Source organism: Nelumbo nucifera, chromosome 1, assembly GCF_055504915.1.
Source record: "Nelumbo nucifera cultivar China Antique chromosome 1, China Antique-T2T, whole genome shotgun sequence".
Taxonomy (NCBI): domain Eukaryota; kingdom Viridiplantae; phylum Streptophyta; class Magnoliopsida; order Proteales; family Nelumbonaceae; genus Nelumbo; species Nelumbo nucifera.
In genome coordinates, this window is record NC_142649.1 from 23,208,579 (window position 1) to 23,352,757 (window position 144,179).

The 144,179-nt window shown below is 37.1% G+C and overlaps 5 protein-coding genes and 2 long non-coding RNA genes across 8 annotated transcripts in view; 1 reads left to right on the forward strand and 6 right to left on the reverse strand.

The window, feature by feature from the left end:
- Positions 1-3,157: 3,157 nt before the first annotated feature.
- Positions 3,158-6,891, reverse strand: LOC104605864 (amino acid permease 6-like). The gene is made up of 7 exons (XM_010270801.2): positions 6,828-6,891; positions 6,501-6,734; positions 6,235-6,328; positions 5,894-6,108; positions 5,646-5,791; positions 4,639-4,866; positions 3,158-3,959 (listed from the first exon to the last, which is right to left on the reverse strand). The coding sequence occupies exons 1-7, from the start codon at positions 6,883-6,885 to the stop codon at positions 3,537-3,539; spliced, it is 1,398 nt and encodes a 465-aa protein (XP_010269103.1). The 5' UTR covers positions 6,886-6,891; the 3' UTR covers positions 3,158-3,536.
- A 22,398-nt stretch (positions 6,892-29,289) lies between these two features.
- On the forward strand, positions 29,290-31,367 carry LOC148802999 (uncharacterized). Its single transcript, XR_016081242.1, has 2 exons — positions 29,290-29,430; positions 30,737-31,367. It is a non-coding gene; the product is annotated as an uncharacterized LOC148802999 (long non-coding RNA).
- Positions 30,450-53,801, reverse strand: LOC104605780 (amino acid permease 6-like). Its single transcript, XM_088896413.1, has 7 exons — positions 53,569-53,801; positions 53,211-53,444; positions 52,926-53,019; positions 52,574-52,788; positions 52,277-52,422; positions 43,631-43,858; positions 30,450-31,126 (listed from the first exon to the last, which is right to left on the reverse strand). Exons 1-7 carry the CDS (start codon positions 53,639-53,641, stop codon positions 30,704-30,706), a joined length of 1,413 nt encoding a protein of 470 aa, XP_088752539.1. The 5' UTR covers positions 53,642-53,801; the 3' UTR covers positions 30,450-30,703.
- A 3,072-nt stretch (positions 53,802-56,873) lies between these two features.
- On the reverse strand, positions 56,874-63,333 carry LOC104605779 (uncharacterized). Its single transcript, XR_736694.3, has 4 exons — positions 63,040-63,333; positions 62,320-62,875; positions 61,096-61,249; positions 56,874-57,343 (listed from the first exon to the last, which is right to left on the reverse strand). It is a non-coding gene; the product is annotated as an uncharacterized LOC104605779 (long non-coding RNA).
- Positions 63,334-90,621: 27,288 nt separating this feature from the next.
- On the reverse strand, positions 90,622-97,012 carry LOC104605778 (amino acid permease 6-like). 2 transcript variants are annotated; one of them, XM_088896362.1, is made up of 7 exons: positions 96,852-97,012; positions 96,528-96,755; positions 96,273-96,366; positions 95,909-96,123; positions 95,627-95,781; positions 92,128-92,355; positions 90,622-91,190 (listed from the first exon to the last, which is right to left on the reverse strand). In XM_088896362.1, the coding sequence occupies exons 1-7, from the start codon at positions 96,916-96,918 to the stop codon at positions 90,768-90,770; spliced, it is 1,410 nt and encodes a 469-aa protein (XP_088752488.1). In that variant the 5' UTR covers positions 96,919-97,012; the 3' UTR covers positions 90,622-90,767. The 2 variants fall into 2 exon arrangements, with proteins under 2 accessions (XP_088752488.1, XP_010268968.1); XM_010270666.2 differs by having other exon boundaries at positions 90,624-91,190; positions 95,627-95,772; positions 96,852-97,011.
- Positions 97,013-108,470: 11,458 nt separating this feature from the next.
- On the reverse strand, positions 108,471-124,479 carry LOC104605863 (amino acid permease 6-like). The gene is made up of 7 exons (XM_010270800.3): positions 124,321-124,479; positions 123,971-124,204; positions 123,616-123,709; positions 123,307-123,521; positions 123,050-123,195; positions 109,325-109,552; positions 108,471-109,044 (listed from the first exon to the last, which is right to left on the reverse strand). Exons 1-7 carry the CDS (start codon positions 124,451-124,453, stop codon positions 108,622-108,624), a joined length of 1,473 nt encoding a protein of 490 aa, XP_010269102.2. The 5' UTR covers positions 124,454-124,479; the 3' UTR covers positions 108,471-108,621.
- Positions 124,480-143,999: 19,520 nt separating this feature from the next.
- Positions 144,000-144,179, reverse strand: part of LOC104605777 (IAA-amino acid hydrolase ILR1-like 6) — a 5,776-nt gene continuing 5,596 nt past the window's right edge. Inside the window, exon 5 of the mRNA XM_010270665.3 lies at positions 144,000-144,179. This exon is cut by the window's right edge and continues 443 nt beyond it. The gene's annotated coding sequence lies outside the window, so the exon portion shown is untranslated.

A 144,179-nucleotide genomic window follows, 5' to 3' on the forward strand; every position in this document is an offset into this window, starting at 1 on the left:
CTAAAGGGAAGAAACCAGCAGTCCGAACTCCCCTCGAGGAGACCGAACTCCCTTCGAGGAGCCTGAACTCCCTAAGAGGAGCCCGACCTCCCTACTAAGAGCTCAAACTCCCTACAAGGAGCCCGAACTCTCTCTTTGGCCCCGAGCCACACAAAGTAGTGACCCGAACTGGCCCGCCTCATGGCAGTTCGAGACACTCCCCTATCCGAACTCAAGACTTCGCCTCACACACTGCTCCAGCACTTCACCTCCAGAGCATCGAACTAGACAAACCACACCATACCTGACACCGAAGGAGTCCGTATCCAGGGGCGGCGCACCTGACTGACTTGGGATCTGACGCTTGACAGCCGCACTTCAACGGCCACCTGCCACTGTCACCTGCCACCACCATCTCCAGTTACAGAGACGGCTCCGACAAAAAGAGCAGTGGTGGTTCTGCCCCAGCAAAGGTGATGACACCCGAACTGGCAGAAGCACGGAAGTAATCATACCTGACCTGACAGAAGCCTATGAGTGAGTGCGCGAGGTGGTTATAAAAGGCTCTCCACCCCCCAAAGAAGAGGTATGCAAACTTTGCGCTATCTGGTTTTATCTTGCCTTTGAAGGATTCTAACTTGAGCTTCGGAGCCTTTACACCGGGTTCCCCCTGGAGCTTTCTCATCTTCTCCGTTTCAGGTTCCCTGCTACTCAGTTCAGAGGCAAGGTCGTTGACAGCTAAGACCGGCCGGATTGCGCATCATCACTTCATAATGTGTAATTGGAGCCTTAACATTTCCTAATTTCTGAATTCCTCTGTTACTGACATTGGATCTAAAGAGCAGAATTTGCAAAATAACATCAACTCCTTCACAAAAATAAATAAATAAGCATCCAGCTATGGTGTATTTGAAAATTTTACAGCACATTACATCAAAATTTCAATCTATCACATTAAAGATAGGGCTGCAAGTCAGGTCAGGTAAAGTCAGGTTGAGGCCAACCCTAACCTTAACCCTAACCCAACCTGGCCTACATAGCCCTAACCCTAACTAAATTTCTTCAACCCTAACCCAATCCAATCCAGCCCAACCCAACCTTCATCATATCCCTTAAAATCTCATAGAACTTCTCAATCTAAGATCTTAACTCAACTTTCACTACATACATTAATTCTATGTTTTATTTGTATTTGTTTGTTGATGTTTTTATTGATTCTTAGTATAAAATTAAGAAAATATGTGTTTGAAATGACTATAATTTATTATGACTTATGGCTCGATAGATTTTTTATGGGCAGCAAACATTAGAGAGGGGATGAAGAAAATATTCAAAAAACAATAAATATGTTATTAAAGTTTTAATCTTTCCAATTAGGATTAAGTGAAGTGATTATCTTAAAAGAAAAACATGATAATATGTGGGTGGGGCTTTACAACTATCATACATTTAAACAAATCAGTGTATGATATATTACATATATAACATATATTTATATATGATATGTACTGTAAAGTCAGATTTGGGTTAGATCAAATTGTCTCAGAGGTCAATCCTAACCGAGCCCAAAGTAAAGTTGGATTCATAAATTTCAACCCTAACCCTAACCAGAGCATCAACGTGCCCCTTGAGTTGGGTTAGGGCCAACCCGGCCTAAGTTGCAGTCTTAGTTAAAAATGTCACCTGATCTACCTATCTTTTATTTGTTTGTTGTATTTAACAGTAAAGATTTAATAACATTAATGATGTCAAGGGGATTGGTTCACATCTGAATTACATTGTAGCAATGCAAAATCGTATCTACACTTTTTGTTTTTGCTCTGATCCAACAGTCCCCATATATTTTAGTGCTTGGTTATTTTAATTATTTTATGGTAGAGGACTGTTCTTTTGGAGGAATTGTCCCATTTCAGCAACATGGAGATATCCGAGATCCTGTACTCAAGGTCAATCACATGGCAGATGCTGTTGGGTTGGAACAACATACTATGTCACCACCATTTTCAGTACAGCAGCTGCAGCTGTGGCGAAAAGAGAGAAACCCTTTCTTCTTGGCACTTCTGAAAGTGAAGAATTGAAACTGCAACCACGTACTAGTATTGATTGGGAAACAGTCCCAAAACATTATGAGGTACAAAGTTGATGTGGACTTGGCATCCAACACTTCACAAATGACAAACCCAAAGAATCCATATCTCTGGAATGTACTGGCAAATCAAAAGGAACCTTGTCTGATGGTGTGTACACAAAGAATAAAAATGGATCTAAGGGTGCCTAGAAGTCAATCCAGGCTAGGGGTGATCATTTTCACTCCGGCCAAGCCCAGAAATTTCCTGGCTTGGGCTGGGCCTAATAGTTCATGCCCAGTGCCAACCTGGCTCAGCCCGCAACATATATTATATAATATACCCCATTTATGTTTTATAATATATATATTTTATATAATTTTTTTATATGTATTACATATGTTTTTTTAATGTCATAAGCCCAAAGTCCAACCTAGACAATGGTCCCAAACACCCCTGGAAAGTGGACACTCTTAGAACCCAATAATGGATCAAACTTACATCAAAGGCCCACTAAGCTAATATTAATATACTCAAAGCTGGGAACTGTATTGGGCCAAACCCAACCCAATAATGGAGCAATCTTACATCAAAGGCCCACCAAGCTAAAATTAATACACTCAAAGCTGGGAAGTGAATTGGGCCAAACCCAACCCACAGGGAATTCTAGGCGAGCCCCAGCCCCAGGTAAGACTGGTCATCAGTTCTGTCAGTCAAGTCAAGACCAAAAATCATATAAAGCAATATTGACAGATATATGAGCATATATGGGTGGCTCAACATAGATAGACACCAGAAACCAGATATGAATATGGACCACATTGTTGAACTGCTGAACCCTACCTATAATTGAATCTCTTTATGTTTGTTTTACTTCATCTATGAAGTCCATTGTCTTCATTTGGTGGTTGAACCCTTCAATCAGAAGAGCTAGAACAAGACCTCGCTTACTGTGTATGAAGCCCTATAACTAGGGCTATTCCTGACTCGCAAGTTGTGAGGATACAGCTTCAACATGTCCACAATTGCAACAGATCCAAGCGAGGAGAAAATTAAATGAAAATAAACAACAAACTAGGCAATGAAATTAGGGAAACAATTTTCTACTTGCTAATAATTCAGTGTGTAAAATGGTAGTGCTATCCCTGGTTTTGCTTAAACATTTGAACTATTATCAATGTTCCCTCCTCTTTGTCTGGACTTGACTTAATGGCCCATAGAGAGCAAGAACTAATCTCCAACAAGGCCAAAACCTAGGTCTAACATGCTTCATCCCAGCCCCTACAAATGACCCTCTATATGGGTTACAGACACCTAACATAATCCAACAACGATCCATTTAAATCTGGGCCATCTTAGGATCTGGGTTAGTAATTACCTCCAAAGCAAAACAAGCTATAGCTATATGAGAAAACTTTATATTGTTTCTTTCATTCTTTTCCTTATTGAAAAGAAGAGAACTACATATCACTATGACATCTTAGACGAATGCTATTGAGTTTTGAAAGGCTTGTAAGTCTTCACATCTGCTGCCAGGCCCTGAACTGATCCAACTGCAGCAACTATGGACACACTCAAGCAGGCCCAGCTCAATATTTGGAGCAAAGCCCATCTGAAGGAAAACTTGGGTATCCTGGACTGTGCAATATACATCTCTATGGGGAAGAACACACACAAAGGCCAGTATGAGGCAGCTCCGATCAGACCCATGAAGTCGTTGAAGAATGGGAATATCATCGCGATTACAGTCATCAGTATTACATACATTGTTCTCCATACCAGTCGAAAGGAGTTGATGTAGTATTTTCCATATAATGGAACACTAACAGCACGTTCTTTGCCTATGAATCCATTGTTTGGCCATTGCTTTCTGCACCATTTTTCCACAAAAGCAAAGAAGATTTGACAAAATACCTGCATGTTGAAAATTTGCTAGATTAAAAATATCAGCCCCCTCCCCTAAAAAGAGGAGAAAACAAAAGGAGTAATTTTGTTAAAATTTCTGGTTGTAGAGCTAGGAAGATCTTACTCTTTGAGAATTTCTTTTGATCAGCCATGATAAACAGTTTCCAAAGCTAAAGACTAAGGTTGGGGTGCAACTTGGGTGGGCTCGGGTTGAAGATTGAAAAGACCATCCCAGAAACCTGGGCCCCAGTGCATTGTAAAATTTTCAAATTGGGTACCCAATTTACACACCTAGACTAAAGGGTCTTCCATAGTGTTGTGTGAGAGGTTTGGTGTATTTGAGTCTACTGGGGGCCTATTGTGGTATGGTTGAAATTACATAGTTTGAGTCGCACTACACTCTAATTCTATAAGGTGTTATTGTGGCATGGATGGAAACAACAAGATTTTACTGTGGATGGAAGCAAGCGGTATTTTATGACCAAAATTAAACCATTTATAGATGGCAAGGAAGGAAAAATCTATGATGCCGGAAAACTGGTAAAGCTTTGAGCATTTTGTTCAAAACCCATGCGATTAGTTACCACTTTTATGATGCTGGTTGATTGATTATAAAGTTTCCCGGAAAAGTGATTTATCATTCAAGAAGAAGAAGAAGAAGAAGAATTTATATTTGTTTGCAGGTAACCTGGTATGCTCCGACAAGATGAACAACAATGCATGCATTACTGAAGTCAATGAGCCAAAAGGGTTCATAGAATCCAAATCCAGTAAGAAAGTTTCCCGGTGCATCATTACCAAATGCCGCATAACCAATGCAACCACACAACACATAGAACATGGATGTGATCAACACCCCAATAAAAGAAGCTTTCTTCATTACTTCGTTCTCTGGAGGATTTGATTTTAGTGTATCCTGCAGTTCATGAATCGCCATCAGGGCTTCGAAAAATATATAGTGAAGGCATTGAACTGATAATTGTTTTTTTTTTTCTTCAGAAACTTGAAGAATAGAAACAATTCCAAGTTAAATACTTGTTATCCTATAGTTGATTTTAAGAGAAACATAGAAAGATTGATTTGATTTAAATGTTGATGTGATCATCAGGGACTACTACTCTTTTCTATATGATATTTGTATGTATGTACTTATGCATTATCTAGCAATATTTGTAGTTATAGTTTTATTCTATTTCATAGTTGGATTACAGAGTGAGCAAAGAGTGAGCAAAGAGAGTTTCAAGCCCAACCATGGTTTGGACTTTGAATTGTTATAGGGTTTAACTTGGGCTCAAAGCCCAGGGAGTTTAGTAGTATCCTGGGTTGGCCCATATTAAACACAGCCCAGCCCACCCAAGTTAGAACCTGGAACGTATCTCTCCTCGTGGGACATGCTTGCCTGGTTGAGTTGCTTTTAGTTAAGCTGCTTTGAAGAAACTGCCAAAAGAAGCTTCAGAAAAGAGCTGCATAAGTGGTGAAAGGTAGTCAATTTTGGGCTACAGCTACATCCATTTTATTGATTATTTGCTTTTAACGACCAACTTGGTCTGAGCCCGTTCCAACCCATCAAATGGTGAAGAAATCATAATGAAATTATGCTGTTCTTTCATCATGAACATCTATAAGCAGAGAAGGAGCTCACTCACTAGGAAATAGAATAAATCATTCATTTCAGCTGAATAACACTTGGCTTGCCTGTATCTCAACGAGGACGGGAGCGAAGGTGTAGGCAAAGGCAGTGTCTCCGATGGCCTGAAAGACCCTCCACATCTTCTCAGTTGCAGTGACATCCAATCCAACTTCGACCCCTCTCAAACTAGTCCTTACATTATGGTTTTTCTCTGCAAAATGAAACCCATTCAAGAAAAATGAATCATCCTTTTTGGGTATCTATCCATTTAAGAATATGTTGTTTCAGAGTTTTTATGAATCGGTTGCTAAACCTGCAACTTTGGCTACGGAGAGACCGATTCCTATTAGAGAATAAGAAAATGACATAATAGCTGCTATGATGGATAGCCAAGAGAGCTTGTGAAAATTGGGTATTTGAGACAGAATTATCTGAATGCATGCAAAGATGATCATGAAGGGATAGTGTGATGCGTCGCACTTGGCATGATGGCCATTCTTGTGGAAGCAGTTGGACATTTGAACTGCCCTGATTAAGAAAAGCAATATGAAATCAAAACCAGACATTATCTACAAACAATTAAAGCCAAAATTGAATGAAAAGAAGTTAAGAACAGCATTTAAAGCTTAGAGGGCACCGGATTAAATTACTTACGCCATACTGATAGATGCAGTGATGGTGTATCCGATGGTAGCCCCAATAAAGCTACCATATTGAGCTAATCCACAGAGCTGAATCATGATTCCTCCTGAGAAATAAAAGGGAAAATCAGAAACCCCATTAGGATTCCAGACATTTAAGAGAGACCCACTTGGTTTATCAATGTTTTGAACTTGAATTTTGAAGGGTTTGTTTAATTTCTCTTAAAAATTTCACCAAGAACAGACTGGTTTTAGGGACCTTTTCCCTTTTTTTTTTACCTAGATTGGCTTTCACTGCATCCATGTAAGTGTAGTTTCTCTTCCCTGTAACAGGGTCAGGAGACCTATAACAGTCGGCAAGTAGAACAGATGTGAACCAAGTGATGACAGCGAAGAGTATGAGAACAACAGGTCCGGCTATCCAACCCAACTGAGCTACAACCCAAGCTAGGGAGAGAACTCCAGATCCAATAACAGTAGTAAATATGTGAGCACTTGCAGTCATCAATGTCCCTTCATATCAAAACGAATCACAACTAAATAAATATATTTAACGAATTTTTCAATAAGAATCTCAGAGCTGTTTTAACAACTGGAAACAATTACCAGTCCTTTTTATGCGTCCGTCGTCGTCCAAATCCTTATTATCGATACTTATCTCCATGATCTCTAAAGCTTCTTGGTTGTAGAAGTCGACCTTGTACGGATCTTACAGTCTCTTTTTTTTTGGGGGGGGGGAGAAACAAGTGTAATTAGGAATGCGCTTTTGACTGAGTTTTTATGTTTGAAAGTCAAAAATGCTGAAACAAAAACAAGCGAAGCAAATGGCTTGTAGGGTGGCATATTGACCGTGTAATGTGGAGCGTGTGTTACCCCTATTGCTTTTTAATCCCGTCACAATAGTGGGTCAGTTAACCAAATAAAGTATGTGTTTGATTCCATTTATGTTTTTTCATTCAATATTTGTATTTTATTTGCTTGCAAAATCAAGAAAGGTAATAATTACAACTGTTTATGACAATTAGGTGCCACTAGGCTCTAGGTCAATGTAATAGTGAAAAATGCCTAATCATTTGTGGAAGTTTTAAAAATAACATTCCCAAATGGTAGGCATGCACAAAAACCGAAGTCCACTTTTTCCATTATCGATGCATACAAAAAAGCAAGAGATAGAAACTACTAAAGTGACACTTATGTGGAGTGTTTATTGAATAAATGCCCATGGAACCAAACACCCTAAAAGTGTCCTTAGCATATTGGGTGGGTTGAGTCATGGATAACCAATAGGTATCCATTAACACATTAGCGATTTTCAATTTTCTACTATCTTGGCTAAAATGCTTGAAAGCTAAGGTTTCTCAAAAAATTGTTCATTCACCTCGCACCCCCTCTCTCACTAGAATTTCTCAACAATTTATTCCTTCATCTCTCTCCTCTTTCTCTCTCTCTTAATTTCAGTCATTGATCAATTTTTATCGTATTTCTTTCTTTCCCTCCCTCTTTTGTTCATTCATATCTCTCTTTCTCTGAGGTAATCTCTAGTATCCTTGTCTGTCTAGAACCCCTACATCCTGCCATGCCAATAATAGATCCTCGCTGCATAAATGATCGACATGTGTATGAACTACGTACCCTCCTCCATCGACCTTGCTATGATTTCCTTTGATAGGGGATTCTTCATTGCTAAAGCCCATTATTGGTTGTTTGCTATCTTTGCACCTCAACAAGCGCCCCATTAGTCTTGTTGTTACTTTCCCTCTTAATCATAGATATATGCCACTCCTCTATTTCTTGCGTATGTGTTTATCTTGTGTGTAGATAGAGAGAGAGGGAGGGAAAGATTGGTTTAGCTTGGCTAATATGATCTTGTGAGTTCTTGTTGATAGTGATCAAAGCTAGAGAGATAGAGGACAGGGTTGGGAGGAAAAAGAGAAATTCCAACCTTAAACTAATGAGTGTTTCAACATTCAACATTTTGTGTTGAAGGAATATGGTTGGGAAGGAGGGATTGGAGAGGGATGAATTTACCGAATCACTCAACAATCTTTTCACCAATATTTCCGTACAATGATCAAAATGCAAACTTTAAGGAACAAACAATTTTCTTGAACTTTTGGAGAAGATTAATCTCAAAGTAGCTGAGGAATTTAAGGGCTTCGGTGATGTGGCTTTTGGGTTATAAGGATTTTTGTTGAGCAACTGAAGGGTAAAAACAACAACTTTCATGAATATGTTCAACAGATTGGCTCGATTGAGTAAGTTCCATAATTTGAAGTTGTAACCTGAGGAGTCCAGATTTCCTGCACAATCCTTCCTAAAGACCTTCTTGTACATCAAATGAAAGAGTGCCTTGTCAGCACTCTCTCATGTTAAAATTTCACATGTTCAAGTTAGAATAACAGACGTTTCAAACGTCTTTCCTGTTTTTAGTATATTAAAAATTTAAAATAAATAAAAATATATGGATTAGGGTTTCATTTTCCTATTTCATTCACATAAAAAATAAAGAAAATTAATCAACCGAGAATAAGACTTCCGCCTCAACTTCTGATTTCCAAGAATTAAATGCGTGAAAGCTGAGACTCTCTGACTAATAACCAATTGGAATAAAAACTCGAGGTAAAGTATTTAATTGACCTTTGTCAATTTTAATATGTAGATAAATAATATTTAATTTACCTTTCTCTATGATTTTAATATGTAGATAGACAATAAAAGATTCAAAAGAATAGAGAAGTTATCACCAGTCGTAGTTTTATGTTAAGAAGGCTAACCACCGATTTGAAACTTTATATAGTTAATCGTTTATAGATTTTTGTGGGATTTGCATAGCATCTGCCCTCTTCCCCCTTTCTCTTGCTGGTGCTTCATATCACCACCATAAAGTCATCCTCCACTGTAACTTGGATATTGGACTTAGAGACGCTGAGGACATCCATATAGAATACTTACGCCTTGGGGTTTCGAGGATGCCAACAGGGATGCTTGACGCACCTCCTTCGATTGCTGATAGTTTGGACGAGTGGGAGAATGAAGGGAAAATGAGCTTCTCTATGGCAACTAATTCACCATCAATGTGAGGTTACCGATAAAGAACATCGACACTGCTCTCATCCTGGCTTCCTGCCTTTTTCAAATCTAGGGTAAGACAGTTAGATTAGATAATGGATAGATCAGACAATAATAATGTCCGAAGAAAGTTGAAGCTAATGACTGACTTGACCAGGAGAACCAACACTTTCTTCTCTGATCACCATCCCCGCCTAGTTTCTACCGGTTTCATGTCAGTTGGGATCGAGGACTTGGCCTTAGAACCTGAAGCAAAATGAGAAATAGGAGTTAATCTTCTTGGGTTTGGTCTTCTAGGGTTTTGCAATTTCAGCCATTAAAGTTGGAGATAGAATAGGAAGAAATGTCTGGCATGGCATGGAGAGGGGATTTGAAGCTACGGAAGTCTGAAACGGTGTCGTCGTGGAATCTAAAGCTAGAACCTATTGGAACAGTTTGGAGAGACTTGGAAAATGAAATAGGAAAAACAAACTCTAATCCATATTTTTTATTTATTTTAAAATTTTAATATACGGAAAAGACGTTTGAAATGTCTGTTATTCTAACTCGCACATGAGAAATTTTAACATGAGAGAGTGCTGACATGGCACTCTTTGATTTGATGTACAAGTAGGTCTTCGAGAAGGATTGTGTAGGAAATCCCGACTCTAATCTCAATTCCTAAAATATGTTTTCATGTTGGAATCAAAAGTGCAAGGTACTTATCAAATTTTGCCTTCTTAGTAATAGTAATAATTGTTTATTTATTGGAAAGAAAAACCTAAGCTGGGTTTTTTCTTGTATTTCTTTGTTTTTTTCATTTTTTTTGTTTTTTTTGTTTTTTTATATTAATTTCTATAATTTTTTCTTTTCCTATATTCTTTCAATTTATTTTATTTTTCTTTAATTTCTGAATTTACTAGTTTTTTTGTAAATTCTATTAGTTTTCTTCATTTTATCTATTTTTTATAATTTTTGTTATATTATTTTGCAATTTTATTGTCTTTCTTTCTTAGTTTTTTAAAACTTTGTTACTTTTTTCATTTTTTATGTTTTCCCATAATTTTTGTTATTTTTATTTTCTTGCATATCTTGTATTATTTTATAATTTCTCTATTTTTATACCATTTATGAGTTTCTGACATTTAATGAATTAAAGGATTAATGGTTGGACTAGTTGGGTTATGTCTAGGTGGTTTTGGGTTGACCCAATCCATTTAACCTTATAGAAATGGGTCATTAATGGGTTGATGGGTTACAATTGTTGGGTTGAAGCTCAACCCAAAACCAACCCGCCCCTAGACACAAACCATGTTAAGCCTATGGGTGAAGACTTGAAGGGAGAAGCTTTTATAAGTACATGTTGTTAACCACAACTGTAGTGGCAATGATGGTACTAAACCAACACTACAGAGACACCCGCAACGAGTCCACAACTTGGCACAAAGCCACCACAGAATTGCGATGAACTTAAAGCCAACACAGACCTGTAATGAGCTCAAAGCCAACACAGACATGTGATGAGCTCAAAGCCACAAAACCTATGATGAATTTGAGGTCACCACAGACCTGTGTTGAGCTTAAAGTCTTGCAATGAGCTCAAATCCATCACAAATTGGTAATGAATGAAAATACAATGACTAGCAAATATCACTCTTGATAGAACACCTAGCTAGTGGGATTAAGAAAGACACGCCAGACTAGCACTGACATCATCCACGCCATGTTAGTATAGGAGACCCACAAAAAGAAGTAGCACATGTGTATTATGAGGGTCCTTAGACGAAAGGAATTTTTTTCTGGAGAGATCTCATAAGACACATGATGAACCCTTAGCAGTGTCCCCCTAACAACTAACACTAAATCAAAGATTCCCTTTCCAAATAGGAATCAAATTCTTTTGGTTCCTTCCTTTTAGGACCTCAGGATCTCTCCCGATAAAGGAAGGCATGAATCATAAGGAATGCACAACTCAATCAATAGAAGCTCTTAGTCTATCCTTGCTTCCAGCTTTCCTTCATTCTTCAAGGAGACCATCATACTTAGCTTTACCACACCACTCATAGCTTTACTAGTCTATAGGAGCTTCATAACTTGCAAGAGATTGATAAAGTCGTCTCGTCATTTCCCATTGACAAAAGGTTTGAGGACAAGATAGATAGGGAGAGAAAGGTTTTATCTGTCATAACTAGTCCTAAGGGAAAGTCGTTTCTAATCCTAGTAATCCCACTTAGTCCTTGCCAAAGTCTTAATGTTTCCATCTCTATGGGTCCTTTAAAACTCACTGAATTACCTCCTTTGGTGACTAGCAAAATCTAGACTCATAATGGTAGATCTTCAATCTCAAGGATGAGATTCTTTTAACCTGAGGAGGATGGTGTAACTCAAAGTATCCAATGCTACAATTTATACAATAGTGCATACAATGAGATCGTTAATAACTATGATGCAATTGTAGATTGTGATGAGAATAATAGTGCTTTTGAAGAGGCCCAAGACTGTGATGTAATTGGAAACAAAGGCTACATGATCACAGATGCATTGAATAAACTTGTAAGATCTGAGACTATAGTAAGATCACATACCTCAATGATAAGAGAGGATAAAACAAGTCCGAACATAGTGAGCCTAAAGAGTTCTAAAGTTGACTCCTAGTACTTGGTTGCAATTGAATCGGCCCACCAATGGATATCCCACCGACTAACCACCTATCACCCATATTGTGTGCAAGACACTACCAGCCATCAATGTCTTTTTTGAGTTTATGTTTATTTATTTCAACCTCTCTTTTGTTTAGCTAGTTTTGTGTAATGTATTAGGTGCCAAAGTTGTAACTTTTTCCTTCTTTTGGCATTATATAATATTGACCAAGTTATGTAATAGGCAATATTCTTAACTTTAGAATACAATACTATTGAGTTTTGCCTTCAATTTAAAGAAACTAATCCCCGTTGAGCCTAAAGAGGGATATGTCTATTCAAAAAACATTTGACAAAAGAGAAAATGACAATAAGATCATTGGCCAAAGTTAACTAGTCTAGGATCAAAAAGAAAACATCAACTAAGAAATCCCTTCCTTTGTTTGTTGGCTAACCAATAATTGATTGATTATAACTCTTAATTATCACATTGTACAAATTTAAATCCCATGCCAAGTGCAATCCTTCTGAAACAACTAAGATTTCAACTTGAAACAAGGAAGATGTTAAGATAGGTCCACACCCTATTGCTAAAAAAACACAAAACTATCATGAACCATAAGACCTAAAGTTGCAAAACTATCAAGAGTAGAAGCTTTGTCAACATTGATTTTCAACCAATCAACCTTGCAGAGGAAACCAAAATGTGTTAGAAGATGAAGTCAGGGAAACCGTGTGAGAATGGATGGGTTTTCGTAAGAAAAGTAGAGGGTTTCATGTGCTCCTAAGAGTATTGATGTTTTGTGTTTTCCATGGGTTGGAAGTATAAAAACCCTAGACATTTTAAGTGAGGTTCACCTCACTTAAGCCCTAGTTCTTCATGGTATTATATTATCTTGCGCTTTGGGCTAATTTTGAGTTGTATTTGTTTCATCAGCCTATTAAGAGGCATATTCTTGTATCTAAGCTTCAGTTTAATATCTAATGTAAATGAGTGGCGTTCAATATTAAAACACCAATAGAGGTTTTGATTTGGACCCCTAAGACCAATTAAGGTTTGGTAGAGACCTATAAGATCTATTAGTTTAAGTTAGGTAGGCAAAGTATTGTAGACTCCTGAAAGTCCTATTGATTATACAATCTTTGCTAGCACTGGAAAGTTTAGTTGGTGGTTAGTGGAAAACCTTCAGGAGGTTGCCTAAGGTAGAGAATGTAGGTAGGGTTAATCAACCTCTATAAAGACATATGTGCATTATCTCTTCCTATTCCTTTGTGCTTTATTTTATTATCACTCTCAAGTTCCTATAGTTATTTAAGTTCTTTGTATTTCACTAACTTCACTATATTTGCACAAAGAATATGTTTGCAACTATTATCTTACTATCTTGTTTGCTTGTTTTTGATAATTTCAATATATTGTTACTAGTGCTTATTGGTTGTAGTTATTTGAGTCTCTTGCTCATTTACTTTATGTTACTGCATATTATTTTTGTGCTCTATCACATTGTTCATTTACATCTTACCTACAAGTTATTTATTATAGTTATTTGAAGTTGTTCCTTAACTCTCTTCAATTAAAATATTGAACAAATGTACACACCAAGTCTTCATTCAGTTACACTTATTTTTAGCCATTCAAGAAGGCTTTAAGATTTCTTGGTTTTGGGGGGAAGTTTTAAGTTATACCCAATTCACCCCCTCTTGGGTCTGGTAATTTGGGTAACATGTGGCATAGATTAATTGACCTAAATTGACTAGGCTCTTTAGGATGGTTAACCTTAAGGATTAAGGCTATGAAGGTAAGGCTCAAGTTCTTTAGCAATTTCACTTTTGAAAAGAATTGTTTAACTGAGGAATTAATATTATTTCCAACAATAATTTAATATTTTTTTAAGAATAAATTTGGGTGCCCATCTAGTCCCAGTGCCTTCCTCAATTCTATTTGGAACAAAGCCATTGTTACTAGGGGTGAGCATTATTCGGTTAAAATTGAAAAACCAAACAAAAAATTTTTGGTTTCAATTTGTTCAGTTTTTGGATAATTTGGTTCAGAATTCGGTTTTTGAATATTTTGGCTTTGGTTTTGGTTTTATAATTACAAATTCGATTAACCAAATAAACCAATATATAATATGTAAGATATAATATATAATATATTATATATTGATATATTAATATAATGAAATTTGATTTCATAATATATATTTTATAATATAATATATACTATATGCTATCATATATATTATTAAAATTTGGTTTTAACCAAAATAACTGAAAATTGAACCAAAAATTTTGGTTTATCTAAAATTCGGTTTTGGTTTTTATTTTTTTAGTTGGTTTTCTAAATTTTGGTTTATTCGATTTGGTTTTTAACTGAATGAACCGAATACTCACCCCTAATTGTTATTTCTTAAATTTTCACCTCTCTCTTTAAATCCATTAAGTCCTCACTTTCAATAACTCTATTTAAGAAAGACAAAGAAGTTTCCAAGTTCTAAGGATCTAACAAAGAGGAGATTATTGAAGTAGTTTCTAAAAACTTCCTTAGCCTTACTTTTCTCCTCCTCCCAATCACCTTCCTCGTTTTTAATTCTTAACTTTCTATTTCCAAGCCTTCTAACTATAGGGGATTGGTGAAAGAACCTTGTATTCCTATCACCCCATTTAAGCCAATTACATCTTGATTTTTTGGCCCAAAAAATCTCCTCTCTTTAGCAAAGTGTAGTGGCATTCAGCAAATCATTTTGTGTGGTCTTCTAGGCTTTGGCAAGTTTAAAACACTAAAAATTAGTCTTCTTCCATTTGGTAACCAAAAACTGGAAAGACCAAAAGATTCACATGTAGAAAGGCCCTAAAAAGACTAAAAGATGTCAAATGTTGGAAAGCTTCAAATGAAGATTTCTAGCATTTTGCGTAATAAATCCTCTAAATGCATTTTTAAAAGCTTGATAAACCTAGCCGCTTACCGAATAGTCTTCTTCTTTAAAGACAAAACCCCAAAAGCTCAATCTGTCTTTTGATCATCTGACTGTTGGGAGATTTTTTTTAAAGACTTTTTAGACAACTATCTAAATTCTCTTCACATTACTTCACTCTTTTAACAAAATAAATTTTTCCTTTTCCTTTAAAATCATTTCTAGTTTTACTTTGGCATCTTATATCTTTTGGTTGAGTTTCCCAAAACCAATCTTGTTCCACTTTTTATGTTTCAATTGCTACCATCCACATTAAATCATGGTTCAACCCTTGTCCCAAATCTCTTCTATAATTTTTACACAATCATCATGAGTGCACTCCTTTTTTTTCAAATTTGAATAGCGTTTTTCTTTACACTATGTAGACAATAGACACCACATTTTTGCATCATTCAACTAACCTCTTAGATGATTTAGGGATATTTTTGGAATTTTATAAAAAGTTACCTCTAGGTTAACAAATTCGACATCATAGGTACGTAGAGCCCAAAATTTCAAATTTGATAATACCTAGATCATTCAAAGCCAAAATCAACTCTAATTGTCTGATTGGAATCTTTTTGATCATGAACCCTTTTCCACATCAAGTCAAAAATCTAATCATATAGGTATGTAGATCCCAAAATTTCAAATCTGACGACTCCAAGATCACCCAAATTCTACATCATTTACCCCTTTGTCCTAAGTTCCGATGTTAGAATCAATCTTGATCGTTTGATTAGAATCCTTTTGATCCTGAATCTAATCTCACATTAATTAAAAAATCCAACACCATATGTAACCAATTTTGATCATCTGATTGAAGTCTTTTTCGATCATGAACAATATCTCACATGAAATTAGAAATCTAACCCTCTAGATGCATAGAGCTTGAAATTCCAAGATCAACAATACCAAGATCATCCAATTTTGGTATTGCTAACCCCTTCATCTTGAGACCTAGAGATTCTTTGAATCTTTGAGCCCACACAACCAGATCTTTCTCCCAGCCTTTAGAGAAATCCTTAACTTCAAAATTAACCAGCTAAGAAGTTTCCAATCAATCAAGCCAATCACCTAAACTTGGAATATTCATTTTAGAAAAATTTGTGTCTTTATTACTAAGACATTCCATCTATTATCTTCATTAATTAAGACAATCTCTCACATGGCTGGCTTGCCAGCTCTCTCTCATAATTAATCACCCTCCAAAATCATTTTAAACCCTAGCCCTTGATTTCCAAACCAATCAACCTTAACCATAGATTTTCTTCTATTATTCTCTCTAAAAATCTATAAATATGTCCCCCACCTTTCACCTAGACAGACATGGAGGCCTATAGAGAGACTACTCTACACATTATAAGCATAGAGAGATTATTCTAAACCTGAAAGCCTAGGTAATCCGCCCACCATGACAAAAGATGACTTCCTTCACTTGCTCACAGCCAAAGCCTCACAACCAGGTCTAAACTTCCTCCTCTCACTCACCCACACCTTGAACAACAAGCCTTCATCTTCATTCTCACATGTCCTTATAGCCTATAGAAGGTCCATCCTCTCTCTTCTCCCATGCCCTATGGTGTCCCATATAAGTTTAGAAGTAATTAAGAAGTTCTCTACAAGTTATGCTAATATCCAAGGCAAAACCTAAATGCAATCTTGAAGCAAAAGGATGTGATATAGAACACCATGACATCTAGCAGCATTTCACATTATTTGGGCCACATAAATAACATACTTTACCTTTCAAAAATGATTAGGAGTCTTCATAAATGTCTGGAGAATTCAAACATGATAATGGATCATCCAATTAAGTGCAACAATAAGGGGCAAGGAACCTTTGGATGGCTCGAAAAAACAAAGGATCATAAAATATAACAATGGGATGAACTTTGTCTTTATTGTCATTCTTGAATGCATCCTAGATAGTACCATCATCTCCCATTTAATTTCATTTTCGTCCTGTATGCTCTCTTGAGATTATGTGGTTCCATATTAGCATTTAAGGTCAAATTTACAGGTATAGGATTATTACCACATATTTTTTGCTTGTCAATTGCTGGGTTTCGTTAACCTAATAATCATTTTTAAGATCACCACATGGTAGATGGCATGATCATCATTTAGCCTAGCCACACGATTAAAAGTGAATCATCACACTTGTTATAGTTTGTCCCCATACCATCAAGTGTTTAGCATTTTCATGCATTCATCACTTATCACTAATCAATTTATGTTTGTTACTAGTATTGTCTTCATCATCATTAGGGATCATTCCTTTTACAAACCATTCATGAAGCCTCAAATAGGTTTGTTGCACATCTTGAGTTAGAGGACATCCTTGTGGGCTGCTCCTTGCCTCTTGTCATTTGGCAACCCTTAGTTTGTTAGGTAAAGGAAAATTCATTCACTAGTTCATCGCTATATAACCCATCCATATTTACATGTTTAGCTCATTAGGCACATCATTTTAGGCATTAATATCATGACTAACACCCCCACCCTTTTAATACACAGTCATCAATGTTTTATTCTTAGTTTGTCCTTTAGTTCTTTTACCCTATCGTTTACAACTACTAGCCTTGAGTCTCACCATGTGTGCATTCATATTATCATAATTCTTGATTGTCCTCCCATGATAATACCTTTCTTTCGATCATCTCCTAAACATTTAGATATAATCAACTCATCCTAAAGTTTGTCAAGTTGGACTTTCAATTTTCTTAGATCGACTCTTACAGGGTTCAAATCCCTAATCTGTTAATGAATGCACAGCCCCAACCTATAATTTGGATCCTTTGCAGAGTAAAATCAGCTGATCCCTTAGATCATTGAAAGCTTCACATGTGGTTCTTAGGATTTGTTTCATTTCTTGGCATCCATGGAAATTACATAGTTCTACATTCGATCCTTATTCAAACCACAAATTCATGTTTTTAAACCTAGGTACCTAAGTTTAATTTAACCGTTCTACACACCATAGGCTAATCTCATAGGAATGGATATACATTTGCACATAGTTGTTGACCTTAATTACTTTCTCATCTAACATATAAAGATTTGTAAGATCATTGCATGTAGGCCATTCACCAGATTTGTTAAGCACACTTCTTCTTTAGTATGTGTTTGGTTCCATTTATGTTTATTGAGTAAACACTACCACATAGGCATCAACAAAGGCCTAATTATGAGCATTTATACGTATCGAATCAAACATTGATTTCTGTGCAACTCTCATTTCAAGAAGCTTCATTTTGGAGCTTTTTGAAACGGGTAGGTGTTTATTGGCACTTTGTTGATGTGGTGCCTAATGGTTCCTATGTGTCATAAATGCCCTCATTAATTGCTTTTCTCGGTTTTGCAGCCACACAAGTACAAAACGTTTCCTTAATAAACGTAAATGGAATCAAACACCCTGTTGGTTAACCTCTTAATCTTCTTACTTTTAATTTTCATAATTGATTTCTCATTGGCTTCATAATTCTTTTCCAACTTCTTTTTTATTGTTGTATAAATTGTTAATCACTTATTAATCTCCTTAATAGTTTCTCACTTGTTTTCTTGATAATTGCTTTCATATTGAACTTAGGAATTAAGTAATCTAACCTTTGTAATTATTAGCTTTGGATTCTTTGTTAAGTAATTTCTCTCTTTTAATAAATTGATAGAGTGTGCGTCTCTTGCAATTTTTTTCCAAAAACCCAAAATTATAAAAATTATCCTTGGAATATTGGCAAAGTAGAGGCTGGTTTAACCAGGTGCATGTGGGGTTCCTAACAATTTCCCAAACCGTATCTTGGTTCCAAACCTAAGAATCTCTTATCTCCATTGGGTAAAAATTCACAAACAAAAAAAATATTTTTCTTGAAAATTCTGAGTTTCCCTAAATTCCCATTTCCCAAAAATTTAGGTGGCAACTTCACATTGTCCCTTTGGTTCAGGTAGCCCCACCCCAAATTTAAATTTGTATCCAACATAATTGGAAGGTTGCTTGACCCTCCCAAAGCTAAATGAAAAATCAAAAATTCCTTAAAAAATTTAACTAGTCCAGGATACAAAACGTCTAAGATTACCTTGACATGAGCTAACCATTCCATTTTATTACTCTAAGTACACTTAGAACCAAAGTCTTTTATAGACACCAAACCCAGATCATTTAGCAATTGATTACTTCTTTGTAACCTAGTGTTGCCCAACCACCGCCATCTTCTCTTCCTATTAAGAACAAAGTTAATATCCCTAATGAAATGCCAAGGGCCATTTGTTTTAGAAGCAAACATAGTCCATGCCTCAACAAACTTCTTCGTCTCTTTCCTCTTCAACTCCCCTTCATAAAAAGAACAAAACCAATAACCTAGGTTGCTATCTAAAATCAAATAGTGAATAAAATGATTATTGGTAATAATTACATTCAAATTGATCTCAAGAGACCAAAACAAGGCTAAACCACCTGATAAGCTGATAGGGTCAACACCCTAGCACCCCTAATGCCTAAGAATTTTAAGCTTCCTCCTACACTCAACCAAGTTACGTTTCGTTTCCAAAAGAAAAAATATGCAAGTATTATCCCTTTTGATGATCCTGTTCATTGAATGAACTATCTTGGGAGATCCCATACCCAGATAGTTCGAACTTGCAATCTTCATTTGCCCACTTGTGGTTGTTTTGGGTTAACCACCTTAGCCTCTTGTTACAACACTTTGAGAACAAGATCTTACCCACTTTAGTTATAGGAAAAAGAGTAGTCTAGTGTGAATTAAGAGCCACACCTTCATACCAAGCTAAACCACTATCCCAACCCCAATTTGAAAATTTTCCCAATATCTACAAAGAAGATTCCATTCTATGTCTGAAAATTTTATTAGCATCCAACTTTTATGTGGACTTAAATTTTAACTTAAAATTTAACTTTGAAGGCTCAACTTTGTTCCTTAATAAAAAAGAATTTTGATAGGGTTCAACCACCTAAACCTCTTTGGTTTTTTAACCAAAGACTTACTAAAATTTAGAATCATGAAAAGGACTAGAAATCAAATGGACAACAAAACCATTTCTTACCTCTATGTTTAAGTCACTTGGATTGAGCTCCAGAGTTAGCACATTGATCATCTTTGAACTCTGTTAATTATCAATACCACTTTGTCTATAGCTAAGGCTTTTGTCACCTCAAATTTTGATTTCTTAAAAATTGGGAGCAGGTCATAACTTGATTACACAAATCTGTTACCAAAACTGGTTCTATTTAACTTAAACATAGAGTACTTGAGTTATTATTTGCCTTTTTTGTTGATCACTAACTTTTCCCTCTTCAAGAACAATTTTAACTTCCTTTTAAGCTTTAACTTCTCTGCCCTGACTCCTTGACTTCTTCTAGTTTGAATGCCATCTAGCATTTGACCTTGAATCTCTTGTTGAACAAAAAATTCCTTAATTACCACACTCAAGCTTTCCTTTAAAGTGAATAAGTCTTCCTTCTTTTTGTGTGCTACACTTTGAGAATCATTGCTCAATAGATCAATCTTCCTATTGGAGTGAGATTACTAGTGATAGAACTAGGTTGAATTTCTTTCCAACTATCATTCAATCTTCCATTAGGATTGGGCTATTGTCGATCATGCTTGTATGGAAATTGCTACACGGAGACAATGATGCAAGCTCCATACTGACCACACCCTTTCCTTACCTTTTCCCTTTATCCATCAGTTAAACCTTTGGATTCACTTTTTGTCTTTTGTATTTTGATCCCCTTCTTCTCTTCTCTTTCTCACCAACATTTCTATTTAAAAAGTTTATATCCTCTAGATCACCATAAGCTTGTAGCCAGGGCTCATAACCTATTAGAATACTATCCTTTATCACAAATTGACTTCCTAATAGTTGGAAAGGCTGGATATTAGATGCAAAGTATCCTAATCTATTACAACTACTAGCCATATTTAAAAACAAATTTCCAACCCAACTCAAGAACCGATTTTTTGGTATTTTTGAATCTAGAATTTATGGGTCAATCTTGTACTGAATCAAACCAAATCAATTATGGTGTATTTTGAAAATGATTCCTTTCTTTATGTTTTTCATGATGGAGGTCCAACTTGTTTACATTGTGTTGCATTTTGCATTCATTCAGCCTATTCAGCCATAGAAGCCTTAGTAGCTTTTCCAGTCACATGGCAAGCATGAGCTGTCTTACTAAATTGCCCTTACCTGCTACCCCTAAATAGTCCTTTCCTATTCTACTAAAATTAGAACTTAATAAGTAACCCACCCACTTAGCTCCTTAGTTCCCACCTTTACAACACTCTGGCCGAGTTTTCTTCCCATTTGGGTTTGGACTAGGTGCAGATTGGTTTTACCATTGTTTTTTCGATGTTTTGTCGACATTGCATTAGTTTTGCATAAATTTTGCATTTTACATCATCCCATCTTAGTTGTCTTAAAGCTAGCCTCCCACCACATATTTTCTCACTCCCTTTACTAGATCTTTTAATTTAAAAAAGGGAAAATCAAGTAAATATTGTTGCAATAATAAAAAATTATTGTTGGTAACGTTTCTGAACCATAGGGGTTTATTCAAAACCATGGCATCTAGTTCCAAAATGGTTAAGACATCGAACTCAGAGAATATCATGTTGTCAAAATTAGAGAATCCTAGAGAATTGTACATTGAGATAAAAGATCATCATCAGCCTTTGGTAAGCATAGTGATGCCGCTGAGCATAGTACCCATTTGCGAAGATATAGCCAAGATGAAGAAAGATTTAGAAGAGTTAAAGCACATTCAGTCCCCTCCTGTACTAGATTTCAATGAGTTGTGCATATACTCAGGATTAGAATTTCTAAAAGGTGTTAAAATTTCAGAGTTTGTGAAGTATAAGGGGAAAGGTTGTTCTAGAGTGCATTTGAGCACATACTATGGAGAAATGTTTCAACTTGGAGTAGATGAGAAGATCCTCGTTCAGCTTTTCCAGTAGAGTTTGAAGGGTGAAGCATTAGCATGGTTCGCATCGCTTGAAGTAGATAAGAAGAAGACTTGGAATCAAGTGGCCACAACTTTTTCTGGAACGGTTTGATTACGTTATAGACTTGGCTCCAACCAGAGAAATAGTAGAAGGCATGCGAAAAGCGCCCGAGGAAAGTTTTGCTGAATACTCATATGGATGGAGATCTATTGCTGCTCAGTTGAAGCTTCCCATCCCTTTGGAAGAAATGATCAAGTTATTTCTAAGGGCCTTAGAGCCACCATTCTCTACATTCCTGAAATATCAAGATTTCAAAGATTTCAAGGGCATAATCACTATTGGCAAGAAAATTGAGCATGACTTTCGATCGGAAGGCTGCAATCCGACCGCAAACCCTCCACCATCTCAACAAGTAAATGAGGTGCAAGATGATATTGGTAATTATCCACGAGTTGGACCTTTGGGTCGTAAGCGTCCTACTTCTCCTTTCCAATCAGAGAAAAGGGTCAGAGAAAGCTTACTCCACTCCCAATGCCACTTTCTCAGTTACTTCCTCGGCTAGTACAAGGCATTTGGTTTCACTTCAGCCAAAACTAGTTCCAAATTTACTCCCTCAAGGGTTCAGATCAAATGCATTTTGTGATTATCGTCAGATGCTAGGACATCCTACCGACTAGTGTGTTCCTCTCTGGCTTGTAATACAGAACCTAACCAACAGTGGAATTCTTCAGCCTTGGCAGCGTATTGTAAGTTTTAATCCTTTTAATTTTTGTATTCCTTGCTTTGTGTTAAACATTGTAAATAACCCAAACTACACTTGATCTGATCCCTCGTGAGGGGTACGTAGGCATCCTGAGTAGTTTTACTTAGGTTCGACTTGGATAATAAAATAAAAATGAAAGTTTCATAATCATTTGAAATTTCTTGATCTAATCTTCTAGGTCTAAGATTCTTTATACCTACTAAACAACCCTAGGTTGCCTCTCTGATAGGTCCTAACCTACCTCAGCCATGTCATTCATAGCATGTTTTCTTGGATTTCATTCACTCCACCAATATCACACACACACATGCATTCACAAGTTTTCCCTTCACATTGTTTCATGCATATGGTATCTATTTTTCAAGGTTCGATGTTCCTTAGGATGAAAATAAAGAAAAAGGAATGTAAGAAAGGAAAAGAACTAAATGAGGTTAAGTCGAAGGTTCTGAACATGTTGCTAATTCTCTCTAATGAAATGAACAGATGTGACATAATTCTTGAATTACTCGATCTTACTTAGTAGAGGCTTTATAATGAAATCATCTTTTTGCCATTTCTTCTTTCCATTTGCTTTGCATTTTTCATAATAAGTTCAACTTCTTTGGTTTGGTGTTTTGCTCAGAAAAATGTCTGCTCTTGTTGACAACTAGCTTGTAACTCGCCAAGAGTTTGATGAGCTTAAGCCAATGGTGGTTACCTTAGGTTCCAAGATGGATTGGTTGATATCTCAAATTGGGGCAAACCCATTTCATATACCCCCACCTAGCAGGCCTTTGTCCTTGCCAATCTTTGTAGCATCCATGCCCGTTCCCACAACCTTTAGACCAGCACCTCAACTAACATCCTCATCTTCCAAACCAGCCATCCAAGGATGTTAACCTAGTGGATCTACATTTGCCATGAAACCATTAGGCATATCGATCTCACATCTAGTAACTTCGCTTCATGCATCTTCATTACCTAAGCTAGCACCACAAGCTCCACCACTTGCTCTAGTTCAAGCAAATCAGCATGACTAGCACTCCATTGAATCTCTTTCCTAAGCCAACATAGAATGAAAGTATCATATTAACCTAGTGCTTTGCTGATTAATTAGGAAAAGAACTGAAGGCCATTATCAGACATTTTTTTTTTATTTTTCCTAAATCCCTTGCCACTGTCAACATCGCTAGTTAGCCCATTGAGCTGATTTCATTAGACCTTCTTCTTTGTTAAACTAATCAAATTCCCAAGATGCTTCTTTCTAAAGGGATAAAAAATATATTAAAAAAAAGTGAGAAAAAGGGAAATAGAAAAATAAAAAAAAGAGAAAAAAAGAAAAGAAGATAAAAAAGGGAAAAAGAATCACTCTTATCCGTCTAACCTCGAAGTTTCCAAGTGGTAAAGATGTCAAATGATATAAATACACCTAAGTCAGTGGAATTCAAATTGTGCTCGACATATAGTTCTTTTCTATGGGTTATGCATTTAATGGAGAAATAATGGGAGACCCTCTTTTGGTCGATTGTTTTATCCCTTTTCATCAAACCCTCTTTATTATTCATTTTGTTAGTTATCCCTTTGAGCCTTTTTAGGAACCATTTCTTCAAATAAACCCTCATAATAGGCGGATGTCATATGTTTCATTGTGAGTGTGAATTTCAACAAGTTTTTGGAAAAGAAAAAGGAAAAAAGAAGAGGAAAATTTGGGGCAAGTGTGCAAAATTAAAATAAAAAAGGGAGAAAAGTAAAAACAAAAAAAAGGAGGCATCAAAGAAAAACTAGGGCAACCAATTGCTACAAAAGAATAAAGAGAAGAGTATGCAGGAAAGATCTAGGGTAGATGTGATGATAAAATCAATGAGATATTGTTTCATAGTGACATCCATTCTCAATTCTTATTTTAACCTTACCCATTTACATTTCATCTTATACTAAAGTCCTCCTTGATCACCTGGGTGCATGACCCATAGTATGTAAAGACATGAAGATCATTTTGTTTTATTTATGACTTTAAGAGTGTTTAATTTAAGAAAAATGAGAGCACAAGAGCATAATCTTGATTAAAGCCCTATAAATTGATTCAAGCATTTGATACTCATTGTAGTTTATATTTCTTGAGCCTTTTATCATTTATTTCAGAACCCTTGTCCTATGCCACATTTCATCCTATTCAGAAGTCCTCATCAATTCTTGAGAAATTGGTAATTAACAGTAGATAGACTTAAGTGGACTAGCAAGGAAGGAATTGGCAAAAAAATGGGGGAAGGAAAGAAAAAGAAGAAAAAATGAAAAAAAGAAAAAAAGAAAGAAAAGAAAGAAAATGAAAGAAAAAGAAAATTGAGCATGGTGTTTTTTTAAAACTAGGGGAAAATGGTCTAAAAGAAGAATATCCTCATTGAAGGCACCTTGCATCGAAAAGTTGATTAATCAATCAAGTGAAATGATCAATCACCTGAAGTGCGATAGGAGTACCAATCCACCCTGTTGAGCAAATTTAGCTTCATCCTGATGAATCATAGTCTTGTTTGTACAAAATTGAACAATAATATCCTTTGTGAATTATCCTTCTTAATCGATCCAAAATAGGACAATCCCCTTCTGATGGGTGTTTCTCGATGTAAATATTTGATTAGCAATCATTGCATACCCAATGTTTATGTGTTTAAGGTTTGAAATATGTTAGGCATTAATTTCCAAGGAAGAGGTGGCTACTTTTATCTCTTATTCAAGTCGCAAAAATCCCTAATTAAACTATCTTTGAGTACCTATTGCTTTGAATCATTTGAATGTGACATTATCATATCACCTCTATTGTTTACAAGGAAAGTGCATTGTGCTTTCTTAATTGATGGATTAGTTAAAAATTCCATTTGAAAGTCATCCATCATATGAAGAACTGTGTCTTTCAGTTAATCATATCATATATTTTTTTAAATCACCTAGCTTCAAGATAGTCATATTATTTTCCCACCCTATCGAATAAAAATCATTGTTTGATCAAGATATCATATTTGTTTCAAAGTCCCTTGTGGTAGTAAAGTCCTTAGACCTGTTTACGGGCCGGGCTTCGAGCCTGACTTTACACTATGTCAGGCTTGGGCTTTTGGCCGGGCCCATTTAAAATTTGGCAAAAGCTAAGCCCGAGCCTGGCCCATGAACATGTCTAAAAGTCCTTTATAGCACCAAAGTCTTTCACGACAGAATATCAATATTTTGTGGATAATTACATAGCATGCCTTTTGTTGATTTGCATCATGACCTAATGCACATTAGACATGGAAATTATCTGTTTCAATCATTAACTACTCATCTGAATTAAATTAGTTTCAAAGTTCCTTGTGGCATTAAAGTCCTTCATGACACCAAAGTCTTTCGCAGCAAAATATCAATATTTTGTAGATAATTACATAACATGCCTTTTATTGATTTGCATCGTGGCTTAATGCACATTAAACATGGAAATTATCTATTTCAATCATTAACTACTTATCTGAATTAAATATGTTTCAAAGTCCCTCACGATATCAATGTCCGTTGTGGCATTAAGGTCTGTTACAACATTAAAATCCTTCATGGCACCAAAGTCCTTCGCAGCAGAATATCAATGTTTTATGGATAATTGCATCATGGCATAAAATGACATTTTTTTATTTGCTTCGTGACATAATGCTTCCTAGATATGGAAATCATTATTGCTTTAATTAAAGATCATCGCCTCATCAAGTTTTATTCAAAAATCATTCATCTAAGTTAAATCTGTTTCAAAGTCCCTCACGGCATCAAAGTCCCTTATGGTATTAAAGTCTATTATGAAATTAAAGTCCTTCATGGTAGCAAAATCCCTTGTGGCATCAAAGTCTTTTAAGGCATTAAAGTCCCTCGTGGTGGAAAAATCAATATCAGTTCCTCTCCTTTAAGCATAAAAATATCAACATTTAATTATAAATCACCAACTTCTCATTTGAATTGTATATTTTCTAAAGTCCGTTGTGGCATCAAATTCCGTCATGGCAATAAAGTCCGTTATGGCATAAAAGTCCTTCATGGCAGCAGGGTCCCTTGTGGCATCAAAGCCCTTCAAGGCATTAAAGTCCCTCATGGCAGAAAAATCAATATTAGTTCGTCTCCTTTCAACACATAAATCATTTCATTCAATTAGAAATCATTAATTGCTCATTTGAATTATATCTACTTCAAAGTCTGTTCCGACACTAAAGTCCCTTGTAGCAACAAAGTCCCTTGTGGAGAAGAAATTAATATTGTAACATGCTTCTCGTTGATTTTCTAGCATACGTTAGATTATTGATTGTATCATGGCATAACACACATTTTGTCATCATTAGTGTTTTTATTTCTAATTGCAACACATGTCATAACTAAAAAAATGATGATGAAAATGAAAATGAAAAATAAAAATGATGATAATGAGAACTTGATAACAGGTCCTTCACCACCTTTTAAGCATGTGGCAACATGTCTAGAAATCTCATAACCTTTGATGATCTCACTATTGTGTTAAAATTCCCCATCATCCACCAAGAAGAACAAAGGAAAATAAGAACTCAAGACATTATACTAATCATGCATTATTATCTTGATGAATACTATCGTGCAATTCAAAGCACAACACATTGCACCATCATTGGATTTATCAAGTGTTTCATTGAAATTTCGAACATAGACTGCTCTTACATGGAAGGATGTCTATTGCTTGACCAAAGAGCAGTTACGCTATATTAACTATGAGATCTTTGTCACGTTTTGAAAATGTTTTACTATACCTTTTAAGATATTTTCTAAAGAATATTTGCATTTGCTTTTTCGATTGTGCTTTGCGATAAGCTTAAATATCCTGTTTCAAGTTTCTTTCAATGTTGTGTTTTACTTGCTTTGTGTGGTTTCTTTGTGACAAATGTATCCTGATTCCATAAAATTTTTGATACTTAGGAGTGGTCACATTGCAAAGAGTAAATTGTTTTCACACTATGAGCTTCTTTTGTTGTTTTTCTTTATGGAAAATTTACCATGATTCCGAAAGTTCTTAATAATTAAGGAATAGTCACTTTGCCAAGAATAAAATGGCATGTACATGATGGAACGATGCAACACGAGAACCTTTCTCCTTCACAACAATCCACCTTCCTTATCTTTTCTTTTTCTCACCCTTCTTCCAAACTTACCCTTTGCAAAAATCCTTGTGCTTCTTTTGTCTTTGTTGTTTCATAGTTTCCTACCTCACAACAAATAGGGGTAGTTGTTAGCACCCGATTTTTGCTCAGCTCACCACCTGAACCTCCAGTTTCCCCCAAACACCTGATCAAACTCTTTTGATCCCTTTGAAATGGCCAAAAACCCAAATCTCAACCCCCAAATCCATAAAATCCATTGTTGAACCCACATAATACCCTTAAAGCCTAAAAACACCCCTTCTCTCTAAATTCCCAAAATACCCTTAACCAAATTACCAAAATACCCTTGCTTAGATTCCAAAATAACCCTTAGCTAAATTACCTAAATACCCCCTTCTTCCAAATTACCAAAATACCCCTTAACCAAATTACCAAAATACCCCTCACCCAAATTACCAAATCATCCCCTGTACCAAATTCCCAAAGTGACCCCATGCCAAATTACCAAAATACTCTTCATGGTGAATACCTAAAAACTACCCTCTTTTCAATTCAACAAAACTACCTCTCATGCCAAATGACCAAAATGCCCTCCATTCCAAATCCCTAACAATACTCCTCTCCCAAATTCCAAAAATGCCCCTTATCCCCTAATTTCCCAAAATACCCTTAACCAAATTTTCTAAAATACCCCTTCCTACAAATTCCTAAAATACTCCTTGACCAAATTATCAAAATACCCCTTCCTCTAAATTCTTAAAATACCCCTTGACCAAAACACCAAAATCCCCCTCCCTCTAAATTGCCAAAATACCCCTCAAACCAAACTCCCAAAGTACTTTCCATTCCAAAATATCAAAATACCCTTCATTCTCCAAATACCCCTCTAAACCTTTTTGTTCAAACCCTAGATTACCCCAATCACCCTCATGATACCTAATTTACCAAATTCCCCTTCACCCAAAAATTTCCAAGTATTCTCCATCCCAAATTCCCAAAATACCCTTCAGACCTTAAATTACCAAAATACCCTTTTTGAACCTGAATCAGCTAAACACCACCTCTAGCTTGTATCACCCCCCCTCCAAAACCTAATTTACCAAATCAGCTCCCCTCTTTTTGCTATAAGTTTATTAGCCTCCCTTTCCTCCCATTATAAGAAGAGGCTCGGTAGATGAGGGGAGGGGGGAGCTCTCTCATTGTTTTCCTTTTGAAGGGTTGTCGAGCTAAGAATTCAGAGAGAGGGAGGGAGAGTTAAGATGAGAAGAGGTCGAAAGAGGTCGGACAGGTGGAGTTTGAAGAGGAGGTAAGATGAGAGAAGATTTGAGAGGGAGAGTAAGCGAAGAAAAGAAGTCTAGAAAGGGATCGTTGAGCTAGAACGGTTTCAGAGAGAGAGAGAGAGAGTTTGAGAGAAATTGAGGGAGAGAAAAGAGGGAGAAACAAATTGAGGCTGGCTCGAGGGAGAAGAAAACCCTGGCCAATGGTTCAGTCTTTGCTTTCTTGTCAAATTCCAGAAAAAGATCTCGTCGATTGAAAGGTTTAGCAAGAGAAGGAATCATTCTCTTCTCCATTTTTTTTCTTTGCAATATATCTGGCCATCGATGGTTTTGTCATCCTCTCTTGTTCGAATCCGAGCTGTAACACCACGCCATTATTTGAAAGAAATTATCTACGAGGGTCGAATCCCTAGGTCATCTTGTAGCATTACCAACCCGTTCTAAGGCTACAAGAGGTAAAACCAATTATCTCATACTCTCCCTCTTTTGAAATGGATTTAGTGATTTAGGCACAGTTCTTTCTTTTGTTATTTTATAATTTATTTTGCTTTGTTTAGTCTTTTATCTTGCTTCAGAGTTCAAATTCGAGAATAGTTGTGTTTTTCGGCGTTTGGGTGGGGTGGGGTGGGGTGGGATGGGGTGGGGGGTAGATATGCTCTCTTAAGACGTTTGACCAGATAACCGAGTCCTACGGTGGGGTCCTAATAGAAAAGGGTTTGGGTTTGCTACCCTTTTGCTCAGGCCCTTATGTCCAAAAGGGGTTGGTTTAGAAGTGAAGGGAAGCGCCATCGTAGCCAAAGAGCATACATTCTCAGTTCCCATTTGAATCCAAAACAAAAAGGGAATTTCGGCATTCACAATGACAAGAGAGAGGGATGCTTCCCTCAACTTACCCAGAATGGTCTCGACCTAGCCATGGTATGGAGTCACTAATTTCTAAAATATTTCACAAATCCAATTTCAGGAGGCCCATCACTTCGGGTTAGTTGTTTTGATGGGTTGTGATTCCTTCTGGTTAGCCATGAAGTGAACTGCCGGTATTTTCCCAACGTTCACAATGATGTACAATATTAAAGACAATTTTACATCAGTTCATTAAAACACTTGTTGCATTTGCATGGTTGGAATGCAATTTTATTTGCACTAGTACAAATGTATGGTAGTGCAAATAAAAAATGCAAATTCTCGTTTAGTTTTGTTTTGTATTTACTTCATTCTGTTTCATGTCTTAATTTACTTCATCTGTACTGCAATCAAACAAAATAAGCTAAAATGTAAAACAAAAATAGGTTAGAATTTACACTCAAATCATTTGTAATGCAATAGTTTTGCATTAGTACAAATTTATTTGTATTGCAACAAAGCCTCAAAGAAGATATGCTTTCATTGGGGATTGCAAGGAACTGCTGCCACCACAGTCACGCACCCGTAGCAGATGTGCTTTCAGTCCATTCATATATGACCCAATCATAAATAAATTGAACTCAGGCTGCAGTGCTATGGATAAGATTCGAATTTCAATTTGGAAAAACGGATACATATTTGAATCCCTACCTTAGAGAAGTTTAGCAGAAAACAGTTTCTAACCAACCACACATGAACTTTGTTATCCTGTTTCTGTAACTCTCTTCCCAGAAACACAAAAGTTCAAATAAACACACTGTATGGAAAGATTATTGCTTATATTGTTATTTAAAAGAAAATAGTGGTACATGCATTTCACTTCTGCTATCTAGTCTTGAAAGGCTTATAAGTCTTCAGATCTGCAGCAAGCCCCTGAACAGATCCAACTGCAGCAACAATTGACACAACCAAGCAGGCGAAGCTCAACATTTTGAGCCATGTCCATGTAAAGGAAAATCTGGGTATCCTGGACTGTGCAATGTATATCTCTATGGGGAAGTATACACTCAATGGCCAGTAAGAGAATGCTCCAATCAGGCCCAGAAAGTCGTTGAAGAATGGGAATATCATCGCAACTATTGCTGTTGCTATCACATACACCGTTCTCCATACCAGTCGGAAGAAGTTAATATGGTATGTGCCATGTAAAGGAATATTAACAGGATGTTCTTTAGTTATGAATCCATTATCCGGCCAATGGTTTCTGCAGAAGTTTTCTACATACGCGAACAAGATTTGTGAAAGAAGCTGCATGTGGTTGATAAGCCAAGTTAAATCATGAATGAATGTAGAGCTGATCAAATTTAAAGGCTATTACCTAAGGTCGGATGGACTGGATACAAACCTAACCCTTTGTTTTTTTTTTTTTTCTTTTTCTTTCTATATACATAGTGGCTATTCTCAGACTTGAACCCATGTTTTAGCTGTCCACGTTCAATAGTCTCTGTTTTGTACAGGAGTAAACAGCAAGATTTTTCCATGTTTTCAAGTTTGACAGTCCAAGATTTTACCATTTTAGAGCAAACTAATTCAGGGGGGATATCAGTAAGAACCAGACAGCAAATTAAATCACATTTCAACCCCGAGAAAGAATGTTTTTTTTTTTCTTTTTTTCTAGGGTAAATTGCTAAAACCTCCTCTGAAGTTTGATCATTGCTGAAGCCTCCCTAGAAGTTTGGTAATTGCAATCACCTCTCCTAAACTACTGAAACAGTTGCAAATTGATACCTTATGTTAGAACATAGAATCTTCCAACAATAGGCATGAAAATGCCCAAAATACCCATACAGTTACTCAGTTACTATTAAGGCTGGTTTCTATGAAAAAGGTGGTACAAATTTTATGAACAACCAAAAAACAGAATTTTAAGTTGCAGCTTTACCTGAGTGATTGATATGAAGGGGAAATTTAAAAAATAAATCAAATTTGTAGAAGAGATTGGAAGGGCTTCAGGTAGCGACTGATTGATAGAAGAGAAAACTTAAAAAATAAATATTTTGGTAAAAGTAATTACATGGGTATTTTGAATTTTTTCATGCTTCTTGTTAGAAGATTTTAAGAGAATGGATCTACTTACAACTGTGTTAGAAAGTTTAGGAGAAGTGATTGAAATTACCAAAAATTAGAGGATGTTTCAGCAAATGGTTAGAAACTTTATAGGAGGTTTCATCAATTTACCCTTTTTATTTAAGGGAAAGGAATCTTTACTTTTAATGCACGTTAAATCATTTGGAAAAATTTTCCACTTGGGCTATGCTTGTTTAAGGTGTAAATTCAATTTTACACAGATAAAATATGAACTGGTTCAGTTATTGATGGAAATTGAAACTGGTTGCTTTTGAATATTTATATCAATCGTGTTTGATTGTTTAAGGTGTAAATTTTGATGATTTTTTTTTTCGGAATTTGGAATACACGTCAGTGTAAATATAGCCTATAGCCTATAACCTGGTACAATATGTAGCTTTAGCTTATAGTCGATAGCTTGTAGCTTTAGTCTACTACAACCAACCTGTAGCTTGTAGCAGATACATCATTGCTCACCGGCTCTTTACTCCATGCTTCTCTTCACAATTTGCTCTACTACAACACCAAATGAGAGAGAGTGAGAGAGAGAGAGTAACGGAACGAAGAACCACTGGAGATAATGGTGGAGGAGTACAGGATGAGATAGGAGGACGTGAAGGCTGCCAGGGCAGAGGCGTCTAAGAGGTCGTTGGGGCAGCAAGGAGGAGGTGTGACCCACCCATGCTGCGTTTTACCCTTCTCTCCGACAACCATTTCTGCCGGGGGATTTATTTTAGTGGCTGCCATCACTTACTTCACCTTGCATGCTAAAAAGAAGCCTGAAGCTTTCCCTTGTCGATGTGGCCAACATCGCCACTGGGAAGGCCGACTTTGCCACCACCCAAGTGAGAGAGAGATCTGAGAATGGTGCCGACAAGAGTGAAACCACGAGCAAGATGGAGGTTGTTGAGACGGAGCAGACAGAGAAATGGAGAAGAGAGACGTTAGAGTAAAAAGAAATTTACTTCGATGGTAGAAAAGGTAAATTTTACATCGATAATTTTGATGTATTTTTTACATCTAGGTGTAAAAATATTTTAAAATGGAATATGACACTGATTTATGATGTAAATATACACTCTATCCAAATCCTTGCAAAATTGAACCAGGGTGTATAATTTACCCTGATTTGATTTTACACATCAAACAAACACGGCGTTGGAAAAAGTTATGGTACATTGGTCCTCTCTAAAAGCCAGGTTATATTGAAAGTCATGAGACCAAATTGCCTAATTAATAAGTAGATCAAAGAGCCAATAGACAAAAGACAAAAAAAAAATGAAAAAGACAAGGGTGGGGTGGCAAAACTTGAGTCCAAAGACATTTACATTTTAGATTTGGAGCATGATGGAGGGTGATTTGGCCCAACCTCATAATAAGAGAACACGTGGACATGACTCGACATAAGTGATAGCTCAGTATAATGAGTTCAGTACAGCTCAGTGTAACGAAGCTCACTAACCTAGTCTGACAGCCCGCCTAAAGTGGCAGCTCGCTATAAGATGATACTTCATTGCCTCGAGCTAAGACTCCCCAAAGTAAGAAGCACCTCGAGCTAAGATTCTCCAAATAGGGAGAATCCCGAACTGAAGGCACTTCGGGTTAACTTCATCAACTCCCTAGCATAAGCTCGCTCCTGCCTAAGGCTACCTCAGGGACCCACCTCGGAGAAGCACCTCAGCGCATCACCAGTAGCTCGGTATAAGGTAGCTCGCTGCAGAGCAGCTCGGTGTAAGGTAGTTCGTTGCAGAGCAATTCGGCGTATCGTAGAAGATTTTCTGTCTGACAAACATACCTTCCAAACCTGGAGACTGCACCCACGTCTCTCATCTGGCGGCGTCGTGCCTGCCAACCTTGGAGGCTGTCAGAATCGTACTCTGCAACGGTCACCTTTGCCCGACAGCTCATCTCTGACAAATAATGGCCAGCCACTCCAACCCGTAATTTGACAGCAGATCGCCGCAATAGAGATTTGGAGGCGGTTACACACAAGTCAGAATACCAGTATCTAAAGACCCCGACCCCCAGGGGTGAAGGTATTGCGTGATCAACACTCTTAGCTCTTTAATTTCTCTACAACTCTCTCTCTCTCCTTTGCTCTCCCAGCTTACTAACTTAAGCATCGGAGTGTTCCCGCCGGGTGAGCCCCCAGGATCCTTCATCTTCTTCCTTACATTTGTCTCTCGTCCGTCGCTAGTTAGGAGTGCAACCACTTCCAGCTAGGAGTGACCAGATCGCGCACCATCAATTGGCTTCGTCTGTGGGAAATGCTTCGAAAAGCCTTCTTCCACCAAATCTTTCAAGTTCAGTTTCCATGGCTTCCTCCAGCAATGCCGGATGCAGTGCGGACATGAATGCCTCTAGGGAGCAACCTCAGATCTCGAGGGCGTGCATTGGTTAGTTCACCCTACCACTCTTTGTGGATGGAGTTCCTAATCTGAACGTGCCCCAGATCATGACACCTGGGAACGCTCCACTCCCTTCCACGGCAGGTGCAACCTTCACCGAACCATCTCTTGTTCCCCTGGTGACCGGACAAAACCAACTTGAAGACCTGGTACACTACATGCGAGCTATGCAAGCTCAAATGCAACATCTCTAGCAATTCCAACTGTATCAGCAGCAAATTCTACACCAGGTTTATCAGCATTAGTATCAGCAACAGTTTCCATCGTTGCCTTAGAACCAGCAGCCGATTCCACCTCAGTATCCAGCCACACAACAAGCTAAGCCTTGCTGTCAGAATGAACACCCCCTTCGCCGGGGAGAGACCTCCCGAATCCAGAACCCTCTTGGGAGTCGGGTCTCGTTCCGTGGAAGAAGAGAGAGACGGGCTACTCCCCCCACCTCGCAGCATGTGAATAGATCGGGGGATTCTCAACCTGCCAGACCCGCCTCACCTCGGCTTTCAGAGTTCGAGATCCCGCTCGTAGAAAATCGGTTCGAGGTCCTAGCCGTGGACTCCAGACAAAGTCCCTCGATCCACAGCCATCGCCAGCAGTCTGAGCCACTCCCCGCGAGAACGGTGCCTGACAACACAGAGGCCAACAACACCAATGCAGAGTTGACCAAGAAGCAACGGATATGCTGTAGAGCTCGCCGAGCTACAGCCCAGAACTTGCCCGAACTGCCACCACTCCTCAAAGGAAAGGAAGAGGCAAGCTTGAGAGCAGTGAAAGCCACTTCGCTCCTCTATGTGCCATCCCCCTTGTCTCCCGAACTCCTGGCCGTCCCGATGCCCAAAGATTTCAAGGTACCTCCCCTGGACAAGTATGATGGATCATTCGATCCGAATGATCATGTAGATTCTTTTCAATCACAGATGCACTTAGCCGGGGTAGGTGAGTCTTGCATGTGTGTACCTTTCTCCACTACATTTAAGGGGGTAGCTCACACATGGTATAGAAACCTCGCCCCTGGGACAATCAAGAGTTGGGCGCATTTCGTGCAAATCTTCGCCTCACACTTTCATCACCAGCAAGAGGTGTTCGAGGTCCCAAGAAAGCCTTCTCGGCATAGTCCAGAGGGAAGGGGAATCTATCCATAGCTACATCAAGAGGTTCAATGATGCATGTCTGCAGATACCTGATCTAGACCCCGCAATGAGGCTCACAACAACCAAAAGAGGCATAATGCACAAAGAGTTTAAGTGGCATGTGGTGGCCAACAAGCCCAAGGATGTGACCCAATTCCTCAAGCTCACGGACCAGTTCATTGGAACAGAGGAGGAGATGAACCAGAAGAATGAGAACCCACCGGAGAAGAGGAAAAGAGAAGGTGAGACCTCAACCAACGGGAACAACAAGAGGAAGAAAGAACCAACTCGGGGAGGAAAGCCAAACCATTCTTTTTGAGCTCCTCCAGCTGAAAGGACGAACTACATGCCCTTGAACGCAAAGCGAGCAGAGATCCTCATGGTGATCAAGGACGCGTCTTATGTGAAGTGGCCACATCAGATGAGAGGAGACCCGAATACAAGAAATAAAAATTTGTATTGTCATTTTCATAGAGATCATGGTCATAGCACTGAAAATTGTAAAAACCTCTACGATGAGATAGAAGAACTCATCCGTCGCGGGTATTTAAGAAATTTTATACAAAGTGATAATAAAACAGGATGGCAAGGGGAGCAAGGAAGAGACGATCCCGAGCCTAGCAATAGGGAGAATGAGCAGCCACAGAGGCAGCCTCCCGAAGAGAAGCAAGTTCGAGAAACCATCCAAATGATCACCGGCAGATCGATCGTCGCGGGCTGCACCTCAGCCGCGGCAAGGACCTCGGCTCACGAGATCGAGAGAGAAGAGCCGAATCCCTCGAAGCGGCCAAGGGTAGAGGAACCCATTTTCTTCACCAAAGATGATGCGTGCGGAGTCCAGTACTCCCACAATGACATGCTTGTTGTAAAAATGAGAATCAATGATTTCGAGGTAAGGCGCGTCCTTGTCGACTCCGTCATTTCGGCGAATATACTCTTCAAGGCTACAGTTGATAAACTTCAGCTTCGGGAAAGTGACCTCAAGTCCACGAACACTCCCTTGGTGGGCTTCACCAGAGAGAAAGTCAGGCCCCTGGGGAGAGTTATAGTACCTGTGGAGGTCGGCACATGGCCTAGTATTGTGAGATTCGACCACCTCTTTCTAGTGGTCGTGACTCCCTCCCCGTACAATGCCCTAATAGGTCGGCCAATCATCCATGCTTTACGCGCAGTGGTGTCCACCTATTACTTGGCTATGAAGTTCCCAACGGACTTCGGAGTAGGGGTAGTGCGGGGCGACCAGCTCGAGTCTCGCAAATGCTACGTCGTCGCCCTAAAAGGGAAAGCCAAGGTGGCCGATAACCTCGAGTTGGAGCGACCTACGGAGCAACACGAAGAGCGAGCTACGTCCATAGAAGAGACGGTCACTATACCTACTTCGAAAGACGATCCAGCTCAAACTCTCCAGATCAGCGCTTCAATTGAGGAGCCTCTATGATCTCAGCTAGTAAGTTTTCTACTTAAAAATTTAGATAATGGTCTGTGGCAGAGATGCCTGGCATAGACCCCGGAGTCATTACTCATAAATTTAACACTGATCTGGTAGTTAGGCCCGTTAGATAGAAGAAACGAAACCGAGCCCCAGAGCGTTGAAGAGTAGTCGACGAGGAGGTTGGGAAGCCCCTTGCAGCCGATTTCATCAGGGAGGTCCATTACCCTCGCTGGGTAGCCAACCTCGTTCTGGTAAAAAAGGCCAACGGTAAATGGCGCATGTGCGTTGATTATACCAACCTGAATCGAGCTTGCCCGAAGGACTGCTTCCCACTCCCCAAGATAGACAGCTTGGTGGATGCGACCTCGGGGCATGAGCTGCTGAGCTTCTTGGATGCTTATTCGGGCTACAATCATATCAGAATGGACCCTGCCGATGAAGAAAAAATGGCCTTCATAACCGAGCTAGGCCTGTACTGCTACAAGGTCATGCCCTTTGGGCTAAAGAATGTCAGGGCTACTTTTCAAAGACTTGTAAACCGATTGTTTGAGCCCTTAATCGGCAAAAAAGTAGAGTGTTATGTAGACGACATGGTCGTCAAAACTCAGTTTTCAAATGATTTAATAAAAGATCTGCATTATATTTTTGAAATTTTGTGCAAGTTTAACATGAAATTAAACCCGAACAAGTGTGTTTTCGATGTCACCTTGGGTAAATTCTTAGGTTACATCGTCAACCGACGTGGCATTGAGGCCAACCCTAATAAAATTAAGGCCATCTTAGATATGAGACCACCCCGAAAATTGAAGGAGGTTCAGAGGTTGAACGGCTGTATAGCCGCTCGGAGCCGCTTCATGTCTAAATCGGCAGATCGTTGTATGCCTTTCTATAAGGCAATTAAAAGAAGCAAGGACTTTGAGTGGACCGAAGAGTGCCAGCTCGCATTTGACGAGCTCAAAAGGTGCCTCGCTAGCATCCCAGTGTTAACCTGACCCGAGGAGGGAGATATTTTGGAGCTGTACCTCTCCGCGAGTGATGAGGTAGTCAGCTCGGTACTGATAAAATAAGTAGATCGGATCCAACGACCCATCTATTAAGTTAGTAAAGTGTTGTAGGAAGCAGAGACGAGGTATCCAGAGATCGAAAAGTTGGCGTATGAGATCGAAAAGCTCATACGATCGTTGTCCTCACCAATAAGCCTCTGAGGCAAGTCTTGCTTAAGCTTGAGGTCTCCGGTAGGTTGACGAAGTAGGCCATCGAACTCAGCGAGTACGACGTCTAGTACAAGTCGCGAATTGCTATCAAGGCCCAAGCCTTGGCCGACTTTGTCGCAGAATACACTTTCAGTACTGAAGTCCCCAGATCGGATGAGCCCGAGTATAGCGAGGAAGCCTCAACTAGCGCGGCCTCTCTCCTGGTCAGACCGAACCCGACCTGGGATGAGGAGCCCTGGATCCTCTATGTGGATGGCTCATCAAATCAACAGGGTAGCAGGGCTAGAATCGTTCTGTACGGGCCAAAAGGTGTGAAATTGGAGCATGCGCTATGCTTCGAGTTCGCTGCGTCCAACAATGAAGCGGAGTACGAAGCGTTGATAGCCAGGCTAGCCCTAGCAAATGAAGTGAAAGCTAAGCACATCGTCATCTGTAGTGACTCCCAGCTCGTGGTCAAATAGGTCACCGGTGAATATGAAGCTCACAAGCCAACCATGATCGCCTACTTAGCCAATGTCAGAGAGGCTCTGCTCAACTTCCAGTCCTACTTCATCAAGCAGATCTTGAGATCCGAGAACGCTGAGGCTGATGCCCTATCCCGATTAGCTAGCACAAGCGATAACACCATCAGAACCGTGTACATAGAGAACCTGCCTCGACCTAGCATTCTCGAGGGGGCAGAGGAGGTCGCTCCTATCGTACAAGTAGAGCCGAGATGGGTTGATCCAATCGCGAGCTACCTGCTACACGAGACCCTCCCTGCAGATCGTAATGCTACCAGAAGGGTAGAGCGTCAGGCAGCCAAATGCGTCATAATAGACGGACGGTTGTACCGAAGATCCTACACGCTCCCTTATCTGTGCTGCTTACGACCTTCCGAAGCTGAGCTCGTGCTCCGCGACACTCATGAGGGCTTGTGCGACGGACACATGGGGGGCAGGGTTCTCGCCCAGAAGGCGCTACGACAGGGATATTATTGGCCAACGATGAAGGCAGATGCGACTAAGTTCATCAGAAGGTGTGACAAGTGTAAGAAGCATGCCAACATCCACCGCTAGCCCGCTGCCGACTTCAAGTACCTCACCAGCCCATGGCCCTTTGCACAATGGGGGATCGATATACTCGGACCATTTCCACCAGCAATAGGACAGAGGAGGTTCTTAGTGGTGGCAATTGATTATTTCACCAAGTGGTTAGAGGCTGAACCTCTCGCAACGATCACGGTGCGAAGTGTGCAGAATTTCTTCAGAAGAATATAGTTTGCCGTTTTGGACTACTCCGAGTGCTCATCTCTGATAACGACAAACAATTCGAGGACATTAAGTTCCAGAACTAGTGAAAAGACATGGGAATACAACAAAATTTCACCTCAGTGGCAGACCTTCAAGCGAACGGTCAAGTGGAGGTCACAAACAGAGCCATTCTCCGCGGACTAAAGGCACGTCTAGCCCGAGCTAAGGGACTGTGGGTAGACGAGCTGCCCAACGTACTATGGGCCTATCGAACCACGGTGAAGACCGCAATGGGCGAAACCCCTATCAACCTCACTTACGGTATGGAGGTAGTGATCCCAGCCGAGATTGAGGTCCCTACACTACGCCTGGAAGCATACGACGACAAAGCAAACAAGGATGAACTACGCACCAACCTCGACCTCCTTGACGAGGTACGGGACCTTGCATACATAAGGACCGCAGCCTACAAACAGAGAGTAGCTCGGTACTATAACACTAGGGTCAAGAAGCAGAACCTCCGCGTCGGAGACCTAGTTCTTCGTAAAGTCATGGTACCTGAGCCTGGTGTTGGTAAGCTCGGGCCAAATTGGGAAGGACCCTACCGAGTAAAGCGGGTACTTGGGGAAGGAACGTATGAGCTTGAAACCCTAGAAGGGAAGCAGGTACCTTGGGCATGGAAAATTTACCAAACTCCAGAAGTGAGTGGACCACAAGTCGCTCCTCGAGCCTATGGACCAAAGTGCCGAGCTAAACCTCAGCACATACAAGACCCAGTCACTTCCTTGGCATGGGCAAACTCTAGAAGTGAGTGGACCACAAGTCGCTCCTCAAGCCTAAGGGCCAAAGTGCCGAGCTAAACCTCGGCACCATACAAGACCGAGTCACCTCCTTGGCATGGGCGAACTCCAAAAGTGAGTGGACCACAAGTCGCTCCTTAAGCCTAAGGGCCAAATTGCCGAGCTAAACCTCAACACCATAGAAGACCCAGTCGCCTCCTTGGCATGGGTGAACTCCAGAAGTGAGTGGACCACAAGTCGCTCCTTAAGCCTAAGGGCCAAAGTGCTGAGCTAAACCTTGGCACCATACAAGACCCAGTCGCCTCCTTGGCATGTCCAGAAGTGAGTGGACCACAAGTCGCTCCTCGAGCCTAAGGGTCAAAGTGCCGAGCTAATAAAAGAACCTCGGCACCATATAAGGCCTAGTTGCCTCCTTGGCATTGGCGAACTCCAGAAGAGAGTGGACTATAAGTCGCTCCCCCAGCCTAAGGGCTAAGATGCCAAGATAACAAAAGACCTCGGTACCACCAAAGACCTAGTCGCTAGTTCGACGTAGGCAAAGTACTCTAAAAATGCCTAAGGTATAGGCAGCTCAGGTATGAGCACCTATGATAGCTCGGGCATACCAGGCAGTTCAACATAGGCGAAGTAACCAGTGCACTGACAGGTTAGGCATGCACCCTACAATGCCGCTCACTTCGGCGTACACCTTGTGAAGTTGCCTCTAAGCACTGAGTGAGTTCAGGATAACAACTAAGGAACCCCCACTTCGGTCGTCTAGCTTGATGGCTTAACAATTCAGGAAAATGGCATCCTCAATTTGCGATCAGAAACAAGGAAATTGCACGACACTTAGCAAGAAAAAAGTGTTTCATTAATTCTGCAGTTCATTACAAGGATGGAAGAAACAAAAAATGCTGAGCTCGTAGGCTCGAAATACAAAGACTACTTGAACTACTTGAGGGGCTCGTCGCTCTTGCCCGAAGCCTCCGCGGAAGTACCAGCCTGGTCGGTGGCATTAACCTCTCTAATGTCGTCATCCTCCTCCTCGGAGTTTGGGTCTTCGGCGGCTTGGAGGGCTACCTCTCCTGTGATTCGCGAGGTAGTGATGGCGCTTACGTCGAGTTGCGGGAACTTGCACTTGATTAGCCATCTACTGAGCTTGAAGCCTTTGTGGTAGGCCTCCACCAATGCCCCATCGAACTCCTTCGAGTTCTTGTAGTCTTTGACAGCCTTGACCTTGGCCTCCTCCATGGACTAAAGAAAGATTTCAGTCCACTCCTTGACATCCGCCTCGAGGTTCTCTACCCAGCGCTCTAGAGTTCTTCTATCCGTCTCAAGGTTTTCCACCTTGCGCAGCAGGTCTTCCTTCTTCGACATCAACGACATGATTAACTCTTCCTGAGCTAGCGCATCGCCCTCTAGCCGGTGGATCTGGCCGCGAGCTAATTTCAGCTCAGTATGGGCCTAACGGGATGAACTCTCGATGGCCGGAGCCTGCTTCAGGTGTGCCTCAGATTGGAGAGTTAGGGAGTGCACGGCATTGTTCACTTGCCAAGAATGCCAGTTAGTACCAATAAGGCTACAAATGCAAAAACTAAAGTTTAAGTGCGACCTCAGAGTGAACACTAGTGAACTTATGGCGAAGAAAATGACTCGGGTCCCCCCTATTTATAGCTGCTATATCTGGGAATCAATGGTCAAGATCAGGACGATCCAACGACTCTCAAGAAAACTGGCTGCGCGACCCCCGAGGTGAAATCAATTTAGCGTATTTTTTGGCGTCTGCGGAATCTATAGATCGCGTGACGTCCGCACGTGAAATGCATGCAACCCGGGTTATCCTTGATTGTGACAAGCAGCGAACTGGTCCGACCAGCGAACTATCTGACTAGACAACCTAGACTTCGAGCCAAATCCACCCGTCGTGTCATGAACTCCCCACACCAGGTCAGGACCCCTGGCCCGGGGAGTGGGGGGTAATTGATGGAGGGTGATTTGGCCTGACCTCATAATAAGGGGACACGTGGACATGACTCAACATAAGTGATAGCTCAGCATAACGAGTTCGGTACAACTCAACGTAACGAAGCTCACTGACCCAGTCTGACAGCCCGCCTAAAGTGGCAGCTTGCTACAAGATGATACTCCGTTGCCCCGAGCTAAGACTCCCCCAAGTAAGAAGCACCCTGAGCTAAGATTCTCCAAGTAGGGAGAATCCCGAACTGAAGACACTTCGGGTTAAGCTCGTCAGCTCCCTAGCATAAGCTCTCTCCTGCCTAAGGCTACCTCAGGGACCCGCCTCGGAGAAGCACCTCGGCACATCACCAGCAGCTCGGTGTAAGGTAATTCGCTACAGAGCAATTCGGCGTATCGTAGAAGATTTTCTGTCTGACAACCGTACCTGCCAAACCTGGAGATTGCAGCCACGTCTCTCGTCTGGTGGCGTCGTGCCTGCCAACCCTAGAGGCTGCTAAAATCGTACTCTGCAGCGGTCACCTTTGACTGATAGCTCAGCTCTGACAAATAATGGCAAGCCACTTCAAGCCGTTATTTGACAGCAGATCGCCGCAGCAGAGATTTGGAGGCAGTTATACCTGACAAGTCAGAATACCAATATATAAAGACCCCGACCCCAGGGGCAAAGGTATTGCATGATCAGCACTCTTAGCTCTTTAATTTCTCTACAACTCTCTCTCTCCTTTGCTCTCCCAACTTACTAACTTAAGCATCGGAGTGTTCTTGCCGCGTGAGCCCCCGGGATCCTTCATCTTCTTCCTTACAGGTGTCTCTCATCCATCGCCAGTTAGGAGCGCAGCCACTTCCAATTAGAAGTGACCAGATCGTACACCATCAGAGCAAATATGAATTTTTTTTTTGCAACATCAAAATATCAGAGTTATGTGTTGCAAGGAGCATTAATATGAATTAATAAGATGATTTGGGTCTTATATATGTCGACTTTCAATACATTAACCAAATTCCTAGAGAAGAGGAGGATTAAGGTGAAATAACTTGTCAGAAGAGAAAAACTCATTCAAATAGTTTACCTTTCATTATTTGATGCACTTCCTCCTTATCACAGGGTTATGGCAATTTTCCCTTGTTTTTTTTTTCTCTAAAAAGTTTATTGTTTTTGAGCCAAGATGGTCTTCCTTTTCAAGAATTCCATTCTGCCTTTGCCCATCCAAGTTGGCAGTTTATACATTTAGGCCGAGATTGACCAGCCCATCATGGCCCACCATGCAATAAACTGTAGCAAAAACTAAAGACCATAATTTTACCAATATCATCATTCAGCCTTTTGAAACTTGTCAAATCCTATGATAAATCTGCTGCATGAACAGCTTTTCGCTGAAAATTTTGTATTTTAGAATTTAGATGAAGATGAGGATTCTAGTTTAGTTATTATAGTGGTAGCCTATTTATTTTGTTCTCTCTTGTAAGTTGCTTGTGGTCTGTTGACGAGTAAGATAAGAACAAATGAGCAAACCTGATATACTCCAATGAGATGGATGGCAATGCAAACATTGGCAAAGTCAATGAGCCAAAAGGGTTCATAAAATCCAAGCCCAGTAAGAAAGTTTCCTGGTGCATCATTCCCAAACGCAGCATAGCCAATGCATCCACATAGTATGTAGAACATGGCTGTGGTGGAGACCCCAATAAACGAAGCCCTCTTCATCACTTTGTTCTCTGGGGGACTTGATTTTAGTGTGTCCTGCAATTCATAGTTTGCCTTCAAGACGTCAAATGTAGTATATATATATAGAAAGTGAAAAGCATAGCAATGATGGCTTGTTCAGAAACTCTTGTAGGTATGGTTTTCAAAACCGGAGCGGACTGGATGGATCGGAAAAACCTGGAACAAGTCAGGTGACCGGTTTCTTTTTTCCCTGAAACTGAGATTTCTCAAATTAATCATTCAAATCGTTTGAATTGTTTTGATATTTTTTATTTTTCAAATTTTATTTTTTATTTTTTTGTCAAAACAGGCTGATTGTTCGGTTTGAACGGTCAAACTGTTCGACCCGATAACCAGACCCCTGACCAATTCAGTTTCTGGGTCGGTTTTAAAAACCATACTTGCAGGTATAGAAATTGCATATGGTTTATTTGAAGAGGGAAAAATATGATTGGTTTAATTTAATTTAGCAACCACGGTTTTATGAATTAATTAAGAAAACCTAAACAGCTGTTGAGGATTAAGCTGAACCATCTTAGTCATTGGTTGACAAATGATTCAAAGTATTGTCAGTATATTTAAGTACTACCCACTGCTTAAATTTTAGGAATTCTTTGCAACTACTTGATTATATTTTTCGGATCAAATAAACATAATTCCGCTGCTGCTTCCCTCCAACCTGAGAAAATTAGGGATCCAATGGAGCATCTTAAGAACAGTGAACGATGCATGGGGTTGTGTACCAAGTTCAAGCACATGTGCCGAATGTAAGACTGTAAGATTGTAATTTGAGTGGACCCAACATGAAACTGGCCCAACCCAATCTCATGTTTTGCAAGGGTAAGTCCATAGTCTTTGATGTTTGGCCTATGGGCTGGAACTTGGTCAGCACCTAGAAATTGGAGTTTGTCTCTCGATGTAGGGCTGTAAATAATTCGGATCGGATCTCATCTCGTAAGAGCTGGATTCGGATGTCCCTTATTCTTAACAAAGGGGCGGGACCTGCTCTTCACAAATGGGCGCCTCACAGATATATCCACCGTGCATTGAAAACATCTCCCGTGAAAAATAATAATAAATATGAGTTATGTTCTCAATACATAATAGGAGGTGTGAAGAGCAGATTCAGTTTCCCTAACAAATTGGATTGAACCGATTAATAGCCCAAGGCTCCCAAACCCTAATCGATTGGGCTGCCCATTGCCCCTTTTCTTCCTTTCCTCATTTGGTCCCCTACTCCTCTACCCGCTAAGGCTGCAAAATGTAAGTCTTCTCCTCTATCTCTCTCCCTGTAGTTATGGGGCTAAAATCGGATACCTGTTAAGCTATCGAATCCGAATCATGAATTGTAAAATCCGACAGTTTAATGTTGCATTCAATTTGATCTGTTTGCCGCCCTATCTCGATGAAGTTACCGTATAATGCTCATACTTATCTATTTTTCTTGACAACGATCACCATCCTAAAAAATTTTAGCCCATTCTCATTGTCTTTTCTCTTCTATTTTGTTTTCTTTTTATTTTTATATATCTCACACTTAAATGTCTTTTTTCTTGATTTGTTAACTAGATCACTATTTTTGGTTTTACTTGCGTAGGGTTTGATAATGCTAAAATAAGGTTTGATTTAGGAACGTTTTCAAATGTTTGAGATGGCTCATGACTAAAATGTATTCATCTTTTTAATATTACAAGAACACTTGAAAATTTTAGTGGACTTGAAGAGGAAATCCCTTAGAGTCCAAAAGCATTGGATTCAGAGTCTCTCTAGTGGTGGGTACACATTCAACCATTTGGATTGAATAGGTCAACCCATGATGCCATAATTAAATAATAAAAATCTAAAAACATATGAAAATACAAAAGAATTATAGAAAATAATGCAATTTTGTCAAAAATTTTGGATAGTTCTCTAATATTTTAAATTCATCATATCAAACAAATGGCAAGTATGATAAATAAGAACCTTTTCTATTAAATGAAGGAAATAGAATACAAATCTTAAAATTGACCAAGTAATGAAATCATTTTCCTATCTAGGTGGTTAGTCAATGGTTCAAGTAGTAGGGTTAAATGAGTCAATCTATGATATCATAATTAAATAATAAAAATTAAAAAACACATAAAAATACAAAATAGTTATAAAAATAATGAAAACTTATGAAAAGTTTGTGCACATCTCTAGTATTATATATTCATTATATTAAAAAAGTAATATAATAAGAATTTATATTATTTTGTTAAATATATAATAAAATAAAGGGAAAATTCCACTTTAGTACCTTGAACTTTGGGGGTAGTGTCAAGTTAGTACTCGAACTTTCAAACGTGTTGCTATAGTACCTAAATTTTCAAAAAGTGTCAAATTGGTCTCCATCCTTAACCGACCATTAGTTATCTATTAAAAATATTAAAACTACCTTCAAAAGAAGATATTTTTCATTGTCTTCTACTTCACTAACCAAGTCAAATGGTTCAATGGCTCAATTAGATATGACACAATGTTGTTGACTAAATCAATGAATTTTATGTAGCCAAGCAATTTGATGATAAATAGACCTAGAATCCGACTTAATAGGTCAATCGGTCTAATGGGTTGACTGACTATAGCCTAAAAGACACCAATTAAAAACCAATGTTTTAAAAATAAATTAGATATGCATTTCCCTTCTAATCAAGCAAAATCTATCCACTTGTGATGTCATAAATTAAATAATAAAATATAAAATATTTTATACTTTATAAAAAGTCTAAACATGTCCTTACCTTAATATTATATAATTGTCATGTTAAGCAAAAGTATATTTAAAAATGAGAATTATTGTCATAAAATACATAAGTTAGAAAAAGATAATCAATGCCTTACCTATAGCCCATTAACCTGGTCAAATACTATAGTTGTTCGGCCAGCAAGGTCACTTGGTGTAGACCAAAGTCAATAGTGTTTTGCAACAAGGCGGTTTATGCTGAGAGTCTGAGACATTAACAGACTAATCAATTTGGTTCAACCACAAACTAAAAATAATGACACGAATTCATATTTGTTTAATTACTTGTCTTTGTGACATGAATCCTAATAAGAAAATTGAAATTATATCTTCATCACTACCACCAATTGAAAATGTCCATGACAATAACTAAGTGAGAGTAGATTTAAGAGAATATTAGATAAGTGTCTCAAAGTATAATCTTGTACATGCAAATAGGGGTGCAATTGAACCAAGCTGATTTGAACTTCGGCATGTCTTAGCTCAATTTGACTAAAATACTACTATTTTCAAGTTTGAGATTGATTCAAACTCTATTTTTCAATTAAAGTTTGGTTTGAAATCTCAAAAAAACTAATATGTTTTTATATTTTATAATATATATTATAAAAACTATAATATATATCCATATACCTATATATAAAATTGTCAATGATATAATTTTGGTTTTTCCAATTTTATCTTTACAAATTTGTAAATCACATAAGACAAAAGTAATCATTACACTTTTTCACTTTCATATTTGTCATTAAATTTTTTTAATTATTTACAATTATACCACCATTTAAAAGAAAATTAATGAATTTCATCTCTTTCATACCCTAATTCTTTTCCTCTCTCTCTTGCCTAATATTTAGGATTTTCAATCGGTTTGACCTGGTCATAATTGCTTGTACCAGTCCCATTCTAATAAACTTTATTTATTCATTTATTTATTTTACTAAGTTAAATCAATTATTATATATAAAATTTTATTTATTTAATTATTTATTTATTTAGAAATAATTTACTAACAAATTATTATTAGCCCAATATTTGGGACTATCAATCCCCTCCCAATAAACTTTATTTATTCATTTATTTATTTTATTAAAATAAATAAATTATTATATATAAAATTTTATTTATTTAATTTACTAAATTATTTGTGTATTTAGAACTAATTTATTAACAAATTATTATTTGCCCAATATATAGGGTTATTAATGGGTCTGGTCTGGTTCAGGATAGCATGTACAAGTCCTGTCCCAAAACTTTTATTTATTCATTTATTTATTTTATTAAATGAAATAAATTATTGTCTATAAAATTTTATTTATTTAATTTACTAAATTATTTATTTTTTAGGAATAATTACAAACAAATAATTACCATATCTTCGTCCCTACTAGCGGGGACAAGGTTATCCCAATCCCTGTCCCCACAAGGATCCTCACTCATGCTTTTTCTATGGTGTCAACCATTTTGTTTTTTATTTTATAAAAATTAAAATAGTTAAAATTTACAATCTCCTATGAAAAAAAATTCTAAGTATATTTAAACATATTCAACTATATTTTTAAAAATATTAATATACATATATATGTAGATACAAGCTTACATATATACATATATAAGCAAGGATCCCCAAGGGGTGGAGCTTATATAGGGGCCTTAGGGAAAATTGCCATCTCTAATAATCATTGCTATATTGTTAATTTTATAGAGAAACAATGTTTTTTATTTCCTCATTGTATATATTGCTATTCTTATTTATTCTCAACTGACCCCATTTGTACCTTTGTAGCTGCCAAGGGAACACTCTACGAGAAAGTAAAAATTAAAGACAAATAATACTTACCCAACTAACAAAAGTGATTATCCACTCTCTAGATTCGTCTTTTGTATATTATTGATAGTTATTGTTTAGAATAATTATCATATAATCAATTATTCTTCCAAGTTGTAATAATCTTTGTACATTATGGTTATAAAAAAAATCTAATAATGTAATTTTTTTTCTTGATTCTATTTTAAAAAATTATTTTTCATATTAAATAATTTTACTATTATGTATATATTTTTACATTAGATATACATGCATAGCACGTGCCCTTCATTTATACCACCTATACTTTGTGGGCATTAACACTTAACCCTCCTAAACATTCATTTGTGACAATACACCCTTCACACCCTTTTCAAATTCCAACACTTTGCTCCCTCTATTAGCATTCCACTAGTTAATTTCAAAAGATGTTCTCATGTGACTGTCATGTGTTGAGTTGAAATCAGGCCCTCACAAGATAGTTTCCCACAACGTCCCATAGCACATCCCCATTGTGTATTGGTAACATCTTCTGATGATGTCTCATCATTTCTGGTACTTATCATCGGGAGATGTTCCTAATACATATCAAGGATGTATTGTGAGACATTGTGGGGGGTTGATTTCAACTCTCATGTGTTTGTTAAACATTTCTAAATCCCCAAATTACTCTTTCTTTAATGTGCTTTGCCTTTGTTAATTATTTTCATCACTATGAAATGTATCTTGTTCGTATGAATCTTGAAAGGACATTTTAGTGAATTAACTTCTTCCATCAATCCAATTAATGCCAAGGAAGTAAAGTGTTAGAATCTAAAAGTGAGCCAAACATTTAATTGGTCACATTCAAATTCAAATAACTAGTTGAGATTACCCTAAAATTTGAACTCAAATTTAGATTAGAATATGTAATTGTATTTGCACTAGTACAAATGCATGGGAGTGCAAAAGAATGCAAATTCTAGTTAATTTTTTTTTTTAATTTCTTTTGCAGGGCTAGGGTAGCCCGTCCCCCAACACATAACCCCCCCTCCCAACCAGCTGGTTGGTAAGGTCTCCTACTGGTCGTAGTGGAGACTTGAGATCAAATCCCAACTGGTTGGCACCTTGCAATTTTTTGCTTGAGGTCTTATTTTTATTTCATTTGCATATTGCCATCAAACAAAAAATTTAAAACAAAAGTATATCAGAATTTGCATTCAAATTATTTGCACTACCATAGTTTTGCATCACTGCAAATAAATTTGTCCTACAACCAAAAGCAGCAAGCTCGATTCAATTACAACCCTACTTGCGATTGAATCCCTTTTTGGCAATTCTGCCCTCAAGGTTTTGAAAGAATGGTAGGATCCATCTAATGGACGCCATAAAGGTTGCGGAATGGGTGGGGCGAATTTCAAAAATTTCCTACCTTCTCCCAACTGGGAATCATATTCCCTGAATTTAGAATACAATATTCAAGGATCTACTTGAACCTTAATCAAACCAGATCTGTACCAAAAGATAAATGGGAGGATTATACCTGATCCGGAGAAGCAGTATCTCCCAAAGTTGGTGTTCACGCCCAAAGAATGCTCCAAGATCTGTCCCTGCTGAAGATGACACAGCTGTGGATGGAACAGAACCAGCAGGGTGCGTCCTACACACTGGATCCTTCACAAGAATCCCCTGGATGTACTAAACACTGAATTCTTTCAGTCTTTCTTGCAAGACTGATGTCAAGAACTGGTTTCTTGACCTTCTTTTCTGCAAAGATCAAATCTTGCAACAATGCAGATGGCGGCGGCAGGAGGAGATTTCCAGAAACGAAAAAGGCTGAACTGTTTTCTTTTCTGGAGAGAATGAGATCTAATCTCAATTCGTAGGAACCTTTCTTGCTTACCAGAACCTCTTGGATCGAAATCTGATTTCCCTCTCTTGGTTCATTCGAAAATCTCCTCTCTTTTCTTCTTGATTAAGAAATCTCCTAATTAGGAGTTATCCCAATCCAAAACAGTATTTGGATAGGGGATAATCTTAATCCCTTTCCCAGATAGAGTTAGCTTACTCCTGATCTTATCAGGAGGTTACCAGATTCAAATCTGATTTGAATTTGGTCTCTAAGAGTGGATAAGGCTAAGAGCCCAATCCTTTTTGCTAACTTCAATCTCAAATTCGCCCCATTGATGGGTGATCATATCAGCCCACTTCGAAATGGGCTTTTGGCCCATTAAGTATTCAGTGTTTAATTAGTTTCCAATCTGCTGCCCAGTTGGGCTTCTTTGTATGGCGTGGGACCCAAGCATTGATCTACACACCAGCCACATGGGTTCGGCCCAGCCTTTAATACAAGAACCAGCCAAATTCACTGAAAATCTCAATGAACCCCTTGAGTCCATCGTATGAACCCTATGGGCCCAACACTTACATTAAGTGGTCCCTGTGCCAAGCCATCTTATAAAAACCCAGGGACTGTGGGCAGGTGCAAGATTAGCCCAACAGGTATTATCCTAAATGGTCTTACACTTAACCTCTCAGCCCTTAATGATCAAGCACTGCCCGACAAGAGAGGACCTCTCCCTCGGCTGCAAGGAACAGTGCCGCACTCTCCTCTCACATGGATCCCGGGAATTAAAACCATTTGCAAACATTTTTGAAACCGTACATATATATGTAAATATATTAATTTTGCAAAAACAAAATTCCAACGATTGAAATCAACTGCCGGCAGTTTGGTTTCCATCAGAGAGAGTGCATTCCCGATCATTACCCTTTGTCCGACAAAGTGGCCGATTCTGTCACTATGACCACCCACTCAGACGAATTCTCAAACTGCCCCAACATACCCAGGTTTTGATCCCCACTAAGGATCTCACTGATTGGCATATCAAAGGCAGCCTGATCCAGCACCTAGTGAAGTGTCATAATCGAGTCTAGGGGTCAGGTGTAACTTTCCAGTTTTGCCCATCTATCTCCAAGGTCCAGGGCAAGACTGGAAATCTGGTCCGGTTCAAGGATTCAAGTAATCCCATGCTGTATGTGCCTCGGGTCTTACCCTGATGGCTGAGACAGGCCATCCCAACACTTGGTGGCACACCAGTATCAGCCTTGGCAGGATAAATCTCCCCAGACTTATCCAACGGCTGTGAACATTTAAAACTAACATGAGTCTCTACAAATGTCCAGTTTTAGGGTTTTACACAGAATTAAACCAAACAACATGAATCAAACATGCACTTTATTTATTTCCACTAAATAACAAAAGTACATCAAAATGATTGAAGCTAAGGGCATACAAAATTGTCTAACAGGTTTTGCTAAGAGCATGATATTACATACCACCAAAAATGAGGAGCATCAGCTGCATTGATCTAATAGATATGGCTACTTATTGCAGCAACAATGCAGCCCTTTCTTTTTGGGCTCCATTTGTTTGCGATACAAATGCCAAACTGGGGTATTTATGTACCCGGTTTCGCATTTGCGAGCATTTATTTGAAACGTAAAAAAGTAATGATTATCAGAGCAAAAATGTATTTTCTGATACCTTTGTACTCTGAGAAGATAGCATCATATTATCTATTTTTTGGATACAATTTTGTTTTCTTTTGATAATTAACTTTTTGACCAAAATTGGTGCATTGGAGCATAAGATAGTTGAAGCATTTAATGATGGGCCCATAATTTTGCACCCATTTCAAACAAACAAGATGATTTCCAAAACGATTTAAAATGTGAATGGTTTTTGCATTCATGAACAGAAAAATGGGTAAATATGTAGTGTACATATTTGTCGTTTGCATTGCAACCAAAGGCAGCCCAAGTATCAATCATGCTCCGCTGCATTTCTGTTACCAAATTTCTATTTTAAGAAAATGAATATGGCATAAGATTGGCTTGCCTGTATCTCAACGAGGACGGGAGCGAAGCTGTAAGAAAAGGCAATATCTCCAATGGCCTGGAAGATCCTCCACACCTTCTCAGTCTCTGTGACATCCACTCCAACTTCGACCCCTCTCCAACTGTTCCTTACTTCATGGCTTCTCTCTGCAAATATACCAAATAGCAGGGAGCACCTTACTTGAGCAAAACGAATTACACCATGCATGCATTCAACAAAGAGGAATCATATCCCCCTTACTGTATCCCATATCGATCTATGTTTCAGTGTTTTTTGAATTAGTTGCTAATTACCAACCTGCAATTTTAGCTGCAGCGAGACCGATGCCTATAAGAGAATAAGAAAATGACATCAGAGCTGCGACGATAGAGAGCCAAGAGAGCTTGTGAATGTTTGGAATTTGGGACAGAACTATCTGAATGCATGCGAAGATGATTGTGTAGGGATAGTTTGATACTTTGCAGTTCGCATGGTGGCCGTTCATGTGGAAGCAGTTGGACCTTTTAACTGCCCTGGTCGAGATAAAAATGAAAGAAGAAATCGATCACCAGCCATTCTAACAGCATTTACAAATACACATCTGCAATCAGCTAAAGCTCATGAATGAAAAGAACAAATTTTCAAGCTTTGATGGAGCTTGATTACATACGCCATACTGAGAGATGCGGTGATGGTGAATCCAATGGTAGCCCCTGCAAAACTTCCATATTGAGCTATTCCACAAAGCTGAACCTTGATTCCACCTGAAGAAAGTAAAAAAGAAGGAAGAAAAGCAATAAATAAAAGGAAATTAAAATCAGAAACCCATCAAAGATTTCAGACTTTTAAGGTCACCACCCTCTTGGCATATCAAGGTTTTGAATTTGAATTTTGAAGGGCTCGGCTCGCTTTTGTTTCTCATTGAATGTTGTGCTCTCAGAGCTAAATTTGTTACCTAGATTGGCTCTCACAACGTCCATGTAGGTATAGTTTCTGTTGCCAGTAACAGGATCAGGAGACCTGTAACAGTCAGCGAGAAGAGAGGATGTGAAACAGGCGATGACAGAAAAGAGCACGAGAGCAGCAGGTCCAGCAACCCAACCCAACTGAGCTATAATCCAAGCTAGGGACAGCACTCCAGATCCAATAACAGTTGTAATTAAGTGAGCACTTGCAGTCATCAACGTCCCTTGAGATCAAAACAAAAACAAAACCCAATACAAGTAATTAAATTTAGAGAAGATTAAAGCTCAAAATAATGAAGTTGATCGAGTCTGATCAGAACTTCTAAATTTTGGTTATAGAAACAATACCAGTTCTCTTTACGCGCCCATCGTCGTCCAAATTCTTTTCACAGGCGCCCCATATGAACTCTTGGTCTGACATCGGTAGCCCAGACTTTATTAGCAACAGGAGTTTTGCTTTTCATCCAATTAATGTCATTAATAATTAACTACATTGGGTTGTGGAATTATAAGTTTGGCTTTGGGCAAGTCGCAGGCGTTGCTAGTGCTCCGAAGTCCAAACTCGAAGAACATGCAACAATTTAGAGAAGGTGAAGATAAAATGAGAATCCAACACAACTCTCTCTTCACTGACCAGAAACCAGAGCTTGGATTGCGTGAAGCAGGTGATCACTGTTGTTGGTATACGTTTGTCGATATATTCGAAACTATGCTTCAGCTCCTTCATTCCTGGGGAGTTGTGCCACCAAAGCCGTTGATAGTAGTTAATGCATCAATGCGTGGTGCTTGGGAGTTGGGACCGATGCCAGTGTCTACGAAATCGGTACCACATCAGCGATTCTTCCATTATTTTGCTGTTTGGTTTGAGAAATCTCCAAATTGGTCAGAAATCTATAAAATCGGGAGAGGAATCATCATTTTCGATGATTTTTCTTTTGATGCTCGTTCCGATTTTTTTAGATGACTAGTAATTAAGAGCATATTTAAAGTTTTTTTCATCTTATTCACTTGAATTTTGGATATATCATAGTTAAGATTAAAATTAAAAATTAATAAAAATAATATTATTAAAATTTTTAAAAACATTCATTGTACTTTAATAAAAATAATATATTAATATTTATGAAATATGAATATATTACAATCATGACCGGTTGTAATATATAATCGAATTCGATTCGATAAATTAATCAGTAAAAATTTCTTATTCAAATTCGATTGGTAATAGTATTCATATAATTCAAATTCGATTCAATTATGTCAAATCTCGAATTCCAACTTAGATTTTAAAATACCATTTTCACCTCTACTCTTGAATATAAATAGAGTATTTTGGTAATTTAACACCTTTCATCAACTTAACAATTAGGGGGTCTTTGTCGATCTGTCACAAACCCTATAATACGGGAGGTCTTTATAATTTATTAAATTCAAAACAAAACCCACTAAGATACTCCTTTGACTCATCATGTTATCGTTGTGATAACCAAAAATCAAATGGAAGGTTTACCAGTGATGACATCACCAAACAAAAACAGGTTTTTTGTTGAACTTAGCAAAATGGAGGCTGAAAGATTGCAAATGCATAAGGTTGTATTTTTAATTAATCTAAATGGGTGATGGGGTGGCTGGAGAAGTGTTCCTTTTATTAATTTAAGGCTATTTGGCTGATACCAAATTTAAGATCTATTTATGAAGCTCAGGGTTTCATAGATGTAAGATCTAGTTGGAAGATGAGGTATGGTAGATGGTTTGGAGTTTGAGAGGTATAATTTCTTATATAGTTTGATTGCAGATCTATCTAGGGTTTGTTAATCAATAAAAGGCATTACAAATATGAGTATTAAGTGATTGTTCTTTGATTTCTTTGCCAAAATGTCAATTCTACTAAAGAGCTATTTGACTTACATCAGAAAGAGGTTGGAATGATAAATATTGGAGAAGCATTCGTTTTGATTTGCCATAGTGCTTGAGCTGGCCCTTGAGATTGGCCATGAGACCATGACAGAAATGCTCATCTTATTGCGGAATATATCTTTGGACTTTAGGCGAAGGCTTCTCTTGAAGTCATTTTTCTCATAGATGGCCCGCTTCAAGGGCGGAAATTTCTCCTGAGATTTGTTTGGTTGCAACCCACAAACAAGCACAAGAAACATATTTCTATTTCACTTTGGCTATTCTGTGGGGCTTTGCTAAGGCCTTTGGCATCTTCAACTGGCCCCCAACTCCTTGTGTAGGTATATAATGCTTGCTTAGTCTCTTAGAGCACAAAGAACACTAGATTGATACTGCACGGACACTTGCGATCAGCCTACACTCAACCTTCCCTCTACGATGGACCTATAGCGCATCGCAGGTTTGTTATGAACCTATAGTACATTGTAGGTCTGTGATGAACTCTCAAATGCTACGACATTCCGGTTCATTAAAGACTAAACCCAGGTGTCACCTGCATGTGCGACTTCGAAGGAACAAGCGCGACAAGGCGGCCACGTAAGTCTAATAAAGCTTCGCCCGCCAGCCGGTGATGTCACTAGCGCCACGTCAATTAAGTAAGGCGCATAAAGGGCAGTAGCACATGTGGGCCATGGGGATCTCCGAGTGAAAGGAAAGCAAATCCTCAGAGAGATTCCCATGGGACACATGGCAAAACCCCAGCGACGCCCTTAATGATTGGCAACAAATTCAATATTCCCTTTCCTAATAGAAAACAAACACCTTTAACACATTCCTTTTAGGATCTTGGGTCTCTCCCATAAATAGAGATAATTCTCATAATGAAACACACATAATCATCTAGCATCCCCTCCACTGATCCTTTATCCCATCACCCATTTTCCGTGCCCTGATCTCCGACTTGATTCTTTGGCCCACGGTCTCTCTCTGTCTTTCAAAGAGACTACCTCTCTAACCTAGCCGTCACCCTACCTACACCTTGTAAGCATGCAAGTGTATATGATGATTTGTATAATAGATCTCTTATTGTAGATATCATAGAATGTGCTCTACCGCTACAAGAAAAATGGCCAAAGCTGACGGCCGTAGGACCGCCGACTTAGCCCTTTAGACTGCCGCCTTAGATCTAAGGCGATGGTCATGAGTCTGCCCCCTAAACCACTATCGGCATAGGTCAAGACCCTCAGCATAGACAGAAAAGGCCGTCGCCTTTGAGGTCCGGTCCGACACAGTTCAATCTTTCCTAAACCAATGGTATGTCAGAACCGCCAGCTTAGAGTTAATAAAGGCAATGGTCTGGACCGCCGGCTTAGATATCTTTGGACCGCCACCTTAGGCCTATCGAAGTGTTTCTTCCGTTTTTAGGTGGTGGTTTGGACCGCTAGCTTAGATCTCTTTAGACCGCCGCCTTAGGTCCGTCAAAATATTGCTTTTGTTTTTAGGCAGCGGACTGGACCGCCGACTTATATCTCTTTGGATCGTCACCTTAGGTTAATCAAACTGTTGTTTTTGTTTTTAGGTGGCAGTTTGGACCGTCGGCTTAGATCTCTTCAGATTGCCGCCTTAAGTCTTTTTTATGTTTAAGGCTGCAGTTGTATGACCACTGACTTTGTCTTTCTTTTTTCATTATTTATATCAATTTGATTTCTACATTTTTTTACTACCTGTTTAATATATATCTCATGGCAGATAATACATAAAAATAAATTTAAATAAAAAGCTTTTAATTAAATTATCAATTATTATAATATCCAAAACAAATTACTTAAATACAATATCCAATTGACATATAAAATGGTACAAGGCATTTAAAAAAATCTTCTTGAATAATGAACACATCTTAAGATTTAACTCCAGCACCCATAGCTGCAGCAACAGTAGAGCCACCCTTCTCTGTTATCAAGTCTTCTTTACCACTTTCTTCCAATCTAACAACTTGAGCAAATCTCTTGGTCATCTGTTTTATGAAGTCACTAGATAGTGAGACTGGATTCTGGTGCTCATTGCCACCAACAATAGGGACAACCATTAAGTTGGCTTGCTGTTTCTTCCTTTCTTGGATTGTTTTCTGATGATCCTCGTAAAAATCGAAATCATCCAGGATGGATACATCAATTTCATAATTCTTGAAAATGTTCAACATTTAAATTCCTTGTTCCAAATTGACCTGCAAAAAAATACTGGTATTAGATAGGAAAAGAAACAAAAGGTTGACATGAAAACCCACATGTGCACTACATCAAAAACAAACAAATAAAACACAACCAACAGTATATCATGCATACATATATAATAAAATGGGCCAAGGAACCTACAAGGTATGATTTAGCTCTGCCCCTGATTTTATAATGTATATCAATCATGCATTACACATAAAAGTATTTTATGCAAGTATAGCTTTTTTTTTTTTGGTGAAGAATAAAGAGAAACTTTCATTAAAACAAAAAAAAGGCATAAGTACAATATAGGCTGATAAGATATCACCACAAGTATGTTAGCATCCCCAATAAACCCCCAAAGGCTTAAGAAAGCCACTACTTACTCCCAAGGCATGTTATAGAAGGTGCAATGAAGGATGACTTTGGGAATGAGCAGTTTGACAGCTTAGAGAGAATATCCAAAGTCAAATTTAAAAGAGGTTCGGACACAAAGAATTTCCATGAGAAATTTGAAACTACTGGAAGGGTTAAAGCAGGAGGTTCATCTCAACCACCAATCTCCATGAGGTAGAATATATTTAATCATTTATCTTGTCTAGTTAATAAATCTTGAAATTATTATCGCATTAGAAGCATTTGCAATTTACACTTCCCAAATCCAGGTAGAAGTTTCAAGGAACAAGAAGGTTCAACAGAACTGATATTGCAGAATTCAACAATTATGACATGATAGTACAACTTTCTTGATCCCATTTTTCCTGTAACATTAACTCGTTATCAAGCATGGGGATCTTGCCTATAAATTATCTCAACACTCCCTTTAATTCAACATAGGTTTTCACCCATCAATTGCAACCGCTCAAAAAAAATTGTCTCAATCAAGGTGTATTCTTATCAGAATACAAGAATTATATGGTATTTCCATTAACCACAAAACCACCAACAGGTTAATAGCCAATACTCATTGTGGATATCAAACTATGAATAAGAAATCAAAGGGATAAGGCAACAAGAAAAGTCATACTTAATCAAACAATGTCTCCCAAAAAATAAAAGGAAATCAATCAAATCAAAAAATTAAATCTATAGTTGTAACAAAAGAAATCCATAGAGGCACGTATTGTCCAATGGCCATAGATATGATGTAATAAAAAAAAAACCCTAAATATTTATCATGAAGGGATGAGATATTCATCGTATGGATAGTCGAACCCCGCAGGAAGGTTGGGCGAAATTTCAAAAATTTATCTCTCTCTCATCTGAGAGAATTCCCTATTTTAGAAAATTGCATTTTCAATGATCAATCTTGAACCAAACCGGACTAGATTTGAAACCAAAAGGGAGGAGAGAGATATACCTAATACGGAGTAACAGTAATTCCCAATAAAGGTGTTCACGCCCAAGGAAAAAACCAAAAACTGCTTCCACTGAAGATGACACAATGAGAGGTGAAGCAGAATCAATAGGACGACTCTTCAGCAAGAACCGAATTCTTCAGCAAGAATGGGGTAGAGGGCTGGTGAGCACGACTTCAGATTGCTTCTTCTACCAAGAAGCAATATAAAAAACAATTATTGATCACTCCCACAAGTGGAGATCGAACTGGGTAGGGGCGGCAAGAACAGGAAGAACTTTGCAGACTGTTGTAATGTCTATTGTGTATTTTGCATGTCCGCCCTGCTCTCTTATTTATAGCCTTAAAGAGACAACCACCTAATCTGATTAAGAGTTTCCTAATCCAAATCTTTATTTGGATCTTGACTCTTTAATTGATAAGGATAATCCCTTATCTTATTTGCAGTTTAAGATCAGCTTGATCCTAATCAAATTTGGAGTTTCCTTATCCAAATCTTTATTTGGATCTGGACTCTCTAAGTGGATAAGACTTATCCTCTTATCTTTATTTACTAATCCAAACCCAGATTTGCCCCTATTTAATTAATCTAATTAACCCAGTTCAAATTGGGCTTTAGGCCCATTAAGTTTATGTGCTCATTTAACCTTTAACTTGCTGCCCAGTTGACTCTCCTTGTATGGCACGGGACCCAAACATTGATCTACACATCAGGCACATGGGTTTAGCCCAGCCTTTGATACAAGGCCTGGCCGAATTCACTGTAAGAGACAGTGAACCCCTGAGTCCATCACCATGGGCTCTTAATGGGCCCAACATTTATACTAAATGGTCATTGGGTCCAGCCACCTTATGAAAACCCAAAGACTGTGGGCAGATTCAAGATTAACCCATTAGGTATTACCCTCAATGGTCTTACACTTAACCTCTCAACCCATAATGATCAAACACTGTCCGACAAGAGAAGACTTCTCCCTCGGTTGCAAGGTACAGTGTTGCATTCTCTACTCATATGGATGCCGGGAATTAAAACCATTTGCAAACATTTTAAAACCATAGTATATATATATATATATATATATATATATATATATATATATATATATCTTTATATAAATATATTTTGCAAAAATAAATTTCAACGATAGAAATCAACTGTTGACAGTTTAGGTTTCCATCAAAGAGAATGCATCCCCGATCATTCACTTTGTCCGACAAATGGGCTGATCCTGTCACTATGATCACCCATTCAGATGAATTCTCAGACTGTCCCAACATACACAGGTTTTGACCCCCTCTAAAGATCTCACTGATTGACATATCAAAGACAGCCCAATCCGACACACAGTGCAGTACCATAATCGAGTCTAGGGGTCAGGTGTAACATTCCAATTTTGCCCATCTATCTCTAAGGTCCAGGGCAATACTGAAATTTTGGTTCGATTCAAGGTTTTAAGAAAATCCACACTGTATGTACCTCAGGTCTCACCTTGGCAGTTGAGACAAACCACCCCAACCAACTTGGCGATACATCAGTGTCAGACTTGGTAGGATAAATCTTCCCAGATCTATCCAACGACTGTGAAGATTCTAAACTAACACGAGTCTCATAAGTGTCCAGTTTAAGGGTATTACACAGAAACACACCACAATGACATAAATTAATTATATACTTTATTCATTTACAATAAATGTCAAAAAGTACATCAATCTGATTGGAGCTAAGGGCATAATTGTCTAACATAGCATGCACTAGAAAATTCTTTAACTCTACATCAAATTGAAATAACTTACTGTTAACTCCAAATCTCAGTTTTCATGAATTTCTATACAAGATATTCCTCAAAAAATCGATGTTAGCTTCAAAGAAAGTAAATTCACATCAAACTTTGCATACAATTGAAATAACTTGCTGATAACTCCATATTTGAATTTTCATGAATCTCTATACTAGAAGTTCCTTAAAGCTTCAATCTTCAACCATCATCAAACTATCCCTAAATTCCTTCTCTACCAAAATCTAGAGTTTAGGTTTGCCACTATTCACCTTATCCATGCAACTACTTATGTCACCTACATGAACAATGATTTTAGCAGATTCCATGGTCAATCAGTATGTGTTTTCGATTCTTCGATAGCCCTTCTCTGCTTTGAAGAAGAGAAGGGAGAAAAGAAAGGAGAAATAGAGGTAGACAGAGAGAATAGAAGGAATAATTGAGTTGGCTAATCATGCCCAACTCAACTTTATTGTTTGTATGAATTACAAGTGATGTGTGAAGAGTGCCCTTTTTACACAATTACACCACACCTTATATTTCTACAATAAGCAAACATTATAAATGATGAAAGAAAATGAAAAGCTTATAAAAAATTCAACCCAATTTAATGCAACATTAAAAGCCTCACTAAATTGTTCTCCATTGCATGTGCCATTGCTTTCAAAAGTAAAGAAACTAGCGGCAGTGTTCAGGCTACTGCCAAGATGGTGGTTCAATGGTAGAAAAAGAGGAATAGAGCTTGGTGACTGAGCTCGATTCATTAATATGTGCAACCATCAGTCCTGCAACATAGCAATAAATTAATGTTAGTTGAAGTAATTTGATTTGTATCATGTTATAAAACCAAGGGTGGCAGAAGGAACTAAAATTCATTGACAACCATATCCCCCAATATGCCTAGTTTTGTGTGTTGTGGCACACATTCCACTATAAAGACAAGTAACTAATTGAAAATTTGTATATTGTATATTTAATGTATTGTCATCTAAGAAACCCTTGCAGACATTTCCCACACGCATTTGCTTTTCAGCAGTCCTTTCAAGCCTTATAATTAGCACAATATTATGGTTAATAATCTAATAAGATAAATAGAAAACACATATAGTATAGAACTTTGTCTTCTAGTACTTGAAATTCAAAAAAGAAATCCACAGCCCATTGTTGGCAAAAGACTGAGAACTGTACTAACATTGACTTACAAGGGCATTTGTATATATTCCTACAACATGTTCATGTCAGGCACATAGGTTTATCACGTAACTGAACACCTGTGGTGCTGCCAAGATGTAGATTGCAATATAAACCCTAGAAAGCAGGTTAATAACCCCATGTGAGCATAACCCTCTGAGCAACCTGTTCATGCAGATTGCAATACACCATGATCCCCCAACCCCATATCCTATTCGCACAATAACCATCTGAGCATAACCCTCCACCTTAACATTAGAGATGTCAATGGAGTGTAACAATCTAAACATTTTAACAAGAGCCAATAACTCAGCTTTAATAAAACATCCTCTTTGATGAATGAATGGATTGCTAAATCCTATGATCATTGAATCAATCTATTTTGTAACCCAAGAGATTTCTAAGTTGGTCATTGTTGAGATTTCATGATATCATAATCTTAACAAAATGGTAGCATACCAAACTCTTGAAGTTACAAATGTCTCAAAAACCATTAAGTAGCCTTGAAACACATCTACTAGTTAATAACAAAGTTGCAAAAATGAAAGGGAAAGACCAAAAACAAGAATATTTTCGTAAAATACAAATCCAACAACAATAATCCAGAATTAAGAGGATAAAGGACAACTAAAAAAGAATTCAAGCACTTTAGGAAGAAGCCAACCAATACTAGGAGAAGACATCCAATAATGTTGAAGGAGCCGATTGCCCACAAATTGTTAACAATGTTGCAAATGAGACCTTATGATCACCATCCAGGGTTTCAGATTCTAATATCAGAGATAGATTTTTTAAGCCTTTTCCAATATCTTCACAGTTGTCATCACCCGTACTCAGACGTTCCATGTGTGTCTATCAGCAAGTATGCCCTTCAACCACATTGTTGGATATAGAAGGCAAATCTGAAGACGTATCAGGAGAAACCTGTTCCTAAGTTGTAGAGTTGGAAACATCACTGCAAATTGATTCCATAGGCATTACTAGAGTTTCCAAAATCTTAGCTAAGGAACTAGAAGGCCCACAACTGTAGTTAAGCTTCTTGGAGATTAGCCATTTCTCTAATCTTGAAGACAAATGTGGTAAAACAACCTCACTACTTCGGATTCCCATGACCCATGTATCCAAGTGCTTTGGTGAGGGACTTTCCTTCAACAGCTCAAAGGAATCAACCTCTTGGAAGTATGCCCGCTCCTCAAATTTGGTGGTTGTACAGTCGTTTTCTAAAGATAACAGACAGAAGAAAGTCAAGAAACAAATTAGAAGATCATATCAAAGAAATTTAATTATAACCCAAGCATAAAGGGATAACGCCCGGAAATTTCCCCATTCTTAATCACAAAGGGAAACCCAAGCTCGAACGAACAGAGGTTGCCCAGAACGTTACCTTCTCTTCTCTTCTCTTGCTCGAAGGAATAGAGATCGCCTAGAAAATCACACAACCCTAGCTCTAAATTGTCCAGAAAATTGCACAACCCTAAATCGCCCAAAAAGTAACCGTAGCTCTAAATCGCCCAAAAAATCATACAACCCTAGATTTTCTTCCCAACTTTCTTTCTTGTGAAGAATGACTTGTCTTCTTCAAAATTTCTCTTCAAGGTTCTTTGCTGTAAACCAGAGGACCTTTTGTGTTGTCGAAAGGGAAGGAGAATTTGCCGGGAGAAGAATTTTTTTGTCTCCCTGCATTTCTCCACACCGATCTGTTATAAAGTTAGACCGGTTTAATTCCGGTTCACGTTAAAATCCATTGAATAACCTCCACGTTAGCTTTTAAAATCAATGTAGGCGGCGGTCTTTTAAAGCCTGCCACCTCAGATATCCCTATAGCAGCGGTCACAAAGACCGTACAGGCCATTTTTCTTGTACTGTACTATGGTTACACAACACTTACTTTAACAATTTTACCTTCTTTATAATGAATCTAAACTTCAACTACGAAGGATTTTTTTTTGTTTGAAGTGTGGCAAGTTACGCCACTTTTAGCACAAAGAGAGAGAGAGAATAAAATGGAAGAAAATAACCCATCTAACTAGTTAAACATGTATTCTAGAGTAGAGAAAATGCATAGTTATTTCATTCATTTGATGACTATTTATAGGTAGATGCAAGTGTATAACTAATTCAGACAATTGGGACCACATGGCTAAACGACAGGAAGATTTGTTATAACCAACTGACTCAGTCTTGGCTAACACCCCTCCCTAAGTTGGATTGGGGATGGAACTATGCCCAACTTTGGTAGCAATTGGTGAAAGCAATCAAATCCTAATAACTTGGTGAAGAGATCAATAGGCTGTTGAAGTCCAAAAATGCGGAACATTTGAATCTCTTCTTGTTGAATATGTTCACCTACAAAATGATGGTCAATGTCAATATGTTTTATTCTTTCATGGAATGTTGGATTTGTTGCAATGTAAATGGCATCCTTATTGTCACAATAAAGTTGCATTGGTCAAAAGAGAGTGATTGTGAGGTTAGCAAGGGCTATCTTAAGCCATAGTAACTCAATGGTGAGAATAGCCATTACCTGATACAAAGTTTCAGTAGAAGATCGAGGAACTATGTGTTGCTTCTTGGTCTTTCATAAGATGGGATAAGTCCCTAGCATGGTAATATATTTAGTAGTAAATCAACGAGTTAGAGGGCAACTGGAAGCCTCTAAGAATGAAATCATTTGCGGATGGCAATAATAAACCATATATTAGTTTGTCCTTAAGGTATCGCATCATACGAAAATCAGCATCAAGATGCTCTTGGAACAATTCCTGCATGAATTGGCTGAGATAGTGGACAACAAAACTCAACATAGGCCTATTAATGGTAAGGGAAACAAGGTGGCCCACCAATTGTCTATAACAAGTTGGATCAAATAGAAATGGACTAGAGTCATCAGTAAGGTGTTTCTGTTCCTCTATTGGGGCTAAACACAATTTGCACTCTTGCATGCCAGTCCTGGTCAATATGTCCATTATATACTTGTATTGATAGAGAAATATGCCTTCATCAAATTGAGAAATCTCAATGCCAAGAAAGAACTTTAAGGGTTCAAGGTCCTTAGTCTTGAAACAATCATTAATGTAGTTTTCGAGAGATGCAATGTGGGCTGGATCATCCCTGATAATGATCAATTCATCAATAAAGGAAAACAACAATGTAAGAGTTGAATTGGTGAGAAGTGAATAATGAATAGTTACCAATAGATTTCTTAAAGCCAATAGCAATGGGGGGCTTGAGTAAACTTGAAAAACCACTAACAAGAAGCCTCCTGCTTGAGGTCATATAGAGATTTATTTAATTGGAAAATGTGATGGTCCCCATCTGAGAGCAAATTGAGAGGTGGGGCCATGTATACATCCTCATGAAGGTCCCCATGTAAGAAGGCATTGCTGACATTGAGTTGATGTAAATCATGTTGCTTAATAGTAACTACTACAATTAGGCACCACATAGTGACCATTTTTGCAACTAGGCGAATGGATTATGATAATCCAAATCCTTAACTTGGGTGTAACCCTTAACTTTGTATCTATCAATTGATGCATTGACCTTTAATTTGTTTTTGTAAACTCATTTGCATCTAATCGGTTGCTTACCGATTGCTGGACCATGTCCAAGTTCCATTATGATCTAAGGCAACCGATTCTTTTGACATGGCTCGCTACCAACAAGGATCCTGTATAGCTTAATGGTAAGAGTAGGGTTCAGGTGGTAATGTGGTGAATGTGATTATTGCCTGATGGGAAGAAATTGATGATGGAATGCACAAACAAAACCACGTAGATGGGATGGTATTTGGTGAGTACGAATTGGCCTGTCAAGAATAGGAGGCCCCTTAGGATTGTCTAAGGATACAAGAGAGGAATCATTTGTATTGGGCACAACATCAAGCTCATTAATTGGATCATGTGATGTGTGAGGGTCTGTGGTATTATGCCCATATTGAACATCAACGAAACCAAGATAAGAATCAACCAAAGTTGTGCCATCACATAATCATTAGGAGTTACCACAAAATCCTCAACAAAGTGTTGGACTGAGAAGGGGAATTCTTCTTCATGGAATATAACATCGTGGGAGGTAAAATGCACTCAATAGACCTTTTATCCATAAGGATAGCCAACAAAAATGCAGCAAACATCCAAAGTTGCAAACTTATCATGAGGTTGTGGTCAGATTTGAGCATAACATAACCAATCGATCAAACACCCAGAGATGGCTATAAGTGGGCAACTTACAATGCAACGTGAAGCACGAGCCACCTTCAACACATGATGAATGGTGAACAATGCCATATTGGGAAAAGAAGTTTTACATGGGCCCAGAGAGGAATTCAAAACCATTATCAAATCAGGCCTGGCGTATAGTTTGTTGATATTGTGTCTCAACCATTAAATAAAACAATGTAAAAAATGGTAAACTTCGGCTCAGTTTGGAAGGAGTACAAATGCAAATATGTACAATACAAATACAAGGTTTTGCACTCTACATATTTGTATTTGTACTCCTTACAAATTAAGTCTTCATATTTGTTATTCATTGGTGTAGGAAGGGGTAATGTAGCCTCCCTGACACAGCGTGGAAGCAATGAGAACCGGAGCTGGCTATGCAAGCACCGGGCGCTCGCTAGCACCTAGCGAATAACACCGATTTCTCTAGGAGAGAGAAAAGGTGGCAAAAACTCAAAGAAGAGAACTCAAGAAAACCTGAAAATCTGAAGTATGAATTGATGAATAACTTTGGGAAAATAGCAGTATTTATAATACATTTGGAAATTGTAAAAGAACTAGGAAATAATAACTAGGATAGATCTAAACATCTAATTTGATAGGATTGAACTCTCCTTGGTTTGATCTCCTCCGTCCGATCTCCCTAGGTGCATGGATATTGGATTATTTTGCTAATCTTGATGCTTCTTGGAGTCTTTCTTGATAATCTTGGAAGAGTCTTGTTCTATCTTGGAAGAGTCTTGCATTATCTTGCTAATCTTGGAAGAGTCTTGCTAATCCTAGATTCTTGGATCCCTTGCTTATCTTGAATTCTTGGATCTTAGTTAACTTATCCTTATCCTAGGAGCTGCCGCCCCTAGGGATGAGATGGGCCTTGTGATGGGCCTCCATCATTCTCCTCCACTTGGAGAGAACTCGACCCCGAGTCGTGACTAGGGTAGGCGAGTGTTATTTCCGGCAGGTACCGATGAAAGTCAGCAACGTTGAAGGTCCTGGACATACCCATATGATCTGGTAAATCTACTACATAGGCATTGTCATTAATCTTCTTCACGATCTTATATGGACCATACTTCCGAGGCTTCAACTTGTTGTAAGTACCTACAGGAATCATTTCCTTCCTTAAGAAGACCATAACCTCATCACCTACATCAAACACTTGAGGTCGGCGGTGCTTGTCTGCGGCCATCTTGTACTTGGCGTTGGATTGCTCTAGCTTCTGCTTCACGGCTTCTTGGACGAACTGGATTTGTTCTGCCATCTGTTCTGCTGAGATATTTCCGCTGGATACTCTGGGTAGCTTCACTAAGTCCAGCGCATGGTTAGGGACCTTCATGTATACGATGGAGAATGGGGATCTGCCTGTAGAACTGTGCACTGCATTGTTATAGGCAAATTCAGCCTGGGCAATGGCGAAGTCCCACTATTTTGGCCTTTCCCGGCATATGTTGCGGATTAAATTCCCTAAGGTTCGGTTTACCACTTCTGTTTGTCCATTTGTTTGCGGATGGGCTATACTGCTGAAATTAAGTGATAAATCAAACATCTTCCACAGGGTCATCCAAAAGTGACTGAGGAACCGTGTGTCACGATCTGAAGTAATGGTCTTGGGTACCCCATGTAAGCGAACAATCACCCTAAAAAATAATTTGGCTGTTGCGGATGCATCTGCTGTTTTCTTGCATGGGAGGAAGTGAGCCATTTTTGAGAACCTATCAACCACCACGAAGACGGAGTCCATGTTCCTCTGGGTCTTTGGCAAGCCTAGCACAAAATCCATGGACAAGTCTTCCCATATAGCAGTAGGAACGGGTAGGGGCATGTAGAGACCTGTGTTCTGGGTTTGTCCCTTAGTTGTCTAACAAGCATAGCACCTACTTACGATGGTAGACACATCCCTTCTTAATTTCGGCCAGTAATATCGCCCCTTAACGGCTTCTATTGTTTTGTCCCTTCCCAAGTGTCCTGCTAATCCACCCCCATGCAAATCCCTGATGATCTTTTCGCGGAGGGAAGTGCAAGGGATACATAGCTGTTCCCCTTTCATAAGGAATCCATCATAAAGAAAGAAGTCCTCTACTGGCTGGTTGGTCACACATTTCTCCCATACCTGTTGGAAGTCTCCATCCTGGGCATATAAGTCCTTTAGGCGCTCAAAACCCACAATCTCAACGCCGAGGGTCTTGATGAGAGCTACATGCCTGCTAAGTGCATCAACCACTTTATTTTGCTGTGCTGCCTTATACACAATTTTATATGGGAACTTGTCTAGGAAAGCAGACCATCTAGCATGTAAATCACTTCTTAATTGCTTTTGCCCACTAAGATATTTTAGGGCTTGATGGTTAGTGTAGAGAACAAATTCTTTTGCAATCAAATAGTGTTCCCATGTTTTCAGGGCTCTAACCATAGCATAAAACTCCTTGTCGTAAGTAGACCACTTTCTCCTGGCTTCACATAATTTTTCACTAAAGAAAGCAATGGATCTTTTCTCTTGGGACAATACAGCCCCTATGCCAATTCCACTGGCGTCACATTCAACTTCAAATAACTTATTAAAATCTGGCAAGGCAAGAACAGGAGCAGTACATAACTTTTCTTTTATGAGAGCAAAACTTTGCTCTTGTTCTTCTCCCCATTGAAATTTCCCCTTTTTCAAGCATTCAGTAATGGGAGCCATGATACTACTAAAATTCTTAATAAAATGCCTATAGAAGGTTGCCAACCCATGAAATCGCCTGACATCTGTGACAGTGGATGGGGTCGGCCACTCCCTAATGGCTTTCACCTTTTCCTCATCTACTTTCACACCATCATTGCTTATAATAAATCCCAGGAATAATAAATTATCATTCATAAAGATGCATTTCTTCAAATTAGCATATAATTTATTTTTCCTCAATGTTTTCAGGACCTCCCTAATATGTCCCACATGCTTAGTGATAGATTTGCTGTATATCAAAATATCATCAAAATAGACTACCACAAATTTACCAATGAAGGGGCGCAATACCTGGTTCATCAGCCTCATGAAAGTGCTGGGTGCGTTGGTTAGTCCAAAGGGCATGACTAACCACTCGAACAAGCCATCTCTAGTCTTGAAGGTTGTCTTCCATTCATCTCCGGGACGGATCCTGATTTGATGATATCCACTCCTGAGATCTATTTTTTAAGAAAACTACAGCTCTGCTTAGTTGGTCCAGCATGTCGTTCAGCCTAGGAATGGGAAATTTGTACCCAATGGTGATCTTGTTAATGGCCCTACTGTCGACACACATTCTCCAACTGCCATCCTTCTTAGGTGTTAATAAGGCAGCTACTGCACAAGGACTCATGCTGATTTGAATGTGTCCCTTTTTCAATAATTCTTCTACCTTTTCCCGTAAGAGTTCATTCTCCTTAGGACTCATCTTGTAATATGGGAGGTTAGGTAGACTAGCACCTAGAACAAAATCAATATGGTGTTGTATATCTCTCATGGGAGGGAGTTCATGTGGTAACTCCTCTGGAACTACATCATTAAATTCATCCAGTAGTCCATGTATTTCAACTGGAATTGTATTTTCATCATTAACATCTTCTCCTTTTACTACTAACAAATGTATCTCATGAGTATCCATCCTTACATTCTTTAACAAATTCAGCATGATGATGGGTGATGGTAAGGAAATTCTTTTCATGTGCCTTTGGAGTATTTGTAATACTTTTTTCTGCTATGGGTAACAAAGTATAACGTGTACCTTCTTTTTCAAGTTGGTAGGTATTCTTCCTACCCATGTGCCTTGCATCTGTATCAAATTGCCAAGGCCTCCCTAACAAAATATGGCAAGCATCCATATCTACAATATCACAATATGCTTCATCATGGTACTTGCCAATTGAAAAAGGTACCTTGCAGCGTTCTTCCACTCGTACGCCGCCTCATTCCTTGATCCACCCAATTATGTATGGGTTGGAATGTTTTTCAGGAATCAGCTGTAATTGTTGGATGACATCCCTGCAAATAATATTTTCCTGACTACCACTGTCAATAATTAAATTAAATAATTTTCCCTTGACAGTACATCTGGTACGAAATAATCTGTGCCTTTGAGAAGTATCCTTATTTTTCTGGGACAACATTAATTTTCTTACCACACAAGTATACTCCTCATGTTCATATGGACCCTCTTCATCCTCCCCATCAGGCCCACAATATACTTCTTCCTCCTCCCTTTCTATCATGTTAACTGCCTTCCTCCTGGGACAGTCACTGGATCTATGTCCCACCTCATTGCATTTAAAACATTTAATAGGAGCAGGTCTTGCATAAGGGTTACTGGGTTTAGGAGGGTTGGAAGGATTACCTCGAGTATGTCCTCCTGTAGTAGCCTTACCGGCGTTACTTGTGCTGGCCGAGTGAGAAGGTTGTACTGCCAGGACTGATTTGTTCCTATCGACAGTTGCTGGTCTGTTGTCACTCCCACTGTACCGGCGGTAATTATCATTGCGTGCCTTGTCTTGGAACATTAATTCTGCTTTCAAGGCTAGGTTCCTTGCTTCTTGCACACTAAGAACCATTTGTACACCAATTTTGTCTCTGATGGACGGTCTCAAACCGCTTAGATAACGGGTCGCCTGCTGTTTATCACTTTCAGATAATTGGTTTCTTTCAGCTAATCGAAAAAATTCAGATGTATATTCATTAACACTACGAGAACCCTACGCACACCTCTGATAAGATTCAAACATATATTGTTCATAGTCATGAGGTAAAAATCTACCTCTGATTAATTGTTTCATGCGCCTCCAGGTTTGAACAGGACCCCTTCCTTCTCTCATCCGGGTCTCTCTCATCCGTTCCCACCAAACAGATGCGCCTCCCTTTAATCGGAAAGCTACTAATTTTACCCTTCGTTCCTCTGGTATTTCCATGTAATCAAAGAACCTATCGACTTCTGTGATCCAATCCAAAAGTCCCTCTATACCAAGATCTCCATTAAAAGTAGGAATATCTACCTTGAGTTTAAATTCATCATTATTCCTACGAGGATTGAAATTACCTTGAGTGTGCCAATTTCTACCATTTCTGTTGTTGCCGGGAAGAATTGGAGCACCACCAAATTCGAAATCGTCATCATTGTCGTCGTCAAGAACTGGTTGTCGAGACTGTGGATTTTCCCGGTTCCGTGGGACAACCTCCTATAACAAGGTTTGCAGTTGTTCAGTCACCTCTGCCAACTGCCGTTCGATGTTACGTGTGGCTGTCCGCTGCTCTTCGATTGCTCTCCAAACAGCTGGGAACCCCTGATCTCCGTCACGGGGTGGGTTGCGACTGCTACCGTCTTGGTTGGCCATCTGACTGGGCGAACTCCCTGATTTGATACCACCTGACGCAGCGTGGAAGCAATGAGAACCGGAGCTGGCTATGCAAGCACCGGGCGCTCGCTAGCACCTAGCGAATAACACCGATTTCTCTAGGAGAGAGAAAAGGTGGCGAAACTCAAAGAAGAGAACTCAAGAAAACCTAAAAATCTGAAGTATGAATTGATGAATAACTTTGGGAAAATAGCAGTATTTATAATACATTTGGAAATTGTAAAAGAACTAGGAAATAATAACTAGGATAGATCTAAACATCTAATTTGATAGGATCGAACTCTCCTTGGTTTGATCTCCTCCGTCCGATCTCCCTAGGTGCATGGATCTTGGATTATCTTGCTAATCTTGATGCTTCTTGGAGTCTTTCTTGATAATTTTGGAAGAGTCTTGTTCTATCTTGGAAGAGTCTTGCATTATCTTGCTAATCTTGGAAGAGTCTTGCTAATCCTAGATTCTTGGATCCCTTGCTTATCTTGAATTCTGGGATCTTAGTTAACTTATCCTTATCCTAGAAGCTGCCGCCCCTAGGGATGAGATGGGCCTTGTGATGGGCCTCTATCACTCCCTATACGTCATAGTGCACTAACTGAAATGGAGATGTGCTTTGTATGTGGCTGATTGGAAAAGGACTCTATGGATACTTAGCGTGATGACAAGAATCACAACAAATATCAGAAACAAGAAGATAAACTCTAGGAATGAAAGACAAGGCACTGATTCCATAGACTCTCATGGCCAAGCGAAGATGATAGAGACCATCTCGAAGCTCACCAGTTCCAGTCGTGCTCCTTGAGACAACATCCTTATAGGCAGCAAGCAAAAAAAAAAAAAAAAAAAAAACAAAATGATACATTGCAAGTTTGCATCTATTAAGTTAATTTGCTAGTACACAACAAATTGTAGGTAAATCCAAGAACAAACAAGACACCATAAAGGGAAATTTTAGATGTGAGGGATATGGTGCCATGGTGTGACACATTGATTGTGGTGCCATTAGGTAAGTGTACATATTTATGAACAGGAAGAGTGTTATGGTGAAGAAACAAAGACTTAGTGAAGGAAATGTGGTCAGAAGAACCATTGGCAAGTATCCATTTTATGAAAGAAATAGGACCAGTCTTATTGGATAGATTAGCAATGACACATTCTGGCAATTCTTTGCTAAGAGAGATTAGTTGGTTCGCATTCAAAATCAGTTGTTGTAGATCTACCATAGGGGAATGGCACAATCATTGCAAATGAAGTAGCTTTCTCATATTTATCAGATTTAAACAGTGATTGCCGATTAATTCCAACCATTTGAATAACCTATGAGTGTAAAACATTTTCCCCTTGGCATGACTAGGGAGCTTATAGTGATCACAAATGGGTGATTATGACTAGGAGGTCATATCATAACATTAGGTCGAGAAGAAACATTGAGAGTTATGGCTTCAAGCCTAGGCAGAGCTCTCAGAGAGATTGCAAGTTGACATTCTTCTTGAACAATTAGTGCATAAATCTTGTTAAGGAACTGAAAAGGAGTTGATACAAGAATGCCAGAGGGAATCATATTAAGCGAGTCTCCTAGTCCCATGAGAAACTAGCACCCCTACAGTTACAGTCGGGTAATGAAGTGATTGAGGTGAGCTCATCCTAAAGACTTCAATCATGTGAAATAGAGCAAGATCGCATTTCAACTGATGCATGCGTGGAATATCACATTGTTTGAATCTTTCTTCAATTTTGTACCAGATCTCAAAGGCGGATTCAATGAAAATGTTGTTATAATGAAGTTCCTTTGCTAACGAATTAAAGATCAACACAACTACCATTGAATTTCATTTGATCCAAACACTCCTTGTGAGAAACTCAGTTGTTTTGGCAGTGATTCATCTACAAAACTAAATTTGTTCTTGGCTCGCAGGGCATTTTTTATTGCATGTTGCCAAGCGTAGAAGTTGTCATCAGTAAGGAGGCAAGAAACGACAATCAGCCCTGGATTATCAAATCGATGGGGATAAAAAGGGATGATCAAACAAAGAATTCATGGGATCTGGTCTGATCTCCGAGTTGGAATTCACGCACAACAAACTAGAGTTTTGTTCCACTGCCATTGATATAGAACAAAGCAATCAGAACCAAAATAGGTATCAGAGAATGGAGAAAATGCGTAATAATTTCATTCATTTGATGACTACTCATAGGTAGATACAAGTGTAACTAATTCAAACAAGTGGGATCACATGGCTTAGATTTTTTACAATCGACTACCTCATTCTTGGCTAACACGGTCGAATGAATTTTTGATAGACACTACCTTTTGATGTGTTGTAAAATGGATGGACTCCAAGAGAAAATCCCTTTGAGTCCAAATATACTAGATCTGAATTCCATTGAAATGGTAGCCTCTAGTAGTGGGGAGTTTTCAAATTAAAAAGTGATTTTAATTGCAAAGCTTCCCAAGTGGAGGTAGGAGTGTCAATGGATTGGGTTTAGGCTGGACCCATTCAAATCAAATCCAATTTAAAGGGATTGGGTCCAACAAGGCATATTGAATTGGACCATTCTAGACTTAATGGATCAAAGTATTTATTGAATTGAATTGGACCTGGTTCATAAATAATGAATTTATGTTGGGATAAGTTAAACCAAATATCTGATCCATTAACAAAAGATAAGAGTAGGGGTGTCAATGGACCAGGTTTGAGTTGGATGCAATCTGAATTAAGTCCAATTTGGATAGATTGGTTAAACCAACCTCTGATCCATTGACAAAACTTGGTAGAGAAGACGATTGAAGCCCATACATGGCCTTGTCATCGATTTTGGGTCCAAATCTTTTACTCACAAGTTGTTAGACCATTATGGGGACAAATCCTTGGTTTTTGGTAAAGGGCCCAAGCCATTTCAATTCCTAAAGTTCAATCATCTATCTCTTTAGTAACTATCTGGGATAGGCTCTTTTCCGATGTGGGTAGTAGTAAAACTTGGGTCCACTTGTCTTTTTTGCCAAACCTGAGAAAGTTCAGCCTTTCAAAGGTTATTTGTAAGAGATCTGGGCTAAGCTAATTGGCAAAACCTCCATAAACAACACAGTTGGCATGATTAAAAATCATAGATGGATGGTCCAGTAATTATAGTTCCAGAAAGCCAACAAATTAGTTGCTTTGAAGTAGAGGGAATTGGTGATTTGAGAAGGTCTTTAGAGCAATTGGGGAGGGGTGGGGAGGAACCTGATTAGCAAATATATCTAAATATGAATAGCCGCATGCACAGAAATGAGGACCCAGCCGTTTTAGATGGGAAGATAGACTTGACATCAGTTCTATTGATTAGAGTGTGGAGCATTTCATTTACTTTTAGAACCTGTTGGGGATCACCTTGGAAGATGGTGAGGAAAGCGTGGAAAATTGGTGGAGAGCCAAGGTAATGTCGTATTTGGTGACCCATACACCAAGATGATGTCAAATCATATTGAGTTAGTGGGTTGTAAGTCTGAATTGGTTAGAGACAAAATCATGCATAGCGATCTAGGTAACCTCTGAACATGGTCCAGTGATCTATACACACAAGGTGTGAGTCCAATGCGCGGCCCATGTGTATGGAACACTAACATGTTCACTCATGATAGGTTGCCCAAGTTGTTGTGCATGATTTTGTCTCCAGTCCATACAGGAGGATAAGTCTTGGATTCTAGTGATGAGCCATTATTCATATGGCACTTCAGACCATCTCCCAAGTTGCAATAGGTTGAAAAGGTTCATAGATTCCTATAAGGATGTGGTGGTGAATACTCGATTCAAGGGTGCATGTTGCACCCACGGTAGGGGTAGAGGAGGAAAGGGGAAAGAAAATCATAAACTAAGGGTTCATTTGGTTCGTAGTCGGAATCGAAATCCTCTTGAATCGGAATCGAAATGGTACATTCCTATAGTCTGTTTGGTTCAGACAGGAATAGAAATGGGAATTAAAATCAGCAGGAATGGGTTTTCTTTCCTAAGGCAGGGGCAGGGAATGGCCATCCAGTAAGAATGAGAATGGGATTCCAATTCTGCCCAACCAAACAGTTGGAATTGGAAAAGCCCATTCCGATTCCAGACCCCTATTCCTGCAAACCAAACAGACCCTAAGTCTTGTATTTTGGTTGATGTATATGTGATGTTGTCTCTGTTTTGTTGGTTTGGGTTGGTAAAGGGTTATATAACACGGGTTGTTGAGAGTTTTTAGCTTTATTGTCTAAGTTAGAGTTTTGATTTATGTTTTTGGTTTGGAGAATAGTGGTTAACGGTGGGTTATTCCAGGTTTGGGTTTGTCCGGCCTGTGAGCTGAGGATAACTTTCTCTCTCTTTGAAAATCACTAGATGTGTGTTGTACATGGCAATTTAATAATTGTAATAAAAATAATAATATCAGAGACGTGTCTAGATTTTTTTTTTAATTTCTTCTATAATCTTTTTTATTTATATCTAAATTTAAATTTTTATTATTTAATTATGACACTTATCTTTTGTATTATATGGTGAATGTATAATTTCAGGGATGTCTCCTAATTTTTCTATAAAATTTTCTGTTTTTATATGTTTTAGTATTTCTATCTATTTTACATTTTTATTATTTAATTGTGACATCATGGTCTAACCTACACTATTAAATTCTTCAACCATTCTTGGAGTGGAAAAAAAATTCCTTTAGGAGACAATTTTAAATTTTGTATTTCATTTCCACCATCTATAAAATTAATTCTAATTTAACACTTATTTTCTTTAATATGATGGCTTTATAATTTTAAAAATTTACCTAAATTTTTAGTAAAATTTTCTATATTTTGTGTTTCTATATTTTTTAATTTTTTTATTCAATTATAAAATGAGTTGACGCATTTGGTTTTAAATTTTGTGTTTCATTACACCATTCATAAAAATAATTTTTGTTTATCACACTTATTATTTTTTAGTATGACTTAATATATAATATAGGACATGTGTCTAAAATTTTTTATTTTATGTATTTTTTTTATTATTTTATTTTTCTAAATATTATTTAAATATGACATCATGGGTTGATTTATGGATCAATTTTAAAATCATCCCATTTTCACTATTAATAAAAATGCTTTTATTTTTTTAATGTGACAAATATATATTAATATTAGATATGTTCCTAAAATTTTCTAATTTTTCTATTTATGTATTTTTATCTATTTTTCAATTTTTAGTATTTAATTATGGCATCATGGATTTACCTATTTGACCCAAACGTAGAGCTACTCACTTGCCACTTAGAAAAACTGTTTTAGTTTTTAATTGATTTTAAAAATATAGATTTTACACTATTCATATTAATGCTCATAAATTTAATTAGTAAAATTTAACGATAATAGATAAAAATACCTTGGATATAGGATTCAATGAAAGAGAATAGGGAGTTAATGTATTAAATATGAGATTTAATGAGAGAATGAAATGCAGTAACAACTAATATCGAAATTACAACTTCTACCCTCACAATAGAGAGTAACCAAATTCAAAGGAGGGGTATTTTAGTCCAAAAAATTCCTAAAATCATAGGGATTCACACTTTTCAAGCTAGTATAGATATACTTCTTATTGTATGTGTTGTCCATTTTTTAATAAAATTTATGCTTTACCTTTTAAAAAAAAAAGGGAAAAAATCAGGTTCGTCATGATTACTCATCAAGATGTATTTCTTTGGCTATATTTATTATATTGAAGATGATACAGAGCGTCTAAAATAAAGACAAATATTAATTTACAATATAGGAGCTGATAGAGGTCTATCCTACTAATTAAGCGTTATTTATGACAAAAGAATGATAGACATTTATATCAATACTCATTTTCAATTCTTCATGAGTTTCATGGATATGTTCTCTTTACATAATGACATGTGCATGGCTATGGTCATTTTCACATGATTTTTCAAGCCCCCCCTTAAGCTCAACAAGCATTCCTAAACATTAATCTTGCATTGAAGAGAACAAAAATGGAGGTTTAGTACAATGATTTTATGAACACTAGTGATTTAATCATGAGAATTGAGATGATGAACCAAAAGCATGCCCTTGAGAACATAAATCTTGATTAATGAAGTTAAAGTCCATGTCAACATTCATAGTGCTTATTAACATCAAGATATGTTGCACTAACATTATCATACCTAATAAGGGGAGCTTATAGCAAAGAAAAACCAATCTCCTTGAGAAGGAATTGAAGCTGAATTATTTCAAAGGTGGTGTTAGCCAATGCATTGAACTCCTGTCTTAGCGGGTTTTCTTTTTTTGGATTTTGAGAGGGGGGAAAGTTGGTCAATGGGATTTTGGTTCCTATTGACAAAGAATCCTATGTTCATTTTTCAGATTTATGTGGGGATCAGGGAAAGTTCACTTTCCTAGGCATTACTTACCCGAGTAAGTGATACCCATCTCCTAGGTGGGTAAATAACTTTCCCACCTAGAGGGAAAGTTGCTAACACTTGAATGGGACAAAAATGCCCCTTTTAATAATGAATTTTTATGGATAAAATGGTCATTACCTTATTTACATAGGAAATAAAAGAACATGAGTAAATGCACTTATCCGGGTAACTGTTTCTCAAGAAAAACTTACTCAGGTAATTACATTTGCCCGGATAAATAACTTACTGAAAAGATAACGAGACCTTAGTGTTACAGTATGCTATAATAATTTGCTTTTTTGGCACTATAAGAGATCAAATGATTGTTAAGAAAGATAATAAATTTACCAGTAGAGCAACAATAATTGATGCAATTGGCTCAATTAGCATTAGCATATCCTCCTAAAAGGAAGGGATGAATAAGACAAGAGAAATCCATATTCAAAATGGATTTAAGGTATTTGTAGCAATCTTTATGCTACAGCCATATGAATTTCAATGGGCCTTTGCATAAATTGAGACCCGTATTCACTAGAAAGAAAATGGTTTGGGTGAGTAATAATGGGGCAATTTAAGCTTGCTTGCTCCATGGGCTTTACCAATTTAAGTATCCACGATCAGACAGCCTTTCTTTGTTAATTAATATGGTTCAGGGATCCTCGTCTCAACCGTTGGCCCTTTGGTATGAATTGCAGGAAACTAAAAACATGCTACAACGAATACAGTTTACCATGTCACATTGTTATAGGGAAGCAAACTCAGTGGCAGATGCTTTGGCAAATAAGGGATGTGATACTGCTCGAGATAACCTCAACCTCCCTCGTGATACTCTTCCGCATAAGGCTCTCGTTATTTATAGATTTTGGGTGTTCTCTGAACAGTTTTATGAGCCAGTTGAATACTTTGTATAGATTTTCAAAGGGGTAAGGTATTTGCATCCCCCCTCATAGCTTTGTTTTTCTGTGATTATTAATAAAATTTACGATGATAATCCCTTCACCGGGGATATTTGGGGCAAAAAAAGAAAAAAAAAAATAGAGATCGTTATCGAATTCCAAGATTTATCATCATCATTAATGAAAGAAGCAAGCTTTAAGTTATTATTGTGAAGATCATAATCACTCTCTTCTTTTAAATTGTGAGAGGTTCTCTAGGATAGTCATGGGCATGCCATTAAGGTGTTTATCATCCATTGGATGCCATGGTGGCTCATTTATCAAACATTACCATAACACCATAACACCATTTATAGTATACATTTCTCCTATAATTTGGTAGAAGCCATCTCTACTGCCCCCTCAAAGTAGGACCTAATTCCCATTTTGTTCATTTTTTAAAAGAGAACTATTATAACCAATGTTTTAAAAAACGACCCATAAATGAAATCATTCTGACCACTGGTTTCTAGGCCGACGGTCCAATCGATCAGTTCGAACAGAGTCCGTTCTGACAGTAAAATTAAAAATAATTAAAAAAATAAAAAAATGGTCAAAAACCGTTGAATAGGTCGATGGGTTGATGGTTTGACTGCCTGGGTCAATGGTTTGTTGACTTTTTCAATAGTTTTTGATCAATTCTGGGTTTGGGGTAAAACGGAACCGGTTGCCTGGATGGTTCTCGGGCCGAACGATCCGATCGTCCGGGTCAACGGCGATTCGAAAACGTTGATTATAACTTTGATTACATTAGCCACACACCCCAACACAATAGTCTTTAATCACTACCAAACCACAAAACTCATGTGATAAAGAAGTATAGAAAATACATGACGAAACAGGATCCTACAATCCACTACAGCACCATAGCCAAGCATACACCTTTAGGCTGCGTTTGGAAATGATGCAAATGGAGTATAAATTCCGATTCAAGGTAAATTTGCACTCTGGTTCACTTTTTCTTGTGTTTGAAAACAATATTACATTTGCGCATTGACAAATGACAGAACAATGCATATTTACATTGATAATAAGATGTATACATCAATAAAAAAGAAGTAAATTTGCATTCAAGTGGGCTTTTGATATAAAAAAAAAAGCATATGCTTTATTGAAATTCATGTTTACATCCATTACAGCTAAAAATTTATTTGGTAAGAAGGTAAAATTGTTAGTGCAAAACTACTCAATTTTGTAATTTCTATGAACCGTTTTACATTCTACATATTTGTATTTACACTTATTTGCATCGTTTCCAAATGCAGCCTTAGGAAAACCTTCCTCATAGCATTGGTTGTCACAAAGATTCACTAAACATGGTACTACAACCAAGGAACGGGGAAAGAATGAGGCCACAAGAATATAGATCAGTCTAATGAATGTATTCTTCTCTCATAGTCCAAAAGAAAAAGGTTCTAAGAAGAAAAACCCGATCTACTACCATGTTTTCACTTTGAAATGGCAAAAGAAGACAGGAAAGAAAGGAAAAAGAAAAGAAAGAGGGAGAGAGAAGAAGAAAGGAGAATGTTTAGAGAGCAAAAAGACATAGTTTGGCGGCAATCCATTTTCGTATTTATAGGTATGTGATAGCTTGACAATAAAAAAGAAGAGGAAAATTACATCAATACCCCCTACAGCATAGTCTAGCAATGAATAGAAAAATAATGCACCGAAAAAAGTTAGTATGTAAAGATGATGATCGAACATTAGAAATCATCAAGCTGACCAATTAACAATGTGCACTTGATCATTTCCAATATATAAAGTTACACTTAATACTCAAATTACGAAAACGTAGAATCAGGTATATATATAATTGGTGCTTAGAATAGGGATACCAGTTGGGGTTGTTTCACTATTTTTAATATGAAATGTATATGTGGGAGTGTTCTAAGATGAGTAGGGGTGAGCATTATTTGGTTAAAACTGAAGAATCAAATCAAAAATTTTGGTTTTGGTTTTGGTTTTTTTTTTGTTTTTGGTTATTTTGGTTCATTTTTTTCGTGTTTGTAAAATTTCGGTTTCAGTTTTGGTTTTCAGTTTTAGAAATTCAGTTAATCAAAAAAACCAAATTAGCCAAACTTTATTATCTATTATATATATATATATATATATTAACATATAATACATATATAATATGTAAAAATATATTATATTGTATTATATTATGTATATTAAAATATATAATTTACTATATACATTGTATAATATAATTTTTTAATATATAATATATATTAAAATATACACTACAAATATATTAAAATATATATAGTGTTGAAATTCGGTTTTAACCAAAATAACCAAAAACCGTCGATTTTGGTTCGGTTTTTCATTTAAAATTTTGATCTATCCAGTTTGGCTTTTAATTGAATAAACCATTTGCTCACCCCTAAAGATGACTTCCCATGAAGAGAAATATTAAATCTTCTACTACAAGTAAGAATTGAATGCCCTTTTTTACACATATACTAGCGGGACCCGTGCGGTGCACGAGATTTATTAAGCGAAAGCTAAATAATAGAAAGGATCATTTACTAAAATACCCCTTATAGTTTTATGGATTTACTAAAATTTACCCTGTAGTTAAAATATTAATAAAACATCACTTATAATTTGTAATGGATTTAATCAATCTTCCATTAGATGACAGTGGAAAATGACAAATTGACCCTAATGTTCATTTAAATAAATTTAACCAAAAGAAAATAAAAATAAAAATATCATTTTTACCCTTTGTAAGACATGGGCAATCGCTCTATTGGCTATATTTGGTTAATTTTGTTTTCTGTAGAAAAAAAAGTGTTAAGGGCATTTTTGGAATAAAAAATCATGGGACTAATGGCAAAACAAACACTCCTTAATGAAAGGTTGATTAAGTAAATAAGTTGTAAAATATATGAGATGTTTTAATAAAATGAAAACTATAAATTAGGGTTAAGTAAATATGTAAAACTATAAGATGTGTTCTAGTATACAATTGTTTTATATTTTCAATTTTTTAAACAATTAATAATTATTCATATTTTATATACTACTTTTAATAAATTTTTTATAATACAAAAATAACAATAATTAATTTCAATTAGGTTTATTCATCAAATTGATGAAACTGATCAATCCAATCAACTCGACCCGAGTTAGTCGGTTTTCTAGTATTTTAGGTTGGCTTTGGTTCAAAAATTTCTCAATTCCACCAAGTTGGTTCAATTTCACATTTGCAATTTGTAAACCAACCAAAATTGAACGACCTAACCATGGATATATATTAATATTTAGATAAAATTTTTAATATGGAAAAATGGTAAATTTCCCATATTTCTTAGTATAAAATGTTTTATATCATAAATCTAATTTTTAAATTTATTTTTTAATACTTGCACTATAATTTTTAAAATTTAATTTAATTTAATTTTAATTCTAAATCTTTTGAACCGATTGACCAAACCAAAATATTGACCCAAACCGATACAACTTGATTGGGTCGGTTTTCACAAAAGGTTAGTCGGTTTCAACTGACCAACTCTCCAACCTAACCAGCTCAATTTGGTTGGCCAAATAGCCTATGACCGAACCGAACCAATTCATTAACACTCATAATTTCAGCTAAATTAATAGTCTCAACTCTAATAAATAACAATGGTTTAATATCTAATAACTATTAAACATTTATAGAAATACACAATTATTGAAAATAAATTAATAATGAAAAAATACAATACATACTAAAAATATATTAACTTAGTCAATAAATAGTATAATCTCAAATAATAGTTTAATGTCTAATAAATATTAATCAATAAGTTATAACAAAAATACAATAAATAAAATAAGTACAATAAATAATTTCTAAAATACAATAAGTATTGATTTTAGTATATATAATTATATAATAAATAAAGGAAAAGAGTATAAAATTATTGTTAATAAATATTAATTTTTTCAAAGTTATTTTCTCGAATTATTACTTGATATAAGTGAAATTAGTTATTTAATATTAAATTATTATTAATTTCAATATTATGTTATAATTATTTTTATACTTTTCAGAAATTTTTTAAATTTATTACATAATTTCTTTATTTTAACTATTTAAAATATAGTTATGCTAAATATTTTGTTATTTAAAATGCCCAGTTATTTAAATGCGTAAATAATATGTAAAATATTAGTTATTTATGGAATTTAATTATCCATAAAATCATAATTTATACTATTATTACATAATTTCATCATTAATTTTGTAATATATTAAATTATATTTAATTTAAATATTATGTTATAATTATTTTTATGCTTTAAAGAAATTTTTTAAATTTATTACATAATTTCATTATTTCAACTATTTAAAATCTACTTATGATAAATATCTAGTTATCTAAATATTTTAATCATATATAAAATATTTAAATTTTTTTGTTATTTGAATTTGATTGATTTAAATCTATTACATATTATTAAATATTTGAAAAACATATAAATTGATTGTATAAAAAAACATTATTTAAATTGTTAGTACATAATTTTGTGATATATTTTGTAAAAATATAAAATTATATATTAGATAATTTCGTTATTTTAACTATTTAAAATACAGTTATGATAAATATTTAGTTATTTAAATATTTAAATAATCTATAAAATATTTAAATTTTTGTTATAATCTTTAAATATTTTTTTGTAAAAATATAAAATTATTTTTTGTGTTCATAATAAGTATTTTAAAGTTATTATATAATTGTTTTAGAATATCTAAATAATTCTTAAATTTTTTATCCAAACTTTCTTTAGATAGATATACATAAAAAGTAGGGGAGAGGATAAATAGGAATTAGAGATAATTTCGGAGAGAAACTCTCTACTAAATTAGAGATAATTGTGGAGATAAATAGGAATTAGAAATAATTTAGAAGACAAATAGGAAATAGAGGTAATTTTAAGAAAGTGGGGGAGGTAGTTTATGATAAATTTTAGGAGAAGAGATTATTTAGATTATTGGGAAAGTGCATCTCATTGGTTGTTTCTAAAATTACATAGAATAAAAAAAACAAAAAATGAGAAAAAATGAGAAAATTTCTTGATCGCTTTGTTTTAATATATACTAGCGTGGACCCATGCGATGCACAGGATTTATTAAGAGAAAGCTAAATAATTTGCAATGGATTTAATCAATCTTCCATTAGATGATAGTGGAAAATAACAATGTTTAATGTTCATTTAAATAAATTTAATCCAAAGAAAATAAAAATAAAAATACCATTTTTGCCCTTAATAAGACACAAGCAACCACTCTATTGGCTATATTTGATCAATTTTGTTTTCTATACCAAAAAAGTGTTAAGAGTATTTTTGGAATAAAAAATCATGGGCATAATGGCAAAACAAACACTTGTTAATGAAAGGTTAATTAAGTAAGTAAGTTGTAAAATATATAGAATGTTTTAGTAAAATGAAAAATATAAGGTAGGTTTAAGTAAATATGTAAAACTATAAGGTGTATAGGAATGGCAACGGGGTGGGAATCATATTCCCCGTCCCCAACCCCGATTCTGAAATTAACCCATCCCCGATCCCCAACAAGGATGGGTTCCTCATGTGGACCCAGATCCCCAAAATGTTTTCAAATAATAGTATTTTTTAAATAAATTTATTTAAAATAAATAAAAATTTTAAATTATAAATAATGTTGTAAATATGTTTTGATATATATATATATATAATATAAATAATAAAATAGTATATTTAATATCAATAACATATACATATATATATAATCGAGGTCGGGGCGGGGCGGGGACCTCAATCCCCATCCCCGACCCCGCCCTCGCCCCGCCAAAACAATCCCCATCCCTAGCCCCATCGGGTCGTGGAAGTCAGGTCCCCATCGGGATGGGGAAAATTGCCATTCCTAAAAGTGTGTTCTAATAAATGACCCTAATAGAAACACATAGGAGTATAAAATTGTTTTATATTTTCAACTTTTAAAATGATTAATAATTATTCATATTTTATATACTACTTTTAATCATTTTTTTATAATAGAAAATTAACAATAATTAATTTCAATTACATTTATTTATCAAACAGATGAAACCGACCAACCCGATTAAATCTACCCGAGTTGGTCGGTTTTCTAGTATGTTAGGTTGGCTTTGGTTAAAAAATTTCTCAGTTCAACCAAGTTGGATCAGTTTCACTTTGGCCATTTGTAAACTGAACAAAATCAAACAACCTAAGCATGGATATATACATATATTAATATTTTATATTTTAAATATAATTTTTAATATGAAAAAGTGGGAACTTTTCCATATTTCTAAGTTTAAAATGTTTTATATCATAAATATAATTTTTAATAATTGCACTATAATTTTTAAAATTAATTTAAATTTTTAAATTTAAATATTTTGAACAGATTGACCAAACCCAAAAATTGACCCAAAGCGGTACAACTTGAGTGGGTCGATTTTTACAAAAGGTTAGTTGGTTTTAGCTAACCAACTCGCTAACCTAACCAGGTCGATTTGGTTAGCCAAATAGCCTATGACTGAACCGAACCAACTCATGAACACTCACAATTTTAGCTAAATTAATAGTCTTATCTCTAATAAATAACACTACTTTAATCTCCAATAATTATTTAAAATTTATAGCAAAAATACACAATTATTGAAAATATATTGATAATAAAAAATACAATATTTATAGAAATTACAAAAATACAATAAGTACTAAATATATATTAACTTAGTCAATAAATAGTATAATCTCAAATAATAGTTTAATCTCTAATAAATACTAATCAATAACTTATAACAAAAATACAATAAATACAATAAGTACAATAAATTAAATTTTAAAATTTCAATAATAGTAATTTAATCTCCAATAATTATTGAAAGTTTTTTGTTAAATAAGAAAACAAAATAAATTTATACATAATCATTGAAAATACATTTACCACAAAAGACAATAAATATTATTTTAGTATATATAATTATATAATAAATACATATTAAGAGTTTAAAATTATTATTAATAAATATTGATTTTTTTGAAAGTTATTTTTTTGAATTATTACTCGATATAAGTGAAATTAATTACTTACAATATTATGTAAAAATATTAAATTATTATTATTTTCAATATTATGTTATAATTGTTTTTCTACTTTTTAGATTTTTTAAATTTATTACATAATTTCTTTATTTTAACTATTTAAAATCTAGTTATGTTAAATATTTTATTATTTAAAATATTTAGTTATTTGAATGCTTAAATAATATATAAAATATTTAAATTTTAAAACATTAATTATTTGTTAAATTTAATTATCCATAAAATCATAATTGATACTATTATTACATAGTTTCATTATTACAAATTAGGGTAGAGGATAAATAGTAATGAGAAATAATTATGAGAGAGTCTCTAGTAAATTAGAGATAATTTTGGAGATAAATAGGAATTAGAGATAATTTAGAACATAAATAGGAATTAGAGATAATTTTAGAGATAGTGGGGGAGGTAGTTTAGGAGTAATTTTAGGAGAAGAGATTATTTAGGTTATTGGGAAAATGCATCTCATTGGTTGTTTCAAATATGACGTGGAATAAAAAAATAAGAAAATTTCTTGACCACTTTGTTTTAATATATATATATATATAGAGAGAGAGAGAGAGAGAGAGAGAGAGATTTGGCAACAAAGTTGAAAATATGACCACTTTGATTTCCCCTCGGCTATAATAGCTTTGATAATTGCCTATTATTTTATTGTTTGTTGTTGGTGAGCTCCAAAATTTTGATTGCATTTCTTTAAACTATTTGCAATGTTCGGAAACATATATAAGTATTTTCAAACCATCATTGATCCAAATAGTTGGACTGTTCGGCCCAGAAACCATCCAAGCAATCAGTTTCATTTCACCGTTAACTTAGTCCTTGGCCAAAACCATTGATTTGGTCAATGACCCACTGACCAAATGTAGCCTACACTACATGGGTGTAGCTACATGTAGCGACCTGTTGATTTGGTCAACAAAGGAACTAACTTTGTTGCTTGTACTTGTAAATGTCTATAGGCCTAAATACCCTTACAAGCAACAAAGTTAGTTCCAAATGTAGCCTACAGTACATGTGTGTGGCATGATTGGATTACTGAGTCAAAGGTTCAAGGGATAAGAAATGTCAAAGCTCGCTTGGATCGGTGTTTGGCTAATTCAGATTGGAGGTGGTGAAGGAGGCTTGACAAGTACCCTCATGCAACAATTATTCATTTGCCAAAAACTTCCTATATTCATACCCTCATGCAACAGTTATTCATTTGCCAAAAACTTCCTCTGATCATTGTCCTTTGCTTGTTGATTTAATTGGTACGTTTCTTAACCACAATCCTCCTATTCGTATTAAGCACGCATGGTTTACAAATGATTCCTTTAAGGAGGTGGTGAAGGAGGCTTGACAAGTACCTTCATCATCTTCAACTATTTCTCTGGTTTGTAATGCTTCTAAAGCTTTTCCGTCTCTCACCAAGTCTTGGAATATGTTTTTGGTAATGTTTTCAGAAGGAAAAGGCACATTTTGAAAAGAATTGAGGGATCCAAAAATTTTTGGAAACAAGGCCTTCTCGTTTCCTCAATGATTTTCAATTTTCCCTCCATAAGGATATTTTGATATCCTCAAACAGGAGAAAATTCTTTGGAGCCAAAAAGCCAGATTCAATTGGGTAAAAAATGGTGATTCAAACACCAGATTCTTTCATACTATGGCTCTTAAGAGGGGTCAGTCAAAAAAGGTTTTGGCCCTTAAAGAAAATAATGTGTGGATTACTGATAATGATGAGCTAAAAAAGATGTGCAAAAATCAATTTATTAGTTCATACTCATCATCTTCAGCCAATTGAAATCATAACCTTGATCCTTGTTTTGGCAACATTCATAACAATATTGATCAATGGTTCACACCAGTGACAAAACAAGAAATTAGAAGCATTGTTTGGAGTTTTCCAAACAATAAAAGCCCGAGTCCTGATGGCATTACTTCTGAATTTATCAAAATCCATTGGGACATTGTGGGCCCATCTTTTACTAATGCAATCTTTGAATGCATTGACAACTCTAAAATTCCAAATTATTTTAACCAAACCCATATTGTTTTAATTCCAAAAGTAAAACACCCTGAAACAATGAATTGTTTCCGTCCTATTGGTCTTTGTAACACTATTTATAAGGTAATTGCGAAGCTTATTGTAGATAGACTCAAACCTCTCTTGCCAAAATTCATTTCCCCAAACCAGTCTAACTTTGTCCCCGGCTGGCATTTAAAGGATAATATGATCATTTTGCATGAAGTTCTCCATTCTTTCAAAAGGAAAAGCGGTAAGAAAGGTTTTATTGGAATTAAACTTGACCTTGAAAAAGCATATGATAAGCTTCATTGGTCATTTATCAAAAAGTCTCTTGATTTCATTAAAATTCCTAAGAGATGGGTTAATTTGATCATGAGTTGTATTACCACCTCTAGTTTTAACATTATCTTCAACGGTTCAATTCTTGAACCATTTAAACCCACAAGGGGTCTTAGACAAGGGGACCCCCTCTCCCCCTACATTTTCCTAATTTGTTTAGAAACTCTTTCGGGTATGCTTAATAAAGTTGTGGCTAATGGTGAGATGAAGCCATTTAAATTCTCTAGAACAGGCCCCAAGTTATCTCACATCTTCTATGCAGATGATTTGTTTATTTTTCTAAAGGCCTCCATCACTCAACTCAATTGTGTGAGAAATATCTTGGATAATTTCTGTAATGCCTTTAGGGAAACAATTAACTATAGTAAATCTATCTTATTCACATCAAGGAATGTTCCCCATAGACACACCCGAATGCTGGCCAGAAATATTAGGGTTAGGGCTTCTAACAACCTTGATAAATATCTTGAGGTCCCCATTTTTAGAGATAGGGTTAGTAAACATACCTTTCATTCTATGTTCGACCATGTTCAAACCAAATTAGCAGGATTGAAGGCAAATACTCTTAGTCTTTCTAGTAGATTAACCATTCTCCAATTTACCTTATCCTCATTTCCCCTCCATGCCATGCAAATTTTTTGTTTACCCTCAAGCACCTGCCAAGATGTAGGCAAAGCTAGAAGAAATTTTCTATGGGGAAGTTCTCTTGAGCACAGGAAATTGCATCTCATTAAATGGGAGAAGATTCTCACTCCTAAACATGTTGGAGGGCTTGGTATTAGGGACCTTCACTCCTTAAATCTATCTCTTGTCACTTTATTAGCGTGGCACCTCTACTGTAACCAAAATAGTTTGTGGTCCAAATTCCTAATTAGTAAATACGGTAGGGGAACTGATGTTCTGGACCCATGTGTAAAAGGACATGACTCTTGGATTTAGAAGGGAATAGCTAAAGGTTGTAAATTTCTTGGGGAGGGTCTCATACGTGCCATTGGGAATGGAGAAGACACTAATTTTTGGGATGACCCATGGGTTACCAAGACTACTTGTAGGCAGAATCGGTTGTATGGGCCTCTCCCAAATGTTAATTTGAGGAATGTTAAGGATTGTATAACTGCTTCTAGTGATTGGGACATCAACCTGATTTCTTCTCTCTTGCCAAGTGATATGGTTGAAAAAATCATGGCAATCCCTTTAAATTTAGGGTCGCAAAAAAATGACCATTGGATATGGCCTGACACTAAAGATGGTAATGTTTCAACTAAATCAACTTATACATTTATTAGAAAAGAAAATGATCTCCCTAAACCTCAAGCTTTTAATCTGATTTGGAAAGCTCTATGTAAACCAAGGGTGAAAATATTTTTGTGGCTGCTCTATCATAGAAAACTCCCCACTCGCGATGCTCTAATAAAGAGAAATATTTAGGTTCCTAGTGAATGCCCCTTGTGCAATGAGAGCATGGAAATGATTGATCATGTGTTTATGGAATGTAGGTTCTGTAAGAAAGTCTGGAATTTATATGATAATCATCCCACACCCACTAGTGCACTAAACTTTAAGAGTTGGATTGAAAGTAATCATGAGACTAGTAATACTCTCAGGGCGATTTATTTTAACTATTTAAATTGGCTGATTTGAAGGACCCGAAATAAAAGTGTTCAACAATATCAGTTACACTCCCACTTATATTACAAATCTTGCAAAAAAATATGTTGGTAGTTTCCTAAGTGCCCAACATACTAATGCTTCTGCCAAGAATCAACCTTTTTGCAGAGTCTGGAGAGACATCAAATGGGAAGCTCCGGGTGATCAATGGATCAAAATCAATACAGATGGAGCTGTCAAGGGCCATAATGGTGGTGCCACGGCTGGGGGTCTTCTCCGAGATCAACTTGGCAATGGAAAGGAGGCTTCACCACTTACATTGGAAATTCCTCTATCGACTTGGCAGAATTGTGGGATGTCAAACGTGGGCTTGTCTTGTCGTGGAACTCAAGCTACTGCAAAATCATTTTGGAGTCAGATTCGTGTTCCACCATTCAAATTCTTAAGGGTGGTAGGGATGACCATTGGCGTCTTTCTACAATAAGCGAGGATATCAAAGCTCTTATGAATAGAGATTGGGAAGTTCGTATTAATCACTGCTACAGGGAGGTCAATAGATGTGCCGATTTTATGGCTAATTTGGCTTGGAGCACTAAGATTCGGTATAAGGAATTCCTTATATCTCCTAGAGAGCTTAACTTTCTTCTGTTTGTTGATGTTATGGGGGTAGTCACCCCTCGTTTAATTTTGGTTTGAGTGTTTTGGTTTCTGTGCTTTGTTGTTGTTTTTGTTATTTCTTTTTTTGTTAGGCTCTGTTAGATGAATCAAAAAGAAAAAAAAAGGTTCAAGTCTCATAAAATTAAGCTATCTGCAAGTAATTTTGTTCATGATGCACATTGGGGGTTGCAAGAGAGTGCTTCTACAGATGTGTTTTCATTCCATCCATGATCCAGTAGATAAGATTTGAAATTTGAAGACAAACTTGGATAAATAGACACCATTTCCAACCTTAAAGTTTAACATTACACAATTTTCAATAAGCCGTTCAGATCAACTGTGTTAACTTGTTTTGTAATTTCATTTTCCCGGAAACAGAAGAATTTCAAATAAGCGTACTACTGTATGCAAGATTATTGCTTATTTCGTTTATTTCTTGGAAAGAAAACAGCACTACATTTCACTTCTGCTACCGACTCTTGAAAGGCTTATAAGTCTTCACATCTGCAGCAAGCCCCTGAACGGATCCAACTGCAGCAACAATTGACACAACCAAGCAGGCGTAGCTCAGTATTTTGAGCCATGTCCATGTGAATGAAAACTTGGGTATCTTGGACTGAGAAATGTATATCTCTATGGGAAAGTATACACTCAGTGGCCAGTAAGAGAATGCCCCAATCAGACCCAGAAAGTCATTGAAGAATGGGAATATCATCGCAACTACTGTTGTTGCTATTACATACACCGATCTCCATACCAGTCGAAACAAGTTGATGTAGTATTTGCCATGTAATGGAACGTTAACAGCACGTTCTTTCGCTATGAATTTATTTTCTGGCCAATGGTTTCTGCAGAAATTTTCCACAAACGCGAACAAGATTTGCGAAAGGAGCTGCATTGTGTGGTCATCGATCGATCAATTTGCCAGGTTATAAACATGAATGAATGTATATAGCAAATTTAAAGGCCATTACCCAATATTGGTCCTAGCTATCTATATAGGGTCATGGACTCTTGGGAGGGGTGGAGTGGATACAAATTAAATCAAACCTTAGCTTTTCTTCTTTTTCTCATGGTGATAGTTCTCAGACATGAACCCTTAGAGTCCATTTGAGAGGGCTTTTGCGGTGTTTGAGCTGCATTGACTGAGCCACTTCTGATAAGCTACCTACAATAACTTCATCGGATAATTGATTTTACAATTGTTCTAAGCTTTTCTTTGACTTCCCAGATTTTTACCCAACACAGCTTGATAGCTTTTGGCGCAGTTCATATAAGCCTTCAGCTTGATAACTTTACAGGTTTGTTGGCTCAGTTCATGTAAACATTTTTTCAACCTTTGCGATTTTTACCACCAACACAGCTTGACGAGTCCGGATCTGTTCCTCACACCAACCTCACAATATGTTATGGCTACACATCAGGAACATCTTCTGTACTTGCAGTTATATATTATTCATGAGGAGATGTTCTTAATACACAGTGGGATGTGACTGAGAATGTGAGGAGCGTTCTGTGAAGAGCAGATCCCAATTCCGGCTTGACACTTTCTAGGTTTCTTAACTCATGATGCCACGTGAAAGCCCACCTAAAGGGCCTTTTCCTTCTCTACCTTGGCCCATCTAGGTTGTCGGTTTATACATTTAGGTAGTGATTGTCCAGCCCACCTTGGCCCATTGGCCCACCATGCAATGAACCGTAGCAAAAGCTAAAAGACAATAGCCCATAATCTGAGCATTAGCATCAATCAGATTTTTTCTTTTTCTTTCTTATAAGCTTAGCTTATGTTGGTCTGTGGATGAGTAAGATGAGAACAAATGAACAAATACCTGGTATACTCCAATGAGATGGAGGGCAATGCACACATTGGCGAAGTCAATGAGCCAAAAGGGTTCATAAAATCCAAACCCAGTAAGAAAGTTTCCTGGTGCATCATTCCCAAATGCAGCGTAGCCAATGCATCCACATAGCACGTAGAACATGGCCGTGGTCGAGACCCCAATAAATGAAACCCTCTTCATCACTTTGTTCTCTGGGGGACTTGATTTTAGTGTGTCCTGCAATTTATGGATTGACGTCAAATGGAAGCATATATATATATATAGAAAGTTAAAAGCATATAAATAATTAGTACTTTATTCATCAATTCCTGTATATATAGAAATTGCATGGTTTATTTTAAGAGGGGAAAACAAGAATTATTTAATTTAATTTTCCATATGATTATTGGGTTTTGTCAAATTTGCCTTTCATATCAATCACAACTTTAAATTTTCTTTGTTTTTGTTGTTCATAAAGTTTGTATTATTATTATTTTTTTTTGTTTCTGTAGAAACCAGTCTCAATAAGAACTATATGGGTATTTTAGACATTTACATGCCCTTTCTTAGAAGATTCTACAAAAGGGGTCTACTTACAACTATGAGAAAGTTCAGGGGAGGTGATTTCAATGATTTAACCTCAGGGGTGGTTTTAGCAATTTATCCCCCCGCCCGCCCCCCACCCCCCCCCCCCCCCAAAAAAAAAAAAAAAAAAAACAAAAAAACAAAAAGAATAACAAATACAAGGAGCTTTCAACCTTCATAAATCAGAACCAGGATTAATTAGTTTGGACTTCATCCAAAATTGTTATCCAACCCTCTGATCTGGGAGTGGTGCTAAACAGTGTTTTATAAGTTGAACGGTTGAACCAAACATTGAACCACCGCTTATTGGGCCTTTTGTGCACTGAAATTTTGATGGACCCAACATGAACCTGGCCCAACCCCATCACAGCTTTTGCAAGGTTTAGGCGTGTATGTTTGGGCCTTTTGTGCACTGAAATTTTGATGGGCCCAACATGTACCTGGAAACCCGAACTTGACCTTAGCAGCTTCGCTGAAGTTATCTTACCAAAATTTCAGTCCAATTTTCTGCCCACTATTTATTTTCTATTCTCTTTCTCTTTTACTTTTTTCTTTTTATTATTTATTAAGGATATATTTCACATATAAATAACTCTTTTTGGTTGATGTTGACTTTGGTCGGACTTCCAATAACCAAGTAGGCTGTGGAATCAATAATAAGGTTCTATGTCAGTATTAAATACATGGGGCCCATATCTTTTCCAATAAGGCCCATGAATTTAATACTGACATAGAATTTCATCATTAGTTTCACAGCCCGCTAAACAGCTAAAGCATTCAGCTAATCCAAATTTCTTTCCACCACCCGTCCCCGTTTAAGGCAACTCAAAACTCAGCATGCTAATATATAGATTAATTGAACGTAATAGTTGTTTAGAGTGTTCTTCACACCTATTTCATTATATATTTCATCACTAACATGGGGAATTATCATTGATTTCACAATCGACTACACGGCTATTATGTTCAGCTAATTTGAATTATTATGTAGGAAGAAAATTCAGAGGAATTTCCCTCGATAGAAGGCCCAATGAGTTAAAAACTAATTTATATGGTATTATTATTTTTTTTTTCAATTTATGGACTGTCATTCTCGACTTTCCCTTATCAATATTGAAAAATAATTAATGACCAGCCTTGACTTCACGTCAAATTGACCATCCCAGACTTGAATGGTAAAATTTTGGGTTGACAAGCATAGAATACCGGGTTCGAGTATGCATGCAATTTTGAAGAAAAAGAAAACAAAGATTGTCAAACCACTTTCACTAATATTATCTTAAACTTGACCTGACTTTTCAATGCCCCCAGACCCCTTATCAAACATCTACCTTAATAAAACAAACAATATTTAAGAGATTACTTATGGCCTCTATTCAACTCTATCGTTTGACGGTTTGAAGCATAATTTTGAAAATATTCTGTATCGGTATATCGGCCTCTTTTTTATCGTTATTATTATTATTCTTTGAATCTGATTCAGAGGGGATGGTTTAAGGCTGATTTACCCTGAATCATTTGTCGACCCGAAACACCTCCTGGAAGAGTATATCGGGAAGACTCCGATATGGGTCAATAAGTATTAATATTTTAAACCTTGGTTATTGAAATATGAGAGAAAAATAAACCAAAAGTATTTTTATTAAATATAAAAGTTAGTTAATATGATAAAGTGCAGAGCAGAGTTAGTTTTGCCATTAAAAATAATAATGATATATGTGGACCACTATGATGAAAACGAGGGTTAGATTCTAAGGGGCGGCCACTTTATTGGAGAAAAAAAAATGCGAAACTTAGGGCCATATCATGTAATAGCATTTTATATATGTTATAATAAATGAAAGTATCTAAAGGGTTCTAAAAGAAAGATGATATTTAAATAGAAGTGAGAGTAGGTTTAAGAGAACGTTGGAAAAGTCGTGACTAGGGTCTTCACTTCCACTTGCAAATTTAACCTACCGCGTTCAATTTCTATTAAGAAATTGATGGAAAAGCTTATCCAGAAATTAAGAAAGAGAAAGAAAAAGAAAGGAATTTAAATTAAAAGAAGAAATTCCTATTAGCTACTTTTGTAATTTGGAATTGAAATCTTAAGGCTCAGTTTGGAAAGAATGCAATATATACAGTATAAATATATATACAAAATAATACAAAATGTAAGGTTTTGCATTCTAAATATGTATTCCTTCCAAACTGAGCCTCCTTGAATAGCTTTGGATAATTGATGACATGTAAAATTCTGCTGCAACGATGGTCACATGCAACCCCAATTAATGAATTGTAAACACACCCGCCTTTCAAATAACAAACCACTTTTGCTACCAAAAGTATAATATGGTCATGGTTTTCGAACTGTGGTTGATTCGGATGGTCAGACCATTCGGATTATAAACCGTTCAGACAACTGGTTTTTTCACCCTCAACCTGTTTAGCTAAAAGCTGTTGGCTTGGTTAGGAACGGTTAACTTGACCACTTTTGCCTTTTTTTTTTCAAATTAGAATGGGGTATCCATTGGAACTGGATGGTCGAACCACTGACCCGAAAACCAGTGACCTAAGCGGGTCCGTTCTAGGTCAATTTTTAAAAACATTAGATATGGGTTATTGTGTAGCTGCAGTGATAGAGCTACACATTTGTTTTTAAAAACATTGGAAGAAATACAAATATACAGTGGAAATACATACAAGATAGTATAAAATACAGAATTTTTGCACTCTACAAATTTGTATTTATACTCTTTCCAAACTGAGCTTAAGGGTCACTAGATCAAATGCAGAAATCTCTACAAAATGACGTGTAGTAGGGTTGCCAACCATCTCATCAATTCTCAAGTATCATTAATCATGCTCCATTGCATCTCTGTTATCGAATTTCTATTTCCTTTAATAAAAGCAACATGGTATATATAGAAGATTGACTTGCCTGAACCTCAACGAGAACGGGAGCGAATGTGTAGGCAAAAGCGATATCTCCAATGGCCTGAAATATCCTCCATACCTTCTCAGTCTCAGTGACATCCACTCCAACTTCCACCCCTCTCCAACTGGTCCGTACTTCATGGCTTCCCTCTGCAAACACTCCAACAAGCAGGAGCACCTTAACCAATTAATAAACCATTCAACAAAGAAGATTCAATTCTTTTCTAGCTAGTTTATGTCTCATCTCTGTGTTTCAGTGTTTTTTGAATTTATAGCTAATAACAACCTGCAACTTTGGCTGCAGAGAGACCGATGCCTATAAGAGAATAAGAAAATGACATCAGAGCTGCGACGATGGAGAGCCAAGAGAGCTTGTGAATGTTTGGAATTTGGGACAGAACTATCTGAATGCATGCGAAGATGATCATGAAGGGAACGTTTGATACTTTGCACTGCGCGTGGTGGCCGTTCATGTGGAAGCAGTTGGACCTTTTAACCGCCCTGGTTGAGGTAAAAATGAAAGAAGAAATCGATCACCAGTCATTCTCACAGCATTTACAAATACACATATGCAATCAGCTCTAAAGTTTATGAATGAAAAAAGGAACAATTTTTCAAAATTGGAGGGAACTTGGTTAATTATTACTCACGCCATACTGAGAGATGCAGTGATGGTGAATCCGATGGTGGCCCCAATAAAACATCCATATTGAGCTATTCCACAGAGCTTAATCTTGACTCCACCTGAAGAAACAAGGAAAACCAGAAAACCCATTAAAGATTTGAGACTTTTGTTTCTCATAAAGACCCCACATAGGAAAATGGGTTCCTCATTAGATGCTGTTCTCTCAGAAAGAAGACCCTAGGAAGAGAAAATACGTTTCAGAGCCTAGCTAATTTGTTACCTAAATTGGCTCTCACAACATCCATGTAGGTATAGTTTCGGTTCCCTGTAACAGGGGATCTGTAACAGTCGGCGAGTAGAGTAGATGTGAACCAGGTGATGACAGAGAAGAGCACAAGAGCAGCAGGTCCAGCTGCCCAACCCAACTGAGCTATAACCCAAGCTAGAGAGAGCACTCCAGATCCAATAACAGTTGTAATTACGTGAGCACTTGCAGTCATCATCGTCCCTAGAAATCAAAATCAAACACAAGAAAAAAAACTTAGTGAAAATCTCAAAATAATGAATCTCAGAACTTTTTAAGTTTTAGCCAAGGAAACTGCACCAGTCCTCCTTTCGCGGCCATCGTCGTCCAAATTCTTAGTATCGATGCCCATCCCCATCATCGCCATGTAGCAGCTGTCCTTCTTCTGCAACTGTTACAGCTTTTGGTTTTGGAATGAACGCGCCTTGACTGAGTATTTGTTGTAGAGCCAAGCAAATTAATAGCTATTCCTTGGCTCCTTGCTATGCATTTATTATTACTAAGTGTATGCGCTTTATTCTCTATTCCTCTATTACTGGTTATAACTCGTTTGGCTTATTAAATATTAATTATTTATTACTCCCTTTGGTGGGTTGGTGCGTGGAGAGAGATAACATTAGAATCAAATCAAATGATCCCTTTTTATTTATTAATTTATTTTTGAAAGAAAAAAGTCAAAGGGTTTACTTGTTCACTTTTTTGAAAATTCCCATCTTACACAATGGAATATTTTACATTGATCACTGATGGGGCCTACCAAATTGATAAATGTTCCGGTTGTTGGTTAAGATGCATTTGTAATGGATATATTAATGCATTTTTCTATAAATATAAAAGATAACACTATTTTGTCATAAGTTTTTTTTCTAAAGAAATAGCTTTTTCACATTTTTTTCTATATAATAAACAAAACAAATATTTTTCATATTTCTTGCCACAGAAAATGCAATCCACTTTGGGAGAGAATTCTGAATTTAATCAAGGTCCAGTAAAAGCCCTATTTTACAGCAAAACTTACATGATCCCTTGCAAGCATTCTCAGTTTATGATCAGAAATGTTTGAGCTGTTTCTTTGGTTCCAAAATTTCTAAGTACTGAACAGGAATGTCTACTTAATTTCAAAGTTATAAACACTGATCAGAGATCCAGGTTTTATAAGAATTTTGATGGAAGACTATTGGGCCTGCACTACCCCTCATCTTGTTTTCCTTTGTGCATTCTTCAATTTGCACCACTAAATTTTTTAATGCACCAAGGCCTAAGAACTAATATCAGTCCATATTCTCTCTTCAGACAATCAAACATATATTTGTTTGTTCATTGCTTCTCTTATCTACATATTGGTATTGGTGTTGGTTTGGTCATTTGAAAAGCAGCCATTAATAAAATGTATCTTTTTTATAGTTTCCCACTAATATTTATAGCAAAATTCAGGAACTACCAATTAATGGGTCCCATCTCACAGCTTTATCTGAGCAGGGCACATGGTAAAGCCACGTATTAGCTTTTAATGAGGAAGATAAGCATATGATTTATATCAAAGCTTCTTTCATGGGATTTTCGATTTCAAAATGGGATGCTTTCTTCTTGTCTATTTCTACATTGAGATATGTCGCTAAGTGGCGAATAACAATAGAATTCTTTGCTTCCACTTGCCTTTCCCAACTACTATTATATTATTCTTTTGGCCATTTTCTCTTATACTTTCCATCCAAAAATCATTAATGAAGTCAGTTGATACATTCTCGAGTCTGGCACAATATTTTTACTTGGAGGAATTTTGATTCCTATAAAATTTCAAGTCCAAATCCCGTTCCTAGTTGCTCGTAAAAGTTGGATTTGTTAGAGAATAAAATACTATTTAAGGGCTTCACCTAACAGCTTAAGTTTTTAGGTGAACCATTCTTTGAAACCTGTTTGATCAATTAGTCTAATATTCTAGTGTTTGATCGTTTTCATCATATTATAATTAATTAAAATTTAGCACGAGGTATGAGTAAGTGGGTCATGCTTCTACCCCAATGGGCTTTTTACATGAAGAGGTATGTTAGAGAATAAAAACCTATTAAAAGACCTAACAGTTTAATCTTTTAGGTTGAAAGGATCTTTGAGAGGATTCATTATTTGTTAGGTCTGGAAGTGGGTTGGTGAAAAAGAAGAAATTTCTATTGAAGATAAGACACAAACTACCAAACCATGAACCTGTTTTTTGTTTTTTTTTTGTGTAATAATTAAAAGGATGCAATTAAGCCAAGTATAGGTTGGAAATTGCATGAAATTAAGCACATGGATTATGACCATTGTTGGACAGTTTTGTATGCCCTTAGCTTCAATCAGAATGATGTATTTTATGAATTTATTGTAAATGAATAAAAGTGCATATTTTATTCATATTCCCTTTGTATGTTTCTATGTAATACCCTTAAACTGGACACTTAATAAGACTCGTGTTAGTTTAGAATGTTCACAGCTAGTGGATCGGTCTAGGGAGACCTATCCTGATAAGGCTGACACTGTTGTGCCACCAAGTCGGTTGGGGTGGCCTGTCTTAGTTGCCAGGGTGAGACCCTAGGCACTTACAGTGTAGAATTAATTGAATTTTTGAACTGGACCAGATTTCCAGTATTGCCCTGGACCTTGAAGATTAAGGAGCAAAACTTGAAAGTTACACCCGACCCCTAGACTTGATTATGATACTGCACTAGGTGTCTGATTGGGCTGTCTTTGATGTACCAATCAGTGAGATCCTTAGCGGGGGTCAAAACCTGGGTATGTTGGGACAGTCTGAGAATTCATATGAGTGGGTGATCATAGTGACAGGATCAGCCCCTTTGTAGGACAAAGGTAATGATCGGGGATGCACTCTCACTGATGGAAACCAAGACTGCCGGCAGCCGATTTCAATCGTTGAGATTTGTTTTGCAAAATATATTTTATATGAGATATAAAAGTATATATATTATGGTTTCAAAAATGTTTCTAAAAGGTTTTAATTCCCCGGATCCATATAAGCAGAGATTGCAACATTGTTCCTTGCAACCGAGGGAGAGGTCCTCTTTTGTCGGGTAGTGTTTGATCATTATGGGTTGAGAGGTTAAGTGTAAGACCGTTGAGGGTAATACCTAATGGGCTAATCTTGCATCTGCCCACAGTCCCTGTGTGTTACAAGGTGGCTTGGCCCAGGGACCACTTAGGGCAAGTGTTGGGCCATAGAGCCCATTTGATGGGTTTCAGGGGGTGCACTGTCCATAGTAGTGTATTCGGTCAGGCCTTGTAACAGAGGCTGGGTTGAACCCATGTGGCTAATGTGTAGATCAATGCTTGGGTCCCACGCCATACAAGGAAGCCCAACTGGGCAACAGTTAGGAAGGCTAAGTGAGCACATAAGCTTAATGGGCCTAAAGCCCATTTCGAACTGGACTAATTTAATAATCTAAATATGGGAGAATTCTAAGATGAATCAGCAGATAGGATAGGGTCTTAACCCTATCCACTCAGAGAGTCCAGATCTGAATATGATTCAGATCTAGAAACCTCCTAATGAGAGTAGGAGAAGGTTGATCTAATCTGCAGATAAGATAAGGGTTTATCCTTATCACCTAAAGAGATGTCAGCTCCTAATTGGATTAGGAGCTAATCTTTTAGGGTTACAAAAGAAGGAGGGGGCGGCAGCCTTTAGAAGACACACATACTCACATCCTCTTCAGAGATGAAATCACTGAAGGAAGAATTAAGCAACCCTGCAGAATTCTTTCTTGCCGCCCAGTTTGCCAATTCGATCTCCAGTTGTGGGAGAAGTCAATATTCGATCTTGACATCAATTCTTTGTAAAAGAATTGATAGGAAGTTGTGCTCACGTGCAATCCTGCTGTTTCTTGCGAAGGACAGAGTTCTTGGAGAAGAACACTGCTGATTCTGCTCCATCCTACATTGCGCCATCTTCAGTGGGAGCAGTCTTTGGGTCCTTCCTTGGGCGTGAACACCTTCGTTGGGAGATATTATTTCTCCGTATCAGGTATAATCCTCTCCTACTCCTTTTGGTTCAGATCTGGTTCAGTTTATGGTTCAAGATTGATCCTTGAAAATATGATTTTCTAAATAAGGAATGCGATTCCCAATTGAAGGGAGAGAAAAATTTTTGAAATTCGCCCCTTTATTCCGCAAGTTTTGGGCGTCCATACGATGGATCTCTCATCCCTTTAGTGGTATCAGATCCAAGTTCAAATCTTGAACCAATTTGTTTCAGATCCGAACCTGTGCAAATGGGCAGAAGGCGTTCTACCCAATTTGCGCAGATATGGGTTTTGGGAAATTTGTTCCCAAAATTATGGGCTATTAATCTAAAATTAATTTTTATATAAATTTGATTATTGTTTAGAATTGTTCTTTATGATTTTCTTGATTTATGGGTTGTTCGTACAAGAGGAAATCGAAGTCTTGATTTGCGCAGGGAACCTACGATTTTGCAGATTATGGATTATTTTATTACATTTGGTCTGTAAAATAATTTTTTTTATTTTTTAGACTGAATGTATAGGTATTCGATCTGATGTAATTATTAATAGAAATTAGGATTTCTATTTATTTTGGATCGCAGGGAACCTGTGATCTAACCTCTGTTTTGTAGGATGGATTGTGCGAACAACCCTATTTGACTGATTCTTGATATTCTTTTATCAGTATTTAATTTCAGATTATTTTCTTGATTTAAAGATTTAATTAAAGATCAAACCCTAGACCCATTCGAACCAAGATTGGTTCAAATTGTTTAAACCAAATCTAGGGTTCGGTCAAGGCTGAAAGTCAGCCATAATTTTCCCACTAATGGGCCTAAGAATTGATATTTAATTAAATGGTTAATTCGGCCCAACCTGTAAAGGCCCAATTTTAAATGGTTAAAACTGCTAAAAGCCCACTCTACGGATAAAGCTATATGGGCCGAACCCATCAATCCTAATTCGGCCCATATACCTAGATAATATTAATGGTTAATATTACGGATTTAAAATGGGCTTCAAATGGGCTTTACAAATAATTAATTGATTGGATCAATTTATCCTTGCATGTGATGTATGGATGTGTGATATGCTACGTACATGGGCCATAAGTACTTGGTCCATGCTCAATCGACAGTGGCTCTTGCGCACACCATGGCTGAAGGCACATCATTGCCATGGTGTCCTTTTTGGTCATTGGATGACCTCCCTCAGTGGTGGGCCCCACACCTCATCGAGAGGTTAGTGTAGAACCCTAGACGATTTAGGCCCACCGAAATCTGGCTTTCTGAAAGTCAGTGGGAGCCACTTTGGTTTGACCTAAATCAAACTAGGGCGTAATTAACTGTTCCCTCCAGCTAATATGAGTGCATGTGATAGGGAGATTCATATGATGAACTCTCTAAAGGCCTTCCATCATTAGCATGAGGATGGGTCCTTCACTAATGAGGAAATGCACCAGAAAATGGGCTATCCATTTGCTGTTGGGCTTGTTTAAGTGTTTCATAAGATGATAGGGGCATCATAGACCGATATGAGAGGGGCTTCACTACAAAATGGGAACTCTCTCACGGTACCTTGGCGTTCACGAATATGATGGGTAAGCACTCACTGGATAGAAAGGTTTACCTGAAAACGGCTCCAAACCTTGTTTGACAAAGGCCAAAGGGAAAACTCATATGATGAGTGGATATGATCCTTCACAGAAAGGTGGTGGGGTTATGCAGCTGAAACAGTTGGCTCTATGCACCCTATGTGATTTCCCACATTTTCCGAGACAACTCGCAGTCTCCGTCACTGAGAAAAGAAGGAAATCTCAGAGATGAATAAATGGGAATGGAACGTAGATTAAAATCCATATCTATGTAATGAACATGAATCAAATTAGGTTGTGGATTGATGTTTGCTTTTTTATCAGAAAATGGCAAACAGACAATTTAAAAAGTTGCTTGATGACAACAAGTTGAAGGGCCCAAACTATGCTGACTGGTACAGGAACCTTATGTTGATCCTAACTTCTGAAAAGTTAGACAAAATGGCTAAGAATCCTGCCTCGGAGCGTCCGGGTGATAGGGCTTCTGAGGCCCGAAGGAGAGACTATCAGGAATGGGAGGAGAAAAACTCCCTTGTTCAGTGTTACATCATTGCCTCCTTGGACAACCCAATACAGAGGCAGTTCGATCAGATCAAACTTGCTAAGAATATATTGGACAGTCTCAGGACGATGTATGAAGAGCATAATCATTCTACTCGACAGAAGGTCTTGAAACAGTTCATGACCGCACAGATGTCCAAGGGCCAACAAGTTCACGACCATTGTCTTCGGACGATGGGTTACATCAACGAACTGGAGGCTCTTGGATCCGGGCTGGACCTTGCGACCCAGATAGATGTTATCCTTAATTCTTTGCCTCCTTCCTTTAATCCGTTCATCATGAACTATAACATGAACAATCTGAATGTCAGCTTATAAGAGCTCAGCAATATGTTGCAAAGAGTTGAAGAACTGATTAAAAAGGATGAGCCTGTAGCTATGCTGGTTGAAGCTAGGAAGACAGGAAAGAGAAAGAGGAAGGCAAAGAAGCCTCAAAAGAAAGCCACTAAGGGCAAGAAGACCGGCCACTAGAAAAGGAACTGTCCTGCCTACCTGGAATCCAAGAAAGGTAATTTCAAAACTTGTGTTATAGAAACCAATTTATTGGTAGCTTCTGCATCCTGGTGTATTGACTCCAGGGCTTCAACTCATGCGTGTAACTCACTGCAGGGGTTCAAGGTAAGAAAAAGGCTGAGTGAAGGAGAAGTTACACTCTACTTGGTGACTTTTGCGACTGTTGCAGCCGTGACAATAGGAACTGTGGAGTTAATTTTTAGAGAAGGAATTATTGTACTGAAAGATTGTCTTTATGTACAAAATTTAAGGAGAAATTTGATTTCTGTCTCAAAACTGTGTGCAGATGGTTATTCTGTATTCTTTAGTAATACGATTACTATTAAAAGAAATAACAGATTCATCGCATACGAGGAATTGGAGAACGATCTCTATGTTCTACATCCTTCTTTAGAAACTAACATAACCAAAACTACGTCGGCTGAAATCCCCAAGAAAAGAGTTCGTGATACAGTTAATCCCACGTGTCTGTGGCATTACCGACTTGGCCACATCAGTGTTGACCAAATCACAAGGTTGGTAAAGGATGGTCATTTGGATTTTCTAACTGTAGAAGATCTTCTCACCTGTGAGCCTTGCCTACAAGGCAAGATGACGAAACGACCATTTAACGGTAAGCCTGAAAGATGTACAGGCACACTTGACCTTATACATACTGATGTATGTGGTCCCCTGAGTGTTAGGACACGAAATCAACACATGTATTTCATCACCTTCACATGATTTTTCACGATATGGTTACATGTACCTAATGAGACATAAGTCTGAATCCTTTGAAAAGTTCAAAAAGTTCAGACAAGAGGTCAAGAAACAGTTAAGGAGAGAAATCAAAGCCCTTCGATCAGATCGAGGTGGCGAGTATCTCTCTGACGACTTCAGAGACTACTTAAAGGACAATGGGATAATATCACAGTTAGCTCCTCTTGCTACACCTCAACTTAACGGTGTTTCAGAGAGGAGGAATAGAACCTTATTGGATATGGTCCAATCGCTTCTCATACACTCAGAGTTACCCACATCTTTTTGGGGTTACGGATTAGAGACTGCGATTTACGTGCTAAATCAGGTTCCATCCAAATCGGTTCCGAACACTCCATATGAACTTTGGATCGGAAAGAAACAAAGTGTCAGACACTTGAAGATTTCGGGTTGTCCAGCACATGTTAAAAGAACAAGTGCAGACAAGTTGGAATCAAAGACCAGTCGTTGCCTATTTGTAGGCTACCCAAAAGGCTCTGTAGATTACCTATCCTATGACCCAAGTGAGCAGAAAGGGTTCTGTAGCCGAAATGCTCAATTCCTGGACACCGATTACATCTTGGACACCCATCGTCAGGAAGTTGTTCTTGATGAGGAGAGCTTAGGAGAAGTGGAAGATGTCCCACAAGTTCCAGGTAGTGACCAACCTAAAAGATCCACTCGGGTATCTAGGCCACTAGTTCGTTATGGTTATGACCAGGATAGTTACCTGGTGAAAACCTTGACTAGTGAGGAGGATATCGTGACTTACGCGGAGGCTATCTTGGACATAGATTCCTAGAAGTGGGTGGAGGCTGTGAGAGCAGAGATGGACTCAATGGAGACCAATGGAGTCTGAACTCTAGTAGATCCGCCTTCTAGGGTAAAAGCAATCGGTTGCAAATGGATTTACAAGAGAAAGAAGGGCCCCGATGGTTGGGTTGAGACCTTCAAAGCTCGTTTGGTGACGAAAGGGTACACTCAGAAAGAGGGCATTGTTTATGAGGAAACATTTTCGCCTGTGGCCATGCTTAAATCCATTAGGATCCTGCTAGCTATAGCAGCATACCATGATTATGAGATTTGGCATATGGATGTCAAAACTGCATTCCTGAATGGAGATCTTACTGAAGATGTCTATATGCAGTAGCCGCAAGGCTTCATTGTTGCAGGTCAGGAAAACATGGTTTGTAAACTTAATAGATCCATTTATGGACTTATGCAAGCTTCTAGAAGTTGGAACATCCATTTTGATTTTGTTATTAAATCGTTTGACTTCAAGCAGAATCCGGATGAACCCTATCTCTATAGGAAGTACAGTGGAGATAAGGTTACTTTCTTAGTTCTGTATGTAGATGACATTCTACTCATTGGGAATGATGTAGGAATGTTAACTATGGTGAAAGTTTGGCTTTCACAACAATTCTCCATGAAAGATCTTGGAGAAGCCTCCTATATACTAGGTCTTCGACTCTATAGAGATAGATCGAAGCGGATAATAGGATTATCCCAATCTGCTTACATTGACAAAATAGTCAAAAGATACAGCATGGAGAACTCCATGAAAGGAAATGTTCCTTTTAGGTACGGAGTCACTCTCTCTAAGAAGATGTCTCCCAAGACTTCTGAGGAGATTGTTGGCATGAAAGACTTTCCCTATGCCTCTGTCGTAGGAAGCATCATGTATGCCAGGCTGTGCACTCGTCCTGACATTGCTCAGGCAGTGAGTGTGGTAAGCAGATTCCAGGCCAACCCAGGGTAGGAGCACTGGACTGCTGTGAAAAACATACTTAAGTACCTTTGAAGTACAAAAGAGTTTTGTCTGGTATTCGATGGTAGCTCACTACAGATCCAAGGGTATATAGATGTCGATTTTTAGTCGGATCCAGATGATAGAAAGTCTTCATCTGGATATGTTTACACGATAGGATCGTGTGTTGTTTTCTGAATGTCAGCAAACTAGGGTCCTAAAGTAGCAAATTAAAAGTCCACCACCAAAGCCGAACACATTGCCGAAAGTGAGGCTGCCTTATGAATGAAGGTGTTCATTCCTGAATTTGGAATTCAGCACATCACCCATCCCACTGTTGTGTGACAATAAGAGGTTGATGTTGAGAGGTAGCAGCAGTGGAGAATGTGATAGACCCATTGACTAAGCCACTAACACAGAAAGTGTTTGAGAAACACGTGGAAAGCATGGGCACCGGCTTGTACCTGATTGGACCTAAGTGCAGGTGGGAGCTGTTGGACAGCTTTGTATGCCCTTAGCTTCAATCAGAATGATGTACTTTATGAGTTTAGTGTAAATGAATAAAAGTGCATATTAGATTCATGTTCCCTTGGTATGTTTCTATGCAATACCCTTAAACTGGACACTTAATGAGACTCGTGTTAGCTTAGATTGTTCCAGCCTGTGGGTCGGTCTGGAGAGACCTATCCTGATAAGGCTAACACTGTTGTGCCACCAAGTCAGTTGGGGTGGCCTGTCTCAGCTGCCAGGGTGAGACCCTAGGCACTTATAGTGTAGGATTAATTGAATCTTTGAATTGGACCAGATTTTCAGTATTGCCCTGGACCTTGGAGATTAATGGGCAAAACTGGAAAGATACACCCAACCCCTAGACTTGATTATGATACTGCACTAGGTGTCGGATTGAGCTATCTTTGATGTACCAATCAGTGAGATCCTTAGCGGGGGTCAAAACCTGGGTATGTTGGACAGTCTGAGAATTCATCTGAGTGGGTGATCATAGTGACAGGATCAGCCCCTTTGTCGAACAAAGGTAATGATCGGGGATGCACTCTCACTGATGGAAACCAAGACTGCCGGTAGCCGATTTCAATCGTTGAGATTTGTTTTGCAAAATATATTTTATATGAGATATAAAAGTATATATATTATAGTTTCTAAAATGTTTGCAAAAGGTTTTAATTCCCGGGATCCATATAAGCAGAGAGTGCAACACTGTTCCTTGTAGCCGAAGGAGAGGTCCTCTCTTGTCGGGCATTGTTTGATCATTATGGGCTGAGATGTTAAGTGTAAGACCATTGAGGGTAATTCCTGATGAGCTAATCTTGCATATCTGCCCACAGTCCCTAGGTGTTACAAGGTGGTTTGGCCTAGGGACCACTTAGGGTAAGTGTTGGACCCATAAAGCCCATTTGATGGGTTTCAGGGGGTGCACTGTCCATAGTAGTGTATTCGGCCAGGCCTTGAAACAGAGGTTGGGCCGAACCCATGTGGCTGATGTGTAGATCAATGCTTGGGTCCCACGCCATACAAGGAAGCCCAACTGGGCAACAATTAGGAAGGCTAAATGAGTACATAAGCTTAATGGGCCTAAAGCCCATTTTGAACTAGACTAATTTAATAAGTTAAATATGGGCGAATTCTAAGATGAATCAGCAAATAGGATAGGGTCTTAACCCATCCACTCAGAGAGTCCAGATTTGAATATGATTCCGATCTAGAAACCTCTTAATGAGAGTAGGAGAAGGCTGATCTAATCTGTAGATAAGATAAGGGTTTATCCTTATCACCTAAAGGGATGTCAGCTCTTAATTGGATTAGGAGCTGATCTTTTAGGGTTACAAAAGGAGGGGGCGGCAGCCTTTAGAAGACACACATACTCACATCCTCTTCAGAGCTGAAATCACAGAAGGAAGAATTAAGCAACCCTGCAGAATTCTTTTTTGTCGCCTCCTTGTTCTTATCGCCCAGTTTGCCAGTTCGATCTCCAGTTGTGGGAGAAGTCAAGATTCGATCTTGACATCAGTTCTTTGTGAAAGAATTGATAAAAAGTTGTGCTTATGTGCCATCATGTTGTTTTTACGAAGGACAGAGTTCTTGGAGAAAACACTGTTGATTCTACTCCATCCTACATTGTGCCATATTCAATAGGAGCAGTCTTTGGGTCCTTCATTGGGTGTGAACACCTTCGTTGGGAGATATTATTTCACCGTATAAGGTATAATCCTCTCTTACTCTTTTTGGTTCAGATCTGGTTCAGTTTATGGTTCAAGATTGATCATTGAAAATATGATTTTCTAAATAGGGAATGCGATTCCCAGTTGAAGGGAGAGAAAATTTTTGAAATTCGCCACTTTATTCTGCAAGTTTTGGGCGTCCATACGATGGATCTCTCATCCCTTCAACCATATATACTCCAACTGAAACTAAGTTTTTGGCCTGTCTGTAGCTATCAAATAGCCCATATGACTTTCAGTCGGTACATTTGTTTGACAGTCAGAATGGGAAACGAAATTTTTTGAAATCGGAATTGGAATAGTCTATTTCCATAGTTTATTTAATTCAGACAGGAATAGAAATGGAAATTGAAAACAATAGGAATGTGATATCATTTCGAAATGGGTAGGGACAGGGAATGACAATTCCCTTAAATGGGGGATACCATTTCATCAGGAATGGGAATGAGATTTAGATTCTGCCCAACCAAACAGTTGGAATCAAAATAACCCATTCCGAACCCCTATTCCCGTGAACAAAACAGGGCCTTAGATTAAAATCATCTGATTAATTGGAATATAGTAGCTGCACACACACTATATAGCAAGATTTTATATTGTTTCTCTTGTTTCTGTGTTAATAATTATTGAAAAGAAAATAGTACTACAATATCACCTAATTAATTTCTCAAAGGAAGAATTGCTATAGAGTCTTGAAAGGCTTGTAAGTCTTCACATCCTTGGCTAGTCCCTGAACTGATCCAACTTCTGCAATAATGGACACAACCAAGCAAACCCAGCACAGTATTTTGAGCCATATCCATGTGAAGGAAAACCTGGGTATCCTCGACTGTGAGATGTACATCTCAATGGGGAAGTACACACTCAAAGGCCAGTAAGAGACTGCTCCAATCAAGCCCAAGAAGTCATTGAAGAAGGGGAATGTCATCGCAATTACTGCTGTTAAAATCACATACACTGTTCTCCATACCAGTCGAAAGAAATTGATACTGTATGCGCCATATAAAGGGATGGTAACAGCATGTTCTTTTGTTATGAATCCATTGTCTCGCCAACGCTTGCTGCACCACTTCTCCACAAATGCAAACAAGGGTTGGCAAAATACCTGCACGAGGCATGTTTTCGAAGTAAGAAGAAAAGCAAAACACCCATACCTTATAATGGGGTGATAAGGATCGAACACTAGACCATCTAATCAAATAAACTCTGATACCATATCGAGGAATCGTTCAACTTAAAAACTTAAGCCGTTAGGTGAGGCACCCTGAATAAGTTTCTATTCTCTGATCAAGTAGGAGTAGAAGAAAAACTAAAGAACATAAGTTGAGGTGGTAAGGAATGATTTCATTCATTGCTCATAATTTAACAACGAATATGCCATTAACCTGGTATGCTCCAATTAGATGGATGACGATGCAAACATTGGCAAAGTCAATGAGCCAAAAGGGTTCATACAGTCCAAACCCAGTGAGAAAGTTTCCCGGTGCTTTATTCCCAAATGCAGCATAACCAACGCAACCACATAACACATAGAACAGGGCTGTGGTCAAGACACCGATAAAAGAAGCCTTCTTCATTACTTGGTTCTCCGGGATACTTGATTTTAGTGTGTCCTGCAATTCATGAATTTCCATCAATATGCACTTCAATTGAGACAAGTATAGAAACTAAAGCTCAGTTTGGAAGGAGTATAAATACAAATATGTAGAGTGCAAATACTTATAAAATAGTACAATATACAAAGTTTTGCACTTTACATATTTGTATTTGAACTCCTTTCAAACTTAGCCTAAAGGAGAACAAAAATGTAGTTTGTTTAGCAACTCTTAAAAAATCATTACAATCAAAGTCCAAAATATTTATACATATCGGTTTTTGAATCCACTGATATGATAAATATTAGGAATTAGGACATGTAACCACTTTTGAAGGGTAATACACTTCTTAGAGATGTCCTGGTTCAATCCGTAAAACTTAGAAATTTCCATCTAAGTACATTGTACCTTTGAATCGCATGACACACAAAATAAGTATGACTTTGAACCTTGTGCTCAGTTTAGAACGAATACAAATACAAATACAAATATAAATATGTAGAGTGCAAATCCGTATATATTTATAATGTATACATTAATAGTGGGAGAATCTCTACAAAGTGTCCAAAGAAAAAAACAAAAATAGTGGCTGCACTTCTTGAAAAAAGATATTTACGATCTCTAATGCCTTATCCTTCGAAATGATTTACAACTACCAAAGTCAATGTTTTTGTGATTAAAGGGACATTCATTCCTTCTGCTGGTCTGCCCTTTCCTCCCACTTGAGAAGATTCGAATTTTTTTTTTTGAAGGCAAAAAAAAAAAAAACACCAAAACGCATATAATGTAAGTTGGGCTGCAATTGGGTAAGCCCAACATAAAATTGGCCTGAATCCTGCAACAGTTGGGCTTAGATGTTTTGGGCTCTGGCGGAAAATGTAGCTTAAAACCCTGGTTTAGCTCAAATTGAGCTACGTACCGTAAGTTGGGCTGAAATTGGCCAAGCCCAACACAAAACTGGCCTGAGTCATGCAACGGTTGGGCTTAGACTTTTGGTCTCTGGTGAAAATTTGATTGTATCGTAAAACCCTGGTGTAGCTCGAGTTGGGCTGCAATTGGGCAATCCCAGCACAAAACTGGCTGGAATTATGCAACGTTTGGGCTTAGAGTTTTGTGCTCTGGTGGGAATTGTAGCTTAAAACCCTAATTTAGCTTGAGATAGATTGGCATTGAGGCCTTGGTATAGCCCAAGCAGGCACTAATTTATATTTAAACATTTACAAACACAAGTACAATATTTTGATGCTAGTTTTTGACATGTATATATTTTTCTTATTAAACTATGTATATTTTTCTTATATTTATTTACATGTAATTGGGTCCAATACAAATCTGTGTACATACACATATATATATAGAGAGAGAGAGAACTTGCATATAGCTACATCTATTACTGTATAAAATAAATACCCCACTTACACAAGATACTTCAATTCAGGCAGAACATTATGTTAAACAGTTTTGTATGCCCTTAGCTTCAATCAAAATGATGTACCTTATGAGTTTATTGTAAATGAATAAAAGTGCATATTTGATTCATGTTCCCTTGGTATGTTTCTGTATAATACCCTTAAACTGGACACTTAATGAGACTCGTGATAGTTTAGAATGTTCACAACCAGTGGGTCGGTCTGGGAGATCTATCCTGACAAGGCTGACACTGTGGTGCCACCAAGTCGGTTGGGGTGGCCTGTCTCAGCTACCAAGGTAAGACCCTAGGCACATACAGTGTAGGATTAATTGAATCTTTGAACTGGACCAGATTTTCAGTATTGCCCTGGACCTTGGAGATTGATGGGCAAAACTGGAAAGTTACACCCGACCCCTAGACTCGATTATGATACTGCACTAGGTGTCGGATTGGGCAGTCTTTGATATACCAATCAGTGAGATCCTTAGCGGGGGTCAAAACCTGGGTATGTTGGGACTGTCTGAGAATTCATCTGAGTGGGTGATCATAGTGACAGGATCAGCCCCTTTGTCGGACAAAGGTAATGATCGGGGATGCACTCTCACTAATGGAAACCAAGACTGCCGGCAGCCGATTTCAATCGTTGAGATTTGTTCCTGCAAAATATATTTTATATGAGATATAAAAGTATATATACTATGGTTTCTAAAATGTTTGCAAGAAGGTTTTAATTCCCGGGATCCATATAAGTAGAGAGTGCAACACTGTTCCTTGTAGCCGAGGGAGAGGTCCTCTCTTGTCGGGCAGTGTATGATCATTATGGACTGAGAGGTTAAGTGTAAGACCATTGAGGATAATACCTGATGGGCTAATCTTGCATCTGCCCACAGCCCCTGGGTGTTACAAGGTGGCTTGGCCCAGGGACCACTTAGGGTAAGTGTTGGGCCCATAGAGCCCATTCGATGGGTTTCAGGGGGTGTACTGTCCTTAACAGTGTATTCGGCCAGGCCTTGTAACAAAGGCTGCGTCGAACCCATGTGGCTGATGTGTAGATCAATGCTTGGGTCCCACACCATACAAGGAAGCCCAACTGGACAGCAGTTAGGAAGGTTAAGAGAGCACATAAGCTTAATGGGCCTGAAGCCCATTTCGAACTGGGCTATTTTATTAGTTAATAATGGGGCGAATTCTGAGATGGATTAGCAAATAGGATAGGGTCTTGACCCTATCCACTCAGAGAGTCCAAATCTGAATGTGATTCAGATCTAGAAACCTCCTAATGAGATTAGGAGAAAGCTAATCTAATCTGCAGATAAGATAAGGGTTTATCCCTATCACCTAAAGAGAGGTCTTATCCAAATATGATTTGGATAAACAGCTCCTAATTGGATTAGGAGTTGATCTTTTAGGTTAACAAAAGGAAGAAAGGGGCGGCAGCCTAAGAACACACAGACAGATTCAGATCCTCTTGAGTGCTGAAATCAGAGAAGAAAGAATTAAGCAACCCTGCAGAATTATTTCTTGCCGCCTCCCTGTTCCTGCCGCCCTGTTTGTCAGTTCGATCTCCAGCTGTGGGAGAAGTCAAGATTCGGTCTTGATATCAGTTCTTTGAGAAAGAATTGATAGGAAGCTGTGCTCACGTGCCATCCTGCTATTTCTTGCGAAGGACAGAGTTCTTGGAGAAGAACACTGCTGATTCTGCTCCATTCTGCACTGCGCCATCTTCAGTGGGAGCAGTCTTTGGATCCTTCCTTGGGTGTGAACACCTTCGTTGGGGGATACTATTTCTCCGTATTAGGTATAATCCTCTCCTACTCCTTTTGGTTCATATCTGGTTCAGTTTATGGTTCAAGAATGATCCTTGAAAATATGATTTTCTAAATAGGGAATGCGATTCCCAGTTGAAGGGAGAGAAAAATTTTTGAAATTCGCCCCCTAATTCCGCAATCTTCGGGCGTCCATACGATGGATCTCTCATCCCTTCAGTAGTATCAGAGCCAGGTTCAAATCTTGAACCAATTTGTTTCAGATCTGAACCTGCGCAAATGGGCAGAAGGTGTTCTACCCGATTTGCGCAGATATGGGTTTTGGGAAATCTGTTCCCAAAATTAATGGGCGAATAATCTGAAATTAATTTTACATAAATCTGATTATTATTTAGAACTGTTCTTTCTAATTTTCTTGATTTATGGGTTGTTCGTACAAGAAGAGATCGAATTCTTGGTTTGCGTAGGGAACCTGCAAGATTTGCAGTTTCTTGATTTATTCATTACATTTAGTCTGTAAATAATTTTTTTTTTATTTTTTAGACACAATGTATTAGGCATTCGATCTGATGTAATTATTAATAGAAATAGGATTTCTATTTATTTTATTTTGGATCGAAGATGGCGGCGCAGAAAAGGAGATTTCGCAGAGAAGGAGATTTCACAGATGGGAGAACTGCAATCTGTGATTTGCAGTTTGTGAAACTGCAAACTGTGATCTAACCTTTGTTTTGCAGGGTGGATTGTGTGAACAGCCCTGATTGACTGATTCTTTATTTTATTTTATCAGTATTTAATTTCAGATTATTTTCTTGAATTAAAGATTTAATTAAAGATCAAACCCTAGACCCATTCGAACCAAGATTGGTTCAAATTGTTTGGACCGAATCTAGGGTTTAATCAAGGCTGAAAGTCAGCCCTAATTTTCCCACTAATGGGCCTGAGGATTGATGTTTAATTAAATTGTTAATTCGGCCCAACCTGTAAAGGCCCAGTTTTAAAAGGTTAAAACTGCTAAAAGCCCACTTAACATTTGAAGCTATATGGGCTGAACCATTCGGCCCATATACCTAGATAATATTAATGGTTAATATTATGGATTTAAAATGGGCTTCAAGTGGGCCTTACAGATGATTAATTGATTGGATCAATTTATCCCTACATGTGATGTATGGATGTGTGATGTGCTACGTACATGGGCCATAAGCACTTGGCCCATGCTCAATCGACAGTGGCTCTTGCGCACACCATGGCTGAATGCACATCATTGCCATGGTGTCCCTTTTGGTCATTGGATGACCTCCCACAGTGGTGGGCCCCACACCTCATCAAGAGGTTACGTGCGGAACCCTAGCCGATTTAGGCCCACCGAAATCTGGCTTTATGAAAGTCAGTGGAAGCCACTTTGGTTTGACCTAAAATTAGAACTAGGGCGTAATTAACTGTTCCCTCTAGCTAATATGAGTGCATGTGATAGGGAGATTCATATGATGAACTCTCTAAAGGCCTTCCGTCATTAGCATGAGGATGGGTCCTTCAGTAATGAGGAAATGCACCAGAAAATGGGCTATCCATTTGCCGCTGGGCTTGTCTGAGTGTTTCATAAGATGATAGGGGCATCATAGACCGATGTGGGAGGGGCTTCACCAGAAAATGAGAACTCTCTCACGGTACCTTGGCGTTCACGAACATGATGGGTAAGCACTCACTGGACAGAAAGGTTTACCTGAAAACGGCTCTGAACCTTGTCTGACAGAGGCCAAAGGGAAAGCTCATGTGATGAGTGGATATGATCCTTCACATAAAGGTGGTGGGGTTATGTAGCTGAAACAGTTGGCTCCACGCACCCTACGTGATTTCCCACATTTCCAGAGACAACCCGTAGTCTCCGTCACTGAGAAAGGAGGGAAATCTCAGAGATGAATAAATAGAAATGGAACGTAGATTAAAATCCATATCTATGTAATGAACATGAATCAAATTAGGTTGTGGACTGATGTTTGCTCTTTTATTAGAAAATGGCAAACGGATCATTTGCAAAACTACTTGATGACAACAAGTTGAAGGGCCCAAACTATGCCGACTGGTACAGGAACCTTATGTTGGTCTTAACCTCTGAAAATTTGGATAAGGTAGCCAAGAATCCTGCCCCGGATCGCCCAGGAGATAGGGCTTCCGAGGCCCGGAGAAGAGAATACCAAGAATGGGAGGAGAAAAACTCCCTTGCCCGCTGCTATATCATTGCCTCTTTAGACAATCCAATTCAGAGGCAGTTCGATCAGATCGAACTAGCTAAGGACGTACTGGACAGTCTGAAGACAATGTACAAAGAGCAGAACCGTTCTACTCGGTAGAAGGTCTTGAAACAATTCATGACTGCGCAGATGTCCAAGGGCCAACAAGTTCATGACCATTTTCTTCGGATGATGTGCTATATCAACGAACTGGAGGCTCTTGGATCCGGGCTGGATCTGGTAACACAGATTGATGCTATTCTCAAATCTTTGCCTCCATCCTTTAATCCATTCATCATGAACTACAACATGAACAAACAGAACGTCAGCTTGTAGGAACTCAGCAATATGTTGCAGAGGGCCGAAGAATTGATTAAAAAGGATGAGCCCATTGCCATGCTTGTTGAAACTGGCAAACAGGGCAAGAAAAGGAAAGCCCCAGAAGAAGGCTGCCAAACCTAAGAAACAGAGGAAGGACAAGGCATCAGATGCTTGTCATTTTTGCAAGAAGACCGGCCACTGGAAAAGGAATTGTCCTGCCTACCTGGAATCCAAGAAAGGTAATTTCGAAAGTTGTGTTATAGAAACCAATTTATTGGTAGCTTCTGCGTCCTGGTGTATTGACTCTAGGGCTTCAACTCATGCGTGTAACTCACTGCAGGGGTTCTGGGTAAGTAGAAGGCTGAGTGAAGGAGAAGTCACACTCTACTTGGGGACTAATGCAACTGTTGCAGCCATGGCCATAGGAACAGTGGAGTTACTTTTTAGAGAAAGAACTATTGTACTGAGAGATTGTCTTTATGTACAAAGTATAAGGAGAAATTTGATTTCTGTTTCAAAACTGTGTGCAGATGGTTATTTTGTCTTCTTTAGTAATACGATTACTATTAAACAAAATAACAGATTCGTCACATACGGGGAACTGGAGAACGGTCTCTATGTTCTACATCCTTCTCTAGAAACTAACATAACCGAAAATACGTCGGCTGAAATCCCCAAGAAGTGAGCATGTGATACAGTTAATCCCATGTGTCTGTGGCATTACCGACTTGGCCACATTGGTGTTGACCAAATCACAAGGTCGGTAAAGGATGGTCCTTTGGATTTTCTAACTGTAGAAGATCTTCCCAACTGTGAGTCTTGCCTACAAGGCAAGATGACGAGACGGCCATTTAACGGTAAGCCTGAAAGATGTACAGGCACACTTGACCTAATACATACTGATGTATGTGGTCCCCTGAGTGTTAGGACACGAAACCAACACATGTATTTCATTAGCTTCACAGATGATTTTTCATGATATGGTTACGTGTACCTAATGAGACACAAGTCTGAATCCTTTGAAAAGTTCAAAGAGTTTAGACAAGAGGTCGAGAAACAGTTAGGGAGAGAAATTAAAGCCCTTCGATCAGATCGAGGTGGCGAGTATCTCTCTGACGAATTCAGAGACTACTTAAAGGACAATGGGATAGTATCACAATTAGCTCCTCCTGCTACACCACAACTTAACGGTGTTTTAGAGAGGAGGAATAGGACCTTATTGGATATGGTCCGGTCGTTTCTCATACACTTAGAGTTACCCACATCCTTTTGGGGTTACGCATTAGAAACTGCAATTTACGTGCTGAATCGGGTTCCAACCAAATCGGTTCCGAATACTCCATATGAACTTTGGACCGGAAAGAAACCAAGTGTCAGACACTTGAAGATTTGGGGTTGTCCAGCACACGTTAAAAGAACGAGTGCAGACAAGTTGGAATCCAAGACCAGCCGTTGCCTATTTGTAGGCTACCCAAAAGGCTCTGTAGGTTACCTATTCTATGACCCAAGTGAGCAGAAAGTGTTCTGCAGTCGAAATGCACAATTCTTGGAAACCGATTATATGCTGAACACCCATCGTCAGGAAGTTGTTCTTGATGAGAAGAGCTCAGGAGCAGTGGGAGATGTCCCACAAGTTCTAGGTAGTGACCAACCTAGAAGATCCACTCGGGTATCCAGGCCACCAGTCTGTTATGGTTATGACCAGGATAGTTACCTGGTGGAAACCTTGACTAGTGAGGAGGATCCCGTGACTTACGCGGAAGTTATGTTGGACATAGATTCCCAAAAGTGAGTGGAGGCCATGAGAGCAGAGATGGACTCAATGGAAACCAATGGAGTTTGGATTCTAGTAGATCCACCCTCCGGGGTAAAAGCAATCGGTTGCAAATGGATTTACAAGAGAAAGAAGGGCCCCGATGGTAGGGTTGAGACCTTCAAAGCTCGTCTGGTGGCGAAAGGGTACACTCAGAAAGAGGGCATTGATTATGAGGAGACCTTTTCGCCTATGGCCATGCTTAAATCCATTAGGATCCTGCTAGCTGTAGCAGCATACCATGATTATGAGATTTGGCAGATGGATGTCAAAATTGCAATCCTGAATGGAGATCTTACTAAAGATATCTATATACAACAGCCGCAACGCTTCATTGCTGCAGGTCAGGAAAACATGGTATGTAAACATAACAGATCCATTTATGGACTTAAGCAAGCTTCTAGAAGTTGGAACATTCGTTTGACTCTGCTGTCAAATCGTTTGATTTCGAGTAGAATCCGAATGAACCCTTGTCTACAAGAAGTATAGTGGAGATAAGGTTACCTATTTGGTTCTGTATGTAGATGACATTCTACTCATTGGGAATGTTGTAGGAATGTTAACTACGGTGAAAGTATGGCTTTCACAGCAATTCTCCATGAAAGATCTTGGAGAAGCCTCCTATATACTGGGTCTTCGATTCTATAGAGATAGATCGAAGCGGATAATAGGATTATCCCAATTTGCTTACATTGACAATATAGTCAAAAGATACAACATGGAAAACTCCAAGAAAGGAAACGTTCCTTTCAGGCACGGAGTCACTCTCTCCAAGAAGATGTCTCCTAAGACTTCTGAGGAGATTGATGGCATGAAAGACGTTCCCTATGCCTCTGCCGTAGGGAGCATCATGTATGCCATGCTTTGCACTCGTCCGGACATTGCTCAGGCAATGAGTGTAGTAAGCAGATTTCAGGCCAACCCAGGGCAGGAGCACTGGACTGTTGTGAAAAACATACTTAAGTACCTTCGAAGGACGAAAGAGTTTTGTCTAGTAATCGATGGTAGCTCACTACAGATCCAAAGGTATACAGATATCGATTTGCAGTCGGATCCTGATGATAGAAAGTCTACATCTGGATATGTTTTCACGATAGGATCGTGTGCTGTTTGTTGGAAAAGCAACAAACAGGGGTCCACTGCAGACTCCACGACCGAGGGCAAGTACATTGCCGCAAGTGAGGCTGCTAAAGAAGCCGTGTGGATGAAGAAGTTCATTCACGAGTTGGGAGTAGTTTTTTCCAGCACATCACCCATCCCATTGTTGTGTCACAACAATGGAGATTTGCTCAGGCTAAGGAGCCACGAGCCCACTCGAAGTCGAAGCACACCGAGAGGAAGTACCACGTACTGCGGGAGATTGTTGGTAGAGGGGACTTCTTGATTCAGAAGGTAGCGTCAGCGGAAAATGTAGCAAACCCATTGACAAAGCCACTATCACAGAAAGTGTTTAAGAAACACGTGGAAAGCATGGGACTCCGGCTAGTAGCTGATTGGACCTAAGTGCAAGTGGGAGCTGTTAGATAGTTTTGTATGCCCTTAGCTTCAATCAGAATGATGTACCTTATGAGTTTATTGTAAATGAATAAAAGTGCATATTTGATTAATGTTCCCTTAGTATGTTTCTGTATAATACCCTTAAACTGGACACTTAATGAGACTCGTGTTAGTTTAGAATGTTTACAGCCAGTGGGTCGGTCTGGGGACATCTATCCTGACAAGGCTGACACTGTGGTGCCACCAAGTCGGTTGGGGTGGCCTGTCTCAGCTACCAGGGTGAGACCCTAGGCACATATAGTGTAGGATTAATTGAATCTTTGAACTTGACCAGATTTTCAGTATTGCCCTAGACCTTGGAGATTGATGGGCAAAACTGGAAAGTTACACCCGACCCCTAGACTTGGGTTGTCTTTGATATACTAATCAGTGAGATCCTTAGCGGGGGTCAAAACCTGGGTATGTTGGGACTGTCTGAGAATTCATCTGAGTGGGTGATCATAGTGACAGGATCAGCCCCTTTGTCGGACAAAGGTTATGATCGGGGATGCACTCTCACTGATGGAAACCAAGACTGTCGGCAGCCGATTTCAATCGTTGAGATTTGTTTTTGCAAAATATATTTTATATGAGATATAAAAGTATATATACTATGGTTTCTAAAATGTTTGCAAGAAGGTTTTAATTCCCGGGATCCATATAAGTAGAGAGTGCAACACTGTTCCTTGTAGCCGAGGGAGAGGTCCTCTCTTGTCGGGCAGTGTATGATCATTATGGGCTGAGAGGTTAAGTGTAAGACCATTGAGGATAATACCTGATGGGCTAATCTTGCATCTGCCCACAATCCCTGGGTGTTACAAGGTGGCTTGGCCCAGGGACCACTTAGGGTAAGTGTTGGGCCCGTAGAGCCCATTCGTTGGGTTTCAGGGGGTGCACTGTCCTTAATAGTGTATTCGGCCAGGCCTTGTAACAAATGCTGGGCCGAACCCATGTGGCTGATGTGTAGATCAATGCTTGGGTCCCACGCCATATAAGGAAGCCCAACTGGGCACCAGTTAGGATGGTTAAGAGAGCACATAAGCTTAACGGGCTTGAAGCCCATTTCGAACTGGGCTATTTTATTAGTTAATAATGGGGCGAATTCTGAGATGGATTAGCAGATAGGATAGGGTCTTGACCCTATCCACTCAGAGAGTCCGGATCTAAATGTGATTCAGATCTAGAAACCTCCTAATGAGATTAGGAGAAAGATAATCTAATCTGCAGATAAGATAAGGGTTTATCCCTATCACCTAAAGAGAGGTCTTATCCAAATAAGATTTGGATAAGCAACTCCTAATTGGATTAGGAGCTGATCTTTTAGGTTAACAAAAGGAAGAAAGGGGCGGCAGCCTAAGAACACACAGACAGATTCAGATCCTCTTGAGTGCTGAAATCAGAGAAGAAAGAATTAAGCAACCCTGCAGAATTGTTTCTTGCCGCCTCCCTGTTCTTGCCGCCCTGTTTGTCAGTTCGATCTCTAGCTGTAGGAGAAGTCAAGATTTGATCTTGACATTAGTTCTTTGAGAAAGAATTGATAGAAAGCTATGCTCACGTGCCATTCTGCTGTTTCTTGCGAATGACAGAGTTCTTGGAGAAGAACACTGCTGATTCTGGTCCATTCTGCACTGCGCCATCTTCAGTGGGAGCAGTCTTTGGATCCTTCCTTGGGCGTGAACACCTTCGTTCGGGGATACTATTTCTCCGTACCAGGTATAATCCTCTCCTACTCCTTTTGGTTCAGATCTGGTTCAGTTTATGGTTCAAGAATGATCATTGAAAATATGATTTTCTAAATAGGAAATGCGATTCCCAGTTAAAGGGAGAGAAAAATTTTTGAAATTCGCCCCCTATTTCCGCAATCTTCGGGCGTCCATACGATAGATCTCTCATCCCTTTAGATTACTACATAAAATCATCTATCTACATAAAGCCATAGGTTCAAATACCATTCAAGTTATTTTGTTCATGCCATACAATATTAAATCAATTCTAATTAATTTATTAATAATATAATATTTTGATTATTTTTAGTTTAATTTATAAATAATGATATAGAATATCTGAATCACATATGAATGGATGAAACTTGTATCTAAGTTTATCCAGTTAAAAGCCAACCCATTGCTTCATGTTCATTTTAATATATGTTGATATTCTAATCACCGGTAATAAAGAAAGCTCTATTTTGTCTCTTGTATCTTTACTTGGTAAGAAGTTTTCTGTTAAAGATTTAGGCCCACTTCACTATTTCTTGGACCTGCCTTGAATTCACATCCACTGATGGTGTTCATGTCTCTCAATCAAAATATGCTATTCATCTGTTGAAGCCCTTCAATATAACCAGTTGGTTCTCTTCACTATCTATTGGTTGCCAGTTCCCTAAGCAAGGGAAACCCACTCCTCCATCATACCTCTTATCGCAGCCTAGTAGGAGCTCTTCAGTACATCACTATCACCAAATCTGACCCAACACTATAATCCCCAAAAAATGAGCATTTGCTTACTGCCAAGCGCATATTTAGATACTTGAAGGACACCATCAATTTTGGCATTTTCTTTCACTCTTCTTCTACAAGAATTATAACCTCCATTGATGTAAATTGGGCTTCTTATCCTAATGATAGGTATTCTATAGGAGGCTTTTTCTATCTTCATTAGCTAGAACAGAGGGTCCATTTGGTTCACAATCAGGATCAGAATCTCAATAGGAATCACCTATTCCTGATGCCTGTTTAGTTCAGTCAAGAATCAAAATTGGATTCCAATTGTTGTTGTTTGGTTCGTTTGGAGTTGGAATTGGAGTTAACTAAAAATTTTAAATTTTGTATTCATTTATTTATTATTTTATGGGCTCGGCTATGATATGGAAAAGATGTGATATCTGAAAAACAACTAACCAATAAACTCGAATCATACACGTGATAGCCAATAAGGTGTTGTATATCAAAATTCATGGGTGGGTTTTGATTGGTCAGAACTTTTTCCATACCATATCTTTCCTGCATCATAGATTTTCTCTTATTTTATTACTACTTTTTAATATTAATTATTATTTTATTAGTACTTTGTTATTATTTTTATCATTAATTTATGAATATTTTACTAATATATTATTATTTTTTATTACTTAAATAATATTTGTACTATGATAGTTTATTAACAATTTATGAGACCTACAATAAATGAACTTTTTTTAGGTAAACTTTTGGTCAAGAAAAATTAAAGATTTATCCTTCTACTTGGTGGATAAGTTACATACTTATGAAATTGGCCAAACTATTGTACTAAAATGCCTTTGCCAACTTATAAAAGTTGATGTTTTTCGAAAATTATCTCACTTACCAAGCTAACATTTCCGGACAAAAGAATACAAGTAAATGTATTTACCAGGATAACACTTTTCCAGTTAGGCTTAATTTGGAAGGAGTACAAATACAAATATGTAGAGTGCAAAACATTGTATTGTGTATTATTTTGTATGTATTTATATTGTACAAATTTTCATTTGTACTCCTTTCAAACTGAGCCTTGGAAGGAGTAATTTGTAGAGTGCAAAACTTGCATTTGATATTATTTTGTATGTATTTGTACAGTACATATTTGTATTTGTACTCCTTTCAAACTGAGCCCTTAAATACATTTACCCGAGAAAATGAACGGAGACTTAGTATATGTTTGACATTGATGCTGCAGATACAGCACCGTTTTCTCAAAAAACCAGAAAACGTTACTGCTAATGTGTGGGTTGGAAGAACCATTTTCTGAGAAAAGGGTGTTTTTTTTTGTTTGGAAATGTTGCTTTCAAGTAGGACGTTTTCTAGAAAAACATCAACACTTTATGTTTGGTACCAATGCTCCACATCTGTTTTGAGCACCGGTACCCATTATAGGAAGTCCATGTCACTTCCACATCACATCCTTGTTGGTAACAATGAGCTCCAATATGAGAAAACGTCAAATTTGGTGTTGCTCCAAACCACGCCTTCTTGATTTCGAAGGTGTGACTTGGAGCACTGTTTTTTATGAAAAAATGGTTCTAAACAAACAGACATTTCCTGGAGCACCATTCTTTTCTGACATGGCACTGATGTGTTACCGTTTTCTGGAGCAACGGCATCGATGCCAAACAGACGCTTAGAAAATTCAAAATCAACATGCAAGAGGAAGTCCAATTCCAACACAAACAGATCAAACTTCAAAAGAGCTTATAAAAGGCAAGGAAAATTCCCTAAGCATTAATGCCCAAATTCCATGCATTCACCAAACCCACAGTGGTAGTGGTATAATTAAATTTGTCCTATGCCATATGCTGTCATTCTATATTTTGCACAAGTTGTAGAAAATTCATAAAGTAGTAAAGAAAATTCAAATGTCTTTATAACCAAATTTTCCTTTTAAAGCATGAGTCAATGTGGTAGAAGGTTGGCTTGCCTGTATCTCAATGAGGACAGGAGAGAAGGTGAAGGCAAAAGCAATATCTCCAATGGCCTGAAAGGTCCTCCACACCTTCTCTGTGGCAGTGACATCCACCCCAACTTGGACGCCTGTTAAACTAGTCCTCACGTCATGGTTTCTCTCTGCAGTGGTTCCAAAACGCAGGACCCCATTAATAGAGCAAAATGAAACCTCCAAGAACAAGAATAAAACAAATTATTTTTGTGTGAAGCGTTTCATTTGTTTCTGAAAACCTGCAACTTTTGCTGCTGAGAGACCAATTCCAATTAGAGAATAGGAAAACGACATCAGAGCTGCAAGAATTGACAGCCATGAAAGCTTGTGAAAGTTTGGTATCTGGGACAGAACGATCTGGATGCACGCAAATATGATCATGAAAGGATTGTTTGATACATGACACTTGACATGGTGACCGTTCTTGTGGAAACAGTTGGACCTTATAACTGCACTGCTTGAGAAAAAAAAAATGGAAGAAACCATCTGTCATTTCCTTCCAGAGCAACTATATCCAATGGATGGAAAGTGAAAGCACCATCACTTACGCCATACTGATAGAAGCAGTGATGGTGTATCCGATGGAAGCTCCTATAAAGTTTCCATATTGAGCTAATCCACAGAGCTGCACCTTGAGTCCTCCTGAAGAAAAAATGAAAGGAAGAAGAAAGATAAAATCAGAAACCCATTAAGATTTGAGGCTTTCTAGAGAGACCCACTTGGCGTATCAAGGCATAGATTAATTTTAGATGTGGAATTTTGAAGGGTCTCTTTCTAAAGACGACCCCACGTAGGGAAATGGGTTATTCATCATCGAATAGACCCCACAAAGAGCAGATTAGTTTGAATGGGACAAGAGGAAATGCTCTTCCGCCATTTTTTTAGTACTAATTAATTCCTTACCTAGACTGGTTCTCACTGCATCTCTGTAGGTGTAGTTCCGCTTCCCTGAAACAGGATCAGGAGATCTGTAACAGTCGGCAAGTAGAGTAGACGTGAACCATGTGATGAAAGAGAAAACCATGAGAGCAGCAGGTCCAGCTACCCAACCCAGCTGAGCTATAACCCAAGGTAGAGAGAGCACTCCAGACCCAATAACAGCAGTAATTATGTGAGAACTTGCAGTGATCAACGTCCCTTCAAATCAAGATCAAACCCAATAATAAGTAAATGTATAGATATACTCAGGAGAAAAAAAAAAGGATAAATTCTAAAGATCGAAGAATGTGGTTAATTAGCCATTGAAAAAATACCAGTCCGCTTTATACGTCCATCGTCGTCAAAATCCATATCTTGGACACCCATCTCCATGTTCTCTGGGTTTTTTCCCATGTTGAAACCACCTTCCTGCAACTCTTGCTGTCTGGAAGATGAAACAATATTCATAAGCACACTCCTTTATTTTGACTGTTCTTTATGTTTGAACCCGAAGTAAATAGCTTCCAGGAGTATTTATTGTTGCTAGATGGGTGAGCTGCATTCATGCACCATCCATTCTTTTGAGAAAACCTTGTTGTTCTGGTTTATTGCTTCCTAATTAATGTTGTTATGCGTGTAGAAGGATAAGAGAAAATTAATGAGCTCGGACTGAGGATAAAAAAATTCTTTTCTTTGTAAACCAACATACAATACAAAATATACAATACAAGTCAAGTGGATAGCCTCTGGATTCAGTATTATGTGGGACCTATTTGACCGACCCACCTGAACAGAGTCAATATTCAAATTTTCTAGGCTGATGTGGCGGATTATAATTGGCTCAGTATTCTTGGGTTCCGTAAATTATATGGAATTATGGATTCCTCAGGGATAGGAATTACTCAGTTTTTAGTATTTCTCTTAAATTCACCACAATTGTTTAAAATGTCTAGGCGTTATTATATTACCATTTTAACCTTCATAAAAAAATATAAAATATATACATTAATATATTACCATTTTAATATTTAGACATGAAAAAAGGAAAAGATTCAAAAAAGTATTTTCAAATATAAAATACATAAAAATATAAAAATTATAAAAAAATATAAAAATTAAAGAAATTGCAAACAAAATAAAATTTATTTTCAAATTATAGAAACTATAGAAATTGAAAAACAAAATCAAAAAATAAAAATTGTAGAAAAAAAACACCAAAAATTTATAGATTGTAGAAAATAGAAACTTGTAAAAAAACAGAAATTATAAAAAGTTTAAAATGCAAAAAAAAAAGAAAATTGAAAACTGAAAATACCATTTTTCCTCTAACTCACCATTCAAGGGTAATTTGGTCATGAAAATTGTTATTTATGCTGATATGGACACCTTGTTAAGAAGCATTAATGGCCCATTAACAAACATGGTGAATTTTAGATATTTTGAAAAGTTATGATGAGTTTAAGAGAAATGTTGAAAACATTTCCCTTTTTTTTATGACATAACAAATTTCCATCCTTTTGATGGAGGACAGTCTTTGTAAATAGCCACGTGTGCTGCCTTCACCATTTCCCAGCCTATTACCAATTTACCATTAATGTATATTGCATTTCTCTAACCTGTATATATTCCTTTCCAACTGTATATATTAATGGTTTTGCTCCTCTCAACTGAAACGTCAGAGGCATATATTCTATGATTTCTTTCAAACTTTTGTAAACAAATTTGAACCTTGAATTAATTGACCACAAAAGTAGTCTTTTTTAATTTAGTGCATATAATACGGTTTGCAACAATCAATTAATACCATGGTCAAAAGAGGAAACAATCACAGACATGTAGTTAATTGTTTGCCATGTTCAGCTAGAAGGAAGCAACTAGCAGATTAGAGAAAAGCAAATTAAGAGTAACGTAAGACTCTGGAGTTCTCCATACTGTGTGACTAGGGAGTTTCTTTTAACAGCTTATATCCACATCATGATACTCAGTGTAAATCAGCATTAAATCAACAACAACCGACTGAGGGGTAGTCCACTTGATGCGGTTGGATGAATTCTTCCAGTGGTGGTGAGGATTTGAATTCCACTATTATAAAAAAAAAGGGGTAAAATACAAAAACCTCCCCTGAAGTTTTTGACAATCATAAAAACCTCTCTAGTATGATTTTAATAAATACCTCTTCTGAACTTTTGAGAAACTCAATAAAAACTTCATTTCCATCACCTTACCAGATGGGAAATGTTAGACTGATATAGTAGTTTCTTCCAAATACCCATTCTACGTACCCTTTTATAAATTATTTTACATACAAAATTACTGAGTAATCATGTTTTAATTCGACAAAAACGTTAGAAGATGATTGAAAGGAGATTATTGTCAAGTAAAATATTGGTTTAGAATGGGTATTTAGAAGAAATTAGTGCATCAGTCTAATGTTTTTCGTCTAAGAAAGTGATGAAAGGGAGGTTTTTGTCAAATTTCTCAAAAGTTCAGAGGAGGTATTTGTGAAAATTAAACTAAAGAGAGGTTTTTATGATTGTTAGAAACTTTAAGGGAGAGTTTTGTATTTTACCCAAAAAAATAAAATAAAAACTATTATAAATATAATATTGTATTGTTCACTTAAAAGAGTAACACTCCTAAGAGAGTGTCCGCCAGTGATTAATATCAAAAAAACCAAACCAACGAGAAATTTTTGGATGAAAGTAAATTACAGTAATAAATATGAATTTTCATCTTCCCTTAGTTTGAGTTGATTTCTCTCTAATTGATAAAACAAGCAATTAGTTATTAATACTAATTAAACTTAAGTCCGGATGCCCATTGGAATACTGAGAGCTTGAAACCTAAAACAAGCAATTACGTATGAGTACTAAACTTAAGTCCGGATGCTCATTGAAATACTGAGAGCTTAAAGCCTTAAAAAGTAAAAACCCTATTACTCAATGTTTGTCCCAGCTGCTATAAGGTTGTGGGAGGGCCTGTGACCTGAGTGGTAGAATGGATAAGATTCGAATCTTTGGCATTTATTTATTTGTCAGAAAATGACAGCCCTCAGACTCAAATTAATCCGCATTAATCCTACATTTGCCAGCCCAAGATTTTATCTTTACAATTGTCAAAACTGGTTGGATAAATGGCAGCTTTAGCTTAGGTTTGGTTTGTATTAGGTGGCTCCAACATTCAACCGAGGCAGAAACCCTTAATAGAGATTGGGTCCAGACATCTTAAGCTGTTTGGTTTGTATTAGGTGGCTCCAACTTTCAACCGAGACGCAGAAACCCTTAATAAGGAGATTGGGTCCAGACATCTTAAGCTTCCAACATATAAAAGGAAAGGAATGTCTTGGGTACATTTAAGTGGAGTCCAGCATGAACTTGATGGTTGTGTCGTCCTCTAATGAGGGATCATAGGGACCATTTGATAATTGCAGAAGTGACTGAACTGAAAAATTTATTGCTTTTAGTAAATAAGAAATTGAGTAGGGTTGGGCTCTTAAATGGTTGTTGTTGAAATTGAGTAGGTTAGTATACAATTAAACATGGTTTTCAAAAAGGATTCGGAAATGGAATCGTTTTAGTTACTGGTTTTCAGGTCGACTATTCGATCGTCTGATTCAAATGGATAGTTCATTTTAACAAAAAAATATAAAAGATGGCCAAAGCTATTGAACGGGTCGACAGTTCGACCGTCTGATTCAAATGAACAGCTCATTCTGACAAAAAAATAAAAATATATAATTAAAAAATAAAAAATGGCTAAAACCATTGAACAGGTTGACGGTTCGACTGCCCAAGTTAATGGATCATTAATCGATTCAATGGTTTTTAGCTAGGGACCGAGTTTGGGGTAAAACGGAACCGATTGCCTGAATAGTTCTCAGGCAAAACGATCTGACCATCCGGGTCAACGACAATTCAAAAACCATGCCATTAAATATTTTATTATTTAATTATTTTATCCATTAAAAATCAAAGTAAAAAGTTATCTAATTCCACAACTTCAGTTATTAGCTAAACACTGTCTGTTGTATTCTATTGTCTATGGGTTAAGGGTTGGAAGAAATTAGACCCGTTAATGGGTCAGGTTTGAGTTTGAATTTTGGCTATAAATTCAATCCGAAGCCCAAGCCTAATACAATGTAAAGTTAGGCCATTTGGACCTGTTTGGACTGACCTATGAACAGGTCTAGGAGCAACCCATTAATAAATCACCCATAAGAGAAACCACGAGACTAGGCTTCACAAATGATGTAACCAATCAAATTAAACCCATTGAAAATGGCCTCCGACGTATTGTATTGCTATGGCCCCACTATGAGGTTGTGCTGTAATAATACATCCAAAGGCTTTAACTTCGTGGCTTTAGTGCAATGCTCGCAGCAAAAGTCATTTGTCCACCTTTGAAACAATAGACAAGAAATGGCAGATAGACAGAGGATTACTCATTTCTTTTTTTTATTTCAATTAAATCCAACTATCGAAGGAACCGTGTGGGCCAACATGGACTTCTTTAGTAACGACTAGAGTACATCTGGGCTGTGGGGCTATGAATTTTCAGATTTTAACTGTGTTTTTTGTCTTTCCTTTTTTTTTCTCTTTTTTGATGTTTCTTAACATTTCACAGCTCTGAATTTTTATGAAATAATTTTGCTTTTTGCTTTATTGCATTTCTAAAACCCAAGTTTTTTTAACCCTATCTTCTTTCTGTTTTATTTTTTTTCTGAGCATTTGTTCAAGAAAAGAAAAGAGAATTGAAAAAGGTAGAGCTTACACCATTAGAATCTTAAAAAGATCAGAACTGACAGCATGCCAATGGTGGGAGCAAAGTGTTGGAATTTGAAACTACAATGTAACTCTATCATATCACAATGAAAATTTAGAGATCCAGTGTCACTACCTCTGAAGTACAAGGTAGTGCTTTCTATTTTACACTAATAAAATTCAATAGAGAAGATTAGTCATTATTAATATGGATCCCACATCATTTGAACTGAATACTTTTGAGGAGATGAGATTTTTTGAACACACTGAGAGTAAAGAATGTAATCTAGCCATGCATCAGAAATATCTTCCTATGAATTCAACATATAAGAAATGAGATATTTCCAATGTGCAGCTGGATGTCCTGCTTTCAGAGAGTTTCTACAGCTTTTGCTTTTAGGAGATCTAGACTCCTTTTTGAAAGTAGAAGTGACTACTCCTAGCTTTTTGATGAATTTAACATACAAGTACAAGAGATATTTCCAATGTGTAGCTGGTTGTTTTGCTCTTAACTTTTGCCTTAAAGTGATCTATGCTCATTTTTTAGAGTAACCTACTCTTTTTTGTTTTATCGAAGTGGAAATAAGCAATCTCTATTCTTGAGAAGATGATTATGCACATATCTATGGCTTAAATTGGATAAAGAGCAAAATTATGTGAATGCGGAGTTCTATCATTAGGGGTGTCAATGGACCGGTTTTGGGTTGGATTCTGTCCAAATCAAAATCCATTTGGATGGATTGGATGGACCAATAAGACATATTGAATTTGGACGGACTGGACGAACCAATATGACATATTGGATAGGACCTGGTCGATGTATAATGAATTTATATTGGATTGAGCCAATATCTGGTCCATTGATAGAAGGTAAGAACATAGGAGGTATCAATAGACTATGTTTGAATTGAAACCAATCTAAATGAACAAGAATTTGAACAGATTGAACAATCTCTAGACCGGTCCAAAATGATCCAAAGTATTCATTGGACTGGATTGGACCAGGTCCATTTGTAATGGACTCACATTGGACTAGACCAGATTGGACCAAATCTTCACCCTCCCTCTATCATTAACTGAGCTCATGTTTAACAAAATCTATTATACAAGCTTTTCAATTCAGGCTTGACTAAGAACAACACTATATAGTCACTATCGGACCCTGATGTTGATAGATGGGTAAAAGTTAAAACCTCCGACGGGGGTGGTGAAACTTAATGTTGATGATACAATGGAGAATGCTACCTCTGGTGGTGGGATTATCCTTCGTAACAGTTCTGGTGCACTCCTCTTTGGAAGAGCAGTTCTGATCCAACTAATTGACATTCTCACCTTAACTTTAGTCAATTAGTTGTTGGTGAATCCTTTAGATCAATAGTCATATAGTCATCTGTTAGCATTTTGGCCACTCAATGCAAATAGTTGTAATTACATCTCTAGGGGTGGATTCGAGCCGAGCCCAGCCGAATAGCTAGAGCTATTCGAGCTCGGCTTGCCAAGGTAGTACAAGGCTCGAGCTAGAACCTTGAGCTCGAGTTCGGCTCGAGTCAAAAACTTGTAAGCTTGAGTTTGTTTCGGCTCAAGTTCAACTTGAGAAAAATATTTTATAAAAAAAAAAATTATATATAAAAAAATATTCTTTATTTGATATTTAAAAAATTAAGAATTATAACAATTAGTTATTATTATATATAAAAATAAAAATATTATATATATAATAATTTTATTATATGTTGTTATTATTATTATTATTATTATTATTATGTAGCTATATGAGCCGACTCACGAGCCTCACGAATCAAGCTTTATTAGACTCGAGCTCGGCTCGATTAATAAACAAGTCTATAAATTGGGCTCGAGCTCAATTGAAACCGAGCCGAGTTCGAGTAGCTCGTGAAGAACTTGACTCGTGGCCACCCCTATGTATCGCTTCTCACGATCCTCGGTTTACCATGTATTTAGAAGGGCAAATTTTTCTACCTATAGAGTTGCTAAATTCACTACTACTTGTACGGGACTGAAAACCTAGTCTCAAGCTCCAAAATTTCTTCTTGACACCATTGTACAAGAGATGTAAATTGAATTTTGTTGATGAATGAATTTTCACTAAGAGTTCTTCTAAAAAAATATATTTGAAAACGAAAAGAGCAATTGTCTATATACATTTAGGGTTAATCAGTCACCTAGTGGTTAGGACGATCACTCAGCGTCTCTCCAAAAATGGAGGTAGGAGAAGGGTTATATATATTTCTAAAATTAAAAATTGTACTATATATGTATATTAGAACTTTTAGAACATGAAAGCAAGAATTTAAATGTTTATATAATAAATATGGGGTAAAATAAAAAAAAAATGTATTAAATGTTGAACATAGGTGGAATTTTAGAGATTCTTTTTATAATGAGAAAATAATCCATGATTTTATAACTAATGATGATTGGGAAGTTACAACTTGTATAAAAAATTTTTTACAACTTTTTTATGATACAACTAATTTATTTTCGGATGTTTATTACCCAACATCTTGTGTTTTAGTTAATCAATGGTTTATAATTAGTGAATGTTTTGTAAAATATAGAAATGAATTAAACTTTAAAATATTATTGATGAATAGGTAATTGAATTTAAAAAAATATTGGAAAAATAATTATAGTGTATATGCTTTACTTGAATATTATTATGATAATATGGAAATTGATATTGGAATAAAAAAATGAAGTTAAAAATTTATTATTTGAAATGTACAGTATATATGAATCACAAACATACAAACATTAGAATATAAGAAAACTTGTATAGCCTCTCTTACTAAAATCACTTGTTCTAGTAGTAGAATAAATAGAGTTTGGTCATTAATAAATAAAAGGCAACAATTAGTTGTCACTTCATGATGAATCACAAACATACAAACATTAGAACATATGAAAATTGTATAGCCTCCGCTACTAAAACCACTTGTTCTAGTAGTAGAATAATAAATAAAAGGCAACAATCAATTGCAACTTCATGAGAAAGTCCATTTAATGAACTCCATTTTTATTGACAAGCTAATTTAATAGATTTCCTCACCTTTAAGAAACTACTAAATTTTGATATATTTTTTGCCGTCATAGAACATGATCTACTAGCCCCTCTGATGTCCACAGTTTCGTTGGAGTCTTGTCTTAATGTAGGTATCAGGGTATTGGACAACAAAAGAAATTGAATGATTGACGAAAGGATGGAGATGTGCATATGTTTAAAGGATTAACTTTATGTAGAAGATAGATTATCAGATCAAGAAAGACATGACACTTCAATTGATGGTTCACCAAATGTAGATGGTACAAATCAAGAACAAGGAGATAGAGGAGGTGGAACTTGAAGTTAAAGAAAATATTGAAGTCAATATTTTCTTTTGAATATTACAACATTTTTGAAAAGTATTGTAAATTTTGATTTTCAATTTTATTTAAAAGTTATTTTATTGTTTATTTGACCATTTTATATCTTGTTAACTGTTTTATGTTACATCTTTATTTTTTAAAATGTTTGTTTTTTACTTAGCAAAAAATGTGGAAAATAATTAGAAAAAAAGGATCAGGCCTACGGACCAATTGACCCCATGCTTGCAGTATAGTCCGACATTGGGCTTGTGTCATAGGCCGTGTTGGGCTTCCCTTTTGAGGGGTTCTAGGCCAAGAAAGCACAACCCGTCCCAAATGACACCCCTAACGTTGCTCAATTAATGTAGAAGCCTTCAATATTAGACGTAAATAGTGGGATATACTTGTACTAGAAGTGTATCTTGCCAGTTGTTACACACTAGTCCATATTGCCTAAAATGCACCGATATACTACGATATGCCACACCCTAATACTAAAAAATGAGGATAGAGTGATCTGGACCCAAGTCACTTAGCACCTGAAATAAAATAATTTTTATTCTTTAGTATTTACATGCAATCCAAAAAAATAATGTATATTTATGTTTAATAACTTCAATTAAAAATTTAATATATATATAGATAGATAGATAGATAGATAAAGAGAGAGGGAGGGAGAGAGAGATTATAAAATAATGAAATAAGTAGTCTATTAAATCCATATTTAAATCAAATGATGATTTAATCTCAAGAAACTTATACAAATAAAATATTAATAATATAATAATTATTTTAACACTTAAAATTTATAATTTTACACATGATATGTTTCTTAAAATTTATATAATATTAATTTGAATCTATAAAATCTATTAATTTACATTTATATCAAAACAAAAGTATAATGTAAAAATTATATAGAAACAAAAGTATTAATAATGGAATAATTATTTATGTAATTAAAAATTACTAATTTGCATTTGATGTGTGTCTTAAAAATTTTAACAGATTTGATATATTTTAAGTTGAGATTATAAGTTTTTATAAATTATTAATTGATATTTTAATTTATATTTGGTTGAATTTTTGTTAATGTAAAAAAGTAAAAACATTAAAATAGAAAATAATTGATATAATAACTAAGAGGTTAAATTTCTTAAACTACCCTTATAGTTTAGTTAATTGACTAAGTGTACCCTTACTGCTTGAAAATTGACTAATGCTACCCCTACTGTTTTTAACAATTGACTAAATCTACCCTTACCGTTAACCTCTATCAAAACCCGTGCAAAATGTCTAAACTACCCTTTTATGGTCCAAAATATTCGGTTTCACAATGTTGAGCCCTGTGGCTTAAAAAATGCAGAGACCAAAGACGACCCTGTAACTCCCGTCGCTGGGGTGGAGTTACAAGGTAGTGCCACCGCCGTCGCCCAGAGCAAGAAGAGAGAGAGAAAGAGAGACCGGGGTTCAAAGGGGATTACCATTGCCGTCTCCCAGAGGAAGAAGAAAGAGAGAAAGAGAGATGGGAGTTTAGAGGGGGTTGCCGCCACTATCACCCAGAGGAAGAAGACAGAGAAAGAGAGATCGGACTTCAGAGGGGTTGCCGCCGATGTCGCCGCCCAGAGGAAGAAGAGAGAGATAGAGGAAGAGAGATCGAACTTTAGAGGGGTTGCCGCCGCCATCACGCAGACGAAGAAACGAGAGAGAAAGATCGCACTTCAGAGGGAGTTGCCGCTACCATCGCCCAGAGGAAGAAGAGAGAGAAAGATCGGACTTCTTCATTCTGTTTCCCTCTCATCAAAACCTACAAGTAAACCTTAAAAATCTATGCCCGTCTCCTCTTTTTTCTAGATTTTGCAAAGATAATTCCCTTCCTCCTCTTTGCTTAGTCTTATCTTTAGTATTTCTTTTTGTAGAACTGAATGGTATTCCTTGAATCTTCAATTTCAAGAACCCAAAATTCCTCCAACATCCCTGTAGTATATAAATTCAAATTGAATGGTCTTCCTTAAAGAAGTCTTTTAGAACATCCCTATAACTTTTTTTCCCTGTATTTTCTTTTAGGTTCTTAATTATGAAAAGATCGATAGTTTTTTATTTTTGGTTTTTCTGGTTATAGTGCGGATACGGTGCAGTTCTCTCCAGAGATCTGGTGTTTACGGAGACTATGGGAGGAAGATAGAGGGAAGAAGAGAGGTTGGAGGAGGAAGGGTGTGCCGAATTCGAAAGGAAGGGGATAAGGGTAGCATTGGGTTTTAAAAAAAATTAAACATCACATGTGTATGGGTTTTGACAAAATATTAACAGATGTTATCGGTAAGGGTAGAGTTAGTCAATTGTCAGAAACAATAGGGGTAACATTAGTCAATTTTCAAACAATAAGGGTGCACTTAGTCAATTAGCTAAATCGTAGTTTAAGAAGTTTACCCTAATTAAAATATAAAAGGTGCATATGTTTTGTATCTTGGACTCTTGATTGATGTTTTATCAATAAAATTGTATGATATCTATGCATCCTGAGATATTAATTTAATGTACTTTTCCATATATATATATATATAGAATTTATATGTGTTTCCCTATTGTATCCAAGCATTTTTCATATTTTTGTCAGTATCCATGCATTTCCAAAGTATATTTGTATCCAAGTTGTCCAATACGAGACACAATACTTTGATTCTTGTAGTTAATAGGTTCATTTACTATAACACCCCTATAATTTTATTGATTTACTACAAATAAAGTGGTTGCTCGTGTCTTATTATGGGCAAACATGTTATTTTCTATTGATTAAATTTATTCAAATGGACATTAAGGTTAAAACTATAATTTTTCACTATCATATAATGGAAGACCAATTAAGTAAATCGATGGTAAACTATAGGGTGTCTCTTAGTAAAACACAAGTCATAGGCTAGGTTTTAGTAAATCCATGAAATTATAGGGAGTGTTTTAGTAAACTACCCTAATTAATATTTTATATTTCATATCTACGTATTTGCCCACATAGAAATATAGTATTATTATCCTATTTTCCAACCCTAAAGAGTAATAACCCCGTTGGGTGGCTACATCTTACTCAATATTTTAATTCAACGTTTAAAGTATTGTTACGATACACCTCTATATTGGGTTTTCGTGCCATATTAGTGGAAACAATCCAGTGTGCACTGATAGAAAAACATATCGGTGCCTAGTTTAAGATTTGATTTTGATCTCTAATAAAAACTAAACATTATAATTATAAAAAGTGAAATAAATAATTTAAGATTTAATTTTCATTAACAATTTAATAAAAACTGATAATTATAAAAATAAATTATTGTATCTACTTTAAGTGATTTATATGTTTTATTTTACATATAAATTATATTTAAAAAAATGAAAACATATTTATTATTTGAAAAATAGAGTATAAAAATAAAAAATAAATAAATTTTTCTCAATAAAATTAACTAAAAATTAAAAGTTATAATTATAAAAACTGAAATTAATAATTTATGATTTAAATTCCCCTAAAATTTTAATAAAATTTGAAAATTATAAAAAATATATGTTTTATTTTATAATTATATGTAGAATAAAACAATTATATGTTAAAAATGAAAATATATTTATCATTTGAAAAAGTATAATTATTATTTATATTAAAATACCAAAAAAATAAATTTTCCTAAAATTTAATACAAATTTAAAACTATAATTATAAAAATTTTCCTAGCTAGTATTGGTGGTTGCAATTTCCCTAATCTGAATTATTCGATATGATACCTAATCGATACCAATACTTTGGTCCTTGTTTTAATTAGTCAAATAAATTGTAACATTTCCTTCTTGTTGGGTCCAAGTTTGATTTACTAAAAACAAAAGTTTTCAGATCTAGACTTGTCTTTAACTGAATCGGCTATAGATCCAACCTATTACACATCCTATTCCAAATTTACCTAAAACTTGAGATTAAAGTAAACTTATTAATTTAGCATTTAACAAGAAAATTCAACAAAAACTTTACAAAATTGATTGCATTAATTACCTATGTACCCTGTACAGCTGGAAAATTACATATATACACCCTAAACTTTCTCCATTCCATTCGATACCATCATAATCACTAGAATTGACAACTGCTTCGATCCTCTATTCAGTCAGAAGGGGGAGGGGAGAATAGCAACGTCTAGTTTCCTTCATAGTTTTTGGATTTTGCATATCTTGTTTCTTTGACGTTTCTCTTGTTCTCCTATTTAGGGTTTGATGAACATAATCGAGGATTTTTAGGACACTACAACCATACCCATCCAAACATCACCTTTTTGCTTATCATCAGTATTTCTATCTATTCGATTTCATCCTCGAATTGGTCCCTATTACTTAACTGAACTTGTGTGCCTATTTCAAAGACAATTTTGAAAGCCTATATATTAGCCTCTAAACACATTAAAAGTATTAAAGGATCAATCTATACTTTAAAATGATTTGAAATAAGCATAAACTGACCTTGAGCAATTGAAGCGAATTTAACATCCATGGCCTTTTAACACATCAGAGAGCGTTCTTTATCTTCCTTTCCTTCTACTCTTCTCTTCTATACCCAAAACTGAATTGGAGAACTCTCTCTCTCTCTCACACAGTAGAAGTACAAAACCAAAAAACAGAGGAACTCTTTCTCTTGGGAGTTGGTTATTGTTTCTTGCTTGAATGAAGAACTAGGACTTTGTGGCTCTATCTATAGAGCTTTGCAACTGTCCAAGAAGGAATTTCCTTCACGGTTAAGCATTTGGAAACCAAAGTGTCCACCAACCTTTACTTTTCCAAATCCAGGAGTCCATATACAACAAACAACATCTCTTAACTGCCTCAATGCACTCCCCCTCTCAAGGGCGTCTCAAGTTTGTTTCTAAAACTATTTTCTCAGCCATGATAACAACTAGAGTCCTATTCAACAACTAGGATAGAATGATTCATCTCAAAGCACTGTTGAGCTCAAGAATGGTAAAAGCTCTATCTCCCACTTGTCTGAGATAAACCTTTTTATATGTCCATTTAATACCTAGTGCAATGAACCTAAGGGTATATGTTCCGTTCAATTAAAACTACTATCCTCAAATCATCAAGATCACTTGAGTTCCATTGACATAACTCAAGACCATTTAATGGTTATAGAGTTAGCAACTTCAACCAACATGAACAACCTACGTGAAACACTTAGACAATCTTAGCATGACCCACATATTTTTTACCTATGTGTACATGTGCTTATTGAATGAAAAAACAAGACCATGTTTATAAGAATTAGTAGCTTTGTTGTGATCACATATCAAGGTGTCAATAAGAACAATTACACTCAATTTAAATCCAACTTATCAAAACTATTCACCAACCCTATGTGTGCTAAATGCTCTATAAAGAACTTGGGTGGAAGTCCTTTTGTTAATGGATCAACTAGCATTAGTGTAGTACTAACATGTTCTATTGACACAATTTGATCTTAAGCCATTTCCCTCATAATAAGGTATTTGATGTCAATGTTTTTCATTCCCATTCTTGTCTTATTATTCATTGAGAAATACACAATAGCAACATTATCACAATAAATCTTCATTGGTCTTTGAATCGAGTCCACTACTCGAAGACCTAAGATAATTTATGTAGCCATATAGTACGACTGATTACTTTATAACATATATAAGTTCTGCTTTCATGGAAAACGAAGTAGTCCTTGCAGCTGGCTTTGCACTTCTCCATGAATAGGCCCTCCTGTCAGCATATGATATAACTAAAGATAAATGCATGTGTATCCCGACATCCGACAAAGTTGAAATCCGTATACCTTATTACCTTCAATTCTTCTATGCACTTATAAGTGAGAATATAATCTTTAGCCCCTTGTAAATAGCACATGAATTTCTTGACAACTTTTCAAATGGTTCATACTAGAATTCTTTTGGTTTCTTTTGAGTATGCCAACAATATATGCTATATCTGAATGTGTACATACATCTACATACATAAGACTTCCCACTATTGATGCATGCAAAATGTTGCTCATTTATTCTTGTTTCAACAAGTTATTAGGGCATTGAAGTAAACTGAATTTGTCTCCTTTTACTACAAGGCCAACAATACTAGAATATTTTTTCATATTGATCCTTTCGAGCACCTTTTTTATATATGCTTTCCAAGATAAACCCAAAATATCACTGGACTGATCTAAGTAAACCTAAATGCCTAAAACATAAGAGGCCTCATTAAGATCTTTCATATCGAAATTATTTGATAACAACTTCTTGGTCTTGTAACATTGCAAAATTGTTGCTAGCAAGTAAGATATCATCAACATATAGGATCAAGATGATGTAACTACTCCCATTGACCTTCAAGTAAATACACTAGTCAACAATATTTTCCTTTAATCCATAACTACACAAAATCACTAGTCAAATATCTACTTTATATTGTAAATGGATCTCTTTAATTTACAAATTAAACCTTTCTTGTAGTCTATTTCAAAACCTTTTGATTGTTATCTTGACATCCATATGATGTAGTTACAAATTAAAATAAGCAAGTAGGGCCATGACTATCCTAAATGAATCCTGCTTTGATATTAGGGAAAAGACTTCTGTGTAATCTATTCATTGCTTCTGAGTGTGTCATTTCGAGTCGGGCTTTATATTTCTTAATGTTCTTATTAGATTCTTATTCTGTTTTAAAAACCTATTTACAATCTACTGGCTTGACCCCTTCAAAAAAAAACAACGAGATCCCAAACATCATTATTTTTCATGGATTTCAACTCATCCTTCATGGCTTCTAACCAATGAGTTGATTCCTTAAAATTTATAGCTTTAGCAAATCAAATTTTTCAAAATTGAACTCCTATTCACAATCATTCAAATAGACTTTGTAGTAATATGATATTGTTGATCTCCATACTTTTTGAAGTCTTCTTAGTGAGATTTGTTCTATTAGTGTTGTATATTCAGTAATCATTATTCTGGACAGATTGTGTATTAGTCTCAAAAGTTTCAATTGGAACAACTCTATATTACATGTCTGGTACAAGTTTGGTCACCAAATTTTCTTAAAAGATAATTTGTTTAGGTCCAAAACTCCCACTAGAATTCCTAAATTATAGAAGTTTGGCTTGCTTAGATTTCACAGTTCTGGTATTTAAGGTTAAGTAAAAGTATTTATAATTCTTAGATCATTTAGGGTAACTAATAAAATAACCATTATCTATTTTGGGGTCGAATTTATCAGATTGTGGATTATGACCTTAGATGGATAACCCCAAACTCACAAATATCCTAATTTGGGATTCTTGCCAGTCCATGATTCATATGGAGTATTAGGGATTGGTTTAACTCCATTTACGATATGTACAATTGTCTTTAAGGTTTCACCCCATAAATTCTAAAATAAACTTCAATTACACAACATACTTCTTATCATATCCATGAGAATACAATTTTGTCGCTCTACTATATCATTCTACTCAGGTGTATTTGGCATGGGGTCATTACCAACAATCACATGTTCTTATAAGAATAAGGCAAAGACACTTCCATAATTTTCACTCCTATATCAAATTGCATGTTTTTGATCTTATTATTGAGATGAAATTCAAATGCTACCTTAAAGATCTTAAATGCATTTAGTGTCTTTGATTTCTTATGAATCAAGTATATGTAAATGTATTTGAAGAAATCATCTATAAAAGTAATGAAGTATCTATCTCCTCCCCATAGTAGGAGTAGATAATGCACCATGCATAAATTTTTTGTGTATTATTTCTAACAACTTTATACATCATATGTGTCACTCTTTTTAGTGGTTTTGGTAAATTTTCCCTTTATGTAATCAACACACATATCAAAGCTAATTTAGAATAATCCAGTAAACTATGAACTCCATCTTTTATGAGACATTCCATTCTTTCTTAAAAATGTAACATAATCTTTTATGCCACAGAATATATGAATTTTCATTCACTCAATTTCTTTTATTTTTGACCATATAGTTCTCATGCATATTGTATAAGCTTTTTTGTTGCATATTATATAGGCTATAAGCTAAATCAGGGTGCAAATTAATCTTATAAATATTATCCCATAACACACCACATCCAACTTTAACAGAACCATAGAATATATAGAGTAAAACTTTTGCTCTTAAACTTAAATTAAAAAATCAGAGGAATTAAGTGTAAGAACTAAAATGAGATTCCTTTTAAACATAGATACATAAAGAGTATCTACTAAATCTAAATGAAAGTTAGTATCTAAAATTAAACGATATGTCCCTATAACTTCAACATCTGCCTCTATTTCGTTACCAATTACTATGGTATATTATCCCTTATGTAACCATTGGCCTTTTAAACAGCCTTATAGAGAAATTGCATCATGAATTCTAGTGCCTGTATCCACCCACCACATATCAAGTGCTTTGCTATCCAAATAGAATTCAAAAATCATAATTGCAAAATCTGTACCTTACTTGTTGAGCCATACCACATATTTGGAGCAGTCCTTCTTTACATGCATGTCCCTTATTTTTACAGAAGAAGTAATGTGCCTTGTAATCCCTTCCATATCCATTCCTTTCAACTAATTTTTCATGTCACTCATTTTCATGATGTATTCACGTACCCCACAACCATTGTACTTTATAGTCATCATTTTGATCACAAGGGTACTTGCTATTATTTTGGTGGATCCAACAAAATGTTCTTCTATTACCTTAAATAATCCATTGCACTTTCCTTTTCAAAAATTGCACAACAAATTATAATGGAAATTGTGCTCCTCGTAATCATTAGATTCATACAATTTGAACGCTCTCACTTTTCATAATGTGCTTTCGATTTACTAGTACTAGTATTAGTAACTTCAATGGTTTCTCATCCCTAATTGCGAGGTCTAGATCTATGCACTCTAGAACAATCATGATTTGATCCTTCCATTTGTTAAAGTGTGTACCATAATAAGTGCAAAAATATGCCATTCCATATTTAAAATACATATACGTATCAATAATCTAACTTAAATGGGGTAACTAGCAATTAGATCTCATCAATACTATTATATAATATAATCCCGATTAGGTCCTGATCCAAGATGGATGTAATATTATTGTTCTTCTATTAGGTTGGGCAACAATCTTACAAATGATCTCTATGGTCCAGACTAATTAAGTGATCTTGCTATCTAGGTACACCCATCACCATTGGGTTAAGGGTTTTCCAAGCAAAACCTCTTAGTCTTCCCATCCCACTCCAACCATTCAAAGCACCACCCTTCTATTGGATTAATCTGCTATCCATCATGGTTAGATGCATAATATATGACTTATTTATGGAAGAAAACCTCACAATAATACCCCAAACAAAAGCAATATAAGTCTAATACATGTACAAGAATCATTATCACATGATTTTCCAGAAAGTAAATAGTAAGTATTACAAAACTGATAAATATTTAGGTGATAAAACTACAAAAGCTTAGTAGAATAATCATTAAACCAAATTAAATTATGTTTATACAAAAAGTTATTTTAGAATGAAATTTTTTACACAGGTGGAAAATAGGGTCCTTTTTGAACCCTCCAAATTTCAGCCAGATCTGAGGTTGGGAACCCCCTAAACCAGCTTCCTAAAGTTGTCAATATGATAATGAATTGATGAATCAGTCATTGAATCGGTTTAATATCACCACATCCAAAAGGATTTTTTCCTCTGAAAATTTATATATATAAAAGGCTCATAAGGTCTATTATGGGCCCACAAATTTTCAGCTCAAATGGGGTTGAAAAACCCCATGAATCGGCCCCACAAAGGTGGCCCTATCATAATCAGTTAGTTTGAATCAGATGGATCCAAACCAACTCGAAATGATCCGAGCCACACAAATGCAAATTGAATTAAACCAAACATAACCAAACAAAATCAGATCACTTGGACCGAATTGGCTCAAATTGGTTTGGATTAGATCAGACTAAACCAAACTAGGTTAGGGGAGCCAAACATTTCAAGTTAAATGGGTTGGGTTAGGTTGAGTATCTAGATGGATTCGACCCTCAAGGGGTCGTCTTCTTCGCCCGTTTTGGGTGTTTTAGTGTTCGTTCAATGGAATGAACACAATAGCATGATGGGGCGCTCAAAGGGTGGCTAGCTGATGGCAAACGGTCCCTCTGTCACTGCTGAGCATCCAAGGACAATTTTTCGGCAAAAAATGGCCGAAAATTAGTAACAGATCTTGAAATAAAAAAAAATAAAAAAAAATAAAAAAAAAGAAGAAGAAAATAGCAATTTCGGTTGTTTTAGAGCATAGAATGGCTTTGATACTAATTGAAAGCCTTCATATAAACTTCTAAACACATTAGAAGTATGAAAGGATCAATCTATACTCTAAAACAAATTGAAATAAGCATAGACTAGCCTTGAGCAATCGAAGAAAATGCAGCGTTCATAGCTTGTTTGAGACATCTGAGAGCATCGAAATCACTTCTTTAGCTTCCTTGATCCTTGGGAGTTGGTTGTCTCTTGCTCGATGGAGGAAGTGGGAGTGTGTGTGGCTTTATATATAGAGCTTTGCAACCACCCAAGATAGGCTTTCCTTCATGGTTAAGCATCTAGAAACCAAAGTCTCCATCAATCTCTGTTTTTCCAAATCTAAGAGCTTGTATACAGTAGTAATCAATGGCTTTTTACCGCCTCAATACACTCCCTCTCCCAAGGGCGTCTCACGTTGGTTTCTAAAACTATTTTGATAGCCAAGATGTCAGGTAGAGTCCAAGTCAACAGTTGGGCTTGAACGATTCATCTCAAGCCACTATTGAACTCAAGAATTGAATGAGCTCTAACAAGTTCAGCATCGGTTGAGTGTTCAATCTTTTAATGTATGCCCAATTTTAAAGATGATGCCGAAGGCCAAAGTTTGTGTAGTTGACACTTCATACTTGGAGGTCAACTTTTAATTTGAATCTTGGAAGTAATCAGCATATCCGCCAACTTTCAATTTGGTTCGTGGGTTGGAAAATTTTTAAGGTTGAAATATTCCTGCCATTTTTTGTCAATTTTTTGAAGATAACCTTTTCATTGTCACACACCAAAAATGCAAATTTGGAAGGTGATGACTTGGAACCTTGGAAGAATTTGGGGTTTTATGTCGTCATCCTGCAGTTTGAAGCTCCCTAATGGCAGCGAAGTTTTACTTCTTCTGTTATTGTAATGGGAGAGGGAAAAAATGGCATGTTTTGAAATTTTAATCAACAGTTAAGGACAATTCAGTCATTTTAGTAGTTGGAGTTAACGTAAATGTCACTAAGGTAAGTTGTTTTTGAAAATTCAGGGTATAAGTAATTAACCCAAATTAAGTCTTGAAGAATGCAAATTTTGGTTCACTTTTGTTTTGATTTTCATTTCTATTTGGGTTTTATTTTACTTCATCTACACTGAAGTAAAAAAAAAAAAAAAAAGTAAAACAAAATTTACATAAATCATTCATATTATCGTACTTTTGTAGTGCAAATGAAATTGCATTGCAAACAAACCATGCCTATATGATACCGTGCCAGGTGCAAATCCAATTAGATTTGCCACCATTCATGGCAACCCGGGTTCTGAATTGGGATCTGCTCCTCACAGAGAATGCCTCACATCAACCTCACAGTCACATTCCACCGTGTTTTGTGAACATCTCCCCATGAATAATAAATTTAAGTATGGGATATGTTCCCAATGTGCTGCCAGGACAGGCTGTGAGGCGCACTCTGTGAGGAGCAGATCTGGACTCCAGTGTTCTGAGTTTCTTTCCTAGGCCTTTTAGTAAGAATTAAATTAGCAAGCTTAACAAGTACAGAAGAATCAGTCCAATCTGAATTGATTGGTGTTCTCAACAGCACAAATGCGAACTTCCAATAACTTCTTTCAGGGCAGAGGATTCTTTAACAAGTAGGTGGCCTTCCACTTATCCTCAGCACCATTACAGGGGAAAACTTTTTGCTCACACACCCCCAGTTACAAATTGCAGAGGACAAGCTTCAGAACAATACTGTAGGATAAT

Excerpts from the sequence above, each read along its gene's own strand:
- LOC104605863 (XM_010270800.3), bottom strand. The coding sequence starts at position 124,453 with ATGAATATTGTTTCATCTTCCAGACAGCAAGAGTTGCAGGAAGGTGGT. Across the intron at positions 124,205-124,320 it reads TGGACGTATAAAGCGGACTG|GGACGTTGATCACTGCAAGT; the intron begins GTATTTTTTCAA and ends CTTGATTTGAAG. Across the intron at positions 109,553-123,049 it reads CTGTCCTCATTGAGATACAG|GACACACTAAAATCAAGTAT; the intron begins GCAAGCCAACCT and ends CATGAATTGCAG.
- LOC104605778 (XM_088896362.1), bottom strand. The coding sequence starts at position 96,918 with ATGGCGATGATGGGGATGGGCATCGATACTAAGAATTTGGACGACGAT. Across the intron at positions 96,367-96,527 it reads TGTTGTGAGAGCCAATTTAG|GTGGAGTCAAGATTAAGCTC; the intron begins GTAACAAATTAG and ends TTGTTTCTTCAG. Across the intron at positions 92,356-95,626 it reads CCGTTCTCGTTGAGGTTCAG|GACACACTAAAATCAAGTCC; the intron begins GCAAGTCAATCT and ends CATAAATTGCAG.
- LOC104605864 (XM_010270801.2), bottom strand. The coding sequence starts at position 6,885 with ATGGAGATAAGTATCGATAATAAGGATTTGGACGACGACGGACGCATA. Across the intron at positions 6,329-6,500 it reads TGCAGTGAAAGCCAATCTAG|GAGGAATCATGATTCAGCTC; the intron begins GTAAAAAAAAAA and ends TTTATTTCTCAG. Across the intron at positions 5,792-5,893 it reads CTCCGTAGCCAAAGTTGCAG|AGAAAAACCATAATGTAAGG; the intron begins GTTTAGCAACCG and ends TTCATTTTGCAG.
- LOC104605780 (XM_088896413.1), bottom strand. The coding sequence starts at position 53,641 with ATGTCAGACCAAGAGTTCATATGGGGCGCCTGTGAAAAGAATTTGGAC. Across the intron at positions 53,445-53,568 it reads TGGGCGCGTAAAGAGAACTG|GGACGTTGATGACTGCAAGT; the intron begins GTATTGTTTCTA and ends TTTGATCTCAAG. Across the intron at positions 43,859-52,276 it reads CCGTCCTCGTTGAGATACAG|GACACACTAAAATCAAGTCC; the intron begins GCAAGCCAATCT and ends TATGAATTGCAG.